We start from the raw sequence: 128,490 nt of genomic DNA on the forward strand, positions 1-128,490 counted from the left end.
ATTAAACACAGCAGATTTTCTCCACAAAAAATGTAGCAGAATAAAAATGCAGCATTTACACAGCTTCAAATCTGCACAAAAAATGCATCAAATAGACGGGAAAAGGCATAAAAATGCAGCGTAAACGTAAAAATCAAGATTGCTTACTCCACTAATCCTCTCTCTCCTTCGCTATCCACAATCCTCAGCACCCTCTAACCAAATAATCATCTCCCCTTCATTCTTACCTCCCCACCCGTCCTCCTCTGCTGACCTGCTCCTCAACCTCAAATCTGTCCTAATATAACATAAAACAAGCCGCCCACTCTCCTTCTCCCACCTGCTCTCCCTTTCTCTGCTTCTCACTGCTGGTGACATATCTCCCAACCCTGGACCCCCACAGCTCATACCTCCCATGACTACCCCCTCCTATCGCTCCCTATCTAATGCAAATTACCGCAATCTTTCCAACATAAAACCCGTGCCCCTGATGCCCACCCCCCTGTTCCCTCTCTCTGGAGCACTCTGGAATGCCCACTCAATCTGCAATAAGCTTCATGTGATTCATGACCTTTTTCTCTCTCACAATCTTGCCTTCCTCGGCCTCACAGAAACATGGCTAACACCCTCTGAAACAGCCTCCTCTGCTGCGCTGTGCTGTGGCGGCCTCCACTTCACCCACACCCCTCATCCCGGCAACAGACATGGTGGAGGAGTGGGTCTTCTCCTTTCTTCTAACTTTCATCTTTAACCCAATCCCACCTCTACCCTCCCTTATCCTCCCCTCTTGTGAAGTCCACTCTGTTCGCATCCACTCTCCCTCCAACCTCCAAGTGGCCGTCATATACCGACCTCCAGGCCCGGCCACTGCCTTTATTGACCAATTCTCCACCTGGCTTCTTCACTTTCTCTCTGCTGACATTCCCACCATCATCATGGGTGACTCCAACATCCCCACTGATACCCTTCAGTCAACAGCCTCCAAACTTCTGTCCCTTACTTCATCTTTTGGACTTACTCAGTGGTCCTCCACAGCCACCCACACAGACGGACATACACTAGACCTGGTCTTCACCCGTCTCTGGTCTCTATCTAACTTCACCACCTCCCCTCTCCCTCTATCCGACCACCATCTGCTCACTTTCTCATCCCTGTCCTCCTCACCGGTCACCCATGTCCAGCAAAATGCGCACCCTCGCAGAAACCTTGCACACCTAGACGCCCACACACTCTCTGACTCTATCCTACCACTGTCCTCTATATCCTCACTCCACGACACAGACACTGCCACTGATTTCTACAATGCCACTCTTGCATCAGCTATTGACACGGTCGCCCCTCTCGTTCATGGCAGACTGTGACGAATCAATGGACAACCCTAGCACAATAACACCACTAAAAGGCTCCGGCAACTGTCCAGGGTTGCAGAGCAGCATTGGAAGAAAACACATTCGCAAGATGACTTCACTGCATTCAAACAGGCAACACTCGCTTGTAAATCTGCTCTCACCTCTGCTAAACAGGCCTACTTTGCAACCCTGGTATCTTCCCTATCCTACAACCCCAAACAGTTATTCAAAACCTTTAACTCCCTCCTCCGCCCACCACTGCCCCCTCCAACCTCCCTCATATCTGCTGAGGACTTTGCCACACACTTTAAAACTAAAGGTACCTTCACACATAACGATATCGTTAACGATATCGTTGCAACATCACGCTTTTTGTGGCGTAGCAACGATCCCGCTAACGATCTCGTTATAGTGTGACAGCGACCAACGATCAGGCCCCTGCTGGGAGATCGTTGGTCGTAGGTAATGATCAGGACCTTTATTTGGTTGCTGATCACCCGCTGTCATCGCTGGATCGGCGTGTGTGACACTGATCCAGCGATGTGTTCACTTGTAACCAGGGTAAACATCGGGTTTCTAAGTGCAAGACCGCGCTTAGTAACCCGATATTTACCCTGGTTACCATTGTAAAAGTAAAAAAAAAAAAACACTACATACTCACCTTCTGATGTCTGTCACGTCCCCCGCCGGCGGCTTCCCTGCACTGACTGTGTGAGCGCCGGCCGGCCGTAAAGCAGAGCACAGCGGTGACGTCACCGCTGTTACTGCCGGCGCCGCTGACACATTCAGTGCAGGGAAGCCGCCGGCGGGGGACGTGACAGACATCAGAAGGTGAGTAGTGTTTTTTTTTTACTTTTACAATGGTAACCAGGGTAAATATCGGGTTACTAAGCGCGGCCCTGCACTTAGTAACCCGATGTTTACCCTGGTTACCCGGGTGCTGCAGGGGGACTTCGGCATCGTTTCAATGATGCCAAAGTCATTCCCCTGATCGTTGGTCGCTGGAGAGAGCTGTCTGTGTGACAGCTCCCCAGCGACCACACAACGACTTACCAACGATCACGGCCAGGTCGTATCGCTGGTTGTGATCGTTGGTAAGTCGTTTAGTGTAACGGTACCTTAAGATTGACCAAACAAGGCAAGTCTTCATTGTTCAACCACCACAACCCCTTTGTATACCAGACCAATGCATAAACCCTATAACCTCCCTCTCCAAGATCACTGAAGGGGGGTTTAATTGTCTCCTCTCCAAATCGCACCTCACCACCTGTGCGCTCGACCCCATCCCATCCCACCTCCTCCCCAACCTCACCACCGCACTTATCCCATCCCTAACTCACCTCTTCAACCTATCACTAACTTCTGGCACCTTCCCTTTTGCTTTCAAACATGCCACAATCACACCTACCCTTAAAAGGCCAACCCTCGATCCAACTACTATGTCCAGCTATTGCCCAATATTGCTGCTCCCATTCGCTTACAAACTCCTGGAGCAGCATGTCTAAGCTGAACTTTCCTCCCACCTCTCATCTAACTTGCTCTTTGACAATCTACAATCTGGTTTCCGCCCCCATCACTCAACTGAGACAGCCCTGACCAAAATCACTAACGCCCTACTTACAGCCAAAGCTAACGGACAATACTCTGCACTTCTCCTCCTAGACCTGTCCTCTGCTTTTGACACAGTTAACCACTGTCTCCTACTACAGATCCTTTCCTCCTTTGGCATCAAAGACCTTGCCCTATCCTGGATCCCCTCATACCTTTCCAACCGCACATTCAGCGTCTCCCACTCCCACACTACCTCCTCATCCCACCCTTTCTCTGTTGGAGTCCCCCAAGGCTCTGTTCTCAGGTCTACCTCTCTGGCCCGGATGTCACCTCCCTGCTGTCCGGAATCCCAGAGTGTCTATCAGCAATATCCTCTTTCTTCTCTCGCTTCCTCAAACTCAATGTGGACAAATCTGAACTCATCATCTTTCCTCCATCTCATAGATCTTCCATACCTGACCTATCACAATTAATGACATCACGCTTTCCCCCGTACCGGATGTCCGCTGCATCGGAGTAACCCTTGACCCTGCCCTGTCCTTCAAACCGCACATCCAAGCTCTTTCCACATCCTGTCGCCTCCAGCTCAAAAATATCTCAAGAATCCGTCCTTTCCTCAACCGTCAATCTACTAAAATGCTTGTGCATGCCCTCATCATCTCCCGCCTTGACTGCTGCAACATCCTTTTCTGCGGCCCCCCAGCTAACACCCTTGCACCTCTCCAGTCCATCCTTAGCTCTGCTGCCCGACTAATTCATCTCTCTCCTCGCTACTCCTCTGCTTCCCCCTCTGCAAAAATCTTCACTGGCTCCCATTCCCTCAGCGTATCCAGTTCACATTACTAACACTGACCTACAAAGCCATCCATAACCTGTCTCCTCCATATATCTCTGACCTAATCTCCTGATATCTTCCCTCACGTAATCTCTGGTCCTCCCAAGATCTCCTTCTCTCCTCCACACTTATCCGCTCCTCACCCAACCGCCTCCAAGACTTCTTCAGAATATCCCCCATCCTCTGGAATTCTTTGCCCCAACACATCCGACTATCAACCACATTCGGATCCTTCAGATGGAACCTGAAAACCCATCTCTTCAGGAAAGACTACAGCCTGCACTGACCTTGCTGCCTCCTCATCACTACCGAAGCTACCGCCTCACCAGCACCAGAGCTCCTACAACCCTCAACTTATTGTCTCCATCCCCACCATCCTGCAGAATGTAAGCCCGCAAGGGCAGGGTCCTCGCCCCTCTGTATCAGTCTGTACTTGTTAGTTTGTTTACTGTAAGTGATATCTGTAATTCAGGCCACCATCTAGTAATAATAATAATTGTTATTGCGTCGTGTGGTGCGGATCTTGCAGAAAACATACAGCATTTACACTGTGTGAATGAGGCCTTTTTTTTCTATTATTATTAAAAATTTCTGGGTTTAATTAAGAAAAAAATCAATGACACCATTTTTTGCACCACTGTAAATAATTTGATCGCTGTATTATACAGATTGTTACAATTACAAGGACACCAAATATGTCTGTTATTTGTGGATTTGTGATGTTTTGTTTTTTAAAAAGTGCAATAAAAATTTAATTATTTTAAATGTTCATTATTTTTTAGTAGTTTTAAAGGAAGAAAAGAAAATCTCCTACTTTTTTTTTTAACCCATAGAATACATTGAAATAAGTACGTAGAAATGCACTGATATATAGAGATGTACCTCTATGGACCTGTACAATCTGCCTGTAATGAAGAAGAAGAAGAAGAAGACCAGTCACATTGAAGGAGAGAAAATTCTGCACTTGGTATTGCTGGCAGTGACATACGTAGAAATCATAGGGGCCCATTCAAATGTTCAAATTGGGCCCCCCCCCCAAAAAAATATATTTTTTACTGAGATGGAACATTTATATATACAGTATATATATATATATATATATATATATATATATATATATATATATATATATATAAAAAAACCCTGATGAAGGAATCCGCTGACATTCCGAAACGCGTAGTTTTTTAGTCTTTCTGGCTCCCACTGCGACTCGTACTCTCTCCAGGGGCACCACGTGACTCCTGGTCACATGACCTGAACATCACGAAGGTCCTGCCGAATACCGCGCAAGGATCTCTGAATCACAGACTGAGCGAGCGTCTGTCACCGGCTGGGACAGCGCTTGCAGAATCTGCCTGCAAGCCGACAAACAAGGACATCTATAAGCTAAGTAATCCCTCTCCACCACTATCGCAAAGTGTCTACGGACAGTTTTCAAACAATCCCACGCCTGTATTTCTACCACACGTACATAGCGATCACTCTGGAACTTGTAGCACTCGGTTTGTGTGGATAACTTACAATCTGAAGGGGCACCAAGTGTTTTTATAGGACACATTTTAAAGGACCTCTTGTAAAGGACATTGTTTTTACTTCACAGACATTATGTCTATTCAGTAGCACCTCCTGGGAGTGCTTGAACCATCATCTCAAAAAAGGGGGCACTAGAATCGCTCAGACGCTAGTACTTTGGCACATTACAATTGTACTAAACATCCCTCTTTTGCCTCATTGTAGTCTGACCCTACATACCTCCGACTCGACCTCTCTTAGCACTAAGGCTGGTTTCAGACTTGCGTTACTGTGCGCTGCAGATGGTATCGTACTTCCTCCTTGCTTCCTCCGTGAGGCTCCGCCTACTGCCGTCTGCGTCCAGCATTTCCCTGCGTGCCTATCTTTAACATTGGGTATGCAGGGACATGCTTTGTATGCGGGGGGGGGGGGGGGGCCGTGCCAGCAGTTCGACCCCCGCCTATTATCGAATAGTCAGCTGTATTGGCATTTAGCTGATGCAGCTGACCACATTGAGAAAGGGAAGGAGCGCTACGCTCATTCTCCCGTCATCAACCTGTCAGCGTCTGACGTCACCGACGCCAACACTGACAGGGGGCGCGATGACAGTGCAGCGCCCCAGAGACCTGGTAGTTGCAGTACTGTCGCTCCGCCGCTAAGGGGAGTGGTGGTACGTCTGATGGCACCAAAGGAGTTCACCTGACCAGGTATCACAGTCACACATTACATTTCACAACCCGGCCACCAGGGGGAGCAAAGGGTTCCATGATTAGGCCACTCCTCACACTTTGGTAAAACTGGGGGTCGGGGAGGAGGTTAGAGAGAAGCTGACTGGGGAACGACCAGGCAACATCCTGTGGCAGAGGGTGTTGCGGGGAGAGACTTGGTGGGGACACTGCCAGGGGTGGGATCCTGGCAGTGACCTGGCGAACAGGACAGAACGTTACAGAGCCGCGCCTGCGGTCCTCGCGGCGGCATCTTAGAAAGGACACGAAGCGAAGTTTATTGTGGAGAAGTGAGAAACGAGATCGCAGCAAAAAGGAGATAAAGCCAGTAGGAGTCGTGCCGTAAGATCGAGGCAACATCCTACTGAGGCGCGTAGCCGGTGGCTGGAACGCCGAGGAAGTATTGGGCTCCAAGCATTACTTCAAACAGCGGCAGGGCAGTTGACTTTAGGTTGGCTGTCTCACCTAAATCACCTAAGCAGACATAGGAGGCAATTGTGGGAGGGGGGCGACTCTAGGGTCCCGGAAGAACTCCAGGCCTACCCGTCATACGGGTGCGTCCTAGCCATATCATCTGGGGGACGGAGAAGAACATCAGAATCAGTTGTGAGGGAACATCAGAAACAGACACAACAGTTGTGAGGACTATCCCGTGGTGCTCAGCAGGGAAGGACTACAACACACAGGCGCTAGTTGGTAGGCACAGATTTCCACCTGCAAAGGGAACTCTGTATGTGCCATCGGACCGGCCGGTCTCAGGCAGCCTTGTTAGCAGTGCTCCGGATTGAGGACCTTGAAGCCTTCAGTAAAGAGGTAAAGAGTCTGCAACCCTGTGTGTCCTCGTTATTCACCGCAACCTGCACCACACACTGAACTACCACCCTTTTATTGGACGCCCCTTAGCAGGGTCATGGACCGGGGTCTAGCCACCGTGATATCGCCAGAACCGCAGAGGATAGACCCGGTACCGAGTGCTCTGTGGCCCTGTGTCTGGGAGGGGCGCTCCAACTTGGCGTCACGAACAGGATCTACTTAAGCCTGAAGAATCAGGTCATGTGTGCCTTGGAACTGCGATTTATTGTGCTTGGACTGTGATTTATTGCAAAGACTGTGTACCGCCATTTGCCGCCAAAAGCTCCCGCCAAAATCCGCCATTACGACGCCTCGAGGAGCACGGAGAAAGTAGAAGGGCGTGCCATGGGAGGAGATTACCAAAGTGGCGCTAGAAGTGAAGACCGCCCCCTCCGACTACTGCTGCCAGAAGACGACCTGCCCCGAAGCAGAGGAGAACCGCCCTCTGAACTGCTGCGGCAGGAACCGAGACAAGAAGGAGCTCCACCCCGAAGAAATGGCAGAGCCAGGGGCATGTGCACCTGCCGACCTCGAGACAGCGAGGGGGACCAGCGAGTACCGGAACAACGGCGAAGTGATCCCGGACTCTCCCCATCGACCGGAGGCGGGTCCGAGCCCACCACAGCTGGAGGATCCGGACCTCTTGGAGTCGCAGGCGGAGGGGCCGAGCCAACCTATCCTGAATGCGGAGCCAGTAGATGCGAACCAATGGAAGTCGGAGCCGTATCAGAGCGTCGCGGGGGAGGAACCGTGGTCCGAGCCGCTCCTGATTCCAGCATCCTTGTCAACGGGACCGATCGACATCGGTGGAACCACATCAGGCGCAGGTATGGAAAACGCCCCTGCTCACCCGACCGATCCTGCTCCCGTGACCGCTCCCCGGCCCGACAGTAACCGACCTTTAACCGTTGAACTGGTGCCGATCCCTCCTGGCACTCTGGAGAAGTTAGTGCCCCCGTTACCGACAACCATGGGAAAACCACTAGTTGTGAGCGCTGAGGGGATAATCTTCCAGTGGGATACCCCAGGGCTTGGGCCGGATGGGACCCGGCAGGAGGGCCTTAGCCTTTCCACGCTCACTTGGGAACAATATAAACACTGCTTAATTTCACACTGGAAAGATCCACAAGAGACTGAACGATGTGACATACTGAAAGTACAGACACCAAAGACCGTACGCGGTAATAGGAATTTAGTGAAGCAAGGGACAGTACTAGCCTTTCACCCGAAACGGGGTTGGGGCTCTATACAGGAATTAGGACTGCCAACTGACATCTTCTTTACTAGCTACAACGTGAGGGCCCCGTTCCGCCACAGATGTGACGAGCCACTACTATGTAAAGGGGACAAGGTGACCTACACTCGCCATCGGAGCGCGCAAGGATGGTGCGCCCGTAATGTGCAGAAGAGCGGGCCTGCAGTAGTGTCACCTGCTGCCCCGAAGACGACTATCCCTGATTTGACAGATTCTACCATCACTACCACTGTGAGCATTACTGCTGCTACTGAGCTTGCTACTAAGGTTGACATTCATCTCCAGAATCCAGGTGATCCGACCGCACCTGAGAGGCGAGTCAATGACACTGACGCCACATCAGCTGTGGACAAGGAGCTGAAGCCTCCCCGGTCAGGAGATGCTCGCTACCCGCTGATGCCTTGCAATCTATTATGAGAATAAACCTCGAAGATCTGAACAAGGATAAACCTCAAAGATCTGAAAATGTATATAGTTAGTTAACTGTTTGTCGTCCTGCTGTGTGTTGCTGCTAATACCCAACCAGGGTTATTCTTAAAGGGATCCCTTTGTTTACCCGGGATCCCTATTGCTTTTTGTTTTTGCTTTTGTCTTTTGTCTATTTTTGCACAAGTTCACAAAGAACTGCCGAATCATGAACAATGCATGATTACAAACTTATTGTAAATAGTTTGCACCTTATTAAGGGTGCCCTCTACTGGTTTTACAAGAAAAAGACACTTTGCGAAGAAACTGTTTCTGGAAACAGTGCAGGAGTTCCTGCTGTATACAGACTTGCAACTTGAGCAGTTGTACTACCTCGAAAAGACTTGGACCCCTCTTAAAGGGAATGTTCACATGTTGCACTTAAGAATAGTGTTGCCTTAAAGATAGTTAAGTAGTAATGATGTTTACATAGAATAGTATGTAGTTATTTAAAATGTTTGATAATGTTGCTAGAGATTGAGGACAGGAAGTGAACCCGTGGGGGTTGGGTGGTGAGTCCTCCTAGGAGCCATACAGAGATGGCTCAGTGATCTTGTGCTAAGAGAAGGTTGATAAGTCCTATACTGTGTATAGAAGGAGAAAGGCAGTAGGCCCAGACGAGGAACTAGGCGGTCCTGCAAAAGAGCGAGAGGCAGTAGGCCTGGGGCAGATAGACAGGCGGTCCTGCGAATGTAAAGTTGGAAAAATGAAGAAAAGTTGATTAGCATTGTAATATTTTATGAGTAGGTCTTTAGTGGGTTTAGCTTATACGCCCTTAAAGAAAAAGTTAGTTTTATAGTACGCCTTTAGTGGATTCAGCTTATACGTCCTTAGAGGCAAAGTTAAATTATTGTTCAGAAATTGCACTTAGTAGAATACCCGGCTGGGTAATAGAAGTTATTTATAGTATGTTATTTAAAATATTTAAATATGTTGAGTTTGTAACGTTCAAGAGTTCTCACCTCCCATAAAGGGAAGAACTGTTATATTTACTTGTTTATTGCATTTCAAAATTTGTATGTCTTTTTGCTGACATGTATTGTTGTTTTCTTCCCAGTCCGGGAGTACTGGATTTAACCGGGGGGGAGTGCAGCGCCCCAGAGACCTGGTCGTTGCAGTACTGTCGCTCCGCCGCTAAGGGGAGTGGTGGTACGTCTGATGGCACCAAAGGAGTTCACCTGACCAGATATCACAGTCACACATTACATTTTACAACCCGGCCACCAGGGGGAGCAAAGGGTTCTAGATTAGGCCACTCCTCACGCTTTGGTAAAACTGGGGGTCGGGGAGGAGGTTAGAGAGAAGCTGACTGGGGAACGACCAGGCAACATCCTGTGGCAGAGGGTGTTGCGGGGAGAGACTTGGTGGGGACACTGCCAGGGGTGGGATCCTGGCAGTGACCTGGCGAACAGGACAGAACGTTACAGAGCCGCGCCTGCGGTCCTCGCGGCGGCATCTTAGAAAGGACACGAAGCAAAGTTTATTGTGAAGTGAGAAGCGAGATCGCAGCAAAAAGGAGATAAAGTCAGTAGGAGTCGTGCCGTAAGATCGAGGCAACATCCTACTGAGGCGCGTAGCCGGTGGCCGGAACGCCGAGGAAGTATTGGGCTCCAAGCATTACTTCAAACAGCGGCAGGGCAGTTGACTTTAGGTTGGCTGTCTCACCTAAATCACCTAAGCAGACATAGGAGGCAATTGTGGGAGAGGGGCGACTCTAGGGTCCCGGAGAACTCCAGGCCTACCCGTCATACGGGTGCGTCCTAGCCATATCATCTGGGGGACGGAGAAGAACATCAGAATCAGTTGTGAGGGAACATCAGAAACAGACACAACAGTTGTGAGGACTATCCCGTGGTGCTCAGCAGGGAAGGACTACAACACATGGGCGCTAGTTGGTAGGAACAGATTTCCACCTGCAAAGGGAACTCTGGATGTGCCATCGGACCGGCCGGTCTCAGGCAGCCTTGTTAGCAGTGCTCTGGATTGAGGACCTTGAAGCCTTCAGTAAAGAGGTAAACAGACTGCAACCCTGTGTCCTCGTTATTCACTGCGACCTGCACCACACACTGAACTACCACCCTTTTATTGGACGCCCCTTAGCAGGGTCACGGACCGGGGTCTAGCCACCGTGACATCGCCAGAACTGCAGAGGAGAGACCCGGTACGGAGTGCTCTGTGGCCCTGTGTCTGGGGGGGCACTCCAACATCACTGCCAGAAGCCCTCTGTCAGGAGATGAGCGGAAGAAGGGAGCAGCACAGGAACCAGGAAGAAGAGAGGTGAGTATTTATTGTTTTTCTTTATGGGGCTGCCTTATACTACAGAGTCTGCCTGTGGGGGGGTGCTGCCTTATACTACAGGGTATGCCTGTGGGGGGGTGCTGCCTTATACTACAGGGTCTGCCTGTGGGGGGGTGCTGCCTTATACTACACGGTCTGCCTGTGGAGGGGGGGTGCTGCCTTATACTATAGGGTCTGCCTATGGGGTGCTGCCTTATACTACAGCGTCTGCTTGTGGGGGGTGCTGCCTTATATTACAGAGTCTGCCTGTGGGGGGGTGCTGCCTTATACTACAGAGTCTGCCTATGGGGTGCTGTCTTATACTACAGGGTCTGCCTATGGGGTGCTCCCTCATACTTCAGGGTATGCCTATGGGGTACTGCCTTATACTACAGGGTCTGCCTGTGGGGTGCTGCCTTACAATATACAGTCTGCCTATGGGGTGCATTATACATTATAGAGTAGGCCTATGGGGAGTGCATTATACTATATGGAGTCCTAGGGGGGTGCGTTATACTATATTGAGGACTATCTGGTGCATTATACTATATGGAGGCTATCTAGGGGGCCATCATACAGTGTGGAGATTAGAGTGAGGGGGTCATCTTCCAGTGTTGGAGCCATCAAACAGTTTGGGGAAGTTGTCATGTCGGTTTGGGCCAGATGGAAAAGACAGGAAATGTGGTGAACTGTTCCATCAGAAAGAACGTCAGCAGTAAGTCATTATCTGTAACTGTGCTGTGATCTCTATGCTCTGTAGGGCACCAGTTCAGACTAGATGGCTGTTCAGTCAGTTTTTCTATATTTACTATGTATTGCTTTTTCTGACTTGAACGCCCCGCCCTTCACCATGCTGTGATTTTAATACTGTAGGGTTGGTATCTACCACTGACCATATAGCGTTAATATCAATATTGGTCTTTATATAGAGATTATCTTCAGTAACAGCGCGGTCATCTGCTGAGGTTCTCCTCCACGATTAGGGTGTGTCACCGAGTTGTAATCAAGGTTACCTGGTTAGGAACACCCACTCAGAAGCTTTGCCCCCCCCTGAACCAAAACCCTAGCTACGCCTCTGAGCTGCAGGTCCTTATGGCACTCGCTAAACCTACTGAGAGATCTTGGACCGATGAACTTGCATCGTGAAAGGATTGAACGATAGGTGAACTTTATAACTGTGAAATCTTTACTCCCTCATAAGTGGAAAACGTTTGAGGGACGAGTGCGCCATTTAGTCTCTAGATCTTGTGGTCTGTACAGGCCGCAATAAATAATACTAAGCGGAACAGCTCCTTCAATATCATGCTAATCGAGCCGAGGTTCAGCAGACCAAAATCATGTGGAGCGCCCGCTAGGGCCGTGGGATACTCGGGCAGGGTCCGATGGTTCTTTGGGGGGTTGTCACGGCAGCTGTGACCAGGTCCGTGGCCCTGGGTGTCCCAAAAAATTGATGAGGGAAAGTTTGTAGGGGATTTAACGTGGTGCCACCTGTGGTGTTCGGCAATGAGCTCCTTAAGGGGACACAGCTGGGATGGTTCAGACGTTGGGGTGCAAGACTGAGGGTGCGGGAAATGACTGGAGGACACAAGGACTGCAGTTTCCTTTACCTTTACTTGCTAGTTGCAGGTGCAGTCCGGGGCACGGGTAACAGGTTATTATGTGGTCTGAGCAGCCTGGAAGCAACTTAGGATCCACCTAGCCAGGTGGGTTTGGAGGCCTACCTACTGCGCTGTTCTCTTAGGTCCTTGCTGCTTTAAGCTCTGCTCAAGTTCCTCTCCTGCGTGTTGCTTCTAACCTGTATGGCAGACAGCGTGAGCCTTTCACGAGCACTGCCATTTCTCTGGCAGCCCCGGGCTCTTGGTCTGCTGTGGTGCCTCTGGGTATTCGGTGTGGCCAGGGAGCTTGCAGTTCCCTGCCCTCCAGATTTGGCTGTTGGGGTGTACAGCACCCACACAGCCAAGGACTCTGGCGTCCTTTTTGTCAGCCCTCTGTTCTCGGGTGAGCTTGGTTACAGCTCCACTCCCCAGGTCCTCCTCAACTTCCCTCCTCTCCTCTCACTCTCAGACTACTGATTAACTAACCCCGCCTCCAGGCCAGAACTTATAGTGAAGCTCCCCTTAAACCGTGTGTTAGAGCTCCCCCTTCTGGTCTGGAGTCAGGAAAGGTGTTGGATGCTGGTATTACCTGGTGAGGGGACCCCTCCTTCCTTCCAGGCATGACATCACCCCCTGTGAGGGAGGCAATGCCACTGTGGCAAGCGGACTCCTGGGGTGCCACACATGTCTCTGAAATAAAGATATAGAGCAGATCAATAAGATGTGGGATGTGCCAAAGATCCATTTTGGATCTATCACTTGGGAGAGCATGGTGTTTCTCCACCTTGGAGGTTCAAACTGACGTACAGGTTTCCTCTAGTTTACGTGATACCAAGAGAATTGCTGAAGATAAGACAAGTCCAGGCCATGATAGCAGCTACCATACTGCTCTGGCCAATGATCCTGACAATTTATTTAGATGATTTGCTGTTTGTTTTTTTTTCTAGAGACTTTCCCCCGGCAGAACTAGTGGCACTTAACTATGCCAGGACCTGAAGAGATTCAGCCTGAAGGTTGACGTTATATTCTAGAGGGTCTCTGATGAAATCATGAAGTTCTTGTCACAGTCCAGGAGTGAACCCACCAAAAAGACTCACAGCAGGACTGAATGGATCTATTAGGTTTATATTACACTGAAGGAGTAAATAATGTAAATCCACAGATTATCAATGTCATAGTCCTTCCTGCAGGAAGCATCTCAGAGGTCTGACTTCATCCATTTTTAAAAGGGAACCTGTCATCAGGACTTCATACCCTAAACTAATGCCAGGTATGTAAAAGTGCTTTCATTTCAATGAAATCTTGACCTTTCTTGTAGAAATCCACTTTTCTGTTTTACCAAAATCCCTAGTTGAAATTTGAATGCTTATGAGCTGCAAGTGCAGTGGGGTTGGAGATTGCACTTGCAGCTTTCCTGCGCCTCTCCCTTTCCCCACCTGCTGCCTCTTGTCTCTGACAGACAGGCAGGCAGCCAACGGTGGCCAGGGAGAGAAGCAGGAAAACTGCAAGTGCAACATCCAACCCCACTGCACTTGCAGCTCCGGATGCAGATACAGCAGAACACAATGATGGGACACGAGGCGCCGGCTCCCTACTCCACCATTCAGCCTGTGCCGCTGAGTCCGGTGCCGTCATCTCCTGCTGCGCAGAGTCTCAGTCCACACCGGGCACCGACCAGAGCAGCAAGTGAACGAGGTGAGAGGAGGAGTTTAGTTTCTATTTTGCCACTCATAATATGTGGGGGGCACAGTAGGGCATAATACTGTTTATGGGCCATCACCATGACATATCCCAGCTATATACCAGCACTTTATTAGATGGGATTAACCTTTTACTGAATAACAATTATCAGTCTCAGGACAATTCACCCATTAATATTTACATTCTGCTCAATTTATTCTTCATCTGATCAACGGGGAAGACAAAATAATCTAATAGGAGAAATCTCCCAATGACACCCGCCATATACATTGTATTATTAGAGGGTCCTGCTGATAACTCACTATTTACAGATGTCCATGTGACAAGGAATAATGTAATTATAATGTGACGAGGACGACATCGGCCTCAGCTTCTTATTGTAACAGAGGCTCCATCATACAAATGGAAGACAACATGTAGGGGTTCAGTGAAGGAGGCGGTGAAGGTGTGTAAGTGTCTGATGGGGTCACACAGCTCATAGAAGGACAGACGCCCGGCCTCATAGTCTAAGAAGACTCCAAGTGTCGGACTTGTTGGCTTTACACTGAGCATTAATCCTATGGAGTTGTGATATACTCCATATTGACCATCATACATGTACAAAGACCAAGATTTATCATTATATACAATACCAGACTGTCCTCCATCCCTTTTTATACTGGAATAGGACAATGCGATGCCACATATTCCTATCTGGTCCCACACTACCTCCCAGTAATGTCGCCCTGAGGAGAAACCAGGTCTACTTAACACCTGGGAAAATATCACAAATCTTCCTGGTGATTCTGGTTTATCCTGTTCTTCTGATTCTGTTGCTATTTTCAAATCTTCTGATATCTTCACCCTTCTATGAGCAGTGTCCACATCCAGCAATATGTCTGGGACATGGACCCCGAGCTCTGATGTTACATTGGTGACAATATCCCTCATAGATCGGTGTAAGGTCAGTGAGATCAGAACCTCATCCAGATCCTCCTCAGAACTGACCTCTCCATCATCTCCTCCTGTGTCCTCATCTCCTCCATGACTACACACTGTAATGTCACGTTCTTGTAAGATCCTTATTGGGTCGGTGACACAACACATCTCCTCCAAGTGACTCGTCTTTCTGGACAACTCGTCCTGTATTTCCAGCTTCTTGATCAGATGAGATATCTGGGACACAATCTTCCCCTCCTGCCTGGAGACCTCGCTCAGTGCTTTCTTTTCTGCCATTTCCAATTGCTCCTTAAAGTCCATAAATGTCTTACTGATGTTCTTCCTATTATCAGAGGCTTTCTCCTGGATCTTCCTCTTAATTTCCTGCAGTTTCAGGACTCTCGTTTGAATTTTTGTTTTTTGTGGGTTTAGATCATCCAAAAATTTATCCAGTTTCTCCTTTGTCTTATCTGAAGCTATGTCCAGTAGCTCCACGTCATGTCCCTTGTGATCTCCGGCCACCCAGCAGGACTCGCAGATACAGGCGACGTCTATAGTGCAGTAGTATTTCAGGATCTCATTGTGTGTGGAGCATTTTTGACCCTTAAATGTCAGGGTAGGTTCAAGTAGATTGTTATTCATCGACTTGTTATGGGCTGTGAGATGTTCCTCACACATGGAGGTCTCACACTGTAGACATGTTCTTACAGCCGGGGCAGGAGAATCGCAGTAAGTACAGAAGATTCTGGTCTCCTCCATACCAGGCTGAGTAGATGAGAAACGCTCCACTATGTTCTCCAGCTTCCGGTTCTTCTCCAGGGCCGGACGCTCCGGATATTCTGCTCTGCAGTCAGGACAGGAATACCCTCCAGCCGCCTCCTGTGCATCCAGCACACTCACAATACACGAGCGGCAGAAGTTGTGTCCACATCTCAGGGATACGGGATCTGTATAGAGGCTCAGGCAGATGGAGCACTTCAGCTCGTCCCTCAGCTCAGCAGACGCCATTGTAGTGGGAGAGAGCAGGAACCGAAAGCTAAATATTTTCCTTACATAAGAAGGGCGGGGAGTTCTAAGAAAAAACTTTTAACCCTACAGATCAGAGTTTGTGTTTATTGCTGATTTATGCTGAGGAAGAAAATAACCAAATCAGGTGTCGGATTACGGACACAGTTGTAGCTTATTGCACTGACGATCGGCTCCTTCCTGAAGAACATGGACGACTCATTCTCCTCCTGACATAAAGCTTTGTCTTACGTGATGTTTTGTGTGGACACAATCCTCACTTTTCTTTCTTGCGCTATTGATGCCATCTCTCTATCATTTTCGCTGCTGGTGTCAATAATTGTGGGAGCAATAAAATCTGGTTCACCGTGGATGGCACCCTGAGGGAGTTCGGAGCTCAGAAAGGTGTAAGAAGACCACAAAGTAGAAAGATCCAGCTCAACGAATCATGAATACTTTAGGGTAAATATAATTTTTATTAAAGAGAAGAGAATTTTACAAGAAAAACAGTAGTTGAAAACTACGACAATAATCAAAGTACTTTTCCTTATAATATACAATTCAAAAAGAGTAACACAAAAAACACTCGTTCACAAACCTTGCATAAATCTTACATAAAAGAGAGAAAGAAAAGAAAGAGAAAAAAAAAAATAAAATTTAGAGGGAGTAAACCCTCTAGAATGACCACGGTAACTTAAACATATAAGCAATAACTCCTTGCCCCCGCAATAGGCGAGGACTTTCATTACCGTGAATAAAAGAAAGCATACCTAAAATCAGTTCGCCCATGTCCCCTAGAGCGAGACATGCACGCAAATAGTATCATTATATAAGTAACTGGTAAACCATGGTACAGACCTATCACACCGAGCTGGTGGAAGGTGAACAGCTCACCCAGGGGGGAGATAGAAAGAGGAGGAAATAGAGGGGGGAGCCCAAGTAGGCGGGGCTCAAGAAAAGAAATATAGAATTAGAACACGAAAAGAAGAGTAGCTTAGTAATCGACTGTAGAATAGACAGGTGTATTCAGGTAAACAGGTCAGGGAAACGAGCAGAATCTTTAAATAGAATCCATTCAGTCCAGATACTTAAAAAGGAGACCCTTGTCTGTGAAAGGTCTGCATCAATTTCCTCCATCCTAAAGATGGTTTCAAATTCTGAAAACCACTCCACAATATCAGGGGGAACCGGGTCTCGCCATCGGCGGGGGATCACCATCCTAGCAGCCGCTAGGCAGAATTTAAGGAGGTCCTTTTTTTGGGATCTCACCGAACCGGGAATCATGGAGAGCAATGCCATCTCCGGAGTACCGGTGATGTGCTTGCCTGTGATCAAACCATAATTTCGGAACACTTGGTCCCAGAATGTTCTAATCAAGGGGCAGCCCCACCAGATATGCAAAAGGGAGCCAATGCCATTTCCACACCTCCAGCAGCAGCTTGAAATTGAGGGAGACAATTTGTGTAACCTGTCAGGTGTGAGGTACCAACTATATTGCAGTTTATACCCCTTCTCCGAGGCCTCACTGGAACTTGGGAGTTTATGGTTCATCAGGAAGCAACGGTCCCATTCCTCATCCGACAAAGTCCGCCCCAAATCCCTCTCCCAAGCAGACTGGAAATAGAGCCTTGCGTCAGAGACAGGTATTGAAAAAATTGAGTAGAGGGAAGAGATTCCCCTGCTCGGGGCGTCTCCACCGGCAAACAACAGTTCCAAGGGAGAGAGTTCACAGTTCGAACCCCTTGGCAAATTCAAAGAGGCCAGGAAGGACCGGACCTGCAAATACTCCCACCAAAGAAGTTTAGTGGAGGGAGATTGGGTTTGGAGGGAACAGAGGGTGGGAATCTCGCCACGCTGTAAGATATCACCAACCCGTATGTAATCCTCGTATTTCCATCCCATGAAGGCTTTCCTGTGAATGCCCGGAGGAAATGCCGGGTTGCAAAAAATAGGTGTAAGAAGGCTGGCCCCAGGAGGAGCGGACCCCTTCACACCACTGCAGTGCCATGCCCTCATAGCCTCTGAGGTTAGGAAGGAAAATCTCCCCCGTTGAAGAGCATATTGCTTTGGGATCCACTGTAGATAATGAAAAGGCAAATCGGACCATTCTTGTTCCAACTCTACCCATTTTTTAAATTTAATTTTATATTTCCAGTCCAAGAGGCGAACTAATATGGCCGCCCTGAAATAGTTTCGGAGGTTGGGTAGACCCACCCCACCAAACTGGCGGAATCATGAATACTTTATTCACATAAGTGCTCAAAGAAGACGTACAAAGTCATCAGTGTGAGTTACATGACACGCGGCATCGACGTGTTTCAGGTGGCTTTGCACCTTTAACTTTCTACTCTGTGGTCATTAATTGTTGCTTGATTATACAAGAAAACTAGAGTCCAGGGAAAGTGTTATCTCTCCATCTAGTGCTCTCCAAGAAAAATATTTTCGTCACTATTTCTTAATTTACAGATGAGTATAAAATCCACATCTAGATTGTCAAGTGACCCCATTTCTCCACTCTCGTCAGTCAGCTTAGTTATAGTCTCAGTTTGGGTCAGGCACAATTGTAGAAACCCCTAACTTGTCTTTAGATGAACCGTAGGTTTTTTTCCATCCTTTTTCCCTGCAATGAAGAGTCATGTTGGCTCAGTGGTTAGCACCATTTCTTTGCAGTGCTGGGGCCATGGGCTCAAATCCCACTGAGGAAACATCTGCCAGACGTTTGTATGTTTGCCTCGTATTTGTGTGGATTTCCTCCAGGTTCTCCAGTTTCCACCCACACTTTAAGGACATAAGGACATAATTATAGGGAATGTAGATTGTGATCCCAGTGTTGCTACAGCCATGAAGACTCAAATGATACATTTAGTATATTTTTCTCCTGCCCACTGATCATCACAAAAAAAAAGACTACAGCAGAATTGGTGTTTTATAGTCTACTTGCCTCTCAAAAGAAGGAATTAGGGTATGTGTCCACGTTCAGGATGGCAGATGGTTTCGTCGGAGCGGCAAACCCGCTCGGCGCTAAGCCCTGCCCCCTTCTGGAGACGCGTTGATGCCGGATGTGTTCATTGCACAAATCCGGGATCATCGCACCCCACACATAGGGCCCTATGTTGTACCTTGCGGCGGCGCAGCGTCGCTGCAAGGAACACGGACATGCTGCGATCTTAAAAGACGCGCCGCATGTCCGGAGTCGCAGGGCCGACGGATGCGTGTTACCACGCATAGTGGAGACGGGATTTCATAAAATCCCCTCCACTATGCTGGAACATGTGGACGCTGCGTGTTTGACGCTGCGACTCCACGCAGCGTCAAACACGCAGCGTTTCCTGACCGTGGACACATACCCTAAAAAGTGTCCAAAAAAACCATATGTAACCGTAAATGGCACCAATGAAAACTACAGCTGCATAAAACAAACCCTCATAAAATGCTATCGACAAGAAAAAAAAACACGTTGCAGATTTAGTTTTTTACTATATAATCTGTATTTTTTATTTTCATGTTTCACCAACTCATCTCTTTCCAAATTGATTTGTTTTCTTAAATCTGACACTTCTCCACCTTGAACTTTGTGCGGTCACGTAGTTTTCACAAATGTCACTTTTGGCCTTTTGTCCAGTTGATTGTTCTATTGTTATTAGTCTTTCTTTGTAGCGCTAACACATTGTCATCTATCTGTTAATTATGCAAATTGTCTCTTCAGGAAGAAAGAGAGCTAGAAGTCTAGTGCCACCTATTGGAAGGTAGAAATCCTACAAGTCAATGTTGACCCTTTAACGAGCCTTGTCACATGACTTGGGATAATAGCCAAACCAGAATCTCAATTTGCAGACACTGTGTTTCAGGGTACTGCCCCTCGTCAGTACAAAGCGGAGATCTGGTTTGGCTGTGTGAGATTATGGTTTGGCTATTATCCTAAGTCATGTGACAAGGCTCGTTAAAGGTCAACATTGACTTGTAGGATTGCTACCTTCCAATAGGTGGCACTAGAGTCCTAGCTCTCTTCCTCTACGAAGAGACAATTTGCATAATTAGCATATTACCCAGAGGAGCATTGCGGCTTTAAGACTTCTCATCTCGGCATGCTTAGCATGTCAATCTCCGCAAGGAGAAACGATACTTCTTGGATATCCATTTATCTGTTACTGTGTTGTCTCCCCATACATTTCTTCGGTATTGCTGACCGCAGCGACCCCAATATAACACCAGGCGCCTCTTCTCCCTCCCTCTGTAGAACAAATAAGGGCACTCGCACCAGTGGATGGATGAAGGTCGGTCACAGCTTTACTGTAACATATCTATAATATAACACTGGGAGCGTCACTCTGTCCGAAGCCTTTATAGACTGCGCAAGCGCAAGCGCCGGCGCAGTTTGGACCCCGCAGAGTGACGCTCCCAGGAGATTGCGGTATGCGTAAGCACTGAACGCACACCGCAATCTCCAATGGAGAAGCAGGGACGAGCCAGGAGGGTGAGTATGATATATTTACCTGTCCTCCGTTCCACCGATGCACGCTGCTCCTCCACATCCTCTGCCTGTGACGCTCAGGTCAGAGGGCGCGATGACGCGCTTAATGCGCGCCGCCCTCTGACTGAACAGTCACAGCCAGAGGACCCGGAAGACAGAGCGGAGCGCATCGGTGGAACGGGCGACAGGTGAATATAGCAAGTGCCAGGGGCCTGAGCTAGCCGCGACTCCGGCACCTGACCCCCACAGCGCGCCGGTGTCCCCGCCTGCTCAGGTCCCCAGCACTCGGCGGCCAGCACAGCCGCCACGCATAGCCGCCCGCACTCAGCACAGCCGCCACGCACAGCCGCCCGCACACAGCACAGCCACGCACAGCCGCCCGCACACAGCACAGCCACGCACAGCCGCCCGCACCCAGCACAGCCACGCACAGCCGCCTGCACCCAGCACAGCAGCCCGCACACAGCACAGCCGCCACACCCAGCACAGCCACGCACAGCCGCCCGCACCCAGCACAGCCACGCACAGCCGCCCGCACCCAGCACAGCCGCCCGCACACAGCACAGCCATGCACAGCCGCCCGCACCCAGCACAGCCACGCACAGCCGCCCGCACCCAGCAGCCACGCACAGCCGCCCGCACCCAGCACAGCCACGCAGCCGCCCGCACCCAGCACAGCTACGCAGCCGCCCGCACCCAGCACAGCCGCCCGCCCGCACCCAGCACAGCCACGCACAGCCGCCCGCACCCAGCACAGCCACGCACAGCCGCCCGCACCCAGCACAGCCGCACCCAGCACAGCCATGCACAGCCGCCCGCACTCGGCACAGCCGCCCGCACTCAGCACCGCCACGCACAGCCGCCCGCACCCACCACAGCCACGCACAGCCGCCCGCACCCAGCACAGCCACGCACAGCTGATATGAGCTGGTGGTTTAGGAGCAACATGGGACGTGCTCTGGAGGAGGTGGTACCTGTACTGACTGCAGTTCCTGAGCTTATCACAACACTAGAAGTAGCCGTGGGTTGTTCCTGTCACTCCCTAGACACCTCGTCACAGCCGGAGAACTAACTACCCCTAAAGATAGAAACAGGAAAGCTATCTTGCCTCAGAGAAAATCCCCAAAGGATAGGACAGCCCCCCGCAAATATTGACTGTGAGTGAAGAGGGAAATGACATACGCAGAATGAAACCAGGATGTAGCAAAGGAGGCCAGTCTAGCTAGATAAAAAGAACAGGACAGAATACTGTGCGGTCAGAATTAAAAACTAGAAAAATCCACCACAGAGTTTACAAAAATCTCCACACCTGACTAAAGGTGTGGAGGGTAAATCTGCTTCCCAGAGCTTCCAGCTTAACTGAATAAATCCATAATGACAAGCTGGACTAGAAAAAACATAGAAAGTGCAGAAAGATTAAGTCCACAACAAGTGGACTGCAAAAGAACAAAGCAAGGACTTATCTTTGCTGAACTGGTCAGAATATCAGGGAAATCCAAGCAGAGATGTGAATCCAACCAGGAACCATTGACAACTGGCACAGGCTGAAGGATGGAACCAGGCTAAATAGCCGAGCCAGAAAGACAATCAGTGGAAGCAGCTGCTGACTACTAAATCCAAGGAGCAGCAGTACCACTTAAAACCACCGGAGGGAGCCCAAGAGCGGAATTCACAACACACAGCCGCCCGCACCCAGCACAGCCACGCACAGCCGCCCGCACCCAGCACAGCCACGCACAGCCGCCCGCACACAGCACAGCCACGCACAGCCGCCCGCACACAGCACAGCCGCCCGCACCCAGCACAGCCACGCACAGCCGCCCGCACCCAGCACAGCTACGCACAGCCGCCCGCACCCAGCACAGCCACGCACAGCCGCCCGCACCCAGCACAGCCACGCACAGCCGCCCGCCCGCACACAGCCACGCACAGCCGCCCGCACCCAGCACAGCCACGCACAGCTGCCCGCAGTCAGCACAGCCACACACAGCCGCCCGCACCCAGCACAGCCGCCCGCACCCAGCACAGCCGCACCCAGCACAGCCACGCACAGCCGCCTGCACTCAGCACAGCCGCCTGCACTCAGCACCGCCACGCACAGCCGCCCGCACCCAGCACAGCCACGCACAGCCGCCCGCACCCAGCACAGCCACACCCAGCACAGCCACGCACAGCCGCCCGCACTCAGCACAGCTGCCCGCACTCAGCACCGCCACACACAGCCGCCCGCACCCAGCACAGCCACGCACAGCCGCCCGCACTCGGCACAGCCGCCTGCACTCAGCACCGCGACGCACAGCCGCCCGCACCCACCACAGCCACGCACAGCCGTCCGCACCCAGCACAGCCACGCACAGCCGCCCGCACCCAGCACAGCCACGCACAGCCACCCACACTCAGCACCGCCACGCACAGCCGCCCGCACCCAGCACAGCCACGCACAGCCGCCCGCACCCAGCACAGCCGCACCACGCACAACCGCCCGCACTCAGCACAGCCGCCTGCACTCAGCACCGCCACGCACAGCCGCCCGCACCCAGCACAGCCACGCACAGCCTTCCGCACTCGGCACAGCCGCCCGCACTCAGCACCGCTATGCACCCAGCACAGCCACGCACAGCCGCCCGCACTCAGCACCGCCACGCACAGCCGCCCGCACCCAGCACCGCCACACACAGCTGCCTGCACTCAGCACCGCCACCCACAGCCGCCCGCACTCAGCACCGCCACGCACAGCCGCCCATACTCAGCACCGCCACGCACAGCCGCCCGCACTCAGCACCGCCACGCACAGCCGCCCACACCCAGCACAGCCACGCACAGCCGCCCGCACCCAGCACAGCCACACCCAGCACAGCCACGCACAGCCGCCCGCACTCAGCACAGCTGCCCGCACTCAGCACCGCCACACACAGCCGCCCGCACCCAGCACAGCCACGCACAGCCGCCTGCACTCAGCACAGCCGCCTGCACTCAGCACCGCCACGCACAGCCGCCCGCACCCACCACAGCCACGCACAGCCGTCCGCACCCAGCACAGCCACGATCAGCCGTCCGCACCCAGCACAGCCACGCACAGCCGCCCGCACCCAGCACAGCCACGCACAGCCACCCGCACTCAGCACCGCCACGCACAGCCGCCTGCACCCAGCACAGCCACGCACAGCCGCCCGCACCCAGCACAGCCGCACCACGCACAGCCGCCCGCACTCAGCACAGCCGCCTGCACTCAGCACCGCCACGCACAGCCGCCCGTACTGAGCACAGCCACGCACAGCCTTCCGCACTCGGCACAGCCGCCCGCACTCAGCACCGCTATGCACCCAGCACAGCCACGCACAGCCGCCCGCACTCAGCACCGCCACGCACAGCCGCCCACACCCAGCACCGCCACGCACAGCTGCCCGCACTCAGCACCGCCACCCACAGCCGCCCGCACTCAGCACCGCCACGCACAGCTGCCCGCACTCAGCACCGCCACGCACAGCCGCCTGCACTCAGCATAGCCACGCACAGCCGCCCGCACTCAGCACAGCCGCCCACACCCAGCATAGCCACGCACAGCAGCCCACACTCAGCATAGCCATGCATAGCAGCCCGCACCCAGCACAGCCACGCACAGCCGCCCGCACTCAGCACAGCCGCCCGCACCCAGCACAGCCACGCACAGCCGCCCGCACTCAGCACCGCCACGCACAGCCGCCCGCACTCAGCACCACCACGCACGGCCGCCCGCACCCAGCACAGCCACGCACAGCCGCCCGCACCCAGCACAGCCACGCACAGCCGCCCGCACTCAGCACAGCCACGCACAGCTGCCCGCACTCAGCACCGCCACGCACAGCCGCCCGCACCCAGCACAGCCACGCACAGCCACCCGCACTCAGCACAGCCACGCACAGCCGCCCGCACTCAGCACAGCCACGCACAGCCGCCCGCACTCAGCACAGCCACGCACAGCCGCCCGCACTCAGCACAGCTGCACTCGGGCAGTAGAGCCGGAGAGAGAAAGATGGGAGCAACATATGGCAGAATGGAAACAGGAACAGGCAGAATGGGTGCAGCACATTACAACAGAATGGGGGCGCAGGATGGGAGCAGCACATGACAGAATGGGGGTGCAGGATGGGAGCAGCACATGACAGAATGAGGGCGCACACATGACAGGATGGGGGTGTAGGATGGAGCAGCATATGACAGGATGGGGGCGCAGGATGGGAGCACATGACAGGATGGGGACTCAGGATGGAGCAGCACATGACAGGATGGGGCAATGGATGGGAGCAGCACATGACAGAATGGGGGCACAGGATGGGAGCAGCACATGACAGAATGGGGGCGCACACATGACAGAATGGGGGTGTAGGATGGAGCAGCATATGACAGGATGGGGGCGCAGGATGGGAGCACATGACAGGATGGGGACGCAGGATGGGAGCACATGACAGGATGGGGATGCAGGATGGAGCAGCACATGACAGGATGGGAGAGCAAGATGGGAGCAGCACATACCAGATGGAGACCATATACCAATATAAATGCTCGCCACCCGGGCGTAGAACGGGTTCAATAGCTAGTATATATATATAGGCAATAAAAACACAAGTCTAACAGCCAAATGCCCTCCAGCATGTCAACAGGCAAGTCGACCTACGTGATCGAAACGTCCCAGTGCTTCCTTTCTTGAACTGAAACAATCTTGAATTTCTACAATGAAATAACATTTAAACATTTATTAAAAAATACACAAAAAAGGTAGTGAGGGCGGGATGAAAGCAGATCTGGGACCCAAAAGGGAGCAGGAAATGACTGGCACGCAGGGGGCTATTTAAACCACAAGTAGGGGGCTGTACTAGCTCCTCTGACTATAACTGGCCACATTGCAAGGTACTAGCCCCTCTGGCTATAATTGGCAAACACTTATCCTTAACAGAGGGGAAGGGAGGCCTCTGAATCGCACACTACCTGGGGGGTTGAGGAAGGGGGCACTGCAGTCAGTGGCACTTGCTTTAAATAGTGTACAATTATTTTCCTGTTACACAGCACTCACCCAGCTCCATCTATTGGTTATATCCTTCTGTAAAACGGTGCCTCTTCTTATGTGGTAATAAATATTCCATCTTTACTCACAATCTCCACCTCTGTACCCTCAGACAAAGCTTGGGGCGAAACGCACTTTGGGTGTTTAAGGTGGGTGCTGGTGTTCCTATCCCTATATCAGGAGCTGGTCAGTAATTATACACTCTTGGTCTGATATACCGACAAACAAGCGCATGTAAATAGCAGGGAGCAATAGTCCGCCATGTAGTCGAGAACGCGGAGCTGCACATGGAGCCAGTTACATCCGCGATTTGTGGAGGTGACCGGCCTGAGATTTAGTACAGCTGTGTGATCCTGGCTATAAGGAAATTTAGTGGTGTAAGATTTTTAAAAAACAAAAGGTGGACGGGGTGGAGGTGGTTCAATATAGTAACAATTTTTTTTTTAATGATTTTATTATACAAAGTAATAAAACTTAAAAAAAAAGTAAAACTTCCGGGGGCGGAGCCAATTAAGATGGCCGCATTTTAGAAGCGCTCCCTGTCAACAAGAAACTCAATCGGGAATCATCCCCGATTACAACCCTCTAATACTGGCAGATCATATTGGATGTGATTCGCCACGAAAGGAGGATCATAGGGGTACGCGCATTATTGTACCCGGGAGTCCCTGCCGTCTACTATCCTTCCTGGGGAGAGAGACCCGACCTGAGGCCTGAGAGTGAGACACGTGGAGGCGAGAAAGTGCCCAGAGATACCTGGCTGAGAAACAGGATCCGTGGTTCCTGAGCGATTGGGCTCTAGTTGTGGCCGGAGAACGACTGGGAGAGACGTGGAGGAGTCGCGGCTTCACAGAGGAACGAACGGGAGCCGGAAGACGCGTAGGTGTTACACCTGATCGGCGCACCTACCAGACGGACCTGGTCAGCCTTGGGTGAGACCACTGGAGCGGAGCGGAGTACCCGTCAGGCGGGGTGGCGGTGAGAGGCTCTATACGAGCTGAAGGCAGAAAGATATCGCGGCTGTGGTGTGGAGGCGCCTTCCCGCCATATTAAGCTTCAGTTTGGGGCTGGACATTTGGCCCTCTGGTGCAGCGGCTGATTCCGGAGTTTGCCTTGATCTGGGGGGCGCCATTGGAGGCGAAGTGACTGGCAGGGCGGAGGTGAGCGGAGTCGTCTTGCTCAACTGACTACATATTGTGGTTCCAGTGGGCAGGGGGCCCTCCTGACTTGTTAAGCCCTTCTTAGCTTGCTAGATGCCCGTGGCGGCCCCTAGGCCCTACTGTTTCAGCCAGGACCTTGTCTCAACCCTGAGTGAAAGCTCTTTGGACTTTACCTGGAAGAAGGATAAGGACTTCCTTAACATTGGGAAGCATAGGCAGAGTCAATTTCATTTTCTATTGAACTCTTTCTTTTAATTTTAAGTTTCTTTTCTTTTTTCTTTTTACATTTTTGTAGCTGGAGTTCCTCCCCTTATAATTTTATTTCCCCTTTTAGGTGTGTGACGGGTGGCTTTGTGGGGGGGGGGAAGGGAGAGAGCAGTCTTACTATATTCTGCTTTGTGACAGAAAAATAAGGGAGGCAGAGAGACAATAGCCATTAGCTCACATTGGTTCTGCCCTCTCCTTTTCCCGCCCTTTGTGGACAGCACTTGGAGTTGCAATCTAGGTTTTGTTGCCCAACAACGCCATCTAGTGGTCCTTTTCCTTTAACACTATAGATTCCTATCACTGCATTGTGGAAACCTATTGTACTTATTGTGTTTCTTTTTATATATGGCTGGTTACGATATTAAGGCTCAATAACACCTGATATATTGCTTGTATTAACAGGAGGTTCATATCTACTAAACCTTTCTGACAGTTATTTAGTCATATAAGTAATTACTTTATTTCTGGTGTGATCCCTCTCTACTAGGCAGATTGGATTCTCTGTCCCCACTATCGCTATTTTAGAATCCTAATCTAGTTCGCTTGAACAATAGAGGTAGCTGAATCTAATTGGTCCATAACTAAGGCTTATCACTGAAGCCCCTAGTGTTGGGGGAGTCTTGGTGTTATTGCATCATGGAGAAGTATCTGGAAAAAACGCAAACACCTTCACAGAAAGGGGTTATGACTAGACGGACTAAAAATAAAAATAAAAATGGACAGGAGGGGGAGCTCCTGGTTGAAGGGTCTCTTGATCAAATGTGGCCGGAGGAGGGGTCGCAGGACGCCTCTGATTCGCAGCTCCCACCCGGGCCTCACACTGCTACGGCTCAGGCAGTATCGAATATTCTCCTCCCCTATTTTGACAAAAAATTTGAAACTTGGAATAAGGCCCTTGAGGCAACAGTAACTGCTGTGTCGGCTAATACATCTCGGATTACAGTAGCTGAGCAGCGGATTAGTGATGTGGAGGATACCGTGGTGAATACCCAGACCACGGTGGAGGCACAAAAGATTCTTATTGGTTCCTTGTTGGACAAAGTTGAGGACCTTGAGAATCGTAGCAGGAGGTCCAACCTCAGGTTTATTGGCATCCCTGAGAGTTGCAGAGGTGCGGACCTTATTCGGTTCCTCACGATCGACTTGATGGCGGCCCTCCAGCTAGAGCCTGGCTCTTCTAGACAAATTGAGAGGGCACACCGGGTGGGACCGGAGAGGAGAGAGTCTGGTGCGAGACCTCGCCCGGTCATTACTAAATATTTCCATTACCATGACAAAGAGAGGGTTCTGGCAGCAGCTAGGAAACTTAGAAATGTTACTATTCAGGGGTCTAAGATCTTGGTGTTTCAGGACTTCTCGGCAGCTATCTCCCAGCGTAGAAGGGAGTTTGGCCCGGTTTGTCGGCTCCTCATTGATCAAGGGGTCCGTTTTGCTTTGGCTTATCCGGCTAGACTCCGAGTAACCTTGGGCACAGAGACAAAGATGTTTGAAGACCCTAAGCTTGCTTTAGATCAGCTGAGACGAGACCTTGCTCCCCCAGACACTTGAAATCACACCTTAACATTTGGGATGGGACTAGATATGATACTAACAGACTTCTCTTTAAATAAGTCAAAATGACAAGGAACATGAGTTGTATAGTAATGATGAATATACTTTGGTTAACATTAATTTTTTATAACAGCACGAAATTGGTTACTATGTTTTTGTATAAGTGTATTGTTGCTAATGATGTCACACACCTATTTAATTTAAAGGGTCGCGGAGCAGCTGGGACTCCGAAACCCTATATGTTATTATACATTGGAAGTACTCTGCCTTTACGCCACTTCTATCCACCATGATGGCAACTTCGCAATTACTGAGTCGGAAGGGGACAGGTAATCCTTTAAAAATTTTATCATGGAATGTGGCGGGCCTCAATTCGCCGGTAAAGCGGCGTCGTGTACTACAGGCACTCAAACGAGCCAAACCTGATGTTATATTCTTACAGGAAACCCATTGGTCGCATAAAGATGCATTACATTTGAGAGATAATTGGCTGGGCCAGACTTATGCTACCACATACTCGTCAAAAAAGCGGGGAGTGGCCATAGCGTTTGCCAGACACTTACGGATAATCCCGGGAGACATAGTTAGTGACCCCCAGAGCAGATTTCTTATGAAAGTGACCATTGAAGATACCCCCTACTCATTATTGAACATTTATGCCCCGAATGTTGACAATGCTGCCTTTTTTGCCTCCGTTTCCCAGATGATCTTAACGGAAAACTTGCCTAACCTAGTGGTGGGAGGCGATCTTAATGCTGTGCTAGATCCTCAATTGGATAGATCTGTGGGTTTGCCTACTTCCTGCTCTGGTTCGGGACCTGGCCTGATTAATCTCATGCGTGACACTCCTTTGGTGGACATATGGCGAGTGTTGCATCCGACGGAGAGAGATTATACCTGTATGTCTAAGGCACACAAGTCCCTCTCACGCATTGATATGTTCCTGGTTGGTGAGTCCCTTTTGTCGGAGGTGGTGGAAGCAACTATAGGGGATGCTGGGATCTCTGACCACACACCTATTATTTTGCTTCTTCGCTGTGGCCGGAACGCACATCAGCCAGGAACATGGAGATTCCCAGCCTATTTGGCTAAGAGCAGAGAGTTTGAGACGTTCCTCAAACAGGAATGGGGTAATTTTGTTGATGACAATATTCAGCATTGGGATGATCCTGTACTCATGTGGGAGACGGGCAAGGCAGTTATGAGAGGGAGAATTATAGCATATGTGGCAGGGAAAAAGAGAAAGGCTGGACAGGAGACGAGAGACCTCCAGACTATGGCCATACTAGCCTATAGACGGTACCTGGGATCTGCTGATCCAGAGGATTGGACACAATGGCAGGATGCTTTATCATTACTAAATGCACATTTGACTAAGATAGCCCAACAGAAAGTGGACTTTGATAAACAGCATTTCTTCCGATGGGGTAATAAAATAGGAACCCTATTGGCTAGACTGGCAAATCCAAAAGGTCCCAGACAGAAAATCCCGCTTCTAGTGGACCCCATTTCGGGGGCTCATCTGACTAATAGTGAGGACATACTACAGGCTGTTCATACCCACTACACGGCTCTTTATTCTACACGGGGAGGGGACATATCTTCTATTACAGATTCTTTAAATTCTTTACAGTTACCTATATTGACAGACTCCCAGCGCACAACACTTGAGATGCCTATTACATTAATAGAGATACGCTCTGCTATCAAAACAATGGCAAACTATAAATCACCAGGACCGGATGGTTTACCTGTAGAATATTACAAATTGCTCTCCCCTGATATAGACCCCCTCCTCAAAGACCTACTTAACTATTATTTAGAAGGAGGTGCATCCCTAACCTCTTTTAACTCTGCATTAACTTCCCTAATTTTAAAACCGGGTAGAAGCCCAACACAGATAACATCATACAGACCCATATCCTTGTTGAATCTGGATTATAAGTTGCTGGCAAAGATTATGGCCAATAGAATACAGATGTTTCTCCCCGAGATTCTTTCGCCGAACCAGTATGGTTTTACCCGAGATAGACATTCGACCATTGCCATCCGCACGGCAATTGCGGCCACTATAGTGTCAGCTAGAAACAAGAACTCTCCTAATATCTTACTCAGTCTGGACGCGGAGGCCGCGTTTGATAGTGTAGAGTGGCATTGGATACACGCGGTGCTTGAGAATCAGGGATTTGGTGAGAAATTTGCGACATTGATTAGACTATTATACAATTCACCTAAGTCCAAAATTATAGTTAATCAACAACTAACGGAAGGGGTGGAGTTAACCAGAGGCACTCGTCAGGGCTGTCCACTTTCCCCCATCCTATTCAATCTTGCCCTTGATCCTCTTATACGTGCTTTAGAGTCCCTGCCATTGTTTAAAGGGATACGGGTTGGGAGACTTAGTTTAAAGCTTACGGCATTTGCAGATGACATTTTGCTTTATATTGCCAACCCAGAGGAGGCCCTCCCTGGAATTATAGCCCTTATGGAAAGACTGGGGGCTATGTCTGGCTACTCTATTAACCCAACTAAATCTAAGGCACTTAACCTGCGCGCTTCGCGCAAACCACCATGGGCAGGGTTGTATGCTTTTGAATGGTGCAAATAGGCATTGCCCTACCTGGGCGTACTTATAACTAAAAACCCTCATGATCTTCAGAGAAGTAATCTTTTTCCTCTTATACAAAAAATTAAAAAAGAACTGGAAGGATGGCAACATTTAACCCTTTCATATTTGGGTCGGGCATATCTGTTGAAAATGATTGCTATTCCACAGATACTTTATTTTATACAATCCCTCCCAATATTGCTTTCTCCTAGTGATTTGCGGGTAATAAATGGTATGTTTCGTACTTTTATCTGGGCAAAGAAGCATCATGCTATTAGTATGGACATATTGGAACAATACCCATCAAATGGAGGTATTAATTTTCCAAATTTAGAAAATTACAACCTGGCGGCGCTGCTTCGTTATCTTAAAGACTGGATTCATGATACTTCCATATTCACTAACACTCAAGTAGATCAGAATCTGATACCTCATACCAACTTATTATATCTACTACATACACATAAAGAACTGTTACCCTCCTCAGTGCTAGATAATCCTTTGCTAATGGTGATATGGAGGGTATGGCATAAGTTACGACATAGACTTTCTCTTAATGCACATTCTTCACTTTTCTTACCAATATTTGGGAATCGTGATGTTGGGTTGAGAATGGGGAGGGAGGACTTAGATGCCAGATATCGGGTCGTGACAGTGGGTTCCATATTAGACTCTTCGACACGCAGACCACACTCCTGGTCAATTACTAGGAGATACCTTCCCTTGACAATGGGGTGCCTTGCGAATTGTGCGACCCTGGAAGTCTATGCTACAAAGGTGGGAGAGAGGTTATCGGATACAGATTGGGAAAACCCATTTGATACCATGCTACGTAATAGGTCTTCACTATTCCACTCTACTTCCAGATTCTATCTCTTTTTGAAAAAGGAGATGGACTACACTAAACGAAAAGCAGGCCTTCCAAGATGGCTCTCTCGTTTCCCAGCCTTAACCCCAGAGCATATCCTTAAGGCAATGTTTTATGCTTGGAAGGCTTTACCGGCCTCTTCTTATAGGGAAATGTTGCTTAGATTGTACCATGGCACATATATATCCCCACATCGTTCGTTTCTCATGGGCCTATCTCAATCAGCTAATTGTTTAAAGTGTGCAGCTCCTGGGGCAGACCTTTTTCATCAATTTTGGGATTGCCCGGCTATTGTGAGGTTTTGGGGGGAAGTGAGGAGCTTCTGTCTAGACCACCTCTTGAATTATCTACCCTCCACGGCAGAGTGGGCGATTTTGGGAATATGGCCTAGGGAAGCTTTAAGAATTACAAGAGGGGCCAAACGTTTGGCATCTATAGTGTCCATGGTAGGGAAAAAATGTATATTACAACAATGGATAACAGCGGAACCTCCAACACTGATAATGTTTTTGAATAAGCTAAAACATGTGTTCCGTATGGAATGGATAGAGACACAGTTGGGGGAAGATCGCATGGTATCCCGCTTTTTTGATACTTGGGAGAGTTTTATTGACATGTTCTCTGAAGAGGTGAGAACTCATCTTATAGCTTGTTTTGAACAGTCCCCATGGTATATTACTAGGATGGTGGCAGGCGATCCCCCGATCCGATCTAATGGACAGGATAGGGTGGGATAGGAGTGACAAAGCATCAAATAATTGTTGCCAGTGGGTTAGGATGGTTTTTTACAATGTAAGGATATTGTTGGTTCGATTAATAGACATGATGGGGTGTGACGGAAGCGACATTACACTAAATAATTGTTACTTGTAGGTTATGATAGTTTCAATAATGAAAAGTTATTGTTTGTTTTATAATCTTTATTTTGCTGTTTAAAAATGAAACAAAAAATAAGTTAAAATGAAGGTTATCTTTCCTTTGAATATGTGATACTGTCGAGCTTACTGTTCTCATGGTCACTGATTGTATTCACACCTGTTTCAACAATTTGATGCCCATGAGACGCTGAATTGTATACTAATGCATGGATCACTGTATTGCATAATTTTGTGAACATGAATATTATATCCTTCAATAAAAAACTTTTAAAGGAAAAAAAAAGTAAAATTCATAATACCACATCTAAGCAACTCTAAATATGTTAAATATAAAACTAATATAAAATTGATATCACCCCATCTGTAACCTCCTATCTTTATCATGTTAATTACCCTGTCTTGTGAACACTTATAAAAAAAAAAAAAAAAAAAAACAATTACACAATTGCTGTTTTGTTTTTTTTTTTCTTCATCCAGAGCAGTGTTTCCCAAACTCCAGTCCTCACGGCCCTCATGTCATGTTCACAGGATTTCCTTTGTATTCCACTGGTGATAGAAGCATCATCAAGGCACCAGGAATTCTCTCACCTGTTCAACACTATGGAAATCCTGAAAACTTGACCTGTGGGGGACGTGAGGACTGGAGCTTGGGAAACACTGATCTAGGGTTACTAAAGTAATAAAATAGCAATAGATTATTATTATTATTAATAATAATAATAATAATAATTCAAACCATCAAAATATGCCCCAGAAAACTACATCTTGACCCATATTTGAATTCTAGAATGGAGCTACTTCTATGAGGTCTCCACTGTACTAAGATCTTAAGGGTGGATAATTGACAATCATTAAATAATTATTACTATTTGCATATATTATATACATGGTTAATATCTATAAATTTGGTCCACTGTAGGCAGCATCTAAAGTGGGCAGGTTTTGTGTTGAACATCTCAGACAGTGGACAGAAGGTCAGAGAAAGTCTCGGCTTTGGTGTTCCGAAGGTCGGGTGAGAACTTCAAAACCATGTTGATGACTGCTACTTTGTCAAGATAAATATCATTGGTTTTACAACAAAGACCAGGAATTCAATTGAGTAACCAAATCTCCCCGCCGGTGGCTCAATGCAATGAAGTCTCAATGCCAATCCTCAATACATTGGAAAGTTCAAATAGGGATGAATCTTTCCATGTGTCAGAAGAAGCCGATGATTATGACTTTGTGGCCTCGAGAGTTGGTGTTGGAAAGTGCCAGACATTCATTCGAGCTGAGATCTTGATCTACTAAAGTCATCAGCAGAGTATAAAGCTGAAGGAAAATAATCTGTTTGTTTCTGTTGGGTCAAGAAAGTCATCTGAACAATTCCCCCCTCAGATCTTGGAGCTAATTAAAAATACAGATATTTGGTATCACTGCGTTCATAAAATTCCGATCTATCAAAATATAATATAAATTAATCCGATTGGTAAACAGCATAATGAGAAAAAATCAAAATGCAAAAATTATGTATTTTTTTGGCGCCACAATATTGCAGTAAGAGTTGATCAAAACATCGTACCTACCCCAAAATTATATCAGTAAAAATGTCAGTTAAAGGCGCAAAAATGAGTCTCCGCCCAGCTCCGGATCCTGAGAAATGAAAATGTTACATGTCTCGAAAAATGGCGACAAAAGTGAATTTTGTTTTGTTTCACACATTTCTGATTTGTTTTTTTCAACGCTTGCATAAAAAAAATTACACATGTTTGATATTTGCGTACTTGTACTGACCACGAAGACTCATATCGCAAGTCAGGTCATTGTGAACATGATAAATAAAAACAACAAAAAACTTGTGGAATTGCACTTTTTTTTTGCAATTTCAACACACTTGGAATAATTTGCCTGTTTTCCACTTCACTATATGGTATAATGAATGCTGTTGTTTAAAAGTAAAACTTGACCCGCAAAAAACAAGCCCTAATACGGCCATATAGACAGAAAAATAGAAAAGTCATGGCTCTGGGGAAAAAGGAAGGAAGAAACAAAAATGAAAAATGGCCAATTCATGCAATCCAAAATTCATCTGTCAAAAACTTCATCTTGGACACAAATTCTGGCCTTACCTTAAAAAACTACCAATCGCCAATCTGGGTCTGGCCTACTTATTCAATAGTGAACAGCCCCAGATTGGTGATTTTCTAAATATCATATATTTATAAAAACACTCAGAAAGGTTCCAAATGCCTCATAAAAGGCCGAACTTTTGGGTTGCAGGGTCCCAGCATGCAGAGCGGGTTCCCACAACCCTCTGTTCAGTAACAATTGAGGTAGCGCACATCTAGTGCAAAGGTCTCACTCTTTTACCGCGAGAGCAGCTGTGGAGGGTTGTGGGATCTTGCTCTGCGTGCCTGGATCCCACAGCCTGGACCTTTGGGCTAGACTTTCGTTACACTCTTTCGGGAACTTTAAGGGTATGTTTCCACTTTCAGGATGGCCGGCGGTTTGGACGGAGCGGCAAACCCGCTCCGCCCCCTTCGGTGACACGATGATGCCGGATGTGTTCATTGCAAACATCATGCATCATCGCACCACACACATAGGGCCCTGTGATTTACCTTGCGGGGGCGCCACAAGGTAAACGGACATGCTGCGATCTAAAAAGACGCGCAGCATGTCCGGAATCGCAGGGCCGCCGGGTGCGTGTTACTACGCATAGTGGAGACGGGATTTCATAAAATCCCCTCCACTATGCTGTAACATCTGGACGCTGCGTGTTTGACGCTGCGGCTCTGCACAGCGTCAAACACGCAGCGTTTACTGAACGTGGACACGTACCCTTAGGATCTTTCTGAGTGTTACTTGATATTCAAAAAAATCACCGATCTGTAGCTTCATTGAATAAATAGGGCAACCCCACATTAGTAGTAGGTCCTGCTCATACATTGCTATATGGTAAGTTACATAACAGATTGCTGGGGGCTTCATTAAATTCTGTTTAATATTCTAACAGAGGCTCCATCCACCACATAGAAGACAACATGTAGGGGTTCAGTGAAGGAGGCGGTGAAGGTGTGTAAGTGTCTGATGGGGTCACACAGCTCATAGAAGGACAGACGCCCGGCCTCATAGTCTAAGAAGACCCCAAGTGTTGAGCACTTCGGTTGTACTTTGAGGATTAGGCTGAATGATTTATGAAGTACTTGACGTACAGCATCATACATATCCAAACACCAAGATTTATCATTAAATAAAATTCCAGATTCATCTCCTTCTCTTTCTATACTGGGATAGGACAATCCGATGATACATCTTCCTATCTTGTTCCACTCTACCTCCCAGTAATGTCGTCCTGAGGAGAGGCCACATCTGCTTATTACCTGGGAGTAAGTCAGAAATCTTCCATGACATTCTGGTCTTTCTTGTTCCTTTTCTGATCTTGTTGCTGTTTTCAGATCTTCTGATATCGTCACCCATCTATGAGCAGTGTCCACATCCAGCAATATATCTGGGACATGGACCCCGAGCTCTGATGTTACATTGGTGACAATTTCCCTCATAGATCGGTGTAAGGTCAGTGAGATCAGAACCTCATCCAGATCCTCCTCAGTACTGACCTCTCCACCATCTCCTCCTGTGTCCTCATCACCTCCATGACTACACACTGTAATGTCACTTTCTTGTAAGAGCCTTATTGGGTCGGTGACACGACACATCTCCTCCACGTGATGCATCTTCCTGGACAGCTCGTCCTCCTGTATTTCCAGCTTTTTGATCAGATCAGATATTTGGGACACAATCTTCTCCTCCTGCCTGGAGACCTCGCTCAGCGCTTTCTTTTCTGCCATTTCCAGTTGCGTTTTAATGTCTATAAATATCTTACTGATGTTCTTCCTTTTACCGGAGGCTTTCTCCTGGATCTTCTTCTTATGACCCTGCAGTTTCTGGATTCTAGTATTCATTTTTGCTTTTTGTGGGTTTAGTTCATCCAGATATTTTCTAAATTTCTTCTTCTTCTTCTCAGAAGCTTTATTCAGATATTCCACCTGGTGTCCTCGGTGCTTTCCAAAGAGACAGCAAGAAACACATAGACAGGCTGAGTCCTGGGGGCAGTAATACTCCAGAACCTTCTTGTGGAGGAAGCATATTTTGTTGCCAAAAAAGCCGGAGGGTTCTACTAATATATGATCCATTGTCTTGTTGTGGGCTGTCTGGTGGTCGTCACATAGAGAGGTCTCACACTGCAGACAGGATTTCACAGCCGGTACAGGAGACTTTGTACAGTAAGTACAGAAGATTCTGGTCTCCTCCATATCAGGCTGAGTAGATGAGAAACGCTCCACTATGTTCCTCAGCTTTCGGTTCTTCTCCAGGGCCGGACGCTCCGGATATTCTGCTCTGCAGTCAGGACAGGAATACCCTCCAGCCGCCTCCTGTGCATCCAGCACACTCACAATACACGAGCGGCAGAAGTTGTGTCCACATCTCACACAGGCGCAAAATGAATTCCATCAGGTGATGTGAGTCGAAGAGCAGCGCAAATGGCACATGCCCGAAAAAGGAAAGCACAGCGCAGGCGTCGGGTACGTTACTGAAGACAGAGGAGGCGGCGCAGGGAGGGGCTGACTGATGGCTGGGAGGCCGCTGTGTCTGAGGGAAAAGACTAAAGGTATTGCGCAAAAATTATAAAAATTAATATTATAACCCAAAGCAAATGACCACGTAAGTAGAAAATGGGATACACCTCCGGTAAACTAGAGAACCAAAAACAAGGAAAGTGCAAAATTCCAATAAAATATACAATTTTTATTGATATAAATTAGATAAAATATAACACATATGTATTTCAAACATATATAATCACAGGGGAGAACAGAACAGAGTGAAAAACTGAGCAGATTGTACATTAATAGCCCAGTGGTATTAGGTATAATAATACTGCATTGTTGTTAGAATATATACCATGATCATCAATAATACAATAAAGTGCTGGTGCATACGAATCACAAGGTGACAATGGCACAAATATATATAAAGGTTAAATATAATAAATAAAGTGACAGTGCACAGAGTAGTTGAAAAACCACATTAAAGTGCCATTGGTGAATCTATAGTATGGTATTATAGAAATGGATCATGGTAAAAAAAGACTATCCTGGCATGGAAAGAGGTTTTTAGCCTGAGCTGAAAAAGTAAAACATAGTGTTAAAAAGCCAGCCTAGAATAAACACACGTGTGCTATACCAGAGGTGAGCTGCTCAGTCAGGAAACACGCCCCGACGGGCGTATCGCAATCGCTTCTAAACATTTCTGGACTGCTAAACAGCAGAATTTCTGTCCAAAAAAAAGCAGCAAAACATGTGCAGCATTTACCTCACATGTGAACAAGGTCTAAATCCTCAGTGTGTTTAAAGACGCCGCTGAACTGTACGGTTTTGGAGCTTTTTTTCTCTCTATAGGCTTCTGAGTGAAGCTTGAAAAAAAAACGTAAGAAAAAAATACGTCATTGCATTTTTAAGCATAGAGTCAAAGCTTTTCTGTATTATATCAAATAAGGGGGAAAAATGCATAAAAGAAAGGCAGCAAGTACGCTATAATCAGAGAAGATTGTTATTGCTGCATGTGCTGAAGACATCAGCCGAAAACATGCAGAAAAAAACACATAATTTGCGCTACATGAAAACACAGCAACAGAATTACATTTTTAATACATTTTTTTAATGGGTGCAATAGAGAAAAAAATCAGTCATGCCATATTTTTACACAATTTATAGATCCCTGTAAGTAATCTGATCAGTGTTGTGCGGATCGATACACCAAATAGATCTGTTACTTGCTGATTTATGGTATTTATTATTTTAAAAAGCCATTAAAATTACATTATTGTAATTGTTTTTCCTTAGTTTTTAGTAATTTTATAGGGACAAAATCTCTTATTCTTCCTCTAGAATATGGGGACATAGAAATACACTGACCGCCATGTACAGATGTATCCGTATAATCTGCCTGTGGAGTCAGAGCCTGCAATACAGATCAAGTATACAAAATTCTCCCAGTGACATCACCAGAACCTGTGGTTCAATTGTTTTAGATCCTCCCTGTAATTTTGTAGGTTGTGGGTTTCAATACCGGGTAGACTCACAAAAAAGAAAAAAAAACATTTTTTATTCTAATCAACAAACTTTTATGTAACTGATTATCAAAGAACATTCAACACTGGACATTTTTGTAATTGATTTTTATTATTTTTAGTAGTTTTTATAGGAAAAAAAACCCTGGCATTTTCTTCACCTTAAGTATACAGGGAACATAGAAATACATTGTTAAATACAATGGATCTCTATGTACATGTATAATCTGCTTATGGGTTCACTGCCTGCAACACAGGTCAAGATTCCCAAATTCTCATATCTACGTCATTATGGGCTTTGGCTCCTAGGTAGAGCTGCTGCCTACAAAGACGTGACAGATGTGAGGTTCTGTTCTGGGGAGACCAATCACAGGAAAATAAGTGAATATTACAATTCACTTTATGTCAGTGCAGAGAGATGTGGCCCCGTGAGGAGGAGGAGGAAGACGAGCCACGGAGAGAAGACAATGTTGGAGAGAGGCGAGTATTGGAAGTCACGACAAAGCTCTGACATGCCAGGACGGCGGGACTGAGCCCTCAAATTAGGGCAGTCCCACTAAATCATGGACGGTTGGGAGCTATAAGTAGAGTGCCGCAAGTGTTTGCCAACTGTCTACTTCTGCATAAGCCTCCTGTGAGATCGTTACCATCAAGGTCTTTACCTCCTTGTGCAGTTGTTGAACCGTCATCTGTGGACTTCTACGTTTCTTCTGCTATTCTTGAGAGGGCAACCACTCAATCATCAACAGCCATTTTATCCAGACTCGTAAAAGGGCTTACCACCACAGTATCTTTTATAACTGGTTCGCACTGCCTTCCCCCACATCATGGAAACCAACCTTTCTGTTAGAAATATTTTACTTCTTGATAAAGACTAGTTTGGATGAACAGGTTCTTCAACCTCCTAAACCAACAAACACATATAATGTTCATTCAAATCATCAGAGGTAAGCTCTCATCCCTCATCCTAACGCTGTCAAAGTAAAGGCCATTTTTATCATGAAAGAAACAGCTCTCAAAGCAGAGATTGCATGGAATGAATGGTGAGTTCTCCATCAATGGAAGACTTCAAATAGAGGCTAGACAGACGTCTGTCTGAAATGGTTTAGTGAATCCTGCCTTGATCAGGGGGGTTGTACATGAGGACCCTGGAAGTCCCTTACAACTCTAACATTCTATGAAGAAAAGAAGGAAAAGGGATCTAAGGCGTAATGTCTCTCCTTGAAGAAACTAAAAAGCCGGTGTAAGGAGACTTATAGGCCATGCAATTGCTGGCAATGTGAAAATGGGCTGAAAAATAAGTCTCAGACCCTATAAGACGAACATAAGACTTTTTACTAAACCTAATTATCGAAAATGATTGTTCAGTTAATACTCTCAAGGCTGCATCTACTGACACGGTGCAGAATCAGTCGAAAGACATAACATTGGTCTATACATATGATCAAGTAACCGCATAGTCCGCCATCGCCAATACACTCAGACATACTACAAGGTAACAATAATGAGCTTACGGTGGACTTACTCCGTTGCCAACATATCCCAGAGGACATTGTGATATTAAAACTCCAGACGTAAACATGTTTGTAACTCCATTTAACCCCTTAACGACCGCCGATACGCCTTTTAACGGCGGCCGCTAAAGGTACTTAAACCACAGCGCCGTTAATTAACGGCGCTGTGGAAAAAGTGTATAGCGCCCCCCAGAGTCGGATTTTCTCTGGGGTCTCGGTTGCCGAGGGTAGCCGAGACCCCAGAGAACATGATTCGGGGGGTTTTTACCGACCCCCGAGTTGCGATCGCCGGTAATTAACCGTTTACCGGCGGTCGCAACAACAAAAAAAAACGCGATTTGCCATTTAATTTCTCTGTCCTCCGATGTGATCGCACATCGGAGGACAGAGAAATAGGGTCCCCGATGGCCCCCCAATACTCACCTACCTCCCCCGGTGCTCCTCGTGGCTCCCGATGGGCGCCGCCATCTTTTTTCCAGGGAAAAGATGGCGGGCGCATGCGCAGTACGGCCGCCGCCCGGCACCCGGAAGATCTTTGGGGTCTCGGCTGCCGGGGGTAGCCGAGACCCCAAAGAACATTATCGGGGTCGGTTTGCACCGACCCCTGTTTTGCGATCGCCGGTAATTAACAGTTTACCGGCGACCGCAAAAAAAAAAAAAAGCGATCTGTAATTCTCTGTCCTCTGATGTGATCACACATCAGAGGACAGAGAAATAGGGGGATTCGGGGACCCTAACATACTCACCCGGTGTCCCTGGGTCCTCTTCTGTCTTCTCCTGCCGGCCGGCTTTTTCATCATGGCGGGCGCATGCGCAGTGCGCCCGCCATCTGCTGCCATCTGCCGGCCGACAGGAGAGACGAGTTGGGGCTAAAATTAGGGTTAGGGTTGGGGCTAAATTTAGGGTTAGGGTTAGGGTTGGGGCTAAATTTAGGGTTAGGGTTAGGGTTGGGGCTAAATTTAGGGTTAGGGTTGGGTCTAAATTTAGGGTTAGGGCTAGGGTTAGGGTTAGGCTACTTTCACACTAGCGTTTTTTGGCTTCCGCCGCAATGCGTCGTTGGAGAAAAAACGCATCCTGCAAAAGTGCTTGCAGGATGCGTTTTTTCTCCATTGGCTTGCATTAGCGACGGATTGCCACACGTCGCATCCGTCATGCGACGGATGCGTTGTGCTTTGGCGGACCGTCGGCACAAAAAAGCTACATGTAACTTTTTTGTGCGACGTGTCCGCCATTTCCGACCGCGCGTGCGCGGCCGGAACTCCGCCCCCGCCTCCCCGCACCTCACAATGGGGCAGCGGATGCGTTGAAAAAACAGCATCCGCTGCACCCATTGTGCGGCGCTTACAACGCTAGCGTCGGTACATCGGCCCGACACACTGCGATGGGCCGAGTACGACGCTAGTGTGAAAGTAGCCTTAGGCTTCTTTCACACTTGCGTCGGTACGAGGCGGTCGCAATGCGTCGGCCCGACGTACGTTGTGAAAATTGTGCACAACGTGGGCAGCGGATGCAGTTTTTCAACGCATCCGCTGCCCAGTCTATGTCCTGGGGAGGAGGGGGCAGAGTTAGGGCCACGCATGCGCGGAAATGGCAGACGCGACGTACAAAAAAAAGGTTACATTGAACTTTTTTGTGACGACGGGGCTAAAGTTATGGTTAGGATTGGGGCTAAAGTTAGGGTTAGGGTTGGGGCTAAAGTTAGGGTTAGAGTTGGGATTAGGGTTTGGATTAGGGTTGGGATTAGGGTTAGAGTTGGGATTAGGGTTAGGGTTTGGAGTAGGGTTGTGATTAGGGTTACGTTTGGGATTAGGGTTGGTATTAGGGTTACGTTTGGGATTAGGGTTAGGGGTGTGTTGGATTTAGGGTTTTGATTAGGGTTATGGTTAGGGTTGAGATTAGGGCTGTTTTGGGGTTAGGGTTGTGATTATCGTTAGGGTTGTGATTAGGATTATGGATCGGGTTGAGATTAGGGTTAGGGGTGTGTTGGAGTTAGGGTTGGAGTTACAATTTGGGGGTTTCCACTGTTTAGGTACATCAGGGGGTCTCCAAACACGACAGCCAATTTTGCGCTAAAAAAGTCAAATGGTGCTCCCTCCCTTCTGAGCTCTGCCGTGCGCCCAAACAGTGGTTTACCCCCACATATGGGGCATCAGCGTACTCGGGATAAATTGGACAACAACTTTTGGGGTCCAATTTCTCCTGTTACCCTTGTGAAAATAAAAACTTGGGGGCTAAAAATCTTTTTTGTGGAAAAAAAATATATTTTTTTATTTTCACTACTCTGCATTATAAACTTCTGTGAAGCACTTGAGCATTCAAAGTTCTCACCACATATCTAGATAAGTTCCTTAGGGGGTCTAGTTTCCAAAATTTGGTCACTTGTGGGGGGTTTCTACTGTTTAGGTACATCAGGGGCTCTGCAAACGCAACATAACCCCCACAGACAATTCTATCAAAGTCTGAATTCCAAAATGGCGCTCCTTCTCTTCCGAGCTCTGCCGTGTGCCAAAACAGTGGTTTACCCCCACATATAGGGTACCAGCATACTCAGGACAAATTGGAGAACAAATATTGGCATCCAATTTCTCTTGTTACCCTTGTGAAAATAAAAACTTGGGGGCTAAAAAATCTTTTTTGTGGAAAAAAAAAATATTTTCTATTTTCACTACTCTGCATTATAAACTGCTGTGAAGCACTTGGGCATTCAAAGTTCTCACCACATATCTAGATAAGTTCCTTGGGGGGTCTAGTTTTCAAAATGGGGTCACTTGTGGGGGGTTTCTACTGTTTAGGTACATCAGTGGCTCTGCAAACGCAACATAACGCCCGCAGACCATTCTATCAAAGCCTGCATTTCAAAATGGCGCTCCTTCCCTTCTGAGCTCTGCCGTGCGCCCAAACAGTGGTTTACCCCCACATATTGGGTACCAGCATACTCAGGACAAATTGGACAACAACTTTTGGGGTCCAATTTCTCTTGTTACCCTTGTGAAAATAAAAACTTGGGGGCTAAAAAATCTTTATTGTTAAAAAAAAATATTTTTTATTTTCACGACTCTGCATTATAAACTTCTGTGATGCACTTGGGCATTCAAAGTTCTCACTACACATCTAGATAAGTTCCATGGGGGGTCTAGTTTCCAAAATGGGGTCACTTTTGGGGGGTTTCTACTGTTTAGGCACATCAGGGGCTCTCCAAACGCGACATGGCGTCCGATCTCAATTCCAGTAAATTTTGCATTGAAAAGTCAAATGGCGCTCCTTTGCTTCCGAGCTCAGCCATGCACCCAAACAGTGGTTTACCCCCACATATGGGGTGTCGGCGTACTCAAGACAAATTGTAAAACAACTTCTGGGGTCCATTTTCTCCTGTTACCCTTGGTAAAATAAAAATTTGGAGGCAAAAAGATCATTTTTGTAGAAAAAATGTGATTTTTTTATTTTCACGGCTCTACGTTATAAACTTCTGTGAAGCACCTGGGGGTTTAAAGTGCTCACCACACATCTAGATAAGTTCCTTAACGGGTCTAGTTTCCAAAATGGTGTCATTTGTGGGGGGTCTCCACTGTTTAGGCACATCAGCGGCTCTCCAAACGTGACATGGCGTCCGATCTCAATTCCAGCCAATTCTACATTGAAAAAGTAAAACGACACTCCTTCTCTTCCAAGCTCTGCGGTGCGCCCAAACAGTGGTTTACCCCCACATATGGGGTATCGACGTACTCAGGAGAAATTGCACAACAACTTTTGTGGTCTAATTTCTCCTGTTACCCTTGTGAAAATAAAAATTTGGGGGCAAAAAGATCATTTTTGTAGAAAAAATGTGATTTTTTATTTTCACAGCTCTACGTTATAAACTTCTGTGAAGCACTTGGGGGTTCAAAGTGCTCACCACACATCTAGATAAGTTCCTTAAGGGGTCTAGTTTCCAAAATGGTATCACTTGTGGGGGGTTTCCACTGTTTAGGCACATCAGGGGCTCTCCAAACGCGACATGGCGTCCGATCTCAATTCCAGCCAATTCTGCATTGAAAAAGTCAAATGGTGCTCCTTCACTTCCAAGCTCTGCGGTGCGCCCAAACAGTGGTTTACCTCCACATATGGGGTATCGACGTACTCAGGAGAAATTGCACAACAACTTTTGTGGTCTAATTTCTCCTGATACCCTTGTGAAAATAAGAATTTGTGGGCGAAAAAAATCATTTTTGTGAAAACAAATGCGATTTTTTATTTTCACGGCTCTACGTTATAAACTTCTGTGAAGCACTTGGGGGTTCAAAGTGCTCACCACACATCTAGATAAGTTCCTTAAGGGGTCTAGTTTCCAAAATGGTGTCACTTGTGGGGGGTTTCCACTGTTTAGGCACATTAGGGGTTCTCCAAACGCGACATGGCATCCGATCTCAATTCCAGCCAATTCTGAATTGAAACAGTCAAACGGTGCTCCTTCACTTCCAAGCTCTGCGGTGCGCCCAAACAGTGGTTTACCTCCACATATGGGGTATCGGCGTACTCAGGAAAAATTGCACAACAAAACTTGTGGTTAAATTTCTGTTTTTACACTTGTGAAAATTTAAAAAAATGGTTCTGAAGTAAAATGTTTGCAAAAAAAAGTTAAATGTTAATTTTTTTCTTCCACAGTGTTTCAGTTCCTGTGAAGTACGTAAAGGGTTAATAAACTTCTTGAATGTGGTTTTGAGCAGCTTGAGGGGTGCAGTTTTTAGAATGGTGTCACACTTGGTTATTTTCTATCATATAGACCCCTCAAAATGACTTCAAAGGTGATGTGGTTTCTAAAAAAAACATGGTGTTGTAAAAATGAGAAATTGCTGGTCAACTTTTAACCCTTATAACTCCCTAACAAAAAAAAAAAATTGTTTCCAAAATTGTGCTGATGTAAAGTAGACATGTGGGAAATGTTATTTATTAACTATTTTTTGTGACATATCTCTCTGATTTAAGGGCATAAAAATACAAAGTTTGAAAATTGCAAAATTTTTAAAATTTTCGCCATATTTCCATTTTTTTCATAAATAATCGCAAGTAATATCGAAGAAATGTTACCACTAACTTGAAGTACAATATGTCACGAAAAAACAGTCTCAGAATCAGCGGGATCCGATAAAGCGTTCCAGAGTTATAACCTCTTAAAGTGACAGTGGTCAGAATTGTAAAAATTGGCTCGGTCATTAAGTACCAAATTGGCTCTGTCACTAAGGGGTTAAATATCAACATTGGCAAACCACAGGATGACATAAAGAACAATGCGCCACAGTCACCGGGGTTATACAACCAGAAGTATCAGTAGAGCAAGTTACGTAATGTGTAATGAGGTTAATAAGGAAGGTCTCACAAAGATTGGTGACCGCCCTGAGAAGAACAGAGGCCAAAGAGCAACACGTGCACCAACTAACCAGTGTCTTATACCAACTCTACAGCTCAATGTGAGGTCCTCAATCAGCAGAATGTACAGTATGAAAAGTCCAAAAATCTGCTGACATTGGTGACCCATCTACAGATGGAAATATGAGCTTGGAACGACTCCAGCAGAATCATCATAATCCTAAACTTATTGATTTTCCTTATTCAAGAAGTTGCAACATTTTCCCCTAAAAAATAGTCATAAAGACGATTTACAAGTTTGAGGAACTAAGAAACCTTCTCATTGGACTAGATGTGGATAAACTAGATCCACACACTGATTGGCTGCAGCAGTCAAGGACTGACCAGATCAGAAAAGGCTAGAAGAGTGATGAGGCTAGTTAAAGGGAGATGATTTCACAAACTCCCCTCTCCCGCTCTCTGACCACAACCTTCTTTCATTCTCTATCAAAAACTGCCATCCCGCTCAGGTCACCCCCACTTTCCACACTTATAGAAACATACAGGCCATTAACACCCAGAAACTTATGAAGAACTTGCAGTCCTCATTGGCCCCAATCTCCTCCATCTCATGTCCTGATTCTGCTCTGAACCATTACAATGAAACCCTGCAAAGTGCCCTGGATGAAGCTGCTCCTCCTATACATAGAGCAACTCGACACAGACGGCGACAACCGTGGCACACACTGCAAACACGCTTCCTGCAGCGGTGCTCCAGGTGCGCCGAACGTCTGTGGAGAAGATCTAATCTACCCGAAGATTTCATCCATTATAAGTTCATGCTAAAAACATACAACTCTGCCCTTCACGTCTCCAAACAAACCTATTTCAACACCCTCATCACCTCACTGTCCAATAACCCTAAACGTCTCTTCGACACTTTCCAGTCCCTACTCAACCCAAGAGAGCAGGCCCCAACCACAGATCTCCGCGCTGAAGATCTGGCCAATTACTTCAAAGAAAAAATTGACCACATTCGCCAGGAAATCATCTCCCAATCTCTTCATACCAGGCACTGTCCTCCCTCCCCCACTGCATCTAGTTCACTCTCTGACTTTGAACCAGTTACTGAAGAAGAAGTAAGCAGGCTCCTTGCATCTTCTCGCCCGACCACTTGCACCAGTGACCCCATTCCGTCACATCTCCTCCAGTCCCTTTCCCCGGCTGTCACCTCTCACCTAACAAAAATATTCAACCTTTCCCTCACTTCCGGTATTTTTCCCTCCTCATTTAAGCATGCCATCATACATCCATTACTTAAAAAACCATCCCTCGACCAAAACTGTGCCGCTAATTATAGACCTGTCTCTAATCTTCCCTTCATCTCTAAACTCCTGGAACGCCTGGTCCACTCCCGTCTTACCCGCTATCTTTCAGATAACTCTCTTCTTGACCCTCTTCAATCTGGCTTCCGCTCTTTACACTCTACTGAAACTGCCCTCACTAAAGTCTCTAATGACCTACTAACAGCTAAATCTAATGGTCACTACTCCATGCTAATTCTATTGGATCTTTCCGCAGCATTCAACACTGTGGATCATCAGCTCCTCCTCACTATGCTCCGCTCCATCGGCCTCAAGGACACCGTTCTCTCTTGGTCCTCCTCCTATCTCTCTGACCGATCCTTCACTGTATGTTTTGCTGGTTCCTCCTCCTCTCACCTTCCCCTTACTGTTGGGGTTCCTCAAGGATCAGTCCTAGGCCCCCTCCTCTTCTCTTTGTATACTGCCCCTATTGGACAAACAATCAGTAGATTTGGTTTCCAGAACCATCTCTATGCTGACGACACCCAATTATACACCTCTTCTCCTGTTATCACGCCGACCTTCTTAGAAAACACCAGTGATTGTCTTACCGCTGTCTCTAACATCATGTCCTCCCTCTATCTGAAACTGAACCTGTCAAAAACTGAACTCCTCGTGTTCTCTCCCTCTACTAACCTACCTTTGCCTGACATTGCCATCTCCGTGTGTGGTTCCACCATTACTCCAAAGCAACATGCCCGCTGCCTTGGGGTTATCCTTGATTCCGAGCTTTCATTCACCCCCCACATCCGATCACTGGTTCGCTCTTCTTATTTGCATCTCAAAAACATTTCTAGAATTCGCCCTTTTCTTACTTTCGACTCTGCAAAAACTCTTACTGTTTCTTTTATTCATTCCCGTCTGGACTATTGTAACTCTCTACTAATCGGCCTCCCTCTTACCAAACTCTCCCCGCTCCAATCTGTCCTGAATGCTGCTGCCAGGATCATATTCCTCACCAACCGTTACACCGATGCCTCTACCTTGTGCCAGTCATTACACTGGCTACCCATCCACTCCAGAATCCAGTACAAAACTACTACCCTCATCCACAAAGCACTCCATGGCTCAGCACGACCCTACATCTCCTCTCTGGTCTCAGTCTACCACCCTACCCGTGCCCTCCGCTCCGCTAATGACCTCAGGTTAGCATCCTCAATAATCAGAACCTCCCACTCCCGTCTCCAAGACTTTACACGCGCTGCGCCGATTCTTTGGAATGCACTACCTAGGTTAATACGATTAATCCCCAATCCCCACAGTTTTAAGCGTGCCCTAAAAACGCATTTGTTCAGACTGGCCTACCGCCTCAACGCATTAACCTAACTATCCCTGTGTGGCCTATTAAAAATAGAAAAAAAAAAAAAAACATAATCAGGTTCCTTGCATCGTGTTCTCATACACTTTATGCAGTTAATAGCCTCTGTGTCTGTACTGCTACATACTTAGGCTGTTAACTGGTTCATGCAGCTTTACATGAACACCCGAGCCTTACACTATGGCTGGTCCGAATAACTAAAGCAATTGTTACCATCCACCTCTCGTGTCTCCCTTTTCCTCATAGTTTGTAGCTTGCGAGCAGCAGGGCCCTCATTCCTCCTGGTATCTGTTTTGAACTGTGATTTCTGTTATGCTGTAATGTCTATTGTCTGTACAAGTCCCCTCTATAATGTAAAGCGCTGCGGAATATGTTGGCGCTATATAAATAAAAATTATTATTATTATTATATTATAAGGGAGGAGAGTTGTGGGATCTGTGGGTGAGTATATGCCATTTATTTTTGTTACTCACCACACATGGGCTACATGTTAATGATAAGGAAATGGTGGAAAGTCCTTTAATACTGTCCATCATGTTAAATGGGTATGCTCATGCTAATAAATTGCTTTTGTTAGCCAGAATATAAGCAAATGTGTAACTGACTTGCTGTTCTATCTGCTGTGGTTCCCCTGATATGAGAGCTTTTATCTTACATAGTGTACAGATTGTTGACAAGGAGACCAAACACCAAAGCCTGGCCCAATATGTGTTGTACTTACATTACAGGCTGAGGAGTTAACTCCTAACATCCCAGTCACCTCTTTCCAACCCATCGATTTCTATACAGCTGTTAGATGCTCACCTCCCTTTTACTGTCTCTTAGCTCCTGAGCTGCTGTTATCAGCCCCCAGCATCAGCTTTTTGCAGACCAGTTCTCCTAATTAATACTTGATCAAAGGCGCTGTTATCTCTATATGTTAATATAGTGATATGAGTGTAGACTCCAGAACAAGTGCTCTGACAGACTGTTAATGTGTCACAGTAGTGTAAGCTCAGCACAAAGAGACTGACCAGAACTGTCACTCAAAGAGGAGTGCCCTCCAATCCAGCAAGAAGGATGTAAGGAGACTGCAGAGCTGTGTGCTGCTCAAGACACAACCTGAGAATAAACCTTTAATCCAGTATTGGCCACATTACCAATTACCTCTGCTGTGACCTGCCGGCGTGATGATATAATCAGGCGGCGCCCCAGCATATATGCACCACAAGTACAAGTGGAGCATCGAGTAACGGGGTAGAATTTAGGGGGAACAGGAACGGGAGCGGGGGGAGTATGTGGTGTGTTTTTCTTTTTATTAAAATGTGTATGGGATGTATGGGCTATGTGAGGGTTTGTACTGTATGTAGGTTGCTATGTGGGGGTTGATCTTTTTGGTTGAGGGGGGTGTTTGTGTGCTCATTGGGAAAAATGTGCAGTGTGCTACGCGCGCCGCTATCTGTCATGTTCCATCTGCAGATGTGCAGCAGAGCACCTGTGTGTTACTCACATGACCTATCACATGATCTATCACAGGGGATCATGTGACATGTCATGTGGTGTATCTGGTACCTTGGGGGTCCACGCCTTCTAAACTGCCCGGGGCCTTGACTACTCTTAATCCACCCCTGCTGGCATCATGTGTGCACGGTCACCAGGAACTGTGTCCGTGTGCCGCATAATCCCTTAAAGAATCCTACGCTTACAAAAAGCTGATGTCTCACCCACCACACTGCAAGAACGTGGGAATCCAAACCAACAGTGTCCTTTCCATAAGAATCCAAAGCTTCAAGAAGGCAAAGTTTTTCTTCCAAACTATGAAATTTGCTAAATTTTCAAAGCATACTACATCCACCATGAGTCATTCCGGGAAGAGCCCAGGACAGATAGTGACCTCCACGTTGCCTCCAAGGCGCCTTTCTCCTGTCCGGAGCGGGCGGATTCCGCCTTCATGCCTTTGCGTTGGTCTTCTCTGATATTTTTTCCCCAGGGCAATCTGTTTACTGATGAAGGTTTGGTGTAAAGGTCTAAAACACCCGGGACGCGTGCGGCCCCTGAGGCTGAATCATGTGGCCCGCAAGCACCAGAGCTCTCCGCGACGATCGTGAACCGGTCCAGGGGCCGCCGACCCAAGCGCTTTGTCTCAGCTGATTTAACTGAAATGTATTGTGGCGCAGAGACCATCTCTTTACACCGCTATACCAATACCAGCCACCGGCCAATCAGAGGCCAACAGCTGACTTTGGCATGACGGCACAGGCAGCGTATGACTGCACTGCTCCGGCTGTGGAGGAGACGAGGACATTGTGTGCCGAGGGAGAGGGGGTCAGGTGAGAAGAATTCTCTTTTATATATTTTTTTATATGTATGTGGATAACGGCAACATTGGGGACATTTGCTACAAAAAGGTGACCAGGATGGGGACATTGCTACAAGAATGTGACCAGGATGGGACATTTGCTACAAAAAGGTGACCAGGATGGGGACATTTGCTACTAAAAGGTGACCAGGATCAGGACATTGCTACAAGAAGGTGACCAGGATGAGGACATTGTTACAAGAAGGTGACCAGGATGGGGACATTGCTACAAGAAGGTGACCGGGATGGTGACATTGCTACAAGAAGGTGACCAGGATGGGACATTACTACACGAAGGTGACCAGGATGTGGACATTATTACAAGAAGGTGATTAGGATGGGGACATTACTACATGAATATAACAAGGATATGAACATTACTACAAGAATTTGACCAGGATGGGGACATTGCTTTACGAAGGTGACCAGGATGGGGACATTATTACAAGAAGGTGACCAGGATGAGGACATTACTACAAGAAGGTGTCCAGGATGAGGACATTGTTACAAGAAGGTGACCAGGATGGGGACATTACTACATGAATATAACAAGGATAGGAACATTACTACAAGAAGGTGACCAGGATGGGGAGATTACTACAAGAAGGTGACCAGGATGGGGACATTACTACAAGAAGTGACCAGGATGGGGACATTGTTACAAGAAGGTGACCAGGATGGGGACATTGTTACAAGAAGGTGACCAGGATGGGGACATTACTACATGAATATAACAAGGATGGACATTGCTATATGAAGGTGACTAGGATGGCGACTAGTGATGAGCGAATATACTCGTTACTCGAGATTTCCCAGCACGCTCGGGGGTCCTCCGAGTATTTTTAGTGCTCGGAGATTTAGTTCTTCTTGCCGCAGCTGAATGATTTACATCTGTTAGCCAGCATAAGTGCATGTGGGGGTTGCCTGGTTGCTAGGGAATCCTCACGTGTAATCAGCCTGGCTAGTAGCTGTAAATCATGCAGCTGAGGTGAGGAAAACTAAATCTCCGAGCACTAAAAAATACTCGGAGGACACCCGAGCATGCTGGGAAATCTCCAGTAACGAGTATATTCGCTCATCACTAATGGGGACATTACTACAAGAAGCTTATAACAAGAAAAAGAAATATGTTAGTCTGCTCACCGTCCTCGTCTCACTCCAGGGGTCCGTCCGTCAGACAGGGTCGCGGCTCGGCAGCCGCAGCAACGAAATCCAGAAAAACCATGTATGACCCGGCGATGAAGAATCCGCTGCTCCTTCAGGGGTCTTATTTGTATAAAACTTCCATTTTATTGAGAAATAGTTAAAAAATTTAAAAAATCAGAGTTACACGCAGTGAGAACAAACCAGTGCACATGTAGAACCACATGTTTCGGCCTATAACAAGGCCCAGCAGTCATCACCCCAAATATTTATCATGTATCCTCATATCCTATACATTTATGGAGAGAGATCAGTCACAGAAATTTAAATCTTTCTTTCACTTCACGTAACAATGACGAGATCTGATAGATAATACACAATGGGGACTACAACTCCCAGCATCCTACACAATACTGATCACCAGTCACCCGAGTCCACTAAACCTGCTGTAAATATCGGGGAGATTACAGGGGGCTTCCAAAGGTTGGATAAAGCTGGAATATGTCATCACTGACCGGTGCGGACCCCACAGACCCTGAGAATGAAGGGGTTACAGAGCTGATTTAGTGCTGCGTCCCCTCCCTGTTTACCCTGCACAGTGGCGCTCCGGACCCCCGATGTGCCCCCCATCCACTGCGGCCGTACTGCAGCTCCTGCCCCGGGGGAGTCCAGAGCTCCGATGTGCAGGAGGCTGAACTAATGCTGCAGCCCCTTTATTCTCAGGATCGGTGGGGGTCCCAGGAGTGCTGACATATCCCAGCTATATACCAGCACTTTATCAGAGGATTAACCCTTTACTGAATAACAATTATCAGTCTCAGGACAATTCACCCATTAATATTTACATTCTGCTCAATCATTGATTCTGCATCTGATCTACAGGGAAAAGGAAAAACAATAGGAACAATCCCCCCATGACTCCGCCATATACACTGTATTATTAGGGGGTCCTGCTGATGACTCACTATATACAGATGTGTCCATGTGACCAGGAATAATGGAATTATAATGTGACGAGGACGACATCGGCCTCAGCTTCTTATTGTAACAGAGGCTCCTTTACTCACACAGAAGATAACATGTAGGGGTTCAGTGAAGGAGGCGGTGAAGGTGTGTAAGTGTCTGATGGGGTCACACAGCTCATAGAAGGACAGACGCCCGGCCTCATAGTCTAAGAAGACCCCAAGAGTCGGACATGTTGGCTTTACACTGAGGGCTAATCTGACTGAGTTGCGCCATACTTTATATTCTACATCATACATGTACAAACACCAAGATTTATCATTATATGCAATACAAGACTGTCGTCCTTCCCTTTTTATACTGGGATAGGACAGTCCAATGGCACAGTCTCCTATCTGGTCCCACTCTACCTCCCAGTAATGTTGTCCCGAAGAGAAGCCACATCTGCTTAACACCTGGGGGTAATCCACAAATCTTCCTGGTGACTTTGGTTTGTCCTGTTTTTCTCCTGATTTTGTTGCAGTCTTCAGGTCTTCTGATATCTTCACCCATCTATGAGCAGTGTCCACATCCAGCAATATGTCTGGGGCATGGACCCCGAGCTCTGATGTTACATTAGTGACAATATCCCTCGTAGATCGGTGTAAGGTCAGTGAGATCAGAACCTCATCCAGATCCTCCTCAGTACTGACCTCTCCACCATCTCCTCCTGTGTCCTCATCACCTCCATGGCTACACACTGTAATGTCACTTTCTTGTAAGACTCTTATTGGGTCGGTGACACGACATATCTCCTCCACGTGACGCATCTTCCTGGACAGCTCGTCCTCCTGTATTTCCAGCTTCTTGATCAGATCAGATATCTGGGACACAATCTTCTCCTCCTGCCTGGAGACCTCGCTCAGTGCTTTCTTTTCTGCTATTTCCAGTTGCTTCTTAATGTCCATAAATCTCTTACTGATGTTCTTCCTCTTATCAGAGGCTTTCTCCTGGATCTTAGTCTTACGATCCTGCAGATTCTGGACTTTTGTCAGAATTTTTTTTTTTTGTGGGTTTAGATTATCCAAATATTTCTTCAGTTTCTCCTTCTTCTTCTCAGAGGCCACATCTAGTAGCTCCACGTAATGTCCCCTGTGGTCTCCGGCCACCCAGCAGGACACACAGATACAGGCGGCGTCTATAGGACAGTAGTATTTCAGGATCTCATTGTGTGTGGAGCATTTTCGATCCATAAATGACACCGTAGGTTCAGTTAGATTGTGATTCACCGACTTGTTATGGGCTGTGAGATGTTCCTCACACATGGAGGTCTCACAATGCAGACATGTCCTTACAGCCAGGACAGGAGACTTTGTACAGTAAGTACAGAAGATTCTGGTCTCCTCCACATCAGGCTGAGTAGATGAGAAACGCTCCACTATGTTCCTCAGCTTCCGTTTCTTCTCCGGGGCCGGACGCTCTGGATATTCTGCTCTGCAGTCAGGACAGGAATACCCTCCAGCCGCCTCCTGTGCATCCAGCACACTCACAATACACGAGCGGCAGAAGTTGTGTCCACATCTCAGGGATACGGGATCTGTATAGAGGCTCAGGCAGATGGAGCAGTTCAGCTCGTCCCTCAGCTCAGCAGACGCCATTGTACTGTGAAAAAGCAGGAAATGAAAGCTGAAAAGTTTCTCTACATAAGAAGGGCGGAGAGTCTGTGAGAAACTATTACCCCTGCAGCTCCAAGACTGTTTGCTGCAGATTTATTCAGAGTAAACAATAATTACCAGGATCAGATGTTGGTGTTGAGTTGTAGCGACTCCACCTGCTCCTATCATAGAGGATCCACCACTATTAGGCTACGTTCACATTTGCGTTGTGCGCCGCAGCATCGGCGCCGCAACGCACAACGCAAACAAAAATGCAGCAAAACGCATGCACAACGCTGCGTTTTGCGCCGCATGCGTCCTTTCTTTCATTGATTTTGGACGCAGCAAAAATGCAACTTGCTGCGTCCTCTGCGCCCAGACGCGGGCGCCGCAGTGACGCATGCGGCGCAAAACGCAAGTGCACTGCATGTCCATGCGCCCCCATGTTAAATATAGGGGCGCATGACGCATGCGGCGCCGCTGCGGCGCTGACCGCAAATGTGAACGTAGCCTTACCGGGAAGGGAAAGTACTCAGAGCACCACAAAACATCAGGACATAAAAACTGAATCATTCATAATTTGGAGTGAAAGGGGAATCTCAAAACCTCAACCCCCTCTATTCCCACAGTCTCATCATAAAGTAATGAGTACTGCTGCTGATTGTTGTATTTGGTTAATGAGGAGCTTATTGCTGAACAATGGGGATAAGGTTTCAAAAACTTGTGAAATGCACCAATTTACCTCTGTTAGGGGGCTGACTGGTGTATTAGTTTGTACACAGGAAGTGAAATAAGTATAGAACACGTCTCCAATTTTCTATGTAAATCTATTTCTAAAGGTGCTATTGGCATGAAATTCTCACCAGATATTAGTAACTACCCATCCAAGCCACACAGGCAAAGAAATCAAACCATAGATGTCCATATATTAATATACAAAAAAAGGTTGCACTTTATCGTGCCAAAGGATGTCAAATATGAAATACATGAAATATGAATAGCAAAATGGCTTTTTGAACATTAGGAAAAATATTTGAGACTCTTTGCACAGAATTTGGCCAAATAGTGTGAGCCCATCAACCACCGTCAAGGTGGCCTCATTAATCTGATGGGTCCCTGACCTCCCTATCCAAATGTGAACACTTACCGAAGGCTAATGTCTGTATGCATGGGTGAATGTGGACACCTCTCTCAGTAAAGCCTACATATATGGGTTGGCCGGAACCAAGTGTGATTAGATGTAATTAAAAACCACATGGTGAAGGGAGGAGTGCTCAGTCAGTCAGCTAACATAGAAATGACAGAAAAACGACTGGCACATCCAAGCTAGTGTGAATAGGTGCATACCAGGAGCAGCTACCTCCATATACAATATACAAAAAATTCACCATGTGGTTTTTAATTACATCACACTTGGTTCCGGCCAACCCATACAGTATATGTAGGCTTTACTGAGAGAGGTGTCCATATTCACCCATGCATACTGACATTAGACTTCGGTGAGTGTTCACATTTGGATAGGGAGGTCAGGGACCCATCAGATTAATGAGGCTACCTTGACGGTGGTTGATGGGCTCACACTATTTGGCCAAATTCTGTGCAAAGAGTCTCAAATATTTTTCCTAATGTTCAAAAAGCCATTTTGCTATTCATATTTCATGTATTTCATATTCAACATGCTTAGGCACGATAGATTGCAACCTTTTTTGTATATTTGTGTATGGAGGTAGCTGCTCCTGGTATGCACCTATTCACACTAGTTTGGATGTGCCAGTCTTTTTTCTGTCATTTCTATCTTAGCTTACTGACTGAGCACTCCTCCCTTCACCATGTGGTTTTTAATTACATCTAATTACACTTGGTTCCGGCCAACCCATATATGTAGGCTTTACTGAGAGAGGTGTCCACATTCACCCATGTGTCCATATTAAGTTATGTGTAATAGCGAGAAATTACCCAGGGAAAATCCATTCATGGTGATGGCAGCTTCAAGACACCTTCTGTATAGAGAAACTAGTCACATGCATTGCTCAGGTGTGATTTTGGCCCATTCTTTCACACAAACACTCTTCACATACTGAAGCTCCTGTGGTTCCTTTCATGAACTGAGTTTTAGTTCAATCCATACATTTTGTATAGGATTCAGGTCCGGTGATTGGCTCAGCCATTCTAGCAGCTTTATTTTCTTTCTCTGAAGCTAGTTGAGAGTTTCCTTGGCTCTGTGTTTGGGATCATTGTCTTGCAGAAATGTCCACCCGCATTTCATCTTCATCATCTTGGCAGATGGCAGCAGATTTTTAACAAAAATGTGTTGGTACGTTTGTCCATTCATCCTTCCTTCAATAATATGAAATTTGTGAGTGCCATATGCTGAAAAACAGTCCCACAGCATGATGTTCCCACATCCAATCTTCACTGTAGGTATGGCATCTTGCGTGGTGAGCGAGCATACAAGCCATGGAGGTTGAGTGCACTACTTATTGCTTTTTTGAAACAATTGTACCTGCTGATTCCAGGTCTTTCTGCAGCCCTCCAGAGGTGGTCGTTGGCTCCAAAAGAACACTTCTAATAATTATTTTGACTTCCGTTTCTGAAATCTTGTGAGGAACACCTGGTCGTGGTCAGTTTATGGTAACATTATGTTGCTTCCACTTCTGGACTGTGGCCACAACAGTGCTCACTGGAACCTTTAGTAGTTTAGAAATTCTTCAGTAACCAATGCTATCGGTATGTTTTGCAACAATAAGGTTGCGAAGGTCTTGAGACCGCTCACTGTGTTTTCCCCGTCATGAGGTTTCTTGTGTAGAACCTTGGTAATCAGACTTTTTATAGGCCTACAGTTGAACCAGCTGATATTTTTTACTGAGTGACAGGATTGCTTTCTAATTACTGATAGATTTCAGCTGCTGTCATGACTTTCTATGGCCTTTTGCTACTCTATTTCTTCATGTGCTCAATACTTTTTCCCTGTATCATTTCTCATTATTACACATGATTTACTTACCTGTGTGAATTGGATGGGTTGTTACAGACATCTGGTGAGAATTTCAAGTCAACAGCACCTTTAGAAATAGATTTACTTAGAAAATTGGTGACGTGTTCAATATTTATTTCACCCACTGAATATGGTAGTAGGGAAACGTAAGTGACGCCTGGCAACCAACAACCTATTTAATACGACAATGCGGTTTTAAAAATGGTGTAAAAGTGAATCCATTTTAGATACTGGTGCTTGCCGTGCCGGTGTTTATCCACGAGTTGTATACAGAAGTCATGTCTTATTCTCGCTGTTTGAGGAGTAGCAACACATTTGTTATTTAGAAAATGAAAAAGCCTTTCACAAACAATCCCTTTTTTGGGAGCAGCAACAGGTTTGCATTTTGGAAAGGGGAGAAGCAATGGCTTTTTAAAACCAAGTCTAAAATAATCCCTTTTTTTGGAAGTTTCAGGTTTAGTTACGTCTTGGAGGGTAAGTGTTATGTTGGGCTGATGGTTAGGAACACTAGAAATGACCAGATGAGCAAACTAGCGACACAGGACGAGCTCTGGGAAGTGGGAGCTCTGCTGACCGCAATTCCTAATCCTATCACAACAACTAGAAATAGCCGTGGAGCGTTCCTGACTCTGCCTAGACGCCTCTTCACAGCCTAAGAGCTAACTACCCCTAAAGATAGAAAATACAGCCTAGCTTGCCTCAGAGAAATTCCCCAAAGAAATAGGCAGCCCCCACATATATTGACTGTGAGTTAAGATGGAAGTCACAAACACAGGAATAAAATAGGTTTCAGCATAGGAGGCCAGACTTGACTAAACAGACTGAGGATAGAAAAGGTATCTTTGCGGTCAGCATAAAAAACTAACAAAAAACCACGCAGAGTGTGCAAAAGAAACCACCGCACCGACTCACGGCGCGGTGGTGTCACTCTGCATCCCTGAGCTTCCAGCTAACAAGATAAATTCATTAAAGCAAGCTGGACAAAAACACAGTGGTGACAAATAAGCTAGCAGGGACTTAGCTTTTGCTGAAGTAGACAGGTCATCTGAAAGATCCAAGTGAACTGAACCAGTACTAGGACATTGACAGCTGGCATCAAGTAACGATCTGAGTGGAGTTAAATAGAGCAGCCATCCAAGACCTGAACGAGATCAGCTGGAGAAGGAATCTCAGAACCTGCAGCTCCACTCACAGCCACCAGAGGGAGTCCATGAACAGAACTCGCCGAAGTACCATTCATAACCACAGGAGGGAGCTCGAGAACAGAATTCACAACAGGTAAGGCTCTCAGCAACAGTACAGCTACACAAAGCAATGGACGCGCAGGAGACTTGAAGCTTTCATTCTGTAAGAGCAGCAACAGCACCATATACAATATGGTCGGACGGTCAAGGAGATGTCTGGTTGTGTACGACCAGCACTCACAGCCATGGAAGCACCACCAGTACAGCTTACATATAGAACACAAACAACAGACTGGATATAGGTGGCTGTCTACTGGTAGTAACAGCACAGTGCACAATTTGCAGGCAGGATATGTGCAGCGGTGTAGGACCAGCAATGGCAGCTGCAACAGCAGCACGGTACAGCCGGAACATGAAGTAGACACAGTAAATGCCCATATGTGAGGGGAAATCAGCACTGGGGGCAGCAAAACAGTACGGAGCAGAATGGACATGGACATCAGGCATAGGTGATTGAAAATTGCAGGAAATAGAAAAAAATCCAGCTCGACGAGGTGGTGAAAAAGCAAAGTCTTGGTACTTTATTCACTTCATATCAAAAAATAGAGGATAAAACAACAGCACAATATAATTAAAAACACTATCTACGCGTTTCTGGTGACATAGCACCCTTAGTCATGATGATTGAAAATTGGCACTGAACCATTTGTCAAATGTAAGGTTTTCCACATGTGCGGAAGACAAGCTGGCCAACTTTGGCATGACAAAGCCACCTGCTCTGCAGAATACCCTTTCGGACAGTATACTGTAGGCTGGGCAAGACAGTATGTCCATGGCAAATTTAGCCCACTTGTCAAATCTGCTTACCAAGAAGTCCATGGGATCGGGGTATCTGCTGGAGAGAGGCCACAGTCCAGTTAGGATTGAACTTGAACCAGGTTAGTACAGCAGGTGATAAAACATGCATCATGTCGTATATACGGTCATAGTGGTGGCTGCTTCAGATACTTGTGGCAGATGTGGGAAAGCATCGGCTCTGCAGGGAGTGTAGAAGGGTCTCCTGGTCACACATGGGTTCAGCAAGCATATGCTCATCGAAAAACTTTGCCAAGCAGGAAACACCTGGTAATCCGCCAACCATGTCTCCCTTTCAAAAGCTAGAAAAAACTTCCACTATTTTGTTTTTGGAGTGAGGGTCTAAAACCATGGCTGTCCAATATTAACTCCTTCACTTGATGCCAACAATACACCTATCAGGCCACAAGCATGCAGCTTATTATGATCACCCGAGGTCCCACTTTTCCCATCTCGCCATTGACGGTTGGTCATCACAGTCAGCATTGTCGTCATCACTTTCGCAGTGCCTGCCAGTCATGTGCCTGGGATAACTCGATATTTCCTCCTCTTCGCTACCTCCTCCACGTCGTTCTTCATGTGACATTGTACCTGAGCATACGCAACAGTCCCTGAGCAGTGAAGATCATTTAGAAGTAGCCATTCTTCCACCATAACTTATTCCCTCCTTATGAAAGTTCTTTTCAAGATAAATGGTTTACAAACAGAAAGGCGGACATTTCAGCAAGATAATAATCCCAAACACGCAGCCAAGGAAACTCTCAACTGGATTCAGAGAATGAAAATAAAGATGATGGGAAAAGTGTGTGAAAAAATTGGCAAAAATCACACCTGAGCAATGCCTGTGACTAATTTCTCCATACAGGAGGCATCTTGAAGTTTCATCACCATCAATGGCTTGTGTACGAACAGTTAAATAAATTTCAGTAAGCGTGTTCAATACTATTTACTGTGGATTGGACGGGTTGTTACCGACATCTGGTGAGAATTTAATCTCAATACCACCTTTATAAACATATTTACATAGACAAATGGTGATGTGTTCAATACTTATTTCACCCGCTGTATAACGTGTGGCACCCATATCCTTATTATTTTTTTCTATTTCTGATTTTGATCCAAGTCATTGATCATACTCATTAATGTGAGTCTGTGTCCTTTGAAAAATCAGACACCACTTAGATGCCGTGTGAGCTGTCTGTTTTTCACAATACAACTATTGTAATCTAGCATGTTACCTCTTATATGCCGGCCATACACTTTTAGAGTCACTGATTCTGGGGGATTTCGGTGCTACATGGAGGGTCTGAGACTTAACATCTTTTTTTAAGAAGCTCCAGGACGTTCCAGGAGAGTTGGAAAGTATAAATCAGTGAAGATTTACGTCCTCTCACCCAGCTTTCTACAGACCTAGAATGGCATATGAATCTGCCTCATTACATACAGTTGTACTAACACTTCTCCCTTTTTCCTGCTGCTTTGACTGTAGTTTTCCTATGAGCCAGGAAGGTCGCAGGGAAGTTTTAGACGAGACCTTTTATTTTCTGCTAAAAAATCTGATAATCAAACAGTGATCAATTATGACATTACACATTAGACGGAGAGAATCATAAATGTGACCAGAGAACCAGATAATTTACCTTTATGGCTGATATCGGGCCGTCACAGCACAAACGACTGAACTGTATCAAACTGTGACCAAATAATCTCGTTGCTGAAGGTCTGATCTCCGGATATTAATAAACCAATGTTAGACTGAAGTAAACCTTAGGAGATCGTAAATGTAAGGCCGAGACACCCCAGTTATAGACGTACAGTACATAGGCATGTGTGGAGGCATCACCTTGATTATTACTGCTCCTTTGATGGCCGGTTGTTCTGGGCATGGTGTACCCCCTTGGTGGGTGTTAAGGTACCGTCACACTCAGCGACGCTGCAGCGATATTGACAACGAGCCGATCGCTGCAGCGTCGCTGTTTAGGTCGCTGTAGAGACGTCAAACACAACAGCTCCAGAACGATGCAGGAGCGATCCAGTGATGTAACGGCGACTCACTTATCGTTCTGTCTTGTTGTTAGCTCCATGTAAAACATTGCTGGCATCGTTGCTTTTGATGTCAAACATGACGATACACGCCGACCTGACGACCAAATAAAGTTCTGGACTTCTAGCTCCGACCAGCGATATCACAGCGGGATCCAGATCGCTGCTGCGTGTCAAACACAACGAGATCGCTATCCAGGACGCTGCAATGTCACGGATTGTTGTCGTTCTCGTTGTAAAGTTGCTGAGTGTGACAGTACCTTTACTCTCAAAGGAAACGGAGAGGCCAAAGTTGTTAAACAGAATTATTTTTACTGAAGAACGTGAGTAAAAACTGACAGTTGATAACAGACACAGAACTTTTCACATAACATTTGTTGGAGATGGAGGTGAGGCCACGTAGTGGTACATGGAGGTACATTGATCTCCACAGCCTTAGCTCACACATCTTTTTCAGTCTGAGACATCCACAAGTCTTGTCTCAGCAGCTTCTCCCGGTGTCCTGCGAGGCGAGCCTTCCTATCACTACTCCTCCTCGGCCAGGCTAACACTTCTCACACGTTCCTCACATTGTACATGGTGACTATTCCCAGATCTCATCGGGTCTCCGGACTCTTAGCTGCAGAAAACCTCCTGCTGCCATTCCTATCTAATCCCTCCTTTCTCTTCTCTAGAATAGGTTCTTCACTGTCCTCTTCTTCCCCCTCCGACAGTTCTAGCACCAAATCAATCCAGATCCCAGAAATTTTCATTTCTAACGTCAACATTTCAGGAGACGTCGCGATTACTATTCTCTTTCTAACATCTGTGTCTGTCTGAACTGTAACATAACCCCGGCGTCTACGTATAACCAGAACCTCTCCCCTTCTAGTGAATTCACTTATGTCTGGATTGTTTAATTTATGTCTTGTCAGCAGCCTCAGGTACTGACAAAGGCCGGTAGATGGAGCCAAAACCTCTCTATAGAGTCCATCATCAAGAATATGCACCATAATTACAATTTAGAAAGTGTAATTACACTAAACAGCCATAAATCACATTACAGGTTACAGAACAGGAATAGATGTGTTATACAGAAGGTGCTAGAGTCTCCTACCCTCCTACAGAGTCATTCAGGCCTTATCCACACAGAAGTATCGTACCCAAGTTTACCGTCTATTCCGTATGTAATACACATTGCATCTAGGCAAGATCATAACAAAATGATGACATTTCACTTGGATAAACAAAAGCTGTCATAAATACCAGGGTCTATGGGGTTAAAATAGTTTTCTGATGTCAAAGTGGTGGTATATAGCTTAGTTACACCATCGTTTTCTAATTGGTGGAGACCCCCATGGACCATGAAAATAAAGTATACACAGAGCTGATTTAGTGCTGCGTCCCCTCCCTGTTTACCCTGCACAGCGGCGCTCCAGACCCCCGATGTGCCCCCCATCCACTGTGGCCGTACTGCAGCTCCTGCATCGGGGGAGTCCAGAGCTCCGATGTGCAGGAGGCTGAACTAATGCTGCGGCCCCTTTATTCTCAGGATCGGTGGGGGTCCCGGGAGTCAGAGAGTGCTGACATATCCCAGCTATATACCAGCACTTTATCAGACACGATTAACCCTTTATTGAATAATAATTATCAGTCTCAGGACAATTCACCCATTAATATTTACATTCTGCTCAATCATTGATTCTACATCTGATCTACAGGGAAGAGGAAAAAACAATAGGAACAATCCCCCCATGACGCCGCCATATACACTGTATTATTAGAGGGTCCTGCTGATAACTCACTATATACAGATGTGTCCATGTGACAAGGAATAATGGAATTATAATGTGATGAGGACGACATCGGCCTCAGCTTCTGATTGTAACAGAAGCTTCATCATCCACATAGAAGACAACATGTAGGGGTTCAGTGAAGGAGGCGGTGAAGGTGTGTAAGTGTCTGATGGGGTCACACAGCTCAGAAGGACAGACGCCCGGCCTCATAGTCTAAGAAGACTCCAAGTGTTGGACATGTTGGCTTTACTCTGAGGACTAATTCATCTGAGTTGTGCCATACTTTATATCCTCCATGATGCATACCCAAACTCCAAGATTTATCATTATATCCAATATCAGACTCTTCTCCTTCCCTTTCTATACTGGGATAGGACATTCCCAATTCACATTCTCCCACCTGGTTCCACTCTACTTCCCAGTAAAGTCGTCCTGAGGAGAGGCCACATCTGCTTAACACCTGAGAGTAAAGGCCCCGTCTCACATAGCGAGATCGCTAGCGAGATCGCTGCTGAGTCACAAGTTTTGTGACGCAACAGCGACCTCCATAGCGATCTCGCTATGTGTGACACGTACCAGCGATCAGGCCCCTGCTGCGAGATCGCTGGTCGTGTCGGAATGGCCTGGACCTTTTTTTGGTCGTTGAGGCCCCGCTGACATTGCTGAATCGGTGTGTGTGACACCGATCCAGCGATGTCTTCACTGGTAACCAGGGTAAACATCGGGTTACTAAGCGCAGAGCCGCGCTTAGTAACCCGATGTTTACCCTGGTTACCAGCGTAAATGTAAAAAAAAACAAACACTACATACTCGCCTTTCGGTGTCCAGGTCCCTGGCCGTCTGCTTCCTGCTCTCACTGACTGCCGGCCGTACAGCGAGAAGTGAGAGCACAGCAGTGACGTCACCGCTGCGCTCTGCTCTCATTGTACAGCGGCACTGTCAGAGCAGGAAGCAGACGGCAAGGGACCTGGACACCGAAAGGCGAGTATGTAGTGTTTGTTTTTTTTGGTAACCAGGGTAAACATCGGGTTACTAAGCGCGGCCCTGCGCTTAGTAACCCGATGTTTACCCTGGTTACCCGGGTGCTGCAGGGGGACTTCGGCATCGTTGAAGACAGTTTTAACGATGCCGAAGTCGTTCCCCTGATCGTTGGTCGCTGGAGAGAGCTGTCTGTGTGACAGCTCCCCAGCGACCACACAGCGACTTACCAACGATCACGGCCAGGTCGTATCGCTGGTCGTGATCGTTGGTAAATCGCTTAGTGAGACGGGGCCTTGAGTCACAAATCTTCCTGGCACCTTCTGTTCTTCTTCTGAATCTGTTGCGGTTTTCAGATCTTCTGATATCCTCACACATCTATGAGCAGTGTCCACATCCAGCAATATGTCTGGGACATGGACCCCGAGCTCTGACGTTACATTGGTGACAATATCCCTCATAGATCGGTGTAAGGTCAGTGAGATCAGAACCTCATCCAGATCCTCCTCAGTACTGACCTCTCCACCATCTCCCTGTGTCCTCATCACCTCCATGACTAGTTACTGTAATGTCACTTTCTTGTAAGAGTCTTATTGGGTCGGTGACACGACACATCTCCTCCACATGATGTATCTTCTTGGACAGCTCGTCCTCCTGTATTTCCAGCTTCTTGATTAGATCAGATATCTGGGACACAATCTTTTCCTCCTGTCTGGAGACCTCGCTCAGCACTTTCATTTCTGCCATTTCCAGTTGCTTCTTAATGTCCATAATTATCTTACTAATGTTCTTCCTCTTCTCGGAGGCTTTCTCCTGGATCTTCCTCTTGCGATCCTGCACTTGTCAGAATTTTATTTTTTTGTGGGTTTAGATTATCCAAATATTTCATCAGTTTCTCCTTCTTCTTCTCAGAGGCCTCATTTAGTAGCTCTACGTAATGTCCCCTGTGTTCTCCGGCCACCCAGCAGGACACACAGATACAGGCGGCGTCTATAGGACAGTAGTATTTCAGGATCTCATTGTGTGTGGAGCATTTTTGTCCCTCAAACGACACTGTTGGTTCAATTAGATTGTGATTCACCGACTTGTTATGGGCTGTGAGATGTTTCTCACACATCGAGGTCTCACACTGTAGACATGTTCTTACAGCCAGGACAGGAGAATCACAGTAAGTACAGACGATACTAGTGTCCTCCATACCAGGCTGAGTAGATGAGAAACGCTCCACTATGTTCCTCAGCTTCTGGTTCTTCTCCAGGGCCGGACGCTCCGGATATTCTGCTCTGCAGTCAGGACAGGAATACCCTCCAGCCGCCTCCTGTGCATCCAGCACACTCACAATACACGAGCGGCAGAAGTTGTGTCCACATCTCAGGGATACGGGATCTGTATAGAGGCTCAGGCAGATGGAGCAGTTCAGCTCGCCCCTCAGCTCAGCAGACGCCATTGCATTGAGTGTGAAAAAGCAGGAAATGAAAGCTGAAAAGTTTCTCTACATAAGAAGGGCGGGAAGTCTGTGAGAAACTATTAACCCTTGCAGCTCCAAGACTGTTTGCTGCAGATTTATACCGAGTAAAAAATACTTACCAGGATCAGATGTTGGTGTTGAGTTCTTGGGACGTCACCTTCTCCTATCATAGAGGATCCACCACTATTACCGGGAAAGGAAAGTACACAGAGCTCCACAAAACATCAGGACATAAAAACTGATTCATTCATAATTTGGAGTGAGAGGGGAACCTCAACCGTCTATTCCCACCAGTCTCATCATAAAGTAATGAGTACTGCTGCTGATTGTTGTAATTGGTTAATGAGGAGCTTATTGCTGAACAATGGGGATAAGGTTTCAAAAATTGTGAAATGCACCAATTTACATCTGTTGGGGGGTTGAATGGTGTATTAGTTTGTACACAGGAAGTGAAATAAGTATAGAACACGTCTACAATTTTCTAAGTAAATCTATTTCTAAAGGTGCTATTGGCATGAAATTCTCACCAGATATTAGTAACTACCCATCCAATCCACAAAGGTAAAGAAATCAAACCATAGATGTCCATATATTAAGTTATGTGTAATTGCGAGAAATGACCCAGGGAAAATCTTTTGATGGTGATGGCAGCTTCAAGACGCCTTCTGTATGGAGAAACTAGTCACATGCATTGCTCAGGTGTGATTTACGCCCATTCTTCCCCACATTTCACATCCAGAACTTTCCATGGGCTCCTTATATAAACTTTGAGTTTTATTTCCTTCTATACATTTCTTTTTATAGGATTCAGGTCTGGTGATCGTCTTGGCCATTCTAGCAGCTTTATTTTCTCTCTCTGAAGCCAGTTTTGAGTTTCCTTGGCTCGGTGTTTGGGATCGTCTTGCAGAAATGTCCACCCTCATTTCGTCTTCATCATCCTGGTAGATAGCAGCAGATTTTTTAACAAGAATGTCTCGGTATATTTGTCTGTTCATCCTTCATTCAACAATATGAAATTTGCCAGTGCAATATACTGAAAAACATCCTCCCACCATGATGTTTCCACCTCCAAACTTCACTGTAGGTATGGAGTCTTGTGTGGTGAGCGCGCATACAATAGTTTAATTATTACTGATCTGCAACATTTCTCTATGTGAAATACTGCGCACTTTTGCAGCAGTTCTTAATAGTAGAGATCTTCGTTTACATCTTGTCTGTGAAGACTGAATATTTGCTGCTGGTCCTGAGTTCCTTATCAGGTGGTGGAGAATGCGGGCATCTCCAGCACCATATTGCAGATCCCTCAAAACAGTTACCTCTCTATCTTCACTTTATGTGTTTGTACTGTTTACAATCTGTTAGTAGTATACAAACACTTAGAAAGTGTGGGGCTGGGACAATCCTCACACCCTGTGGCTGTCACAGACAGGCAATACACGTGTTCAATGGCTTTGCTTAGTTAAATGGTTGCACTTGTTCCTGGAAAGTCAGTGATCACTGTAGCCCCATGATATACTAACACTGAGTACTTGGTATAGAAAGCGCCAATCGCCCTGTTAGGGGAGGAGACTTGGTTATACTTTCGTTAGGATCCAATATGCTTCTCGACCTTTGTCTCAGCACTCGTACTCCCCGAGGATTAAACTTCAAGAATGGTCTTATGTGCGTATATTAATATGTAACACTGATTTTTTTTTGTAAATAAGCTCCGTTTCCACTTTTGTTTGTATGCAGTTACATTTTTAATGTCATTATTTCTTTTTCTCCTATTATCTGAATTTCACGTTACTCTCACTATGAACTCCCTCCTTGTTTCAAACATGGTGTCATAATAAGGAGCCTTTATGGTCTCGAAACTCGTAGACCAGGTGTCTCCTATAACATAATTGTTTTTTACATCCATTTACCTTTTTTAATTATTTTTCAATCAATATGAGGGTTTTTTACATTTCTGTCTGCGGATGCTGAACTACCTTCTATTTCTCCTTCATAAGATTGCTCAGGTGCAGCACGCCTCCTAATGTGGAGATCCGAGGTGTCTCCCAGGTGGTGGCGTTTTGCTGTTCCTCAGGAGTGGGATTTGTTATTCTCTCAGCCCCCAATTTACAGAGATTCTGTTTAATCTCATAGAAAGTTTTGCTGTTCTAGGAGGATTGTAATGATATTTTCCTAGTTGCATTTTTGCATTTACAGCAAAAGCCATGGTTCATAGACAGCTGACCACACAGCAAAAGTGTCTCGTTATTGAAGGAAATTAGTCAGGAGATGTGTACAAAGAAATGTCCAAGCCATTAGATATACCATGGATTCTAAATACGAACATCAAGAAGTGGCTTAAATTTGGCTCAACAGAGAATTATGAACAGTTCCAAATATCACTCAATATTGTATCAAAACCTGCAGGCCTCTGCTACGAAGATGAGTAATTTCAACTTTTCAGCACAACAACCACCTTAAGTGACTTCCAAAACAAAAGGAAGGCTTCACCAAAAGATGAGAGTATTGGACAGGCCCAGCCACAACCCAAACCTGAATCCAAGTGACAATCTGTGAGTGGCCTGAGGAGGGCGCTGTACACAGGAGATGTCCCCGCAATCTGACAGATGTGGAGCTACTGCAAGGAAGAGGTGGAAAGATCGACAATTCTAGATGTGCCGCGATGAGAGACTCCGACCCGTAAAGACTGAGTGCCGCCATAAAATCAAAGGAGACGTCAACAAAGTATTAAATAAGGGTGTGCAGATTTATGCAACCACATTATTTCGGTTCTTTATTTTTATTTTTCCACCTGAAAAGATTTAAGTTTATTCTTCAATTGAATTGTACAGACATTAAAAGGTGGAAAAAGTTCTGTTTTATATGACAGAAACCTGGAATTTCTAAATGGGTGTGTAGACTTTTTATATGTGTATATAGGAGATGCAAGCAGGTAGGTTTTTCATGAGGTTTATTCTTGGCTTTGGATGCTGGATCTCCGTCGGATGCAGAGTATCAGAACATCAGGCAGGAAATAACCTTGTAGACACTGATTCTGGGAGATTTTGGTGGTACATAGAGGGTTTGCTAACTCAGGGTCTCAGACATAACACCTTTTTCCAGGAAAGTTGGAAAGTATAAATCAGTGAAGATTTGCGTCCTCTCACCCAGCTTTCTACAGACCTAGAATGGCATATGAATCTGCCTCATTACATACAGCTGTACTAACACTTCTCCCTTTCTCCTGCTGCTTTGACTGTAGTTTTCCTATGAGGCAGGAAGGTCGAAGGGAAGATTTAGACGAGACCATTTATTTTCTGAGTCCCCACCAGGGCAATGGGGATACTCGGTACCAGGTCCGGTCGCACTTAAAGGGGATGTCACAGTGGCTGTGACCCGGTCCATGGCCCTAGGCACTCAAGTAGAAAGGGGGAAAATCTTTAAAGGGTTTAATAAAGTTTGTATCCATGACACTACCTGTGGTTCTCGGTCAGAGGGGACCAACGCTGCTTAAAGGGGTCCTCTGGGGTGATGTTATGGCAGCTAAGATGGTATAACTTTCCATAGGTGAAGTAGGTCCCCAGGGCTCCAGATGTAGTGGGCAAGGATGGTGGGTTGCCGGTAAATAAACGGAGGACACAGGGTCACAGTCTTTACCTGGTTCACTGATGGTAGCAGGCCACCGTCCAGGATACCGGCAACAGGTGTAGATGGACTCCAGGCAGCCAGAAGACAGGTGGAAACCCCTTTGACAGACCAGTTTTGGAGCCTTCCAACTATGCACTGATTTCTGGGCTCTTGCTACCTGTGGTTATCTGACAAGGTACACTTCTCTCCTGTCCTGGGACAGTACCTTTATGGTAGGCAGCTTGAGCCGTTCTCTGGGGTCTTTCTATAAGGTGACTCCAGGCTCTGGAATGCTGCTGCACCCCAGGTTTAATGTAGGCAAGTCGCTGTTAGTTACTTCCCCTCTGGTTCTGCCGTGGGACCTATAGTTCCTCACGACCTCGGGCTCCCGATGCCCGGTTTCCGCGCTCTAGCTTTTAGGGGCCAAATCGTAGCCCCCTCAAGCTCCTCTGTCCCTCTTTGCTCCTTCACTGTCTCTTGTCTCTCACAGACTGTCTAACTCCTCCCCCAGACCAGGATGTCAATTGAGGGAAGCTCCCCTAAAACTGGGTTTAGAGCTCCCCCTTCTGACCTGGATTCAGAACGTGTTGTGTACAGCTTGCCTGCCAACGGGATCCCTCCTGTCTCCAGGCATAGCATTACCCTCCCCGAGAGGAAGGCAGCACCACTGTGGTACCCCAACTCCTAGGGTGCCACAAAAACAAGCTCTGATCAATTATGACATTACACAGAGAGAATTGTAAATGTGACCAGAGAACCAGATAATTTACCTTTATGGCTGATACCGGGCCGTCACAGCACATATGACTGAACTCTATCAAACTGTGACCAAAATAATCTCGTTGTTGAAGGTCTAAAGTCTTGCTATTAATAAGCCAATATTAGACTGAAGTAAACCTTAGGAGATCGTAAAATGTAAGGCTGAGACACCCCAGTTATAGACGTACATAGGCATGTGTGGAGGCTTCACCTTGATTATTACTGCTCCTTTGATGGCCGGATGTTCTGGGCATGGTGTACCTCCTTGGTGGTTGTTACTCTCAAACGAAACAGAGAGGCCAAAATTGTTAAACACAGTTGTTTTTACTGAAGAATTTGAGTAAAAAACTGACAGTTGATAACAGACACAGAACTTTGCATAAAACACTTCACAGAGATGGAGGTGAGGCCACGTGGTGGTGCACGGCGGTACAGTTCCTCTCCGCAGCCTCGGCTCACATCAATCTCAGTCTGAGACATACACAAGTCTTGTCTCAGCAGCTTCTCCCGGTGTCCTGCGAGGCGAGCCTTCCTATCACTACTCCTCCTCGGCCAGGCTAACACTTCTCACACGTTCCTCACATTGTACATGGTGACTATTCCCAGATCTCATCGGGTCTCCGGACTCTTAGCTGCAGAAGACCTCCGTGTACATGGTGACTATTCCCAGATCTCATCGGGTCTCCGGACTCTTAGCTGCAGAAGACCTCCTGCTGCCGTTCCTATCTAATCCCTCCTTTCTATTCTCTAGAAGACATTCTTCACGGTCCTCTTCTTCCCCCTCCGACAGTTCTAGAACCAAATAAATCCAGATCCCAGAACTTCTCATTTCTAAATAAATACCAGGGTCTATCAGGTTAAAATAATTTTCTGATGTCATAAAGTGGTGGTATATAGCTTAGTTACACCATCACTTTCTAATTGGTGGAGACCCCCATGGACCATGAAAATAAAGTAGCCACAGAGCTGATTTAGTGCTGTGTCCCCTCCCTGTTTACCCTGCACAGCTGCGCTCCGGACCCCCGATGTGCCCCCCATCCACTGCGGCCGTACTGCAGCTTCTGCATCGGGGGAGTCCAGAGCTCCGATGTGCAGGAGGCTGAACTAATGCTGCGGCCCCTTTATTCTCAGGATCGGTGGGGGTCCCGGGAGTCAGAGAGTGCTGACATATCCCCGCTATATACCAGCACTTTATCAGAGAGAATTAACCCTTTACTGAATAACAATTATCAGTCTCAGGACAATTCACCCATTAATATTTACATTCTACTCAATCAATGATTCTACATCTGATCTACAAGGAAGAGGAAAAACAATAGGAACAATCCCCCCATGACTCCGCCATATACACTGTATTATTAGAGGGTCCTGCTGATAACTCACTATATACAGATGTGTCCATGTGACAAGGAATAATGGAATTATAATGTGACGAGGACGACATCGGCCTCAGCTTCTTACTGTAACAGAGGCTCCATCATACACATAGAAGATAACATGTAGGGGTTCAGTGAAGGAGGCGGTGAAGGTGTGTAAGTGTCTGATGGGGTCACACATCTCATAGAAGGACAGACGCCCGGCCTCATAGTCTAAGAAGAGTCCAAGAGTCGGACATGTTGGTTTTACACTGAGGTCTAATGCATCTGAGTTGTGCCATACTTTATATCCTCCATTATACATATCCAAACACCAAGATTTATCATTATATGCAATACAAGACTGTTTTCCTTCCCTTTCTATACTGGGATAGGACAATCCGATGATACATCTTCCTATCTGGTTCCACTTTACCTCCCAATAATGTCGTCCTGAGGAGAGGCCACATCTGCTTAACACCTGAGAGTAAGTCACAAATCTTCCTGGTGATTCTGGCCTCTCCTGTTTTTCTTCTGAATCTGTTGCCGTTTTCAGATCTTCTGATATCTTCACCCTTCTATGAGCAGTGTCCACATCCAGCAATATGTCTGGGACATGGACCCCGAGCTCTGACGTTACATTGGTGACAATGTCCCTCATAGATCGGTGTAAGGTCAGTGAGATCAGAACCTCATCCAGATCCTCCTCAGTAGTGACCTCTCCACCATCTCCCCCTGTGTCCTCATCACCTCCAGGACTACACACTGTAATGTCACTTTCTTGTAAGAGTCTTATTGGGTCGGTGACACGACACATCTCCTCCACAAGACACAACTTCTTGGACAGCTCGTCCTCCTGTATTTCCAGCTTCTTGATCAGATGAGATATCTGGGACACAATCTTCTCCTCCTGCCTGGAGACCTCGCTCAGCACTTTCTTTTCTGCCATTTCCAGTTGCTTCTTAATGTCCATAAATGTCTTACTGACGTTCTTCCTCTTATCAGAGGCTTTCTCCTGGATCTTAGTCTTACGATCCTGCAGATTCTGGACTTTTGTCAGAATTTTTTTTTTTTGTGGGTTTAGATTATCCAAATATTTCTTCAGTTTCTCCTTCTTCTTCTCAGAGGCCACATCCAGTAGCTCCACGTAATGTCCCCTGTGATCTCCAGCCACCCAGCAGGACACACAGATACAGGCGGCGTCTATAGGACAGTAGTATTTCAGGATCTCGTTGTGTGTGGAGCATTTTCGATCCATAAATGACACCGTAGGTTCAGTTAGATTGTGATTCACCGACTTGTTATGGGCTGTGAGATGTTTCTCACACATCGAGGTCTCACACTGTAGACATGTTCTTACAGCCAGGACAGGAGAATCACAGTAAGTACAGAAGATTCTGGTCTCCTCCATATCAGGCTGAGTAGATGAGAAACGCTCCACTATGTTCCTCAGCTTCCTGTTCTTCTCCAGGGCCGGACGCTCCGGATATTCTGCTCTGCAGTCAGGACAGGAATACCCTCCAGCCGCCTCCTGTGCATCCAGCACACTCACAATACACGAGCGGCAGAAGTTGTGTCCACATCTCAGGGATACGGGATCTGTATAGAGGCTCAGGCAGATGGAGCAGTTCAGCTCGTCCCTCAGCTCCGAAGACGCCATTGTATTGAGTGTGATAAAACAGGAAATCAAAGCTGAAAAGTTTCTCTACATAAGAAGGGCGGGAAGTCTGTGAGAAACTATTAACCCCTGCAGCTCCGAGACTGTTTGCTGCAGATTTATTCAGAGCAAACAATAATTACCAGGATCAGATGTCGGTGTTGAGTTCTTGGGACTCCACCTGCTCTTGTCATAGAGGATCCACCACTATTACCGGGAAAGGAAAGTACGCAGAGCACCACAAAACATCAGGACATAAAAACTGATTCATTCATAATTTGGAGTGAGAGGGGAACCTCAACCGTCTATTCCCACCAGTCTCATCATAAGGTAATTAGTACTGCTGCTGATTGTTGTAATTGGTTAATGAAGGGCTCATTGCTGAACAATGGGGATAAGGTTTCAAAAACTTGTGAACTGCACCAATTTACCTGTGTTGGGGGGTTGAATGGTGTATTAGTTTGTACACAGGAAGTGAAATAAGTATAGAACACGTCTCCAATTTTCTAAGTAAATCTATTTCTAAAGGTGCTATTGGCATGAAATTCTCACCAGATATTAGTAACTACTCATCCAATCCACAAAGGTAAAGAAATCAAACCATAGATGTCCATATATTAAGTTATGTGTAATAGCGAGAAATGACCCAGGGAAAATCTTTTGATGGTGATGGCAGCTTCAAGATGCCTTCTGAATGGAGAAACTAGTCACATGCATTGCTCAGGTGTGATTTACGCCCATTCTTCCCCACATTTCACATCCAGAACTTTCCATGGGCTCCTTGTATAAACTTTGAGTTTTATTTCCTTCTATACATTTTTTTTATAGGATTCAGGTCTGGTGATCGTCTCGGCCATTCTAGCAGCTTTATTTTCTCTCTCTGAAGCCAGTTTTGAGTTTCCTTGGCTCTGCGTTTGGGATCGTCTTGCAGAAATGTCCACCCTCATTTCATCTTCATCATCCTGGTAGATGGCAGCAGATTTTTTAACAAGAATGTCTCGGTATATTTGTCTTTTCATCCTTTCTTTAACAATATGAAATTTGCCAGTGCGATATACTGAAAAACATCCTCACACCATAATGTTTCCACCTCCATACTTCACTGTAGGTATGGAGTCTTGTGTGGTGAGCGTGCATACAATAGTTCAATTATTACTGATCTGCAATAGTCCTCTATCTGAAATACTGCGCACTTTTGCAGCAGGTCTTATTCGTAGAGATCTTCGTCTACATATCTTTCATCGTTATTGATCTCTTTATTTTTTTTTATTTAAATCATCAGTGAAGACTGAATATTTGCTGCTGGTCCTGAGTTCCTTATCAGGTGGTGGAGAATGCGGGCATCTCCAGCACCATATTGCAGATTCCGCAAAACAGTTAGCTCTATATCTTCACTTTATGTGTTTGTACTGTTTGCAATCTGTTAGTAGTGTACAAACACTTAGAAAGTGTGGGGCTGGGACTATCCTCACACCCTGTGGCTGTCACAGACAGGCAATACACGTGTTCAATGGCTTTGCTTAGTTAAATGGTTGCACTTGTTCCTGGAAAGTCAGTGATCACTGTAGCCCCATGATATACTAACACTGAGTACTTGGCATAGAAAGCGCCAATCGCACCGTTAGGGGTGGAGACTGGATTATATATTCATTAAGATCCAATATACTTCTCGAGCTTTGTCTCAGCACTCGTACTCCCCGAGGATTAAACTTCAAGAATGGTCTTATGTACGTATATTAATATGTAACACTGATTTTTTCTAAATAAGCTGCCTGTTTTAATTCTTGTTTGTATGCAGTCACATTTCTAATGTCTATTTCTTTTTATCCTATTATGTGACTTTCTCGTTACCTGATAGTTCCAGGAATCTCGCTATAAACTTCCTCCTTGTTTCAAACATGGTGTCATAATAAGGAGCCTTTATGGTCGCGAAACTCGTAGACCAGATGTCACCTGTAACATAATTGGTTTTTACAACTATTTTCCCTTTTTAATTATTTTTCAAGAAATATTACATTTTTTTTACATTTCGGTCTGCGGATGCTGAACTACCTTGTTCTATTCCTCCTTCACAAGATTGCCCAGGACCGGCCTGGAGTTTAGCCATGCACCGAGCCCTGAATTAAACTACAGTAATTCTCATAGAATATTGTTGAGCTGATGAAACCTTTTCTTCTATTTTTTGTCTTGCAGAGTAAGAATCTAAGGGATCAGGAATCGAATATTGTTGCCGAGTTTACCCCTCTGTAGTCTGGATGTAACACACATTGTGTCTTTGGGAGACTATCTCCGTATATTCGTCCCCACCAGAGCCTCTATGGCCTGTGAGGCAGTGACTGGTGTTACATGTGAGGGTCGCTGTGTGTTCCCCCAGGATGCGCACGGAGGTGTATCGAGGCCTTGAGAGGGCATTGCAGTCACAGGTGTAGCTGTGGTTACAATGCACAGCAAGGATACTGCCGCAGTACAGGCCGCTCTGTCTCCGTTAATAGATTGAAATACATGAAAATTAGAGAAACAGAAGGTATGAAGTGGGGTCCCAGCATTCATCCCCCCAAAAATGTATCCCACTTCCTCCTATAAAAGTATAAATGTTTCTGGTAGGAGCATTATCCAGCAAAAAATACTAGGGGCGCTTCAGCAGCGGGGTGCAACAGGCCTCCTAATGTGGAGATCTGAGGTGTCTCCCAGGTGGTGGCTTCTTGCGGTTCCTCGGGAGTGGGATTTGTCATTCTCTCAGCCCCCAATTTACAGAGATTCTGTTTAATCCCATAGAAAGTTTTGTTGTTCTAGGAGGATTGTAATGATATTTTCCTAGTTGTTTTTTACAGCAAAAGCTATGGTTCATAAACAGCTGATAACACAGCAAAAGGGTCTCGTTATTCAATGTTATTACTCAGAAGGAGGGTACAAAGAAATGTCCACGCCATTAGATATACCATAGATTCTGAAGATGAACATCAAGAAGTGGCTTAAATTTGGTGCATCAGAGAATTAAAAATAGTTCCAAATATCACTCAATATTGCATCAAAACCTGAAGGCCTCTGCTAAGAAGATGATGAGAATTTTCAACTTTTCAGCATGACAATAACCTTAAGCGACTTCCAAAACAAAAGGAAGGCATCATCAAAAGAAGATGAAAGTTTTGGACAGGCCCAGTCACAACCCAAACCTGAATCCAAGTGACAATCTGTGGGTGGCCTGAGGAGGGCGCTGTACACAGGAGATGTCTCCGGAATCTGACAGATGTGGAGCTACTGCAAGGAAGAGGTGGAAAGATCGACAATTCTAGATGTGCCGCAATGAGAGACTCCGACCTATAAAGACTGAATGCCGTCATAAATTCAAAGGAGACATCAACAAATTATTAAATAAGGGTGTGCAGATTTATGCAACCACATTATTTTGGTTCTTTATTTTTACACCCAAAAAGATTTAAGTTTATTCTTCAATTGAATTGTACAGATTATGGCGACATTAAAAGGTGGAAAAAGTTCTGCTTTACATGACAGAAACCTGGAATTTCCAAATGGGTGTGTAGACTTTTTATATGTGTATATAGTAGATGCAAGCAGGTAACTTTTTCATGAAGTTTATTCTTGGTTTTGGATGCTGGATCTCCGTCGGATTACAGAGTATCAGAGCATCAGGCACAAAATAACCTTGTAGAGCCTCTGATTATGGAGATTTCGGTGCTACATGGAGGGTCTGAGACTTTAACACCTTTTTTTAAGAAGATCCAGGAAGTTCCAGGAGAGTTGGAAAGTATAAATCAGTGAAGATTTGCGTCCCCTCACCCAGCTTTCTACAGACCTAGAATGGCATATGAACAGGGCCGTATTTGCCACTAGGCACGTGAGGGCACGTGCCTAGGGTGCCAGGATGCGGGGGGTGCACTTGAGCAAGTTTTTTTTTTCTTATAAAGTCCGGGGTCAATTGCCCGCCCACCCACTCACTTACCTCCCTCCCCACCTCCTTGAAGACATCATACTCACCCTCCTCCAGCGGTGCCTGCAACTCCGTTTCAGCGCCGGCAGCTCGTCCTGTCCTCAGTGGTCACGTGGTACCGCTCATTAAGGTGATGAATATAGATGCATATTCATCAACTTAATGAGCGGTACCATGTGACCGCTCATACAGGAAGAAAGACGCTGCAGGGAGAGAGATGCCGGGAAATACAGCACTGCGCGGTGAGAGAAATGTGAGTATGACAGGGGAGGATAGAGGACGGGGTAAGATGGAGGAGGACAGGGGGGGATGATGGAGGAGTCATGCATACAGGGTGGGAGCCATGCATACAAGGTGGGAGGATGGAGGAGCCATGCATACAGGGTGGGAGGATGGGGGAGCCATGCATACAGGATGCGAGGATGGGGGAGCCGAGCCATGCGTACAGGATGGGAGGATGGGGGAGCCGAGCCATGCATACAGGATGGGAGGATGGGGGACATGTATGAGGAAACTGTACTGGGGAATTGGGGGCATATATGAGGGAACTTTATGGGGGATGGGTGCAGACAGTATGTGGAGCGAACGGAGGAATGTATGCGGACACAGTATGAGTAGTAATGTGAAAAATGGATGTGGACAGAGTACGGGGAGTGAGGGTGATGGGATGTGTGCAGACAGTATGGGGAGTCAGGTGAGCAGGCAGTATAGAAAGTGAGGGGGTAAATATATGAGGAGACAGTATGGTGAACAGGGCGGATGTGAGAGGAGACAGTATGAGGAGGGAGGGGAATAGTGTGAGGAGACAGTATGGGGGCAGAAAAGTGAGTGGGCACAGAATAAAACTGAGTAGTGGGGGTGTAGCATGGGGGGACAGTGTAAGGGCACAGCCAGGAGAGGACAGTATACCAAGGAGGGGGAGTGTGATGAGAGTACAGTATAAATACTGGGCCCTATAGGGGGACACTGTGTGAGAGGACAGTGTGAAGAGGGGTTCGGTATGGAAAGGAGAGGTCAGTGTGAAGAGCATGTACCATAAGAGGGACAGGGTGGGGGTCATATTTTGTGCAGACAATATAGTGAGGGACAATTTTTTATTCAGGAGCATTATAATGTCACTTGTATCTTTAAGGGCGTCATGTGGAGATTTTCTGCAAAAGAGCGGAGAAGATGGAAGTCTGCAGAGACGGCTGTGGATGAGAAAACTCATCATGGGGTCTGGACAAGATGAAGAAAAGAAGGAGAACGGCTCCAGAGACGACGTCATCTATAAGGTACCTGGATGTAAATGTTATGTGTGACACTGACTAACTCATGTTTTTATTTATGTTAGGAGCATTAAAGGGGATGTCCAGGTTTGTGATGAGTCTGCAGTCATTCTATGTGACTGCAGACTTCTGAGGTCTCACAGTGCGCACTGCACGCTGTCAGGATTCTCTTGTGCTGGCGATTTACATTCATGCAGTCACGTGCTGACTAGACATGTGTGGCCTCAATGAAAATGAACTGAGCGAGGCCGGGCACGTCTAGTCGGAATGTGGTCAGAAGTATACAAATCGCATGCTTGTGCTGACATGACTGTCCACCGGCAAGGGAGAATCCTAAAAGTGTGCAGTGCATGAGATGTGAGAATTCAGAAGCTGCGATGTCAGGATTCAGCTCTGCAGGTTCCAGTAGTCGTCACATGGACACTTCACTCATATGTGACTCTCATACTTGTGGTCCTGTGACACCGAGCTTCTCTTCTGCTTCTCTGTTTTTCACTGAACATTGAGAGCATTAGTGAGAGGAGCTCGTGGGCACATGACTGAGTGTGAAAATTGCATGTGTGCTGGGGGGGGGCAGAATGAATTCTCGCCCCGGGTGCCAGAAACCCTAGATACACCTCTGCCGGTATGCCACTGCGAGCGGTGATTACCGAGTCCGGTGGAGGGATGTCTGTGCACAGGCAGTGAGGCTAGCAGTGTTTTTTTTCCATTGCTGCAAGTACGGCATTTGCCGGATCGCAGCAAAACTGCATGTGCTGCACATATGCGCAAGTCCCATAGGGAATGAATGAGGCCGAACGCAGTGTTGCCATAAGTGATCCGTTACGCGGCAGATGCGGAAAAACTGCCGGTTCTGCTGCAAAAGGCGACTTTCACATCAGCGATTTTTGCCAAAGTCACTGCTGATAGTGTCATACTCACCAAAGGGGGAGGCAGCACTAAAAGTGCCTAGGGCAGCAGAAACTCTAAATACAGCCCTGCATATGAATCTGCCTCATTACATACAGTTGTACTAACACTTCTCCCTTTCTCCTGCTGCTTTGACTGTAGTTTTCCTATGACCCAAGAAGGTCGAAGGGAAGTTTTAGACTGGACCTTTTATTTTCTGGGAAAAAATCTGATAATAAAACATTGACCAATTATGACATTACACGGAGAGAATCATAAATGTGACCAGAGAACCAGATAATTTACCTTTATGGCTGATACCGGGCCGTCACAGCACAAACGACTGAACTCTATCAAACTGTGACCAAATAATCTCGTTGCTGAAGGTCTGATCTCCGGATATTAATAAACCAATGTTAGACTGAAGTAAACCTTAGGAGATTGTAAATGTAAGGCCGAGACACCCCGACACCCCAGTTATAGACGTACAGAGGCATGTGTGGAGGCTTCACCTTGATTATTACTGCTCCTTTGATGGCCGGATGTTCTGGGCATGGTGTACCTCCTTGGTGGTTGTTACTCTCAAAGGAAACGGAGAGGCCAAAGTTGTTAAACAGTTGTTTTTACTGAAGAACGTGAGTAAAAAACTGACAGTTGATAACAGACACAGAACTTTTCATATAACACTTCTCAGAGATGGAGGTGAGGCCACGTGGTGGTGCACGGCGGTACGGTTCCTCTCCGCAGCCTCGGCTCACACATCTTTCTCAGTCTGAGACATCCACAAGTCTTGTCTCAGCAGCTTCTCCCGGTGTCCTGCGAGGCGAGCCTTCCTATCACTACTCCTCCTCGGCCAGGCTAACACTTCTCACACGTTCCTCACATTGTACATGGTGACTATTCCCAGATCTCATCGGGTCTCCGGACTCTAAGCTGCCGCAAACCTCCTGCTTCCGTTCTCATTTCTAACGTCAACATTTCAGGAGAAGTCGCAATTACTATTCTCTTTCTAACATCTGTGTCTGTCTGAACTGTAATATAACAAAGTGATGACAATTCGCTTGGATAAACAAAAGCTGTCAGAAATTCCAGGGTCTATGAGGTTAAAAAAGTTTTCTGATGTCATAAAGTGGTGGTATATAGCTTAGTTACACCATCGCTTTCTAATTGGTGGAGACCCCCATGGACCATGAAAATAAAGTAGCCACAGAGCTGATTTAGTGCTGCGTCCCCTCCCTGTTTACCGCTCCGGACCCCCGATGTGCCCCCCATCCACTGCGGCCGTACTGCAGCTCCTGCATCGGGGGAGTCCAGAGCTCCGATGTGCAGGAGGCTGAACTAATGCTGCGGCCCCTTTATTCTCAGGATCGGTGGGGGTCCCGGGAGTCAGAGAGTGCTGACATATCCCAGCTATATACCAGCACTTTATCAGAGAGGATTAACCCTTTACTGAATAACAATTATCAGTCTCAGGACAATTCACCCATTAATATTTACATTCTACATCTGATCTACAAGAGGAAAAACAATAGGAACAATCCCCCCATGACTCCGCCATATACACTGTATTATTAGAGGGTCCTGCTGATAACTCACTATATACAGATGTGTCCATGTGACAAGGAATAATGGAATTATAATGTGACGAGGACGACATCAGCCTCAGCTTCTTATTGTAACAGAGGCTTCATCATACAAATGGAAGACAAGATGTAGGGGCTCAGTGAAGGAGGCGGTGAAGGTGTGTAAGTGTCTGATGGGGTCACACAGCTCATAGAAGGACAGACGCCCGGCCTCATAGTCTAAGAAGACTCCAAGTGTTGGACACGTTGGTTTTGCACTGAGAGTTAAATTAACTGAGTAGTCATACACCTTATATATTCCTTCATACATACCCAAACACCAAGATGTATCATTATTTCCAATTTCAGACTCTTCTCCTTCCCTCTCTATACTGGGATAGGACATTGCCAATTCACATTCTCCCATCTGGTCCCACTCTACCTCCCAGTAATGTCGCCCTGAGGAGAGGCCACATCTGCTTAACACCTGGGGGTAAGTCACAAATCTTCCTGGTGATTTTGGTCTGTTCTGTTTCTCTCTTGATCTTGTTGCAGTCTTCAGGTCTTCTGATATCTTCACCCATCTATGAGCAGTGTCCACATCCAGCAATATGTCTGGGACATGGACCCCGAGCTCTGATGTTACATTGGTGACAATGTCCCTCATAGCTCGGTGTAAGGTCAGTGAGATCAGAACCTCATCCAGATCCTCCTCAGTACTGACCTCTCCACCATCTCCTCCTGTGTCCTCATCACCTCCATGACTAGTTACTGTAATGTCACTTTCTTGTAAGAGTCTTATTGGGTCGGTGACACGACACATCTCCTCCACAAGACACAACTTCTTGGACAGCTCGTCCTCCTGTATTTCCAGCTCCTTGATCAGATGAGATATCTGAGACACAATCTTCTCCTCCTGCCTGGAGACGTCGTTCAGCGCTTTCTTTTCTGCCATTTCCAGTTGCTTCTTAATGTCCATAAATGTCTTACCGATGTCCTCCCTCTTAGCAGACGCGTTCTCCTGGATATTTTTTTTATGAGCCTGCAGATTCTGAACTCTTGTCTGAATAACTGTTTTTTCTGGGTTCAGATCTTTCAGATATTCTTTTAGTTTCTCCTTCTTCTTCTCAGAGGCCACATCCAGTAGCTCCACGTAGTGTCCTCTGTGGTCTCCGGCCAGGCAGCACGAAACACAAATACAGGCAGCGTCTATAGGGCAGTAGTATTTCAGGATCTCATTGTGTGTGGAGCATTTTCGATCCATAAATGACACGGTTGGTTCAATTAGATTGTGATTCACCGACTTGTTATGGGCTGTGAGATGTTCCTCACACATGGAGGTCTCACAATGTAGACATGTTCTTACAGCCGGTACAGGAGACTTTGTACAGTAAGTACAGAAGATTCTGGTCTCCTCCATATCAGGCTGAGTAGATGAGAAACGCTCCACTATGTTCCTCAGCTTTCGGTTCTTCTCCAGGGCCGGACGCTCCGGATATTCTGCTCTGCAGTCAGGACAGGAATACCCTCCAGCCGCCTCCTGTGCATCCAGCACACTCACAATACACGAGCGGCAGAAGTTGTGTCCACATCTCAGGGATACGGGATCTGTATAGAGGCTCAGGCAGATGGAGCAGTTCAGCTCGTCCCTCAGCTCAGCAGACGCCATTGTGGTGGGAGATAATAATGTGTTGTTCCTGAAGGATAGGAGAGGAAGAGCTGGTCTTTGATGTGAAGGAAGGGGCCAGCTCACCACTGGGAGCTGATCTAATTTTTTTCCCCTCTGCTGTTTGCTTAGCTTCTTCCTGCCTGACTGTGGCCTCCAGGCCTTGGAGGAGTGGAGGAGGAGACTTAGAGCAGTGGGTACTAGTGGGGAATGATTGGCAATGCTGTGTGGTGACTGGGGTCCTCCCAAATGAACTCCTACATCTCCTGCTCAGTGTAGAGAGTGCACACAACATGATGTGTGATAGATCACAACCTGCAGAGAGTGGACAGTGGTGGATGTCCGGCAGCTGCAGGATGAGCAGAGGCGCTGAGGACAGGCACTGGCAGCCATTTTAGGTTAATGAAAGGAGAAGCATTTCTACCTCTCGTTAATTTCTGTATTTCCTGCTGCTCACCGGTGGGAAAGTAATATAAATCTGAGGTGGACAGATCCAGGTATATGTAAAATAATAAAAATCCGTCTGTATCACTTAATGCTAACTAGTAGCAGTGAAACAGAAAAAGCACAAAGAACCTTCTTCTCCAAAAAAATCATTTTTTATTAAATAATTTTAAAATGTAAGCAATCTTACAATAGTAAATCACAAACTGTATACCTCAAATGTAAGGGACTACTCAGCTACTGATCTCTTTAAACACAAAGTATAATTGATAGCCTGATTATTCACAACATCATAAGCAGAGTAATAGGCAATGCCTAACCCCTTTAAATGAACGCGGTGTCAAAGCCACACTCAATATAAACAAAAAAGGGCATACAGCAACCTAAGACAGCTTAAATGGGTCCCTTTTATCGCAACATCAAATACCTTGGACTATCATATTCGTTGCCAACAATCTGGGGCAACCTGTCCTATATTGCTAAAACGGGAAAAATCAAATGATCGCTATACTTACAGCGTGTGAGAAGAGTGCCCAGTCCCTCTACCCCGACGCGCGTTTCGTCCAAAAACTTCCTCAGGGGGCGTTATTATTGAGTGAACTATCATGACTCAGTGATCTACATGGATCAATCACTAAACCTATAATACGTGCAATAAACACCAATAGCACTAAATAACAAAATCCTTAAAGATCTTCAATATTTCTTCATATGTTGATGGTGATATCCTTGAGTGCAGACTCCCGGTCATGACTAGGGCAGATAAAGAGACGTATCCTATTAATCTAAAAAAAAAAGAAAATTAATATACAAGTTTAAAATATAACCCTCAACCCCTAAAACCAGTTGATAAGACAAAATGATAGGGTGAATTACAGGAAGGCACTGAAGCCAAAACTCTCATTAAGGCCATGTGCACACGTTCAGGATTTTTTGCGTTTTTTCGCTATAAAAACGTGATAAAAACGTGAAAAAACGCGGAAAAAAAACGCAAACATATGCCTCCTATTATTTACAGGGTATTCCGCATTTTTTGTGCAAATGTTGCATTTTTTCCGTGAAAAAATCGCATCGCGGAAAAAAAAGCAACATGTTCATTAAAATTGCGGAATTGCGGGGATTCCGCACACCTAGGAATGCATTGATCTGCTTACTTCCCGCACAGGGCTGTGCACACCATGCGGGAATAAGCAGATCATGTGCGGTTGGTACCCAGGGTGGAGGAGAGGAGACTCTCCTTCACGGACTGGGCACCATATAATTGGTAAAAAAAAAAAGAATAAAAAAAAAAATTGTCATATACTCACCTTCGATGGCCCCGGAGTGTTACCGCCTCTCACCGCTGCATGCTGCCGCTTCGGTTTCTATAGATGGTGTGGTGAAGGACCCGCGATGACGTCGCTGTCTTGTGATTGGTCGCGTGACCGCTCATGTGACCACTCACGCGACCAATCACAAGCCGCGACGTCATCGAAGGTCCTGAACCACACCGGCATCTATAGGAACGGACGCCGGTGAGGAGATCAGCTGTCTGCGGGTGAGTATAACCATTTTTTTTATTTTTTTTTTAAACATTCTATCTTTTACTATAGATGCTGCATAAGCAGCATCTATAGTAAAAAGTTGGTCACACTTGTCAAACAGTATGTTTGACAAGTGTGACCAACCTGTCAGTCAGTTTTCCAAGCGATGTTACAGATCGCTTGGAAAACTTTAGCATTCTGCAAGCTAATTACGCTTGCAAAATGCTAAAAAAAGCTAAAAAAACGGGAAAAAAACGCAAAAAAAAATGCGGATTTCTTGCAGAAAATTTCCAGTTTTCTTCAGGAAATTTCTGCAAGAAATCCGGATGTGTGCACATACCCTAAGTCCTACAGGGGCTATTGTTCCCAGCCTATAAATCCATTTGCATTCTAATTTGGCTAAATTTTTTGCCAAATCACCACCCCTCGGGCCCATTTCGATAACATCAATGCCTTCAACTTTGAGAAGACTAGAGTTACTGTTATGGCTTTGAAAAAAATGCCTAGGTATGATGGATGTTCACATGTCAGGGCTCTATCAATATCCCTGACATGCTCACGCACTCGTATGCGTAACTCCCGGGTTGGCAGCCCAATAAAAAGTTTCCCGCATGGGCATTGTGCACTATATACTCCTCCTTTCGTGGAGCATGTAATGAAGTGTCTAATTCCATGTGTGATTGCCACTTGCACTTTCGTGGAGCATGTAATGAAGTGTCTAATTCCATGTGTGATTGCCACTTGCATTTATAAATTCTTTGCTCTTCAAAATATTAGCGCAACTCTTGCAATGTCCACACGGAAAGCATCCTCATCATCTCCAACCATGTATTGCTCTTCTTTTTCGATGGCTCGTAGTGGCTATGTAACAACATGTCTTTCAGATTTTTTGATCTTCGGGCTGTGATCAGCGGTGTAGGTGGTAGAAATTTCCTAGGAGTAGCATCTGAAAGCAATATAGGCCAATGTTTGTCAATTATCTCCCTGAAACCAGCCCATTGGCTAATAATCAGAGGCTCAGGCAGATGGAGCAGTTCAGCTCGTCCCTCAGCTCCGCAGACGCCATTGTAGTGGGAGATAGTGATGTGTTGTTCCTGAAGGATCCGAGAGGAAGAGCTGACTCTCACTCAGCTCACCACTGGGAGCTGATCTAACTTTTTTTCCCTCTGCTATTTGCTTAGCTTCTTCCTGCCTGACTGGGGCTGCGAAGAGTGGAGGAGGAGATTTTAGAGCAGTGTGTACTAGTAGTGAGTAATGATTGGCAATGCTCTGTTGTGACTGGGCTCCTCCCAAATGAACTCATACATCTACTCAGTGTAGACAGTGCACACAACATGTGACACTGCCCCCCATGGTAATGGGGTGAACACCCAGTGATCGACAAGTGTCACCTATTCTGTAGGGATAACCTATTCTCATTGTACAGCCCCTTTAAACTGGTTAATGGCACTGCCAGCTTTTGTGTGACCTTTTATTCTGTTTTCTTATACATTGATATTTTTTATTAGCAGGGACTCCATCAGCACAAAATGACTGTTCAAACCAAGTCCGGCTCCTTCAGGATGGGGCCAATCATTTATGTACACCTTCCTACCTGCTTTTTTCTCCTTAATCACCCCGTTTCTTATACATTGATATTTTTTATTAGCAGGGACTCCATCAGCACAAAATGACTGTTCAAACCAAGTCCGGCTGCTTCAGGATGGGACCAATCATTTATGTACACCCTCCTACCTGCTTGTTTCCCCTTAATCACCCCCCCACACACACACTTCTTTGACAGCTCTGGCTTCATATGGCCAGAGAAGGGTGGAGATAGATGGAAACCAAGCACGGAAGGTGCAGGTATATGATTGGCCGCCAAGGAGCACCGAGTTCCTCTACTTGATTTGAACAGCCATTCTTTGCATGTTGGCCTCCTATTGATGTGAATAGCAGGCGGATGTGTTATACCTGGCCACGGCCATTATACAGGAGACAGAGCAGCTCTGTAACTGGTCAGTACTGGCTATGGCCATTATACAGGAGACAGAGCAGCTCTGTAACTGGTCAGTTCTGGCCACGGCCATTATACAGGAGACAGAGCAGCTCTGTAACTGGTCAGTACTAGCTATGGCTATTATACAGGAGACAGAGCAGCTCTGTAACTGGTCAGTTCTGGCCACGGCCATTATACAGAAGACAGAACAGCTCTGTAACTGGTCAGTACTGGCTATGGCCGTTATACAGGAGACAGAACAGCTCTATAACTGGTAAGTTCTGGCCACGGCCATTATACAGGAGACAGAGCAGCTCTGTAACTGGTCAGTTCTGGCTATGGCCGTTATACAGGAGACAAAGTAGCTCTGTAACTGGTAAGTTCTGGCCACGGCCATTATACAGGAGACAGAGCAGCTCTGTAACTGGTCAGTTCTGGCCACGGCCATTATACAGGAGACAGAGCAGCTCTATAACTGGTAAGTTCTCGCCACGGCCATTATATAGTAGACAGAGCAGTTCTGTAACTGGTCAGTTCTGGCTATGGCCGTTATACAGGAGACAAAGTAGCTCTGTAACTGGTCAGTTGTGGCCACGGCCATTATACAGGAGACAGAGCAGCTCTGTAACTGCTCAGTTCTGGCTATGGCCGTTATACAGGAGACAAAGTAGCTCTGTAACTGGTCAGTTCTGGCCACGGCCATTATACAGGAGACAGAGCAGCTCTGTAACTGGTCAGTTCTGGCCATGGCCATTATACAGGAGACAGAGCAGCTCTATAACTGGTAAGTTCTGGCCACGGCCATTATATAGTAGACAGAGCAGCTCAGTAACTGGTCAGTTCTGGCAATGGCCGTTATACAGGAGACAAAGTAGCCCGGTAACTGGTAAGTTCTGGCCATGGCCATTATACAGGAGACAGAGCAGCTCTGTAACTGGTCAGTTCTGGCCACGGCCATTATACAGGAGACAGAGCAGCTCTGTAACTGGTCCGTTCTGTCCACGGCCATTATACAGGAGACAGAGCAGCTCTGTAGCTGGTCAGTTCAGGCCATGGCCATTATACAGGAGATAGAGCAGCTCTGTAGCTGGTCAGTTCAGGCCACGGCCATTATACAGGAGACAGAGCAGCTCTGTAACTGGTCAGTTCTGGCTATGGCCGTTATACAGGAGACAAAGTAGCTCTGTAACTGGTCAGTTCTGGCCACGGCCATTATACAGGAGACAGAGCAGCTCTATAACTGGTAAGTTCTGGCCACGGCCATTATATAGTAGACAGAGCAGCTCAGTAACTGGTCAGTTCTGGCAATGGCCGTTATACAGGAGACAAAGTAGCCCTGTAACTGGTAAGTTCTGGCCATGGCCATTATACAGGAGACAGAGCAGCTCTGTAACTGGTCCGTTCTGTCCGCGGCCATTATACAGGAGACAGAGCAGCTCTGTAGCTGGTCAGTTCAGGCCATGGCCATTATACAGGAGACAGAACAGCTCTGTAACTGGTCAGTTCTGATCACGGCCATTATATAGTACACAGAGCAGCTCTGTAGCTGGTCAGTTCTGGCCACGGCCATTATACAGGAGATAGAGCAGCTCTGTAGCTGGTCAGTTCTGTCCACAGCCATTATATAGTACACAGAGCAACTCTGTAACTGGTCAGTTCTGGCCACAGCCATTATACAGGAGACAGAGTAGCTCTGTAACTGGTCAGTTCTGATCACGGCCATTATATAGTACACAGAGCAACTCTGTAACTGGTCAGTTCTGGCCACGGCCATTATACAGGAGACAGAGCAGCTCTGTAACTGGTCAGTTCTGATCACGGCCATTATATAGTACACAGAGCAACTCTGTAACTGGTCAGGTCTGGCCACGGCCATTATATAGTAGACAAAGCAGCTCTGTAACTGGTCAGTTCTGGCCACGGCCATTATCGTTGTGAATTCTGCTTTTGGGCTCCCTCCGGTGGTTGTAGGTGGTAATGCAGTTGTCCCTGGGTTGCAGTCCTGGTCAGGTGTATCTGCTAATTGCAGTTCTGACTGGGGTATTTAGGCGTGCAGGATTCATTGGTCCTTGCCAGTTGTCCATTGTTGTTGGAGATTTTGTCCTTGCCTGGTTCCTTCCTGCCTTGCTGCCAAATCTGCAAAGATAAGTGTCTGGTTTTTGTGACACACTTGCTGTGTGCTTAACAATTTAGTGCTATTCAGTGTTTTTTTTGTCCAGCTTAGATTGTATCAGTATTTTCTTAGGCTTGCTGGATTCTCAGGAGTTGCAGATATACATTCCATGTCTTTAGTTAGATATTGGAACCTTTTTGTATTTTCTGCTGTGGATATTTTTAGTTTTATTACTGACCACATAGTATTCTGTCCTATCTTTCCCTGTTTAGCTAGAGTGGCCTCTTTTGCTGAAATCTGTTTTCTGCCTGTGTGTGTCGTTCCTCTCCTATTCACAGTCAATACTTGTGGGGGGCTGCCTATTCTTTGGGGTTCTGCTCTGAGGCAAGATAGTGTTCCTATTTCTATCTATAGGGGTATTTAGTCCTCCGGCTGTGTCGAGGTGTCTAGGGTTTGTTAGGCACACCCCACGGCTACTTCTAGTTGCGGTGTTAGTTCAGGGTCTGCGGTCAGTATAGATTCCACTTCTCCTGAGAAAGTCTCATGCGGCTCCAAAGCCACGGGTTCATAACACATTATACAGGAGACAGAGCAGCTCTGTAGCTGGTCAGTTCTGACCACGGCCATTATATAGAACAAAGAGCAGCTCTGTAACTGGTCAGTTCTGGTCACGGCCATTATACAGGAGACAGAGCAGCTCTGTAACTGGTCAGTTCTTGCCACTGCCATTATACAGGAGACAGAGCAGCTCTGTAACTGGTCAGTTCTGGTCACTGCCATTATACAGGAGACAGAGCAGCTCTGTAACTGGTCAGTTCTTGCCACGGCCATTATACAGGAGACAGAGCAGCTCTGTAACTGGTCAGTTCTTGCCACGGCCATTATACAGGAGACAGAGCAGCTCTGTAAGTGGTCAATTCTGGCCGCAGCCATTATATAGTACACAGAGCAGCTCTGTAACTGGTCAGTTCTGTCAGTCAGTATGACCTCGGAAGTCCCACCCCATTGCGGCAAAAGAGGGAACTGAATCCCGGTAGCAGCGGTCTATGACCACGCTGCACCGGGAGAACAGCGCCGTGCACAACAGGCAGGTAAGTTACAATTACCTGCCTGTTAGTGCTTAGATACATTTTTTTTTAAGTCCCACATATCCCTTTTACCTCTACCTGTGCCCAGAAATAGCAAGGATATGTGTCGAATATGATTTTCTTTATTTTACTTGGAAGTCGACACTCCAGCATGGTCGAGTGATTGGAATCATGCCCTGTTACGCCATATGATCCTCTCCTATTTCTCATACAGAGGATGCGGACTATCTGGGGTCAGGAAAGATATAGATCTTGGTACTATGTTAGCCAGTGGATAGAAAAATATTTAGAATTGAGAGTCTTCAGTGGTTGATACCTTTTAATGGCTAACTGAAAACAGGGTAACAAATTGCAGCTTTCGAGACTACTAAGGTCTCTTCATCAGGCACAGACTAAAATAAATTCTGAAGAATCACATATTTATGCACAACACAGCACAAGAATAATGTAATAGATAAGACCGGTGACATGAAGCAGAATTATCATTATGTGAGTGATAAACAGTTATGTCCATAAATATTGGAGCACTTGAAATCTCAGAGAGACAGAAGAGTCTGGGAATATAAACTGATGACGACCTTTGACAGTCTCAGTGCAGGAATGAATGTGTCGCATGGATTTATGTCTTTTTACATCAATTAAGGAATTTGCTCCTCAGACCATGTGGGGTCATCATAACAGAACCAGACCCCAATCAGAGGACAATAAAACAATCACTCCTTATCTATGAACTCTTCCAATATTTATGGACATAACTGTTTATCACTCCCCCATAATGATAATTCTGCTTCACGTCACCTGTCTGATCTATTGCCTTCTTTCTGGGCTGTGTTGTGTATAAATATGTGATTCTTCAGTATTTCTATTAGTCTATGCCTGATGAAGGGACCTGAGTAGTCTCGAAAGCTGCAATTTGTTACCATCTTTTCTGTTAGCCGTTAAAAGGTATCAACCACTGAGGACTCTCAATTCTAAATATTTTTCTATCTGGGGTCAGACCTCGCCATAATTGCACAATGTTTAAGTACGATATTGTCGCGCAACACTGGGAGTGGAATGAAAAACTGTATGTGGAGTTGTGACTGGGGAATCCAACCATTCCTAGTATTAGGGGTGAGTAGTGTAGCAGTTCTATTCTCGCACGCAGCGGGCGGTATTACTGAGGACTGCAGCCCCCGATAGCACTGAATGTACTCACTCCCAGAGACTGAACCCATATCTGAACTTTGCTTCTTGTAGAGACTATAACCAGTTCTGTACTAAACAATACACATAGGACGCTGATAATAATTACATGGCTGATTTCGAGGCTTCACTTGGAATATGAACACGGACTTAATGTTGATGTGAATAGATTTTCACGCTCCGATGCAGATGGTAAAACTGGATTAAAAAAGTGCAAATAGCATCTTATCTGATCACCTAGTGGTATAAAATATTATAGAAACGCTCAGCTGATGGGGTTGTGATTGTCACAGCTCCTATAGAGGCATGTATGGGTTTCTGCCGGACCGGAAGAGATACGATGCAATAAATGAGGAATACGGTGGGGCAGAGTCCACACGGCCCAAGGTTCAAAGATACAAGAACACACAAAAGTGAAGCCTGAATGCGGTTTATGTCAACACGTTTCAAGGTCTTCAAAGCCCTTCATCGGGACCGAGGTGCAATGATAATGTTATTGTGGTTTGTTCCTGAAGAAGGGTTGAAGACCTTAAACCGCATTCGTGCTCCACCTTTGTGCGTTCTCGTATCTTTGAACCTTGGGCAGCGCGGACTCTGACCCGTCGTATTCCTCATGTATTGCATCAGGTAAGAACAGGCTCCAGCTATTAGTGTTGGGCGGAAGATCAGGGTCGTACTAATTCACACCAACTCTACAGACTGACAAATAAAGCTGCCATGACTTCCAGAGCCAGACACAGGTTACCGAATATTAACCTAACAGAGGCTGACACTTGGCCGTTTAAGTGCAAATATCTGAAACTCAGGATTGTAAACCATGAACACAAAGTTCTAAAGATGAAAACCTGAGTCGTCAGGATGCTCAGACGAGCCGAACTCTGGTGTCACGTGTACACTACCCACCAGCAGCTTCGTCCTCCGTTTCTCTCCCCCAAACCCGGGGACTCTGTTCTTCTTTCTATTGGCTTGGGCCAACGATCAGCGTTTTATTCTTAACAAACATCTGTATTTCCCATTAAAAAGTTTAAACATTTCACATTCTTAAAACAAACAAAAAAATAATAATGTGAGTGCAAATCCGTAATTAAATAGGAATAACCATAAAATCTGGAGCAGGTTCTGTCGTTTGTACAGCTGTCCAATCCGGTGCTGGATTACAGGTAGAGATGGCAAAGACATCAGCCGCTCTTCCTTCTCCAGCACATCGGAGGATCTTCATGATCAGTAAGAAGCGACATACAGGACAAAGTAACTCATATCGGCTCCATATCCCGACAGTAGCCGCCATGGGCGATGATGACCCCCTCCATCCCTGGTACGAGGTAGGCCGGGTGCAGCCAGGAATTTCTACGCTCTGTCCCTCGTGACTGCTGGCCACCAGAGGTTCATACGAGGACGCTGGACACCGGGACCCTGGTGGATCCTCCACGTTTTGGAACCACGATTCTGTCTTCAATCCCCTCCACCTCAGATACAATTCCTGGAAGGGAAGACGGTATCAATGAAAACTCTGTGAATATTAATACATTATTTACATAAAAACTGAGTTCTGACTACTCCACTCACACCCAGAGCTGCGTTCATAATTCTGCTGCTTCTCTGCAAATTTTCCAGGACCTGAACAGAGTGTAGTAACTATCTATAGTAAGGTCTACAGCATTGAGGGAGATGTAGTGAATTATGGGGCCTCCCAGTGCGGTGATGGGCAGTACCCACTGACGGAGGGTGATGGAGCTCTGCATCCGCGCAAAATAAGGAAAGCAAAGTAGTCGCTAAGACAGGTGTGACCTACATGCCATGTATAAACTAGGCGAGGAGACCAACTGCACTGGCCTGGATATACACACAACGCACCTTCTGATACCATTTCCGCCTGTTTCCGATCCTTCTCAATGAAGAGGGCAGACGCCAAGAAGAAACCTCCTCCCAGGGCGCCCACGAACGTACACATCATGAGGGCATATTCCAGGCTGCGGAGCTTAAAGTAGGTCTCCGACTGCTCTTTGCTGATACGGTCGGATATCTGAGGATGATAGGTAACGACACGCTGAGTATTATACTCTACATGTAAGCGGTGCCATTGATGCACTGCAGCCTACTGAATTAACATGGCCGCGCTGGTGGGGACCTCCGCACCGTGACCTGTCCCCACCAGTCTCGCTCCTGGCTTATAAAATCAAACTTCCTTTCCGTAAAATCCATCATTACGACTCACCACGCCGATGAGGTAGGGGCTCCCGGCATCGCCCAGCAGGTGGGACACCATTATCTGCAAGGCCTCCGCTGTGGAGCGTCTCGTGGGGATCACAACATACTATAAAAAAAAAAAAAAAAAGAGGAAAAGTTGGGATAAACATAATTCCAGTGATGATGGGGGTTTTCCTTTACGAAGGATGATGGATCACTCACCAGCACCATGTCGGCCACTATGGCCCAATTTAAGGACAGCAAGGTCTCCCCTATGAAAATGAAAACCTGCGGAGGAAGAGATAAAACACTGAGCAGTGGCCGGCAGCACCGGAGATGATCTGTAGTCGGCCCACAGGCTACTTACATAAGTGGCCACGAGACTGGTGTCAGCGAAAACCAAAGACAGGTAGAGGAAAGGTGCGGAGCAGAGCATGCCACAAGCGCACACGATTGGGTCCGCACGGGGGTTTACTTTACGGTATCGTTTACTGATCTCCACTCCGGCTCCAACTCCCAAGATGCCGGTGACCACTGTGACCAGACCGAAGATCAAGCTGCACGGAGAGAGGTCAGAAAGATCAGTGCGGAAGCCCTCCGAGAAACGAGAAGACGGCAGGGCCAACGGGGACTGACCACACTGCAGTCCACCCATACAGACACTGGTTAGATTTGATCACGAAAGTCTACACCCCCCCCCCGCAGGATCAACGTGTACATCTGCCTCCAACCTCACATAGGTTTGCTTTGGAGAGAGGGGATCTGTACATTTCCCTCACCCTCCCGGAGGATCAATGGCTCCTGATACGTACAGGATAAATATTTCCACCTTATCACCTCAGTACGGAGCAGATACCACCAAGGAACATCAGAGAACGACTCCTGCAGAGCGGTCCCAGCCATTACGGTAATGGCAAATACAGGCGAGGATGCATTTACCTGTCGTCGTAGTTATCCTGATGTGGCTCCGTCTTGTACAGAACCTTTCGCGCGCGCATCAGGAACGTCGGAGCCCAGAGGGCGAGAGCCCCAGTTACGAAGGCCACAGTCGTGAAGCCTAAAGTAATGAGCATGAAGCTCCGGCTACAGAGAGAGAGACACCAAGGTGTAAATGACAATGGGGTAACAGAACGGAGCCGGCGACAACCTGCACTGCACGAGAAATGCCTGGCGACAACCTCTGTGACGCGGGTAATACCTACTTCTTCAGCAGCGCCTTCACATCCGCCAACCAGGGGGTCGTGCTCAGGGGTTGGTCGCTTTTCCTCTCTACGGCTCCTCTGGGCGGCTCCTTTACAAAGAATATGAGCAGCAGGACGGCGATGAAGCCCAGCCCCGGGGTGACCTGTCACAGAGAGGAGCCGACATTGCAGAGTCTGTGGGATCACTCATCCTCCCCCAAGTACCATCATTGTGGTGAATCCCGCCAGCCTCTCGCTCACCCGTAAAGCCCAGTGCCAGTTCCTATTGGCGGCGATCGCCACCTTGGATCCCGCGATGTATCCGAGGCCGCTGTAATAGGCAGAGAATCAATACATTGTACCAAACCCTCAGCTATACGAGTGATGAAGTCTTATTCTGGATACTAACCAGCCGACTGGAATGGCGAAGTAGAAGACGGACAACATGCGGGTGCGCTGGTCGGCCACAAACAGATCAGCGATGATGGTGGGGGCGATGGTGGAGTAACTCGCCTCTCCGACTCCAACCAGTCCTCGTGTGAGCAGGAAAAGGTGAAAGTGCTGGAGAAGAGGACCAAGAAAACAAATATAGCAGATTATAAAGGTGCAATAAAGGTGCAATATGATGGGATTATAAAAAATAAAAACACATTTGGGATCAGAGTCCATAACGGTCTGATCTATCGAAACAGAAAACTACTTAACTCCATAAAGGACTAAGGTTAATGGAGCCGAGCTGCAGTACCGCATACGAGCTGCGGTCAGGAGTGGAGCTGCCTCTGGGTCTGGGAGAAAGCAGCCTTGTTTTTCTATACTGGAACAGGACCCTCATAATTACCTAGAAGGGCTGATCCACCACTTCAGGACCACCGAATTTTGCCTTTCAGAGGCAGGAAATAAAAAAGAGACGACCAACCACCACCCGGGGAGGGAGCGGCGACAACGACCACCACACTGGGAGGGAGCGGCGACAACAACAACCACCAACCCCCAGGGAGGGAGCGGCGACAACAACAACCACCAACCCCCAGGGAGGGAGCGGCGACAACAACAACAACAACCACCACCACCACCCGGGGAGGGAGCGGCGACAACAACAACCACCAACCCCCAGGGAGAGAGCGGCGACAACAACAACCACCACAACCACCACCACCACCCGGGGAGGGAGCGGCGACAACAACCACCACCACCACCACCACCACCCGGGGAGGGAGCGGCGACAACAACCACCACCACCACCACCACCCGGGGAGGGAGCGGCGACAACAACAACCACCACAACCACCACCTGGGGAGGGAGCGGCGACAACAACCACCACCACCACCACCACCACCCGGGGAGGGAGCGGCGACAACAACCACCACCACCACCACCCGGGGAGGGAGCGGCGACAACAACCACCAACCCCCAGGGAGGGAGCGGCGACAACAACAACAACAACCACCACCACCACCCGGGGAGGGAGCGGCGACAACAACAACCACCAACCCCCAGGGAGGGAGCGGCGACAACAACCACCACAACCACCACCACCACCACCCGGGGAGGGAGCGGCGACAACAACCACCACCACCACCACCACCACCCGGGGAGGGAGCGGCGACAACAACCACCACCACCACCACCACCCGGGGAGGGAGCGGCGACAACAACAACCACCACCACCACCCGGGGAGGGAGCGGCGACAACAACAACCACCAACCCCCAGGGAGGGAGCGGCGACAACAACAACCACCACAACCACCACCACCACCCGGGGAGGGAGCGGCGACAACAACCACCACCACCACCACCACCACCCGGGGAGGGAGCGGCGACAACAACAACCACCACCACCACCCGGGGAGGGAGCGGCGACAACAATATCCACCACCACCACCACCCGGGGAGGGAGCGGCGACAACAACCACCACCACCCGGGGAGGGAGCGGCGACAACAACCACCACCACCACCCGGGGAGGGAGCGGCGACAACAACCACCACCACCACCCGGGGAGGGAGCGGCGACAACAACAACCACCACAACCACTGTTGTGAATTTGGATTCTGGGCTCCCCCGGTGGCTACTGGTGGAATTGAACTGGTGTCTTCATCTTCTCTGTTCACCTGTTCCCATCAAGATGTGGGAGTCGCTATATAACCTTGCTGTTCTGTTAGTTGCTTGCCGGTCAACAATGTTATCAGAAGCCTCTCTGTGCTTGTTCCTGCTCCTAGACAACTACTAGATAAGTTGGACTCTTGTCCATGTTTGTTTTTGCATTTTTGTTCCAGTTCACAGCTGTAGTTTCGTTACTGTGTCTGGAAAGCTCTTGTGAACAGGAATTGCCACTCTGGTGTTATGAGTTAATGCCAGAGTTTTAAAGTAATTTCTGGATGGTGTTTTGATAGGGTTTTCAGCTGACCATGAAAGTGTCCTTTCTGTCTTCTGCTATGTAGTAAGTGGACCTCAAATTTGCTAAACCTATTTTCATACTACGTTTGTTATTTCATCTTTACTCACCGCCAATACATGTGGGGGGCCTCTGTCTCCTTTCGGGGTATTTCTCTAGAGGTGAGCTAGGACTAATATTTTCCTCTGCTAGCTTTATTTAGTCCTCCGGCTGGTGCTGGGCATCTAGAATCAACGTAGGCATGCTACCCGGCCACTGCTAGTTGTGCGTTAGGTTTAGTTCATGGTCAGCTCAGTTTCCATCTTCCAAGAGCTAGTTCCTATATATGCTGATGCTATGTTCTCTTGCCATTGAGATCATGACAGTTTGACCGGCCCACAAAGTGTTAATTGTTTGGGCTGAAGCAGGAGATAGAGAAGTGTTTAAGGGAAATTTTTTATTTTTTTTTTTTTTCCCTTCAGAGTTTTGCTGCCTAGCCCTTAATTGCTGTCTAGCTGCTTCTTACCTCCTCTTAACCCTTGAATGGCTCTGTGTCCACCTGTTTGTAATGGATCTTCAGAGTGTAACTGCAGGTTTGAATAATCTCGCCACGAAGGTACAAAAATTGCAAGATTTTGTTTGTCATGCACCTGTATCTGAGCCGAGAATTCCTTTGCCGGAATTTTTCTCGGGGAATAGATCCGGGTTTCAGAATTTTCGAAATAATTGCAAATTATTTTTGTCCCTGAAATCTCGCTCTGCCGGAGACCCTGCACAGCAGGTCAGGATTGTGATTTCCTTGCTCCGGGGCGACCCTCAAGACTGGGCTTTTTCATTGACACCAGGGGATCCTGCGTTGCTCAATGTGGATGCGTTTTTTCTGGCCTTGGGGTTGCTTTATGACGAACCTCATTTGGAGCTTCAGGCAGAAAAAACTTTGATGTCCCTATCTCAGGGGCAAGATGAAGCGGAAATTTACTGCCAAAGATTCCGTAAATGGTCTGTGCTTACTCAGTGGAATGAGTGCGCCCTGGCGGCGACTTTCAGAGAGGGTCTCTCTGATGCCATTAAGGATGTTATGGTGGGGTTCCCTGTGCCTGCGGGTCTGAATGAGTCCATGACAATGGCTATTCAGATCGATAGGCGTCTGCGGGAGCGCAAACCAGTGCACCATCTGGCGGTTTCCACTGAGAGGTCGCCAGAGAGTATGCAGTGTGATAGAATTCTGTCCCGAAGCGAGCGGCAGAATTTTAGACGGAAAAATGGGTTGTGTTTCTATTGTGGTGATTCTACTCATGTTATATCAGCATGCTCTAAGCGCACTAAAAAGCTTGGTAAATCTGTTTCCATTTGCACCTTACCGTCTAAGTTTATTCTATCTGTGACCCTGATTTGCTCTTTGTCATCTATTACCACGGACGCCTATGTCGACTCTGGCGCCGCTTTGAGTCTTATGGATTGGTCCTTTGCCAAACGCTGTGGGTATGATTTAGAGCCTTTGGAGACTTCTATTCCTCTGAAGGGGATTGACTCCACCCCATTGGCTAATAATAAACCACAATACTGGACACAAGTAACTATGCGTATTAATCCGGATCACCAGGAGATTATTCGCTTTCTGGTGCTATATAATCTACATGATGATTTGGTGCTAGGATTGCCTTGGCTGCAATCTCACAACCCAGTCCTCGACTGGAGAGCTATGTCTGTGTTGAGCTGGGGATGTAAGGGGGCTCATGGGGATGTACCTGTGGTTTCCATTTCATCATCTATTCCCTCTGAAATTCCTGAGTTCCTGTCTGACTATCGTGACGTCTTTGAAGAATCCAAGCTTGGTTCGTTACCTCCGCACCGAGAGTGCGATTGTGCCATAGATTTAATCCCGGGTAGTAAATACCCAAAGGGTCGTTTATTTAATCTGTCTGTGCCTGAACATACTGCTATGCGAGAATATATAAAGGAGTCCTTGGAAAAGGGACATATTCGTCCATCGTCATCTCCCTTAGGAGCCGGTTTTTTCTTTGTGTCAAAAAAAGACGGCTCTTTGAGACCATGTATTGATTATCGGCTTTTGAATAAAATCACTGTTAAATATCAATACCCATTGCCGTTGCTGACTGATTTGTTTGCTCGCATAAAGGGGGCCAAGTGGTTCTCTAAGATTGACCTTCGTGGGGCGTATAATTTGGTGCGAATCAGGCAGGGGGATGAGTGGAAAACCGCATTTAATACGCCCGAGGGCCACTTTGAGTATTTAGTGATGCCTTTTGGTCTTTCAAATGCTCCGTCAGTTTTCCAGTCCTTTATGCATGATATTTTTCGCGATTATTTGGATAAATTTATGATTGTGTATCTGGATGATATTCTGATTTTTTCGGATGACTGGGACTCTCATGTCCAGCAAGTCAGGAGGGTTTTTCAGGTTTTGCGGTCTAATTCTTTGTGTGTGAAGGGTTCTAAGTGTGTTTTTGGGGTACAGAGGATTTCCTTTTTGGGATATATTTTTTCCCCCTCTTCCATTGAAATGGATCCTGTCAAGGTTCAAGCCATTTGTGATTGGACGCAGCCCTCTTCTCTTAAGAGTCTTCAGAAATTTTTGGGCTTTGCTAACTTTTATCGTCGATTTATTGCTGGTTTTTCGGATATTGCTAAGCCATTGACCAATTTGACTAAGAAGGGTGCTGATGTTGCTGATTGGTCCCCTGATGCTGTGGAGGCCTTTCGGGAGCTTAAGCGCCGTTTTTCCTCTGCCCCTGTGTTGCGTCAGCCTGATGTTGCTCTACCTTTTCAGGTTGAGGTCGACGCTTCTGAGATCGGAGCTGGGGCAGTGTTGTCGCAGAAAAGTTCTGACTGCTCCGTGATGAGGCCTTGTGCCTTCTTTTCCCGTAAATTTTCGCCCGCTGAGCGGAATTATGATGTTGGGAATCGGGAGCTTTTGGCCATGAAGTGGGCTTTTGAGGAGTGGCGCCATTGGCTTGAGGGAGCCAGACATCAGGTGGTGGTATTGACTGACCACAAAAATTTGATTTATCTTGAGACCGCCAGGCGCCTGAATCCTAGACAGGCGCGCTGGTCATTATTTTTCTCTCGGTTTAATTTTGTGGTGTCATACCTACCGGGTTCTAAGAATGTTAAGGCGGATGCCCTTTCTAGGAGTTTTGAGCCTGACTCGCCTGGTAACTCTGAGCCCACAGGTATCCTTAAGGAGGGAGTTATCTTGTCAGCCGTTTCTCCAGACCTGCGGCGGGCCTTGCAGGAGTTTCAGGCGGATAGACCGGATCGTTGTCCGCCTGATAGGTTGTTTGTTCCTGATGATTGGACCAGCAGAGTCATCTCTGAGGTTCATTCTTCTGCGTTGGCAGGTCATCCTGGCATTTTTGGTACCAGGGATTTGGTGGCTAGGTCCTTCTGGTGGCCTTCCCTGTCACGAGATGTGCGAGGCTTTGTGCAGTCTTGTGACGTTTGTGCTCGGGCCAAGCCTTGTTGTTCTCGGGCTAGTGGATTATTGTTGCCCTTGCCTATTCCTAAGAGGCCTTGGACGCACATCTCGATGGATTTTATTTCAGATCTGCCGGTTTCTCAGAAGATGTCTGTCATCTGGGTGGTGTGTGACCGTTTTTCTAAGATGGTCCATTTGGTTCCTCTGCCCAAGTTGCCTTCTTCTTCCGAGTTGGTTCCTCTGTTTTTTCAAAATGTTGTTCGTTTGCATGGTATTCCTGAGAATATCGTTTCTGACAGAGGGACCCAATTCGTGTCTAGATTTTGGCGGGCATTCTGTGCTAGGATGGGCATAGATTTATCTTTTTCGTCCGCTTTCCATCCTCAGACGAATGGCCAGACCGAGCGGATTAATCAGACCCTGGAGACATATCTGAGGTGTTTTGTGTCTGCTGACCAGGATGATTGGGTTGCTTTTTTGCCATTGGCGGAGTTCGCTCTCAATAATCGGGCCAGCTCTGCCACTTTGGTGTCCCCGTTTTTCTGTAATTCGGGGTTTCATCCTCGATTTTCCTCTGGTCAGGTGGAATCTTCGGATTGTCCTGGAGTGGATGCTGTGGTGGAGAGATTGCATCAGATCTGGGGGCAGGTGGTGGACAATTTGAGGTTGTCCCAGGAGAAGACTCAGCTTTTTGCCAACCGCCACCGTCGTGTTGGTCCTCGGCTTTGTGTTGGGGATTTGGTGTGGTTGTCTTCTCGTTTTGTCCCTATGAGGGTTTCTTCTCCTAAGTTTAAGCCTCGGTTTATCGGCCCGTATAAGATATTGGAGATTCTTAACCCTGTTTCCTTCCGTTTGGACCTCCCTGCATCCTTTTCTATTCATAACGTTTTTCATCGGTCATTATTGCGCAGGTATGAGGTACCGGTTGTGCCTTCCGTTGAGCCTCCTGCTCCGGTGTTGGTTGAGGGTGAGTTGGAGTACGTTGTGGAGAAAATCTTAGACTCTCGTGTTTCCAGACGGAGACTCCAGTATCTGGTCAAGTGGAAGGGATACGGCCAGGAGGATAATTCTTGGGTTAATGCATCTGATGTTCATGCCTCTGATCTGGTTCGTGCCTTTCATAGGGCCCATCCTGATCGCCCTGGTGGTTCTGTTGAGGGTTCGGTGCCCCCTCCTTGAGGGGGGGGTACTGTTGTGAATTTGGATTCTGGGCTCCCCCGGTGGCTACTGGTGGAATTGAACTGGTGTCTTCATCTTCTCTGTTCACCTGTTCCCATCAAGATGTGGGAGTCGCTATATAACCTTGCTGTTCTGTTAGTTGCTTGCCGGTCAACAATGTTATCAGAAGCCTCTCTGTGCTTGTTCCTGCTCCTAGACAACTACTAGATAAGTTGGACTCTTGTCCATGTTTGTTTTTGCATTTTTGTTCCAGTTCACAGCTGTAGTTTCGTTACTGTGTCTGGAAAGCTCTTGTGAACAGGAATTGCCACTCTGGTGTTATGAGTTAATGCCAGAGTTTTAAAGTAATTTCTGGATGGTGTTTTGATAGGGTTTTCAGCTGACCATGAAAGTGTCCTTTCTGTCTTCTGCTATGTAGTAAGTGGACCTCAAATTTGCTAAACCTATTTTCATACTACGTTTGTTATTTCATCTTTACTCACCGCCAATACATGTGGGGGGCCTCTGTCTCCTTTCGGGGTATTTCTCTAGAGGTGAGCTAGGACTAATATTTTCCTCTGCTAGCTTTATTTAGTCCTCCGGCTGGTGCTGGGCATCTAGAATCAACGTAGGCATGCTACCCGGCCACTGCTAGTTGTGCGTTAGGTTTAGTTCATGGTCAGCTCAGTTTCCATCTTCCAAGAGCTAGTTCCTATATATGCTGATGCTATGTTCTCTTGCCATTGAGATCATGACACACCACCCGGGGAGGGAGCGGCGACAACAACAACCACCACAACCACCACCACCACCCGGGGAGGGAGCGGCGACAACAACCACCACCACCACCACCTGGGGAGGGAGCGGCGACAACAACCACCACCACCACCACCACCCGGGGAGGGAGCGGCGACAACAACAATCTGGGACGTTACCTTATTGGGTATGAAGGAGCTGAGGAATGTAATGATTGTCCAGAAAGAGATTCCTATGCAAATAATAAACTTCCTGTTGAATCGATCGCCGAGGAATCCGAAGACTGGAGCCAGCACCATGTAGCTGCAGATAAATACTGAAGGGGGAGAGTGGAAGGGTCAGACTCCATGCATCGAGAGTGTAAATTATATTATCATCCCCCTACTGACTATATCTACTGGTCATGGATTACTCCACCTCCTGGAACATAAGCTCCTTATTTGCTCTTCCTGTCACAAATTTTACGTTGACTGTAAACCATCAACAAGCAGGCTACCCGCTGACAGATCTCGTAATAAACGTGATGTGACGCTGCCACTTACCAGTCTGTATCAGTCCGGAGGAGCCGTCCTTGAGGTGGAAGTCGTACTCTATGTCTGGGAGCACGCCTGACAAAAATAAACGAAAAAAAAACTCATCATCAGCTCAGCCGAGGCTGGAGAGTCAGCGTGATTCCTGCTATCGCCTACAGGGGGCATAAAGATCAGCAAACGCCATCACACAGAGACCCTATAACCCAGTGTTCCCCAACTCCGGTCCTCAAGAGCCACCAACAGGTCTTGTTTTCAGGATTTCCTTAGTATTGCACAGGTGATAATTGCATCACCTGGACAGGCAAGCATTCAATCACCTGTGTAATACTAAGGAAATCCTGACAACATGACCTGTTGGTGGCTCTTGAGTACCAGAGTTGGGGAACACTGCTATAACCCAATGAAAACCCTGCTGAATCCACCGTGATCTGCTGTAATCTGGGGGATTCGGCACTGACCCCCTCCCACTGAGGACAAATTCAGCTTTAGTTTCTCCCCTTCTTCAGAGAGCCATAAAAACAACTGACATAATTGTATATCCTTGAACCCCTGTCCCATAATGGTCTCCCCCGTCCCCACCTACCGGCCACAGTGAAGCGATCCATGTAGTTTAGCAGGTTGATGTAGAAGAGAATCCCCACGATGGTGACGGAGCGCCTGTAGGAGATCCCCGTCAGGGAGTGCACATCGCGGGTGTCGGGGTTGTCATCGCCATCCTCACCCAGGACACGTGGAGGGGGCGCGGTGATGTTCACCTCGTCCACGTCATCTGCCTGAGTCAGGAACGGGGTGGTGTCAGCGTGGTCATGAGGGGTCATCATCTTGTCGGCCCCTGGACTGGAAACACTGGACACAAAGTAACAAAGTCGTTATCGTGAAAGGAAAACACGAACATTGCGCTTTAAAGTGCCCCCAAACTACAACCGGGGGAGGGATCACAACACCGGCATCAATTGTCAGTCACATCGCCCCCGTCATCATCAGCAGTCAGTCACTTCGTCCCAGTCATTGTCAGTCACATCTCCCCCGTCAGTCACATCTCCCCTGTCATCGTCAGTCACATCTCCCCCGTCATCATCAATCGTCAGTCACATCGTCCCGTCATCATCAGTCACATCGCCCCAGTCAGTCACATCGCCCCCTTCATCAATCGTCAGTCACATCTCCCCTCATCGTCAGTCACTTCGCCCGTCATCGTCAGTCACATCTCCCCCGTCATCATCAATCGTCAGTCACATCGTCCCGTCATCGTCAGTCACATCGCCCCAGTCAGTCACATCGCCCCAGTCAGTCACATCGCCCCCTTCATCAATCGTCAGTCACATCGCCCCCGTTATCATCAGCAGTCAGTTACTTCGCCCCAGTCATCGTCAGTCACATCTCCCCAGTCAGTCACATCGACCCCGTCATCGTCAGTCACATCGTCCCCGTCATCATCAATAGTCAGTCACATCGCCCCCGACATCAGTCACATCACCCCTGTCATCAATCGTCAATCACATCGCCTCGTCAATCGTCAGTCATATCTCCCCCACCATCAATCATCAGTCACATCACCCCCGACATCATCAATAGTCAGTCACATCGCCCCGTCATCGTCAATCACAATCGCCTCATCAATCGTCAAGTCACATCGCCCCCGACATCATCAATAATCAGTCACATCGTCCCTGTCATCATCAGTCACATCTCCCCCTTCATCATCAGTCACATCTCCCCCTTCATCATCAGTCACATCTCCCCCTTCATCATCAGTCACATCTCCCCCTTCATCATCAGTCACATCTCCCCCTTCATCATCAGTCACATCTCCCCCTTCATCATCAGTCACATCTCCCCCTTCATCATCAGTCACATCTCCCCCTTCATCATCAGTCACATCTCCCCCTTCATCATCAGTCACATCGCCCCCTTCATCATCAGTCACATCGCCCCCTTCATCATCAGTCACATCTCCCCCTTCATCAATAGTCAGTCACATCGCCCCCGTCATCAATAGTCAGTCACATTATTATTTATATAGCACTATTAATTCCATGGTGCTGTACATGAGAAAGGGGTTACATACAGGGTTATAGATATCGTTTACAGTAAACAGGTTTACAGTGATGGACTGGTACAGAGGGGAGAAGACCCTGGCCTTGCGGACTTCCATTCTGTGGGATATAAACGTACGCCCCCTCTACAGCCCCCTATATACACGTACGCCCCCTATATACACGTACGTCCCCTCTACAGCCCCCTATATACACGTACGCCCCCTCTACAGCCCCCTATATACACCTACGTCCCCTCTACAGCCCCTATATACATCATCGCCCCCTCTACAGCCCCCTATATACACGTACGCCACCTCTACAGCCCTATATACACATATGCCCCTCTACATCCCCTATATACACGTACATCCCCTATATACACGTACATCCCCTATACACACGTACGTCCCCTCTACAGCCCCTATATACACGTACGTCACCTCTACAGCCCCTTATATACACATGCACCCCCTCTATACACGTATGTCCCCTCTACAGCCCCTTATATACACAAACACCCCCTATATACGCGTACGTCCCCTCTACAGCCCCCTATATACGCGTACGTCCCCTCTACAGCCCCCTATATACGCGTACGTCCCCTCTACAGCCCTTATATACGCGTACGTCCCCTCTACAGCCCTTTATATACACGTACGTCCCCTCTACAGCCCTTTATATACGCGTACGTCCCCTCTACAGCCCTTTATATACACGTACGTCCCCTCTACAGCCCTTTATATACACGTACGTCCCCTCTACAGCCCTTTATATACACGTACGTCCCCTCTACAGCCCTTTATATACACGTACGTCCCCTCTACAGCCCTTTATATACACGTACGTCCCCTCTACAGCCCTTTATATACACGTACGTCCCCTCTACAGCCCTTTATATACACGTACGTCCCCTCTACAGCCCTTTATATACACGTACGTCCCCTCTACAGCCCTTTATATACACGTACGTCCCCTCTACAGCCCTTTATATACACGTACGTCCCCTCTACAGCCCTTTATATACACGTACGTCCCCTCTACAGCCCTTTATATACACGTACGTCCCCTCTACAGCCCTTTATATACACGTACGTCCCCTCTACAGCCCTTTATATACACGTACGTCCCCTCTACAGCCCTTTATATACACGTACGTCCCCTCTACAGCCCTTTATATACACGTACGTCCCCTCTACAGCCCTTTATATACACGTACGTCCCCTCTACAGCCCTTTATATACACGTACGTCCCCTCTACAGCCCTTTATATACACGTACGTCCCCTCTACAGCCCTTTATATACACGTACGTCCCCTCTACAGCCCTTTATATACACGTACGTCCCCTCTACAGCCCTTTATATACACGTACGTCCCCTCTACAGCCCTTTATATACACGTACGTCCCCTCTACAGCCCTTTATATACACGTACGTCCCCTCTACAGCCCTTTATATACACGTACGTCCCCTCTACAGCCCTTTATATACACGTACGTCCCCTCTACAGCCCTTTATATACACGTACGTCCCCTCTACAGCCCTTTATATACACGTACGTCCCCTCTACAGCCCTTTATATACACGTACGTCCCCTCTACAGCCCTTTATATACACGTACGTCCCCTCTACAGCCCTTTATATACACGTACGTCCCCTCTACAGCCCTTTATATACACGTACGTCCCCTCTACAGCCCTTTATATACACGTACGTCCCCTCTACAGCCCTTTATATACACGTACGTCCCCTCTACAGCCCTTATATACACGTACGTCCCCTCTACAGCCCCTATACACACGTACGTCCCCTCTACAGCCCTTATATACACGTACGTCCCCTCTACAGCCCCCTATATACACGTACGTCCCCTCTACAGCCCCCTATATACAAGTACGTCCCCTCTACAGCCCCTATATTCTTCTTATTATTATTAATTTATATAGCACTATTAGTTCCATGGTGCTGTACATGAGAAAGTGGTTACATACAGGGTTATAGATATCGTTTACAGTAAAACGGTTTACCGTGATGGACTGGTACAGAGGGGAGAGGACCCTGTCCTTGCGGACTTACATTCTATGGGATATAAACGTACGCCCCCTCTACAGCCCCCTATATACACGTACGCCCCCTCTACAGCCCCCTATATACACACGTACGTCCCCTATACAGCCCCCTATATACACGTACGTCCCCTCTACAGCCCCCTATATACACGTACGGCCCCTCTACAGCCCCCTATATACACGTACGGCCCCTCTACAGCCCCCTATATACACGTACGGCCCCTCTACAGCCCCCTATATACACGTACGGCCCCTCTACAGCCCCCTATATACACGTACGGCCCCTCTACAGCCCTTATATACACGTACGGCCCCTCTACAGCCCCCTATATACACGTACGCCCCCTCTACAGCCCCTATATACACGTACGTCCCCTCTACAGCCCTTATATACAAGTACGTCCCCTCTACAGCCCTTATATACACATACGCCCCCTATATACACGTACGCCCCCTCTACAGCCCCCTATACACGTACGCCCCCTATATACACACGTACGCCCCCTCTACAGACCCTATATACACATGTACGCCCCCTCTACAGCCCCCTATATACACACGTACGCCCCCTCTACAGCCCCCTATATACACGTACGTCCCCTCTACAGCCCCCTATATACACGTACGTCCCCTCTACAGCCCCCTATATACACGTACGTCCCCTCTACAGCCCCCTATATACACGTACGTCCCCTCTACAGCCCCCTATATACACGTACGTCCCCTCTACAGCCCCCTATATACACGTACACCCCCTCTACAGCCCCCTATATACACGTACACCCCCTCTACAGCCCCCTATATACACGTACACCCCCTCTACAGCCCCCTATATACACGTACGTCCCCTCTACAGCCCCCTATATACACAAGAATGTCCCCTCTACAGCCCCCTATATACAAGAACGTCCCCTCTACAGCCCCCTATATACAAGAACGTCCCCTCTACAGCCCCCTATATACACGTACGCCCCCTCTACAGCCCCCTATATACACGTACGCCCCCTCTACAGCCCCCTATATACACGTACACCCCCTCTACAGCCCCCTATATACACGTACGCCCCCTCTACAGCCCCCTCTATACACGTACGTCCCCTCTACAGCCCCCTATATACACGTACGTCCCCTCTACAGCCCTTATATACACGTACGCCCCCTCTACAGCCCCCTATATACAAGAACGTCCCCTCTACAGCCCCCTATATACAAGAACGTCCCCTCTACAGCCCCCTATATACAAGTATGTCCCCTCTACAGCCCCCTATATTATTATTATTAATTTATATAGCACTATTAGTTCCATGGTGCTGTACATGAGAAAGGGGTTACATACAGGGTTATAGATATCGTTTACAGTAAACAGGTTTACAGTGATGGACTGGTACAGAGGGGAGAGGACCCTGTCCTTGCGGACTTACATTCTATGGGATATAAACGTACGTCCCCTCTACAGCCCCCTATATACACGTACGTCCCCTCTACAGCCCCCTATATACACGTACGTCCCCTCTACAGCCCCCTATATACACGTACGTCCCCTCTACAGCCCCCTATATACACGTACGTCCCCTCTACAGCCCCCTATATACACGTATGCCCCCTCTACAGCCCCCTATATACACGTACGTCCCCTCTACAGCCCCCTATATACACGTACGCCCCCTCTACAGCCCCTATACACACATGCGTCCCCTCTACAGCCCCTATACACACACATGCGTCCCCTCTACAGCCCCCTATATACACGTACATCCCCTCTACAGCCCCTATATACACGTACATCCCCTCTACAGCCCCTATATACACGTACATCCCCTCTACAGCCCCTATATACACGTACATCCCCTCTACAGCCCCTATATACATGTACATCCCCTCTACAGCCCCCTATATACACCTACGCCCCCTCTACAGCTCTTATATACACCTACGTCCCCTCTACAGCCCCTATATACACGTACGTCCCCTCTACAGCCCCCTATATACACGTACATCCCCTCTACAGCCCCCTATATACACGTACATCCCCTCTACAGCCCTTATATACACCTACGTCCACTCTACAGCCCCTATATACACGTACATCCCCTCTACAGCCCTTATATACACCTACGTCCACTCTACAGCCCCTTTATACACATATGTCCCCTCCACAGCCCCTATATACACGTATACAGCTCCTGTAGGTCCTATTCCCCTCCCCGTGTAATAGCAGTCTCCGGGGAGACGAGCAGCACTAGACACGGGAGCACTCACCGGCGCCGTCCTGCTCCGTCTGTTCCTTATCCTTTATGCATCGCCATAGTGCGGCTAACAAGTCATATGACCACAATTTCGATCACATGACTGAGACCGAGGCTACGTCTGACGTCACACGCCACTACAGAAGCCGGGGGGAGGAGTCACTATATGAGCACGTGATGCCGCAGCGATCCGGAACTAGTTGATATCTGTAATCCAATCAGCGACTTCAGTGATGGCCACGTGATTGTCCTAATCCCCGCCTCTCTGCTGGGTCCCTCCAGCGCAGGAGGCGGGGTCTGAGTGGTGACGTCAGTGGAGGGGCGGAGTCACATCTGACTGAAATTCAGAGTTTTGATTCTGGCGCCTCATACACAGACTAGAAGGCGACCAGCAGTCACACGAGCAGCAGCTGCAGCGCCCCCCACAGGCCGTGAGTGCGCCCCCCACAGAGAGGGGGAAGGCGAAATGTTCGAGTGAGCGAAAGTAGTAAAGTGAAAAATATATCAATGTTTCTAACGCCGTCACTCGGTGTTTTAGGCGGCACGTGCGCGTTATGCGGCGGCCTGAGACCAGTCGTTACTTGAGCAGTGGGGGCCGATAACTGCGCTCACAGTGTGTAGGGAGCAGCCGGGACAATGTAGCGCGGTCCTGCGCTGTCACGGGGCTCAGAGGACGGTGCACCTAAACACCCCCGGCTGCGCTCTGTGCCTCCTCCTCCAGGAACCCTCTGTGCCTCCTCCTCCAGGAGCCCTCTGTGCCTCTCCCTCCAGGAGCCCTCTGTGCCTCCTCCAGGAGCCCTCTGTGCCTCTCCCTCCAGGAGCCCCCTGTGCCTCTTCCTCCAGGAGCCCTCTGTGCCTCTCCCTCCAGGAGCCCCCTGTGCCTCTTCCTCCAGGAGCCCTCTGTGCCTCTCCCTCCAGGAGCCCTCTGTGCCTCTCCCTCCAGGAGCCCTCTGTGCCTCTCCCTCCAGGAGCCCTCTGTGCCTCTCCCTCCAGGAGCCCTCTGTGCCTCTCCCTCCAGGAGCCCCCGTGTCTCCCCCTCCAGGAGCCCTCTGTGCCTCCTCCTCCAGGAGCCCTCTGTGCCTCCTCCAGGAGCCCTCTGTGCCTCCTCCTCCAGGAGCCCTCTGTGCCTCCTCCTCCAGGAGACCTCTGTGCCTCTCCCTCCAGGAGCCCTCTGTGCCTCTCCCTCCAGGAGCCCCCTGTGCCTCTCCCTCCAGGAGCCCTCTGTGCCTCTCCCTCCAGGAGCCCTCTGTGCCTCCTCCTCCAGGAGCCCCAGTGTCTCCCCCTCCAGGAGCCCTCTGTGCCTCCTCCTCCAGGAGCCCTCTGTGCCTCTCCCTCCAGGAGCCCCCGTGTCTCCCCTGACACCTGTCCAGGCAGGGCCGGCCTTAGACAAAGTGGGACCCCAAATGCTGACATATTGTTCCATCACTCAAAACATTTTGGTTGCATTTACATGCGCTGAGATCAGGACGGTAAACAAGTGCAATCAACAATATTACAGTAGGTCAACGCTTGTTCCCGACCTCTGAGGAACAATGATGGGGACAAAACAATCACTAGTAGATCAGTCTGTCCCAATGCAGTATCATATTATCAGCAGCGCATCTTCAGATTACATCAGGCGATGTGCTGCCGAGAACAATCATTTCTGTTCCAGCATAAACAATCCAACAACTCGATCACTGAGCAGCATTTTGCTCATTTAGTATAATGCACCCCATAGTCCTCCAAATAGTATAATGTGCTTTATAGTCCTCCATATAGTATAATGTGCCCCATAGTCCTCCATATAGTATAATGTGCTTATAGTGCTCAATATAGTATAATGTGCCCCATAGTCCTCCATATAGTATAATGCACACCCCATAGTTGTCCTTATAGTATAATGCACCCCATAGTCCCCATATAATATAATGCACTCCGTAGTCCCCCCAGTATAGTATAATGCACACCCCATAGTCTCCCGTATAGTATAATGCACACCACATAGTCCTCCATATAGCATAATGTGCCCCATAGTTCTCTACATAGTATAATGCACCCCATAGCCCTCCGTTTATATAATGCACCCAACTGTCCTCCACGTAGTATAATGTATACCATAGTCCTCCACATAATAAATAATAATAATTTTATTTCTATAGTACCGACATATTCTGCAGCACTTTACATTTTAGAGGGGACTTGTACATAAAATACATTACCGCATAACAATAAGCACAGATATCAAAACAGATACCAGGAGGAATGAGGGCCCTGCTGCTCGCAAGCTTACAAACTATGAGGAAAAGGGGAGACACGAGAGGTGGATGGTAACAATTGCTTTAGTTATTCGGACCAGCCATAGTGTAAGGCTCGGGTGTTCATGTAAAGCTGCATGAACCAGTTATCAGCCTAAGTATGTAGCAGTACAGACACAGAGGGCTATTAAATGCATAAAGCATAGTATAATGTACCCCATAGTGCTCCATATAGTATAATGCACACCCCACAGTCCCCCTTATAGTATAATACACAGCCCATCGTCCTCCATATAGTATAATGTGCCTCATAGTCCTCCATAACGGATATTGTCTCCCATAGTCCTCCATTCAAAAGAAAAGAGAAAACAGTGTATCTGTTTTAAAAAAGTTAAAAGACTTTATTAAATTTAAATACCAAATAATTATAAAATACATTAAAAGATGTGCAAAAAGGACATACAATGGTGACAGCCATCCATTAATAAATGTTAAATTCTATACACGTCACTTTAAACACCTAAGTGGTGGGGCAGAGAGTATTGCCATACAGAAACAATGGTACATGCGCGCCCGACCTGCCGCACTGCTCCCACCTGACCCTGTAGTCATTTCGCAGTGCGCAAGTGTGACAATCCATTGCAATGCACCAGGGGGCTAAAAGTTGTTTGGAATTGCCACCTCTTAACCCAGTGTGAATAGCCTCAATGCCCCTCACCATAAATCCCCTAGAATCACAATTGTGGTAGGCCCTAAAGTGCCGGTGGATTGTTCTTAACTCAGAACCACAGGGACGCCAGCACACTGGACCTGCAGCACGGACTGGGAGCGCTTCCCCTCCCCTGTTCTTCACTTGCTCAGCATTAACGCCAATTGCTCTATCCTGGAGCCTGCTTTATATAATTATCTGTCCCGTAAATGCGGGGTACCTTCCACTTTTATTTCTACAACAAGTGAGGTTTGACAAAGGCCCACAGCGGGACGTTACCTCAGCATCTCTATATTATTGTGGTGACCTCAGCTTCGCTATATCACTGTGGTGAAAATAATAAATTACTCCTTCTGCATTTTGAAAAAACTACAAAAATTTGAGTGCGGCTGTTTCTTATTTATTATATAGCTGTATACAGGCAGGGTGTGATTATATAGCTGTATACAGGCAGGGTGGAATTATATAGCTGTATACAGGCAGGGTGTGATTATATAGCTGTATACAGGCAGGGTGGAATTATATAGCTGTATACAGGCAGGGTGTGATTATATAGCTGTATACAGGCAGGGTGTGATTATATAGCTGTATACAGGCAGGGTGCTGTAATGAACTTAGCTGTATTTATATTGATGTGATATTTTCCCTTCCCCCATGACGGCACACCTGAGAGAGGGGATCCGCCCAGTCAGGACAGGAAACCATACTGAAAATAAAAGGGCAGTACCTCTCTGTCGCTTCCGTTGGGTTTCCTGTCCTGACAGGGACCCTTGTGCTGAACACGGTGGTGATTCCACTTACCCAGCTCCTGCCCCGGCGTGGAAGAACAGGCAGCGCCTGTGCGTCGGAGCTCGGGGTCTGGATGCGCCGTCCGCGGGTCCTCCGGGGCTCTGCGTCCGAGCGGGCGTTGGTGCAGCATGGTCGGATGGCCGGGTTCCTTCCGTGGCTGCCATGCCGCCTTCCTCTGCCGTGCGGCGGCCGCTTCCGGGTCGCCCGCCTGGCATCACGTGCAAGGCACGCTGGTAATGGGCGTGCCCGTGTGACGTCGGAGGCGGGCGCCGGATCCAAGATGGCGGTGCCCATGAAGAAAATGCCGGCCGGTGGATAGAGACTCCGGCGGCGCGGCAGAGCAGGGGAGGGGTCACTATTGGGCACCGGAGGAGGCGGGGAGTGCAGTGGATCCCCCATAACAGGGGTGATAACCACAGAATACGCACTCGTGCCCAGAAACTTCACCATGGAAGTGGGGCAGCAAGAGCAGCAGCAGCCGCCATTACAGCAGCAGGAACTCTCGCCAGATGCCTTGCCGAGCCACCAGCATACCAGGAGCAGCCGCTCAAGTGGTAGGAGCAGCAGTCGTCCTGTCTGGCAAGATTCGTCGGCATCCAGGAGGGACGCTTCACATGCATCTGTCCAGCCTCCAAAACCGGTACCCTTGATTATCGGTGGTGGTGAGTGATCTACGTGAATGTCACCCTTATGGTAACAGGGTCCATTTTTTCTGTTTGATCACTAGGGGTCCAGGAAGTCTAGCGGTAAAACAAAGAACCGAGAGTGTGCCCTTTGTAAAGACCCGCTTGCAATTCAGTGGCAGAAGGATCTCTGTGCTGACTGCATTAACAAAACCATACAAGATGAGACCCCTAATCTCGCCACTAGCCTTAAAGCCATAATACAGGCAGAAATAAAAGACTCCATAAAAATGGCCCTTAGTAAACCGAGAAGGAAAAGCCGTAAGGCGTCTACAGAGTCTGATGCCTCTCAGAGACAGGAGAGTCGTAAATCGTCCCGATCTCCCTCTACCTCCTCAGCCTCTATCCGGTCTTCAGATTCCTCTTCGGACAGTGATTCAGGAGGTCGTCCATGTTTTCCAGGTGAGGACATAGACAAATTCGTTAAAGCAGTTAGATCTGCAATGGGTCTTAAGGAGGAGAAGACACCTAGGTCACTAGAAGATGTCATGTTTGGTGGCTTAGAAGAGAAAAGGAAACGCACGTTTCCGGTCAATGCGAAAATCAAGGCATTAATTGAGAAAGGTTGGAAAAAACCTGAAAAAAAGGGTGCTTTGCCCTCTTCATCCAAAAGGAGATATCATTTTGAAGAAAAAGACTCTGAATCCTGGGAGAAGATCCCTAAAATTGATGGAGCAGTAGCCAAATGTTTAAAAAGATTGTCCCTTCCATTAGAAGACTCGGGTGTTCTTAAAGACCCGCTTGATAAAAAAGCAGATAGTTTTCTGAGACATATCTGGGAAGCCTCAGCGGGGGGCCTGAAGCCAGCAATTGCTGGAACATGTACGGCCCGTGCTCTAATGGTCTGGCTACAGCAGATAGAGGATCAGCTAAGGGACAAAGTACCCAGAGGCGACATACTTGCAAATATATCTTTAGTGCATGGAGCAGCAGCTTTCTTGGCAGACTCTTCTGCAGATTCTGCAAGACTAACAGCCAGAGCAGCGAGCTTGTCCAGTGCGGCAAGAAGAGCCCTTTGGCTCAAGGGTTGTCCGGGGGATTTGCCATCTAAACATAAGCTGTGCTCCATTCCATGTGACGGCCAACTCCTTTTTGGGAAAAAACTAGAAGAGATCCTGGAACATGCAGGAGATAAAAAGAAAGTTTTTCCCAATATCCCTAAGATTCAAAAAAACCTTTTTTTCGGAGGAGAAGATATAACAGAGGTTGCCCCCCAGGGGAGAGGAAAAATTGGGACTTTAAGGATGAGAGGATCGGGCTATGACATCACGCCAGAAATAGGAGGAAGACTCTCCCTCTTCTTTCCGGCCTGGTTAAATATCTCCCCCAGTACCTGGGTCATGAATATTATCAAAGACGGCCTAAAAATAAAATTAATCCGTCCACCCAGGCAAAACTTTATAATAACTCCCCGAAGAAGGTCCCAGCAGGAGCAATCTGCCCTGGAAACCGAGGTCTTGGGACTCATTCACAAAAAGGTTCTTCAGGAAGTCCCAACTCGGGAAGAAGCGGATTTTACTCCCCCCTCTTTTTAATCCAAAAACCGGATGGTTCTTGGAGAACTATAATAAATCTAAGGAAGCTCAATCAATCGATAGAGAACTACTCCTTCAAGATGGAGTCTATCACCACGACCATAAAACTTCTCTTCCAACACTGCTTCATGGCAGTAATAGACTTAAAAGATGCATACTACCATATACCAATACACCAGAAATATCGGAAATACTTGAGTTGCTCTCTATATTCAGAATCAGGTAAATCATTACCAATACACAGCCCTTCCATTCGGCCTGTCTACAGCCCCCAGGGTTTTCACCAAAGTAATGGTGGACGTAATGTCATACCTCCGCTCCCGGGATGTAGTAATTGTCCCATATCTGGACGATTTCCTTGTAAAAGGGAGGTCAGAGTCCCACTGCACTCATCAAGTATCAGTGGTAACATCAACTCTAATGGAGCTGGGTTGGATAATAAATATCCCCAAGTCAAAATTACTACCAGTAAAACTACAGTCCTTCCTGGGGTTAATGCTGGACTCCGAGTTTCAGCTCTGCCTCCCTCCAGAAAACAGTAGCCAAGATAATAAACGTGGCCAGAACAGCAATACATAAACCAGCAATGACTCTAAGAAAGGCGATGTCCCTACTAGGCTCGTTAACATCGAGTATTCCGGCAGTAGGATGGGCACAATTCCACCTAAGACAACTACAGTGGGAAGTTCTCTCAGCTCAAAGACTGTTAAGAGGGCATTTAGAAGGAAATCTATGTCTCTCCCTGGGCGTAAGGGATTCCCTAGTTTGGTGGATGGTGGAAGACCACCTGACAATGGGGATCCACTGGCAAAATACGGTCAAAGACATCATCACGACCGACGCATGCGGTACAGGTTGGGGGGCTCACCTGAGGTCTCACTCAGTACAAGGAACCTGGTCCTTACTAGAAAGAAACTATGGGTCAAGCGAAAAAGAGCTATGGGCAGTGGAAAAAGCCCTAAGACACTTTCTCCCTTTGCTCCGGGGCTGCCATACTCGAATCCTGATGGACAACCGAGCAGTGGTGGCGTATATCAATCATCGGGGGGGAAGGGGGGACGAGGTCCAGAGTCCTCATGGAAGTATCAAATCTACTCTTTCAGTTGGCGGGACAAAACCTGTCATCCCTGACGGCACTACACATCAGGGGCATAGAAAACACACAAGCAGACTTCCTGAGTCGCAGAGGCTTAAAGGGAACCTGTCACCCCGTTTTTTGAAGATGAGCTAAAAATAGCGTTAAATAGGGGCAGAGCTGGGCGTTACAATAGTGTCTTTTGTGTGCCTTTATTACCCACCTATGCTGCCGAAATATCTTTGTAAAGTCGCCTTTTTGGGCTGTCACTCACGCTGGTCTGGTCCTATGGGCGTGGTGACAGCGCTGTTTCTCCCCCAGATCAGGCTCATCATTCCGTTGGTGGCGTAGTGCTGTGCGCATGTCCAAAGAGAATATCCACTGCCCAGGTGATGAAAAACAGCGCGATCTGCGCTATTCAGCCGTTTACCGGTGGGCGCGGCCATCTTTCCTGTTATAACTGTAATCTTGCCTCAAATAGATTCATAAAATCTTGTAGTAGATCTCGACCGGTCGTTATCCTAAAAATCCCTCCTTTGGGATCTAAATTTAGTCTTAAGGCCCCGTCACACATAGCGAGATCGCTAGCGAGATCGCTGCTGAGTCACAAGTTTTGTGACGCAACAGCGACCTCAGTAGCGATCTCGCTATGTGTGACACGTACCAGCGATCAGGCCCCTGCTGTGAGATCGCTGGTCGTGTCGGAATGGCCTGGACCGTTTTTTGGTCGTTGAGGTCCCGCTGAATCGGTGTGTGTGACACCGATCCAGCGATGTCTTCACTGGTAACCAGGGTAAACATCGGGTTACTAAGCGCAGGGCCGCACTTAGTAACCCAATGTTTACCCTGGTTACCAGCGTAAATGTAAAAAAAAACAGTACATACTCACCATCTGATGCCCGTCAGGTCCCTTGCCGTCTGCTTCCTGCTCTGACTGCCGCCGTAAAGTGAGAGCACAGCACAGCAGTGACGTCACCGCTGCGCTCTGCTCTCACTGTACGGCAGCACTCAGTCAGAGCGGGAAGCGGACGGCAAGGGACCTGACGGACATCAGATGGTGAGTATGTACTGTTTGTTTTTTTTGGTAACCAGGGTAAACATCGGGTTACTAAGCGCGGCCCTGCGCTTAGTAACCCGATGTTTACCCTGGTTACCTGGGTGCTGCAGGGGGACTTCGGCATCGTTGAAGACAGTTTCAACGATGCCGAAGTTGTTCCCCTGATCGTTGGTCGCTGGAGAGAGCTGTCTGTGTGACAGCTCCCCAGCGACCACACAGCGACTTACCAACGATCACGGCCAGGTCGTATCGCTGGTCGTGATCGTTGGTAAATCGCTATGTGTGACGGGGCCTTTAGAAGCCCTAACTAAAGACCCTTTTGAGCCCTTACAGGAGTTATCACCTAAGTTATTTACCCTTAAAACAGTTCTACTAGTAGCCTTAACATCGGCACGTAGGGTAAGTGATTTACAGGCCCTGTCAATATGCCCTCCTTATACTCAGGTTTTTGATAACAAGATCGTTCTAAGACCACACCTGGCGTATCTCCCCAAGGTGGTTCAAAAGTTCCATAGGAGTCAAGAGATTACTTTACCATCATTCTGTAGTAATCCTAGAAATCCAGGGGAACAACAGTTCCACATGCTAGATGTAAGAAGATTCATGTTACAATACATATCTATGACTAGTCAGTGGAGGAAAGACCAAACCCTATTCGTAGCCTTTCAGGGTAGCTAAAAAGGGTGTGGGGTAGCTAAAAGTACTATTGCTAGATGGATCAGGGAGGCCATTAGTTTATCCTACTCTGCGGGTGGCACTCCGGTTCCTGAAGGCATCAAGGCTCACTCCACCAGAGCTGTGGCTACCTCCTGGACAGAAAAGGCTGAGGTATCAATTGATCAAATTTGCAAGGCCGCTACCTGGTCCTCACCCTCAACTTTTTTCAAGCACTACTGGTTAGATCTTTCTTCCTCTGCTGACCTAACCTTTGGTAGAAGGGTACTACAAGCGGTGGTCCCTCCCTAAGGTTTCATTCTACAAAAGTCTCTCAGGTGTGCCGTCATGGGGGAAGGGAAAACACCAAGGTTACTTACGGTAGCCGTTTTTTCCGGAACCCATGACGGCACCCGTATATTCCCCCCCCTTTATCACCCTTTCGGTGTGCACTATTGCTTTGGGTGCTTTTTTAGTTAATATGTGGTGATGGATTGCCATGTATACTAACCAGGGGGGCCTCTCATGCTCTGAAAACCAACTGAAGCGACAGAGAGGTACCGCCCTTTTATTTTCAGTAGGGTTTCCTGTCCTGACTGGGCGGATCTCCTCTCTCAGGTCTGCTGTCATGTGTTCCGGAAAAACCGGCTACCGGTAAGTAACCTTGGTGTTTCTGTGATACCAACAAAAAGTAGTAAGTACCATATTTGTGAAGTGTAGTGGAAATTATACTGGGTTTTATAAATATCTAAAAATATAAATCTGAAAATTGTGAGGTGCATTTGTCTTCATTCCCCTTTAGTCTGATACTCCTAAATGGTCTGTGTGTGGCTCTATAAGTGTGCTGCAGTAATATACCAGGAATGACTAACTTATTTTCCCCTTAAAAAATACTATCTTTATTAATATTATTTTAAAAAATACCCTAAATGAACACACAAAAAAAGGATTAATTTTAAAAGATATCAAGACCTTCCGGTCTGAAAGGGCTTCAATCCCCTCTACAAGGTAACAAGGTAAGAGGACCCGCAAAGTTCTCAGAAGGCAGGGCCTCTCCTTATGTGCTGAACCTTGCCTATGGTGTCGGAGGTTGGCACCCTATGGTCACTAGAGTGGTGCCCCCGCTCAAAGTCTGCTATCCCTATATTTCCCTGGCCTGTCTAATTCCAGGGGGCACAATGATAATCAAATGTTTATTTTGTCACTAAGGACGAACCATAAGGGTACCGTCACACAGTGGCATTTTCATCGCTACGACGGCACGATTCGTGACGTTCTAGCGATATCGTTACGATCTCGCAGTGTCTGACACGCAGCAGCGATCAGGGACCCTGCTGAGAATCGTACGTCGTAGCAGATCGTTTGAAACTTTCTTTCGTCGCTGGCTCTCCCGCTGTCATCGCTGGATCGTTGTGTGTGACAGCGATCCAGCGATGCGTTCGCTGGTAACCAGGGTAAACATCGGGTTACTAAGCGCAGGGCCGCGCTTAGTAACCCGATGTTTACCGTGGTTACCAGCGTAAAAGTAAAAAAAAACAAACCGTACATACTCACCATCTGATGTCCGTCAGGTCCCTTGCCGTCCGCTTCCCGCTCTGACTGCCGGCCGGAAAGTGAGAGCAGATCACAGCGGTGACGTCACCGCTGCGCTCTGCTCTCACTGTATGGCGGCACTCAGTCAGAGTGGGAAGCGGACGGCAAGGGACCTGACAGACATCAGATGGTGAGTATGTACGGTTTGTTTTTTTTACTTTTACGCTGGTAACCACGGTAAACATCGGGTTACTAAGCGCGGCCCTGCGCTTAGTAACCCGATGTTTACCCTGGTTACCAGCGAACCTCGGCATCGTTGGTCGCTGGAGAGCGGTCTGTGTGACAGCTCCCCAGCGACCATACAACGACTTACTTATCGCTGGTCGTGATCGTTGGTAAATCGTTATGTGAGACGGTACCCTAAGACTCAGTTGTTCAGTTTCTATAGTAGATCTTTAGACCTCATGTACAATCTTATTGCAGGTATGAAAACCATATAAAACAATTTTGTCTATAATAATAACTCCTGTCCGGAACCGGATTTCCAGAGTCAAAGCGATGGCAGGGTGGAGCTGCCCTCCAGCGGAGGTTGGCACCCTAAATTACGCGTCAATGGCGATAAAAGCACCTACATAATACTGCAGAAAAGATAAAGCAGGAGTAATAGCTTAGAATAAATTGTATCATAAAACACTTTCCCTCAATAAATCAAATATGATTCCTCAATGAGGGAAAGACAGCACTTTGCACATTACTGCATTATTATTGTAAGGTGTCCTACAGATACATTAGATCCACCTATCTGGACTCATTATTGGTCCCTTTTTCAAGTCTACAAGTATGATAAGCGTCAAAGATTAACTTATCTGGTCACATGTCGAGACCCTACGCGTTTCCCCCTTTCTGGTGTCGGGTTCAGCAGGAGGCATTTGTGAAGGAAATCTTTCGTAGTATGACAAAGTCCCGCTGAGAAGAGTGTGCTGTTAGTTTCTGTGTTCCACCATGCTTAAATAGATCACTCACCCATTGGTTACATCGGTGCACATGAGGAAAGACTAATGGGATCCTTCACTTCTCAGTTGTCTCCTTTCCCATTGGGTGCACGCACGCCAGCCAAAATCCCGGCACTGTAGGGTCCAGGCTCACGTGCGCCTGTGGAGAATCCTGACTTCCTCCTATTGTCTCTTCTTTCTATATGCGCATTGGCCGGAATCCCGGCGCTCAGGATTTTTAAACCACAAGACTGTGGGAGACAAATCATCGCTCTTGCCCCTGGTACTTGATCTTGGTGCCAAAGTGCACAGGCGCCGGCACTTAAGGTCATACATAGCGCTTCCCACACTTCCTACTTCACAACCAACTCTCTGCTCTGTCTGACCACCATCTACTCAGTTTCTCATCCCTGTCCTCCTCACCTGTCACCCATGTCCATCAACTAGCGCACCCCCGCAGAAACCTCACACATCTAGACACTCACACACTCCATGACTCTATTCTACCACTGTCATCCATATCCTCACTTCACGACACAGAAAGTGCCACTGCTTTCTACAATGCCACTCTCGCATCAGCTATTGATGCGATCGCCCCTCTCATGCATCGCAGAGTGCGACATATCAATAGACAACCCTAGCACAATAACATCACTTAAAGCTTGGGCAAGTGTCCAGGGTTGCCGAGTGGGGTTATAAGAAAACACATTTGCAAGATGATTTCACTGTATTGAAACAAGCAACACTCACATTCAAATCTGCCCTCACCTCTGCTAAACAGGCCTACTTATATCCCTGTATCTTCCTTATCCTACAACCCCAACAGTTATTCAACACTTTTAACTCCATCCTGGTCCCTCCACTGCCCCCTCCATCATTCCTCATCTCTGCTGAGGACTTTGCCACACACTTAAAAATAATATCACCCAAACAAGGCATGTCTTTATTGTTCACCGCCACAACCCCTTAGTATACCAGACCAATGCCCAAACCCCATAGCCTCCCTCTCCAACATCACTGAAGGAGAGCTTACTCATCTCTTTGCCAAAACAGACCTCACCACTTGTGCATTTGACCCCAACCTTACCACAACACTTATCCTATCCCTAACCCATCTCTTCAACCTATCAGTAACTTCTGGCACCTTCCCTTCTGCGTAGAAACATGCCACAATCACACCTATCCTCAAAAAGCCATCCCTCGACCCGACCGCTATGTCATGCTATCACCCCATATCGCTGTTCCCATTTGCTTCCAAACTCCTTGAGCAGCACGTCCACACTGAACTTTCCTCCCACCCCTCATCTAACTTGCTCTTTGACTATCTACTATCTGATTTCCGTCCCCATCATTCCATTGATAATGCCCTGAGCAAAATTACTAACAACTTTCTTACAGCGAAATCTAACAGACAATTCTCTATACTTCTCCTTCTAGACCTGTCCTCTGCCTTTGACACAGTTGACCCCTCTCTCCTACTGCAGATCTTCTCTTCCTTTGGCGTCAAAGACCTTGCCCTATCCTGGATCTCCTCATACCTTTCCAACCGCACATTCAGTGTCTCCCACTCCCGCACTACCTCATCATCCCACTCTCTCTGTTGTTGTCCCTCAAGGCTCTGTCCTAGGACCCCTTCTCTTTTCCATCTATACCCTTGTCCTTGGAAAACTCATAAAGTCTTATGGCTTTCAGTACCATCTGTACGTTGATGACACCAGATCTACCTCTCTGGCCCAGATGTCACCTCTCTAATGTCCAGATCCCAGAGTGTCTATCAGCCATATCTTCCTACTTCTCTCACTTCGTCAAACTCAGTGTGGACAAATCTGAACTCATCATCTTTCCTCCATCTCACGTATCTTCCCTACCGGATCCATATACCGCAATAAATGACATCATGCTTTCCCCCTTACAGGAAATCTGCCTCCTCGGAGTAACCCTTGACTCTGCCCTGTCCTTCAAACTGCACATCCAAGCCCTTTCCACCTCCTGTTGCCTCCAGCTCAAAAATATCTACAGAATCCACCCTTTCCTTAACTCTCAATCTACAAAAATGTTTGTGCATACCCTCATCATTTCACGCCTCAACTACTGCAACATCCTCTTCTATGGTCTCCCTGCTAAGACTATCAGACCTCTCCAGTCTTTCCTTAACCCTACTGCCCGACTTTACCTTCTGCAAATCTCTTCACTGGCTCCCAATACCTCAGCGTATCCAGTTCATATTACTAATACTGACCTTTAAAGCCATCCATAACCTGTCTCCTCCATATATCTCTGAACTAATCTCCTGATATCTTCCCACACATAATCTCCGGTGATCCCAAGACCTCCTTCTCTCCTCCCACACTTATTAGTTCCTCAGACAATCGGCTCCAAGACTTCTCTTGAATATCCCCCATCCTCTGGAATTCTGTGCCCCAAAATGTCTGATTATCCACCACATTCGGATCCTTCAGACGAAACTTGAAAACTCACCTCTTTAACAAAGCCTACAGCCTGCACTGACCCCGCTGCCTCAACACCACCCGAGCTACTGCCTCACCAACACCAGAGCTCCTGCAACCACCTAACCTACTGTCTCATTCCCCACCATCCTGTAGAATGTAAGCCTGTATGGGCAGGGTCCTCTGTTATGACCCCAGTGGACAGGGTCTCAGAGGAACGTGTAAGTCTGCGAGATACAAAAATCCAGCTCATAGGGCTGTGGTAACTGGGTTGACCAAATAGCTACTCCTAACGCCAACACTAGAAGTAGCCGGGGATCATGCCTACGGTGATCGCTAGATGACTCGCGCCAGCCGGAGAATCTAACTACCCCTAGGAGAAGAAAACAAAGACCTCTCTTGCCTCCAGAGAAAGGGACCCCAAAGCAAGATACAAGCCCCCCACAAATAATAACGGTGAGGTAAGAGGAAATGACAAACACAGAAATGAACCAGGTTCAGCAAAGAGAGGCCAGCTTACTAATAGCAGAATAAGCAAGATAACTTATCTGGTCAACAAAAACCCTATAAAAATCCACGCTGGAGATTCAAGAACCCCCGAACCGTCTAACGGTCCGGGGGGAGAACACCAGCCCCCTAGAGCTTCCAGCAAAGGTCAGGATACAGATTGGAACAAGCTGGACAAAAATACAAAACAAAACCAAAGCAAAAAGCAAGGAAGCAGACTTAGCTTGAAAAACAGGAACCAGGATCAGAGGACAAGAGCACAACAGATTAGCTCTGATTTCAACGATGCCAGGCATTGAACTGAAGGTCCAGGGAGCTTATATAGCAACGCCCTTAACTAACGGCCCAGGTGAGGATATAGGAAAAAAACAGACGCTCCAGAGTCAAATCACTAATGACCACTAGAGGGAGCAAAAAGCAAAATCACAACAGTACCCCCCCCTTAGTGAGGGGTCACCGAACCCTCACCACGACCACCAGGGCGATCAGGATGAGCAGCGTGAAAGGCACGAACTAAATCGGCCGCATGAACATCAGAGGCGACCACCCAGGAATTATCTTCCTGACCATAGCCCTTCCACTTGACCAGGTACTGAAGCCTCCGCCTGGAGAGACGAGAATCCAAGATCTTCTCCACCACGTACTCCAACTCGCCTTTAACCAACACCGGAGCAGGAGGCTCAGCAGAAGGAACCACAGGCACAACGTACCGCCGCAATAAGGACCTATGAAACACGTTGTGGATAGCAAACGACACAGGAAGATCCAGGCGAAAGGATACAGGATTAAGAATTTCCAATATCCTGTAAGGACCAATAAAACGAGGCTTAAATTTGGGAGAGGAAACCTTCATAGGAACAAAGCGGGAAGAAAGCCACACCAAATCCCCAACACGCAGTCGGGGACCCACACCGCGGCGGCGGTTGGCAAAGCGCTGAGCCCTTTCCTGTGACAACTTCAAGTTGTCCACCACAAGATTCCAGATCCGCTGCAACCTATCCACCACAGAATCCACCCCAGGGCAGTCAGAAGGTTCCACATGACCCGAAGAAAAACGAGGGTGGAAACCAGAGTTGCAGAAAAACGGCGAAACCAAAGTGGCGGAACTAGCCCGATTATTAAGGGCAAACTCAGCTAACGGCAAGAAGGTCACCCAATCGTCCTGATCGGCAGAGACAAAACACCTCAAATAAGCCTCCAAAGTCTGATTAGTTCGCTCCGTCTGTCCATTAGTCTGAGGATGGAAAGCAGACGAAAACGACAAGTCAATGCCCATCCTACTACAAAAGGATCGCCAGAATCTGGAAACGAACTGGGATCCTCTGTCTGACACAATATTCTCAGGGATGCCGTGCAAACGAACCACGTTCTGGAAAAACACAGGAACCAGATCGGAAGAGGAAGGCAGCTTAGGCAGAGGAACCAAATGGACCATCTTGGAGAAGCGATCACATATAACCCAGATAACAGACATGCCTTGAGACACCGGAAGATCAGAAATGAAATCCATGGAGATATGTGTCCAAGGTCTCTTAGGGACAGGCAAGGGCAAGAGCAAGCCGCTGGCACGAGAACAGCAAGGCTTACCTCGAGCACAAGTCCCACAGGACTGTACAAATGACCGCACATCCCTAGACAAGGAAGGCCACCAAAAGGATCTGGCCACCAGATCTCTGGTGCCAAAAATTCCTGGGTGACCTGCCAACACCGAGGAATGAACCTCGGAAATGACTCTGCTGGTCCACTTATCAGGCACAAACAGTCTGTCAGGTGGACAAGAATCAGGCCTATCAGTCTGAAATCTCTGCAACACACGTCGCAGATCTGGAGAAATAGCTGACAAGATAATACCATCCTTAAGAATACCAACAGGTTCAGCGACTCCAGGAGCATCAGGCACAAAGCTCCTGGAAAGAGCATCGGCCTTCACATTCTTTGAACCTGGTAAATACGAGACAACAAAGTCAAAACGGGAGAAAAACAATGACCAGCGGGCCTGTCTAGGATTCAGGCGTTTAGCAGACTCGAGATACATCAGATTTTTGTGATCAGTTAAGACCACCACACGATGCTTAGCACCCTCGAGCCAATGACGCCACTCCTCAAATGCCCATTTCATGGCCAACAACTCCCGATTGCCCACATCATAATTTCGCTCCGCAGGCGAAAACTTCCTAGAGAAAAAGGCGCAAGGTCTCATAACAGAGCAACCAGGGCCTCTCTGCGACAAAACGGCCCCTGCTCCAATCTCTGAAGCATCCACCTCAACTTGAAAGGGAAGCGAGACATCAGGCTGGCACAAAACAGGCGCCAAAGTAAATCGACGTTTCAACTCCTGGAAAGCCTCCACGGCAGCAGGAGCCCAATTAACCACATCGGAGCCCTTCTTGGTCATATCCGTCAAATGTTTCACAATGCTAGAAAAGTTAGCGATAAAACGACGGTAGAAGTTAGCGAAACCCAAGAACTTCTGAAGACTCTTAACTGACGAGGGCTGAGTCCAATCAAGAATAGCTCGGACCTTGACTGGGTCCATCTCCACAGCAGAAGGGGAAAAAATGAACCCCAAAAAGGGAACCTTCTGTACACCAAAAAGACACTTTGAGCCCTTGACAAACAAAGAATTTTCACGCAAAATTTTAAAGACCATCCTGACCTGCTCCACATGCGAGTCCCAATTATCAGAAAAAAACAGAATATCATCCAGATAAACGATCAAAAATTTATCCAGATAGTTCCGGAAAATGTCATGCATAAAGGACTGAAAAACTGAAGGGGCATTAGAGAGCCCAAAAGGCATCACCAAGTACTCAAAATGACCTTCGGGCGTATTGAATGCGGTTTTCCATTCATCCCCTTGCTTAATGCGCACAAGGTTGTACGCACCACGAAGGTCTATCTTGGTAAACCACTTGGCACCCTTAATCCGGGCAAACAAGTCAGACAACAGCGGCAAAGGATACTGAAATTTGACAGTGATCTTATTTAAAAGCCGATAGTCAATACAAGGCCTCAAAGATCCGTCCTTTTTAGCCACAAAAAAGAATCCCGCACCAAGAGGGGAAGAAGACGGACGGATGTGTCCTTTCTCCAGAGACTCCTTGATATATGAGCGCATAGCGGTATGTTCAGGTATCGACAGATTAAACAGTCTTCCCTTAGGAAATTTACTGCCTGGAATCAAGTCTATTGCACAGTCACATTCCCTATGAGGAGGCAATGCACTGGACCTGGACTCGCTAAAGACATCCTGATAATCAGACAAATACTCCGGAACTTCCGAAGGCGTAGAAGAAGCAATAGACACAGGCAGGGAATCCTCATGAATACCAAGACAGCCCCAACTAGACACTGACATAGCCTTCCAGTCAAGGACTGGATTATGGGTCTGTAACCATGGCAGCCCCAAAACAACCAAATCATGCATTTTATGTAGAACGAGAAAACGTATCACCTCGCGGTGTTCAGGAGTCATGCACATGGTAACCTGTGTCCAATACTGCGGCTTATTTTCTGCCAATGGCGTAGCATCAATACCCCTAAGAGGGATAGGATTTTCCAATGGTTCAAGAATAAAACCACAGCGCTTAGCAAATGAAAGATCCATAAGACTCAGGGCAGCACCTGAATCTACAAACGCCATGACAGGATAAGATGACAATGAGCAAATCAAAGTTACAGATAGAATAAACTTAGGATGCAAATTACCAACGGTGACAGGACTAACAACCTTAGATATACGTTTAGAGCATGCTGAGATAACATGTGTAGAATCACCACAGTAGTAGCACAAGCCATTCCGGCGTCTATGAATTTTCCTCTCATTTCTAGTCAGGATTCTATCACATTGCATCAAATCAGGTGTCCGTTCAGACAACACCATGAGGGAATTTGCGGTTTTGCGCTCCCGCAACCGCCGGTCAATTTGAATAGCCAGGGACATGGTATCATTCAGACCTGTGGGAATGGGAAAACCCACCATAACATTCTTAATGGCCTCAGAAAGGCCATTTCTAAAATTAGCGGCCAGTGCACACTCGTTCCAATGTGTCAGCACGGACCATTTCCGAAATTTTTGGCAATACACCTCAGCCTCGTCCTGGCCCTGAGACATAGCCAGCAAGGCTTTCTCTGCCTGAATCTCAAGATTGGGTTCCTCATAAAGTAAACCGAGCGCCAGAAAAAACGCATCAATATCAGCCAATGCCGGATCTCCTGGCGCCAGCGAAAAAGCCCAATCTTGAGGGTCACCCCGTAAGAATGAAATAACAATTTTTACTTGTTGAGCAGAGTCTCCAGAGGAACAGGGTCTCAGGGACAAAAACAATTTACAATTATTCCTGAAATTCCTAAACTTAAATCGGTCTCCTGAAAACAGTTCAGGAATCGGAATCTTGGGTTCAGACCTAGGATTTCTGATAACATAATCTTGTATACCCTGCACACGAGCGGCAAGCTGGTCCACACTTGTAATCAAGGTCTGGACATTCATGTCTGCAGCAAGCTTAAGCCACTCTGAGGTAAAGGGGAAAAGAAAAAAAAAAAAAAATGAGAGAGGAAAAAAAAAAAAAAAACTCAAAATTTTCTTTCTTATAATCCCACTTCTGCAATGCATTAAACATTTAATACTGGCCTGGCATACTGTTATGACCCCAGTGGACAGGGTCTCAGAGGAACGTGTAAGTCTGCGAGATACAAAAATCCAGCTCATAGGGCTGTGGTAACTGGGTTGACCAAATAGCTACTCCTAACGCCAACACTAGAAGTAGCCGGGGATCATGCCTACGGTGATCGCTAGATGACTCGCGCCAGCCGGAGAATCTAACTACCCCTAGGAGAAGAAAACAAAGACCTCTCTTGCCTCCAGAGAAAGGGACCCCAAAGCAAGATACAAGCCCCCCACAAATAATAACGGTGAGGTAAGAGGAAATGACAAACACAGAAATGAACCAGGTTCAGCAAAGAGAGGCCAGCTTACTAATAGCAGAATAAGCAAGATAACTTATCTGGTCAACAAAAACCCTATAAAAATCCACGCTGGAGATTCAAGAACCCCCGAACCGTCTAACGGTCCGGGGGGAGAACACCAGCCCCCTAGAGCTTCCAGCAAAGGTCAGGATACAGATTGGAACAAGCTGGACAAAAATACAAAACAAAACCAAAGCAAAAAGCAAGGAAGCAGACTTAGCTTGAAAAACAGGAACCAGGATCAGAGGACAAGAGCACAACAGATTAGCTCTGATTTCAACGATGCCAGGCATTGAACTGAAGGTCCAGGGAGCTTATATAGCAACGCCCTTAACTAACGGCCCAGGTGAGGATATAGGAAAAAACAGGCGCTCCAGAGTCAAATCACTAATGACCACTAGAGGGAGCAAAAAGC

The 128,490-nt window shown here is 47.2% G+C and overlaps 6 protein-coding genes and 1 pseudogene across 7 annotated transcripts; all 7 read right to left on the minus strand.

Annotated features, from left to right (window-relative positions):
• Positions 1–13,885: 13,885 nt before the first annotated feature.
• LOC143785322 (E3 ubiquitin/ISG15 ligase TRIM25-like) lies at positions 13,886–16,889 on the minus strand. The gene has a single exon (XM_077274072.1). It carries the CDS (start codon positions 16,020–16,022, stop codon positions 14,463–14,465), a length of 1,560 nt encoding a protein of 519 aa, XP_077130187.1. The 5' UTR covers positions 16,023–16,889; the 3' UTR covers positions 13,886–14,462.
• Positions 16,890–33,594: 16,705 nt separating this feature from the next.
• LOC143785323 (tripartite motif-containing protein 16-like) lies at positions 33,595–37,422 on the minus strand. The gene has a single exon (XM_077274073.1). The coding sequence runs from the start codon at positions 37,156–37,158 to the stop codon at positions 35,833–35,835; it is 1,326 nt and encodes a 441-aa protein (XP_077130188.1). The 5' UTR covers positions 37,159–37,422; the 3' UTR covers positions 33,595–35,832.
• A 14,653-nt stretch (positions 37,423–52,075) lies between these two features.
• LOC143785324 (E3 ubiquitin/ISG15 ligase TRIM25-like) lies at positions 52,076–54,599 on the minus strand. Its single transcript, XM_077274074.1, has one exon. The coding sequence runs from the start codon at positions 54,573–54,575 to the stop codon at positions 53,007–53,009; it is 1,569 nt and encodes a 522-aa protein (XP_077130189.1). The 5' UTR covers positions 54,576–54,599; the 3' UTR covers positions 52,076–53,006.
• A 6,443-nt stretch (positions 54,600–61,042) lies between these two features.
• Positions 61,043–65,852, minus strand: LOC143785326 (E3 ubiquitin/ISG15 ligase TRIM25-like; annotated as a pseudogene).
• Positions 65,853–70,558: 4,706 nt separating this feature from the next.
• Positions 70,559–73,247, minus strand: LOC143785325 (E3 ubiquitin/ISG15 ligase TRIM25-like). The gene is made up of 2 exons (XM_077274075.1): positions 70,940–73,247; positions 70,559–70,875 (listed from the first exon to the last, which is right to left on the minus strand). The coding sequence occupies exon 1, from the start codon at positions 73,245–73,247 to the stop codon at positions 71,682–71,684; it is 1,566 nt and encodes a 521-aa protein (XP_077130190.1). The 3' UTR covers positions 70,559–70,875; positions 70,940–71,681.
• A 6,174-nt stretch (positions 73,248–79,421) lies between these two features.
• LOC143785327 (E3 ubiquitin/ISG15 ligase TRIM25-like) lies at positions 79,422–82,786 on the minus strand. 2 transcript variants are annotated; one of them, XM_077274078.1, is made up of 2 exons: positions 81,245–82,785; positions 79,422–80,380 (listed from the first exon to the last, which is right to left on the minus strand). In XM_077274078.1, exons 1-2 carry the CDS (start codon positions 82,578–82,580, stop codon positions 80,247–80,249), a joined length of 1,470 nt encoding a protein of 489 aa, XP_077130193.1. In that variant the 5' UTR covers positions 82,581–82,785; the 3' UTR covers positions 79,422–80,246. The 2 variants fall into 2 exon arrangements, with proteins under 2 accessions (XP_077130193.1, XP_077130192.1); XM_077274077.1 differs by lacking the exon at positions 79,422–80,380 and having other exon boundaries at positions 80,600–82,786.
• Positions 82,787–91,806: 9,020 nt separating this feature from the next.
• SPNS1 (SPNS lysolipid transporter 1, lysophospholipid) lies at positions 91,807–109,596 on the minus strand. Its single transcript, XM_077274081.1, has 13 exons — positions 108,903–109,596; positions 103,121–103,383; positions 102,547–102,612; positions 102,184–102,320; positions 94,686–94,837; positions 94,538–94,607; positions 94,298–94,440; positions 94,035–94,178; positions 93,463–93,652; positions 93,318–93,383; positions 93,124–93,222; positions 92,763–92,931; positions 91,807–92,388 (listed from the first exon to the last, which is right to left on the minus strand). Exons 2-13 carry the CDS (start codon positions 103,356–103,358, stop codon positions 92,294–92,296), a joined length of 1,569 nt encoding a protein of 522 aa, XP_077130196.1. The 5' UTR covers positions 103,359–103,383; positions 108,903–109,596; the 3' UTR covers positions 91,807–92,293.
• Positions 109,597–128,490: the final 18,894 nt, after the last annotated feature.

This window comes from Ranitomeya variabilis, chromosome 7, assembly GCF_051348905.1.
Source record: "Ranitomeya variabilis isolate aRanVar5 chromosome 7, aRanVar5.hap1, whole genome shotgun sequence".
NCBI classification, from domain to species: domain Eukaryota; kingdom Metazoa; phylum Chordata; class Amphibia; order Anura; family Dendrobatidae; genus Ranitomeya; species Ranitomeya variabilis.

Excerpts from the sequence above, each read along its gene's own strand:
- LOC143785327 (XM_077274077.1), bottom strand. The coding sequence starts at position 82,580 with ATGGCGTCTGCTGAGCTGAGGGACGAGCTGAACTGCTCCATCTGCCTG.
- LOC143785323 (XM_077274073.1), bottom strand. The coding sequence starts at position 37,158 with ATGGAGGAGACCAGAATCTTCTGTACTTACTGTACAAAGTCTCCTGTA.
- LOC143785322 (XM_077274072.1), bottom strand. The coding sequence starts at position 16,022 with ATGGCGTCTGCTGAGCTGAGGGACGAGCTGAAGTGCTCCATCTGCCTG.
- SPNS1 (XM_077274081.1), bottom strand. The coding sequence starts at position 103,358 with ATGATGACCCCTCATGACCACGCTGACACCACCCCGTTCCTGACTCAG. Across the intron at positions 94,441-94,537 it reads ACTGGCACTGGGCTTTACGG|GTCACCCCGGGGCTGGGCTT; the intron begins GTGAGCGAGAGG and ends TCTCTGTGACAG. Across the intron at positions 92,932-93,123 it reads GCCCCTACCTCATCGGCGTG|ATATCCGACCGTATCAGCAA; the intron begins GTGAGTCGTAAT and ends TATCATCCTCAG.
- LOC143785325 (XM_077274075.1), bottom strand. The coding sequence starts at position 73,247 with ATGGCGTCTTCGGAGCTGAGGGACGAGCTGAACTGCTCCATCTGCCTG.
- LOC143785324 (XM_077274074.1), bottom strand. The coding sequence starts at position 54,575 with ATGGCGTCTGCTGAGCTGAGGGACGAGCTGAACTGCTCCATCTGCCTG.